The following is a 144,179-nucleotide window of genomic DNA, read 5'->3' on the forward strand; positions in this document are numbered from 1 at the left end:
CACGACTGAAGCGACTTAGCAGCAGCAGCAGCAGAGGAGTGAGATGATCAGTTGTGTGCTTTGCAAAGATTGTTCTGGTTACATAGAATGAGTTTGAGGAGTGCCAGAGAGGAGTGACTCTACTAGGGGGCTGCTGGAGAGACTGAGATAAAAGATGATAAGGACCAGAGTAGAGCAGTAGTGAAGAGAGGGAAGAAGAGCTGGAGGAGGAGGAGAAAGGAGACGAGGGAGGGGATTGAAGCAACTTTATAAATAGTGAAGCAAGGCTGCTTCTCAGGTTTCTGGTTTGGGCAACCACAAGTACGGAGTGACTAGGATAGAATAACATAGGAACATGTCTTAAGATATACAGGAGAAGGGAGAATTGAAAGGTGGGAAGATGATCAGTTTCTTTTTGAAAATGTCTTATGTATACCTTTGCTTCCCTGGTGGCTCAGATGGTAAAGAATCCACCTGTAATGCAGGAGACCCAGGTTGGATGCTCCAGAATCACTGCAGATGTAACTGCAGCCACGAAATTAAGACACTTGCTCTATGGAAAAAAAGCTATGGCAAACCTAGACAGGGTATTAAAAAGCAGAGACATTAGTTTATGACACAGGTTCGTATAGTCAAAGCTATGGTTTTTCCAGTAGTTTGGATGTCAGAGTTGGACCATAAAGAAAGCTGAGCGCCAAAGAATTGGTGGTGTTGGAGACTTTTCAGAGTCCCTTGGACTGCAAAGAGATCAAACTAGTCAATCCTAAAGGAAATCAGTCTTGAATATTCATTGGAAGGACTGATGCTAAAACTGAAGCTCCAATAATTTTTGTCCACCTGATGCAAAGAACTGACTCATTGGAAAAGACCCTGATGCTGGGAAAGATTGAAGGCAGGTGGCAAAGGGGACAACAGAGGATGAGATGTTAGATGGCATCACCAACTCAATGGACATGAGTTTGAGCAAGCTCCAGGTGAAGGACAGGGAATCCTGGTTACTTCATGGGGTCACAAAGTCAGACACAACTGAGTGACTGAACAACAATGTACATCTTCAAGGGGTGACAGGTGGACTCTGGAAATGTGGATCTGAAGCTCAGGAGAGGTATCTGAGCTGAGGATACAGACTTGGAGTCACTAGAGGGGAACTCATGCTTGTGCATGGGTCCCTGCCAAGGAGCATCTGAAAGAGAGAAGAGTGCTGAGGAGAACGCTTGTGTGAAGAGAAGGTGGAAAAGGACAGTAGTGTCAACAGAGCAGATTGGGGACATCCAGGGTATCACTGTGTTAGGCAAAGCCCAGGGAGGGGACAGATCAAGGAGAATGGAGCAGTCAACTGTGCCAATTGGTGCAGCAAGATTGAAGGAGATAAGGACTTGCTGACAAGCACCCGTTGGATGTGACTAGCCAGAGTGCAATGTATTGAAGTGTGGGTGGCAGGGAGGGAGCTAAGATAGAAAAAAGCAAGAAAGAACTGCTCTTTGAAGACTGGAGATGACACGAGAGAAACAAGAAAGTATTCATGTGGAATGGAGCCAGTGGAGGGAGTTTCTGCCTCTCCATGGATATGCATGAGAAGGTGGCTGAAGAGGGAAGGAAGCAGGGGGAGTGACAGGTTAGAAGGAATCAGAGAGGTAAGTGTCCTGAAACAGTCAAGGCAGGTAGGGCACCTGAGGCCTGACGGATGGGCCTGGCCTTGACCAGGTGGAGGGATGCAGCTGCTGAGGCCCAGGGAAGTGGGCAGTGCTGAGGTGGGTCTGTAAGCAAAGAGGTTCATTGCCTCGGGGTCAGGAGTCGGGGATGCTGCAGGAACTTGTGGAGTGTGGAGAAGGGCACTAAGTGACAACAACAGGAAGTGGGCAAAGCAGCCCACCAAAGATGCTTAGAAGAATTGTGCTTTTTCTTTTCCCCTGTAGCCTAGGTGCAAGAGAATTTGCCCCAGCAGAAAATTACAGCTTGAGCATTCATGCTAATCCTTTCTTTCTCCTTTGGCTTTTCTCCAAAAGTCACGTTATCTTACAAAACCTTAACCTGCCTTTTTATTGCCACATATGCAGCATGTGCCAGGGCTTTGCGGGAAGGCCTACAATTGCCCAGAAATAATATTACTGCTGAAGTTTCTAAAAGGTCTCCCTTAGACAGGGTCTACTGGAATATTGGCTGCAGGGTGCCAGTCCTTCTGAAGGCCATTTTTCCTCACAACCTGACTCAATCTGCCTGGGTGGTGTAAGCAGGTTTGTTTTGGATATGGAAGCTGTCTCAACTTGGAAAACAGTTCCAGGTTAAAGACTACTGTAGAGGAGTTTTGGGCTTGTCCCAAGCTCCCCAAACAGCAGAGGCCTGAGAAACACTGGCTGCAGCCCCAGGTACACCAAGGGCATCTTCTTCCTTCAGCACAGGGTCACCACCAGTCAGGTGAGGCTGATCTTCCTCTTTCTCATTCGCTGTGACTTTCTCTCTTTGAAGATCCTGATGGGCGAGGCTCCAGTCAACCCCTTAAGCCAGGCTCCTCCTAAGTCAGCCCTGGGTCAGGGAGAAGGCAGCAGGAGCATAAAGGAGAGTAAGGAACTGACAAGTAAGCCCATGTGAGAAACAGGACCCTCAACTCCAGGAGGTATTTGACCTTCTGTCTCCACTGTCTGACTCTGTGGCCCTCCCACCTGTCACAGTCGCTGTTAGTGCCCTTCAGCTCACTCCAATCTGTTTCCTCATCTCTCATTTCTGGATCCACTATACTTTCTTCAGTCACTCAAAGGTCAGCTGTATTCTGTGCCCAGACACCTCAGGGCTCTGGCTCAAATGGACTCCTGCAGACTCTAGGACCTAGCTCTCTCATGCAACCCCAGGCACCACAGGCCCAGGCCTGACTTTTTTTGGCAGCTATTGCCAACCCAGCCTTGCCATGGCCTCATGGCTGGTACTTTCCCCCATGGGCTGACTTCTCAGTGCCTCCCACTTGCTTGACACTGGCTTCTGGGCTCAGAAGTAGGGGAAAGGCTGACTAGCTGAGGCCCTCCTGTTGTGGGTCCAGTCATCCACCCAGGGTCACACTGAGGCCTTCCATGCTCTGTGACATCACACTGACTCTAAGTTCCTTGAGGACAGACAAGGTGTCGTAGCCACAATTACCGTAACTTCATCCCAGTGGGGCTCCATGGCAGTTCTGCTTCCTGGTATTTCAAATGATGAGTCCAGTTGGTTCCAGAATTTTCTATTTAGAAGGAGCTAAGGAGTAGCAATCAGGTTGGGAAGATTGACAAGGGGACTGGTCCTACAGTTCCATTTTCTTAGCAGGCACTTTTCTTGTGTGGTAGACAAGTTTACTACCACATTCTCCTTAGAGGGCGGACTTACCACTCAGCTGCAGGGAGTGTGGTCAGCAGACAGCCTTTGGTGCTAGTTTCTACAGGGGCTGCCTCAGCTGAAGAGCTGCATGTCTGAAATCATGCCCTCACCAGGGTGGGCCCTACCTGGTGATTGAGGGAGGTAGGGTATCTAGGCCCTGCCATTTTGGCTTGATAGGAGACATCTGACAGGCAATGCTGACTCCTGGGCTCCCTGCCCATGGGTTGAGGCTCTATGCCATGCTATACTATGCTAAGTCACTTCAGTCGTGTCCGACTCTGTGTGACCTCATAGCAGCCTCCAACACAGTTTGACTTCTACCCCTGCCAATCCTGCCTCCACTCCTTTTCACAGGTATTCAGAGTTCAGTTGCTCAGTCATGTCCGACTCTTTGCGACTCCATGGAATGCAGCATGCCAGGCTTCCCTGTCCATTACAAACTCGGGTTCATTGAGTCGGTGATGCCATCCAACCATCTCATCCTCTGTCATCCCCTTCTCCTTCTGCCTTCAATCTTTCCCAGCATCAGAGTCTTTTTTAATGAGTTAGTTCTTCGCATCAGGTAGCCAAAGTATTGTAGCTTGAGCTTCAGCATCAGTCCTTCCAATGAATGTTCAGGACTAATATCGTTTAGGATTGCCTGGTTTGATCTCCTTGCTGTCCAAAGGATTATTATGAGCCTTCTCCAACACCACAGTTCAAAAGCATCAATTCTTTGGCGCTCAACTTTCTTTGAGGTCCAACTCTCACATTCATACATGACTACTGGAAAAACCATAACTTTGACTATACGGACCTGTGTCATAAAGTAATGTCTCTGTTTTTTAATATCCTGTCTAGGTTTGTCATAGCTTTTCTTCCATGGAGCAAGCATCTTTTAATTTTGTAGCTGCAGTCACCATCTGCAGTTGATTTTGGAGCCCAAGAAAATAAAAGTCTGTCACTGTTTCCATTGTTTCCCCATCTATTTGCCATGAAGTGACAGGACCAGATGCCATGATCATTCATTTAATTTTAGGCCAGCTTTTTCACTCTCCTCTTTCACTTGCATCAAGAGGTTCTTTATTTCCTCTTCACTTTCTGGCATAAGGATGGTATCATCTACATATCTGAGGTTACTGATATTTCTCCCTGCAACCTTGATTCCAGGATGTGCTTCATCCAGCCTGGCATTTTGCATGATGTACTCTGCAAATAAGTTAAATAAGCACGGTCACAATTTACAGTCTTGACATATTCCTTTACCAATTTGGAGCCAGACCATTGTTCCATGTCCAGTTCTAATTGTTGCTTCTTGACCTGCATTAAGATTTTTCAGGAGGCAGGTAAGGTGGTCTGGTATCCCATATCTTTAAGAGTTTTCCACAAATTGTTGTGATCCACACAGTCAAAGGCTTTAGCATAGTCAATGAAGTGGAATACGATGTTTTTCTGTAACTCTCTTGCTTTTTCTATGATCCAACAGATGTTGGCAATTTTAACTCTGGTTCCTCTCTCTTTTCTAAATTCAGACTGAACATCTGCAAGTTCTCAGTTCATGTACTGTTGAAGCCTTGCTTGGAGAATTTTGTTTGCTAGTGTGTGAGATGAGTGCAATTGTGCAGTAGTTTGAACATTCTTTGGCATTGCCTTTCTTTGGAACTGGAATGAAAACTGAGTTTTTCCAGTTCTGTGGCCATTGCTGAGGCTTCCAAATTTCCTGGCATATTGAGTACAGCACTTTAAAAGCATCATCTTTTAGGATCTGAAAAAGCTCAGCTGGAATTCCATTCCATCACCTCAATTAGCTTTGTTCATAATGATACTTCCTAAGGCCCACTTGACTTCACACTCCAGGATGTCTGGCTCTAGGTGAGTGATCACATCATTGTGGTTATCTGGGTCATGAAGATATTTTTTGTACAGTTCTTCTGTGTATTCTTGCCACCTCTTTTTAATATCTTTTGCTTCTGTTAGGTCCATACCATTTCTTTCCTCTATTGTGCCCATCTTTGCATGTATGTTCCCTTGGTATCTCTGATTTTCTTAAAGAAATCTCTAGTCTTTCCCATTCTATTGTTTTCCTCTATTTCTTTGCATTGATCATTGAGGAAGGCTTTCTTATCTCTCCTTGCTATTCTTTGGAACTCTGCATTCAGACGGGTATATTTTTCCTTTTCTCCTTTGCCTTTTGCTTCTCTTCTTTTCTCAGCTATTTGTAAGGTCTCCTCAGACAACTATTTTGCCTGCTTGCATTTCTTCTTCTTGGGGATGATTTTGATCACTACCTCCTATATAATGTCACGAATCTCCATCCATAGTTCTTCAGGCACTCTATCAGATCTAATCCCTTGAATCTATTTGTCACTTCTACTGTATAATCGTAAGGGATTTGATTTAGGTCATACCTGAATGGTGTAGTGGTTTTCCCTACTTTCTTCAATTTACGTCTGAATTTGGCAATAAGGAGTTCATGATCTGAGCCACAGTCAGCTCCTGGTCTTGTTTTTGCTGACTGTATAGTGTTTCTCCATCTTTGGCTGCAAAGAACATCATCAGTCTGATTGATGATTTTGGTGATGTCCATGTGTAAAGTTGTCTTTTGTGTTGTTGAAAAAGGGTGTTTGCTATGACCAGTGTGTTCTCTTGACAAAACTTTGCCCTGCTTAATTATGTACTCCAAGGCCAAACTTGTCTGTTACGCCAGGTATCTCTTGACTTCCTACTTTTGCAATCCAGTCCCCTATGATACAAAGGACATCTTTTTTGGGTGTTAGTTCTAGAAGGTCTTGTAGGTCTTCATAGAACCGTTCATCTTCTTCGGCCTTAGTGGCTGGGGCATAGGCTTGGATTACTGAATGGTTTGCCTTGGAAACAAACAGGTATCATTTGTTGTTTTTGAGATTGCACCCAAGGACTGCATTTCAGACTTTCCCATTGACTATGAGAGCTACTCTATTTGTTCTAAGGAACTCTTGCCCACAGTAGTAGATATAATGATCATCTGAATTAAATTCACCCATTCCAGTCCATTTTAGTTCACTGATTCTTAAAGTGTGATGTTAATTCTTGCCAGCTCTTGTTTGACCACTTCCAATTTACCTTGATTCATGGATCTAACATTCCAGGTTCCAATGCAGTACTGTCCTCTACAGTTCTATTCAGACTTTACTTCCATCAATAGTCACATCCACTACCGGGCCTTGTTTTCACTTTGGCTCAGCCTCTTCATTATTTCTGGAGCTATTTCTCCGCTCTTCTCCAGTAACATATTAGGCACCCATCAACCTGAGGAGTTCATCTTTCAGTGTCATATCTTTTTGCCTTTTCATACTGTTCATAGGGTTCTCAAGGCAAGAATACTGAAGTGGCTTGCCATTCCCTTCTGTCTTCTCCAGTGGACCACATTTTGTTAGAGCTCTCCACCATGACCCATCTGTCTTGGGTGGTCCTACACGGTATGGCTCATAGTTTCATTGAGTAAGGCAAGACTATTAATATCACAGGTATTAATCCCCAACAAACAGCTTGATCCCAAAACCCCAACCCTCAGTCTGTTCTCCAAAACCCAAACTGCCACATTTAAAAAAAATTTAAAGATAGACACAAATATCAGTATTTTCTAAAATTCTTGTAATTCAAGCTTTTCATACATTTGAGAACAGTCATCCCTACTGAGGAATACCAATAGGTGACTTGGGGGAGTTAGATGATGGCTAAAGCCCCTCCAGCCCTCCGTTTCCACCCCACTAATACCTGGTAGAGTTCTTGGATTTGGAAGCCTTGCGGTTACAGAGAAATTTAGCAAGGGGTACATCAGAGAAAGGGAGCTGGGTGGCCCAAATGGATGAAGGGGGAGAAAGGGAGCTGCAGATTTCTCCCTGGATATCAGGCACCTCCCTAATCAGATGGCCAGAAACAGTGCCACCGTCACCTCCTTCTCTCTCAGGAGGGACTATCAGAGCCTTGAGGAGCTCAGGATTGAGGGTGATCTTGCTAGGTGGAGGAAACAGAAAGCACAGTCTGGAGCTGCTGAGGTGCCTGGAAATTTAAGATATCAGAGAGGAGGAAGTTGTGCAGAGAAGGAGCTCCTGAAACCTATATGAGAACCCCCTTGGCTCTTTGGCCATGTACTCGTCTGTAGATACACAGAGCAAGATACCATAGATCTGTCAAAAAAGAATTACCCATGGGGTTTTGTGTAAGCTAAGTGAAGATTCTGAAGGTTGAACAGTTCTGGTGTTCTGACTAGCCAGAATAAAGTGACACCTCAGGCATTCAGTGGAGAGTTCAGAAGGGCCATCTTAGAAGTATAAGTCTGCTCTAGCCTTAGAATAAGGGCTACTCTAGTCCCACCCTAATAAAGCCTAAAAGTGAGTCCCAGTTGGATCACACCAATGAGTCAATACATTAAACTGCCTAAAAGAAGAAAAACAACACTCTTTGAGGAAGAACACAAAATCCAGACTCTCCAATAATGTAATATTCACCCACATGTTCCACAAGCAATAACAATAACCAGACATGGAAAGGACCAGGGGAATATGACCCATAAGCAGGAGTAGCAACAACAAAAACAAAACAGTCCAAAGAAACAGATTTTGAGAGGACACAGACACTGGCATTAATAGCCAAGGACTTTAAAACAGCTATTATAAACACATCCAAAAGGGAGTTCCCTGGCGGCCCAGTGGTTAAGACTGTGCCTTCCAGTGAAGGAGGTGTAGGTTTGGTCCCTGGTTGCAGAGATAAAATCCCACATGCTTCATACCCCCAAAATAAAAAAATATAAACCGGAGAAATACTGTGACAAATTCAATAACTGCTTTTAAAAATGGTCCACATTAAGAAAAAAAAATCTTTAAAAAAATATATGCAAGATTTAAAGAAAAAGACAGATATAAGGAATCTCATCAGAGAAATGGAAACTACAATGAAAGAAGAGAACACAATGAAAATTCTAGAACTAAAAACTATAATATTTAAAATAAAATTTTACTGGATGGGCTTAACAGCAAATTGGACAATACAAAAAAAAAAAAAAAAAAAAATTCAGTGTTTGAGAACAGGTCAATAGAAGCTATCCAAACTGAAAAACAGAAAGAAAAAGGACTGAAAATTTAAACATAGCCTTGGTGATTTATGAGATAATATTAAGCAGCCTAATATATTTATATTTGGGGTCTCAGAGGAAAAGAGAAAAACTGGCACAGAAATGATTCTGAATATGGCCAACATATTCTAAATTTGATAAAACCTATAAACCCACAGAACCCAGAAGTTCAGTAAAACACTAGCAGTATAAACATGGGAAAAAAACCCAACAATACCTAAACATCCATCATATCCAAACTGCTACAAACAAAATAAGGCAGCCAGAGGAAAAAAGGCACATTATCTATAGGGACCAATGATAATAATCATTGACTTCTCATGAGAAGCTAGAGATCAAAAGACCATAGAATGACATATTTAAAATGTTAAAAAAAAAAAAAAAAGTCAACCTAGAATTTTTTCCAGAGAAAATATCCTATAAAATGAAGATAAAATATAGACTTTTCAGATAAACAAAGTCTAAAGAATTTATTACCAGCAGACCTACACTACAAGATAAGTTAATGCTTTCAATGCGTGTATTAATGTATGCTCGGTTGTGTCTGATTCTTTGCAACCCATGGACTGTAGCCCAGCAGGCTCCTCTGTCCATGGAATTCTCCAGGCAAGAATTCTGGAGTGAGTTGCCATTTCCTTCTCCAGGGGATCTTCCTGATCCAGGGATCAAACCTGAGTCTCCCACACTGCAGGCAGATTCTTTACTATCTGAGCTACTTCAAAGGGAAATGGCACCAGCTGGAAATACGAATCTACATGAAGAAATGAAGAACTCCAGAAATGTTAAATACTTATTCTTAAAAGTATTTTAAGACAATACAAAGTCTTGTTTTTATTAGAAGAAAAACAGTCGACTGTTCAAAGCAAAGACATTAACAATTTATTACAGCTTATAACATTTAGAAAAGCAAAACAAGAAAAAAGCTTAACAACTTTATCATGAAGAATGGGAAGGGGTAAATGGAAATATTCTGTTGTTAGGTTCTTATGTGTTAAGTGGTATAACATGAATTCCAAGTAAATAGTGTTAAGCAGAAATAAATATGAGCAAGCTGAATTCTGTAATGTATACAAAAGACACTATACCAGAACTACATTGGGTTTAATCCTAGAAAAGTGAGGTGGTTTTTTCATTTTAAGTGGAGTAATTCACTCTGTTTGCAAATTAAAGGAGAAAAAAAACAAATAATCTTATTGTTTTTCCTGTTCTAGAATTGTCCTTTTCTATCCTGACAAGCTAACTACGAAACTTCTGTGAAACTTTTAACCAGGCCACTTAGAGATGCTTATGGTTGACAAAAGATGGCAGGTATCACTAAATGATCATTCTTCACATTCTCTTCTGCTAAGCCTCTCTTGGGTCTCAAACTTTTTCTCAATACAGGTATCAGTTATCAAATGAATGGCAATAATACCTGGAGTCTGTTTATGATCCCTGGTTTGGATCAGAACGAGAATGTGGAATGGAATTTCATCAGAACTCTGAGACCACTTAGGAACAATAGGTTAGAAGACTAATACTATTATAGTAACAGTAATGATTATGATGACAAGTAATGAATCAATGCTATCAACTGCCTACCTCCAGATATTTTGTATGAGAAAAATTCCTTATTGCTTAGTAGCAATCTGTTTTTGGATATTTGCCATTGAAAGCACTCTTGATACAGACTTGAAGCCTAAACTTATATCTGAAAGATGGGTGAGAACAGACAAAATTTTGCAGAGAGGCACATCATGATCAAGACGAGACAGATGAGAACTTTGGTGACAAGCAAGTGGTTGGGGAAAGAGGAATAGGAAAAAATGTGATGAGAATGTCGAGAAAGGAGTTTTAGAAATTGTGTTATGTGAACTTGATCCTAGGGGCAGTGTATAAATGGGAAGTCACTTAGGGGTTTTAAGGGTCTGAAGTATGAAAACTAACATATCAGAATTGTGATTTAGAAAGATCATACACTAGCTGAAGAGAGCATGCTTTGGAGAGGAACCAGACCAGAGGCATGGAAATCAGTTTAAAAAATGTCATCATGATACAGGTAAGAAAAATGTGGTCTCTGGACCACACTGGTAGCAATGAAAATAGAAGGTAGTTAATATACCCCCAATGTTAAGGGAATAAAATGGCAAAGATCTGGTGATTGGTATAAAAATTAGTCTAAAGAAAGGGAAGAGCAAAGAATGATTCCCATTTCTAGTTTACCCAGGTAGCTGATGGGGTCCGTCAGATGGAACAGAGGAGGGAAATTTGGGGGACAGGGAGAAATTTCAAAGATCCTGAAATCTATTTTTGGACGGCCTTGAACAGTCTCTTCCAGAGCTGAATTCATCTTAAGGAATGGATGAAGGGCTCTGTATTGAAGTATTACAACTTTAACTCCATTGTCTGACATATAATAGAACAACATGTGTGTGTGTGTACACTTGTGTGTTGGAAATGGGATGTATATATAAGGGAAAACAAGACTAGGTTAAAAGGGTGAAACTATTTTTTTTCCCCCTCAGGCAAAGAATTTACCTTCTGTATGTTGGTGGGCTGACCAAATCTGTGAATAAGCAACTGGTTCCATAGTGATTTATATGGATGAGCAAGGATGAGTTCCATGTGATGATGGTGCGCCCGTATCAGGTACTGACAAAGTGGTAGCCAACTTGAAAAATTAAGAAAGGTTGTAAACATTTTTTTCAGGATCAATCAGTAGGCGTTATTCCACATTAGTGTTCTGAACTGTGTTAGCAGAAGGGATCAGCATTGCATAATGTAGATGACTGTGTTTCCAAGCCAGACAGGAGACGGCACGTTGAGACAAGTAACAGAGGTCAAGGAAGGGCCTCCAAAAGTATGAGCAAGGTTAAAGCAACAATGACAGTGAAATTGCAGGCAAGGGGAGGAGGTGGTAACTAGAATTCTGAGAAATGTGGAGCTGTAGGAGGGAGCAGCAGCATTTGGTAAAGCAGTTCAACAACTGCCAAACCACAGCCCAGAGGGAGTAGCTGAGGAACAAACTGCCCCATGCTTTCTCTCCTGTCATTTACTCTTGCTGGTGCCTCTCATGGGCTCAATCCAACTGGAAGCCAGAAGGCAAAGGAACCCAAATGTGTCATCCACAAAGGTCAGCTTGATGTGGCAAAGAACTGCATGGAGAAAAGTGTGTGTCTACAGGGGCAAAGAAGAACATTCCACATGAGAATTTTCTTTTCGGGGAAAAACATTTTCCCCTTGCATTTATTATTTTTAAATTTTTTCTGCATTAAGATTATGCTAATACATGTGCCCAGTAATAAGGAGGATCTCCGGATACACCAGGACCTTAGTTACTGACAATTCTTGAAGAATCTGTTCTTATGCTCTGTGATGACCTAGAATTTTATTGTCTGTTAAGCAGAGTATGGATATATACAATATGCTTGCAGGTAAGATGCATCTGACAATATGAGAGATAGGAGGGTGCTCCTAACATGGTATAAGTTACAACAACACTGAAATTATACAATGAGGAAACTGAGGGCTGAAGTGAATGTCACAGCAGGGCAGGCATTCCATATACTCTATTGAACGTTACCTCTTGTCAGAGGGGAAAAGTTCAAAAGTTGGCCTAGGCCTACAAGATCATTCTGGTATACTGGGAAAGAAGGCAGACAGATGATATAGCCAGGTCAAAATGTGCATTAGGCCATTCTGCTGTGCTGCCAGATGTTACACGCATAGTCCACCTTCCCAATGGTTTCAGCATCACTGAGCTGAGAAGATTCATAAAGCTTATCAGGAGTTTCTGTTATCTAAAGAACACACTGCTTGAACCAGCACACACCAGGAATCAAGTTGCCCTTCAATCTAGACAACTGTAATAGATTTCTTTGGATAACTGTCTTTATAAAGAAAAACTCTAGAAGTATTACAGGCATCAGAACTAGTACTTTAAGATCTACTAAGATTTCAGAAGATTGTGTTTAGCATGACTTTATATCAGTGGATAACAAGCAGCCAGTCAATGTTTATTGGTTAAAAGTAATATTTGTCATTTGTGAAGCTTCTAACTTGGGGCATTTGTATCATCTTCTGTAAGCATCTCTAGGTGAGGGGAGAAAAAAGAGGTTACTGGTGTCAGCTTTCATATTCTTTTTGGCAAGTTCTTCTTGATTGCAAAATTTTGTATATTAAAAGGAAGCTTAACAATTCTGGGGCTGATAGAAGGAAGGACAAACTTCATGTTCTGAGTTAAGTTGAGACATTTATTGAGTAACTTCCATGTGCCAGGTTGCTTAAAAAAACGGGCCCTGCCCTACAGGAGAGCTCACAATAGTACGAAGGAAACACAGTAAATATATTTTCAATCTAATGGGGGTAGGTTCTGTTTTCATACAGCTTAAGGCAAACTCCCGAATCATTTCAGATTTTCTCCAGTAAAACATTCTAAAATTAGCAATACTTTCAACTACCTGCATGCTATGGTAATTATGAGAGGTTCCCATGGCACAGGCTCTAGAACTCACCTTTAAGGACAGAAACACCTTCTCCATCTATCAAGAGTTGAGAATCCTCCGTGGGAGTTGCCTCTCCATAAACTCACACTTCACTGATGTGTAATGTGAGCATTATAATGGGAATTACAACAGGTAATTAAGTAGTTAGAGGACTGTGGTTACTTGGCTGCACAGAAAGGACATACACTCATGGTTGGTACCACATAAAGACCAAGTAAGAAACTAGTAAGCATAGAAATGAATATAATTACCAAGTTCATCAAAAACATAACAAAGACTTGGACAATTTCAAGGGTGATCACAACATAGTAAGTTGTTGCTCTCTAATCATGAGACAAAAACGCCGTCTCAAGATCTGGAGTTTCAAAACAGACCTTTTTTAGGTCCAGAATGAATGGACCTTTTTTTTTTTTTTTTTTAAGCTTTATTCCCCCTCAGCGTCCTTGCACCCCTATCTGTAAGATACTTTAAAATAAAACTTTTGCTTTTGTTTATAACAAACTCAGGCTCCTTGCAGAAAACGGGGGGAAAGTCAAAGAATAAGGGACAAAAAGCTAGATAACCCATAGTTATCACATAAAGCTAACTTCTTGAACATTGTGACTTTATTCCTAGGAGGTCACATCTTTTCCTATGTATCACTACATGTTTTGTATCATGTTTTATGTGTCGATCTTTAGCTTTAAGACGTTCTCCCAGGTCCTTAGGACCTTGCTGGTATCTCACGATGACTGACTATCCACACCAGCAGTTCTCCTTAGTGTGCTTCACAATCACTTAGAGGGTGTGTCAGAATAGGCTGCTGGCCCACCCCAGTTTCTGATTAAGTATGGGTGGGACCTGAAAGCCGCATTTCTATTGAGTTCTCAGGTAATGCCAGATGCTCACTCATGCTGCTGGTTTAGGGTCACACTTCGAGAATCACAGAAAACTGAAAAACACAGAGACAAGTTGTTTCACCACTGGCACCATTAACACTTAGTGACACTATTTGAGTAGAATTTTTTTTCTCTTAAATTGATTTCATTTAGAAAATGAGTGTAATAGGTCAGTTCATTGAAACTCCAAAATGTATTCATATTTAACAGTAACTGGGTGTGCTTTGACTAGGAGAACCTTCTAAGTGGTTTTGACCACAGCCACTCCACATTCCATAGTGAATTCTGAGCACACAGAGGCCCTACTGGCGCCCAAATGTCCCCCCAACCTCATCTTCCATTAGTCATCCTTGACTCTAGCACCAAAATATTTACTCATGGCTCCCCACACTTCCCTTTACAGATGCCCTTCTCTGTACCTGGAATGCTTCCCTTTCCCAGCATTCTTCCAATCAGACTTAAAACCACAATTTGTATGAGCTCTTCCCTTAAAATACTAAGCAGTATATCACTCCTTTGTGCTTTTAGTATTTTGTTCTTTATATGTTAATTAAAACTGTGTTTACCTACCTATGTTAATTAAGTCACATGATCCTACATGGTAGGTAGTGTGTCATATTCCAATTCAAACCACTGACAAGTTTACAGTGTGCTGAGTGATACAGATAAACAGATAATTGCAACAGATAAAACATAGTGCCTAACACATGTACACGTTTTCCTATAATAAAAGACAGTATAGCATACTGGACATGTGTAGCAGACTTTGACGCTAAACTACCTGAGTTCAAACCTTGGCTCTGCCACTAGCAGTGTAATGTGGATAAATTACTAACGTCACACACCTTAGTTATCACACCTATAAAACATGGGTAAACAGAGGTGCCCTCCTCAAAGGGCTGCTAGGCAAAAATGGGTTAATGCATGTAAAATGCTTAGGGTTGTGCCTCGCACACTTGCTCAACAAGTGTTCACTAGTGTTATTTCTACACTGCAAAAGGTTCAAGCTGGTTTTCTTCTCAAGAAAAACAACCTAGTTGGGGAAAATGACAGAAAATTGTGAAAGATGTAACATAAAACAGAAAAGTAGGTATTAGATGTCAAAAAATTAAGGACTAATGAAATAAAAACACATTCTCCTGGGATGACTATTTTAAATAAAATTGCATTCACCCATATGTTTACGTTCAGGTGTGTTTGTTAAAAAATAAAGAAAGCCACTCTAATACTAGGTTGAGTCATATGAGATTATCTTTGTAGTTCAAAGACCATCAAGTATTGGCATTAATAATTCGTGTTTCAGCCTCAACTTTCTAGTTATACTTTGCTCTCAAAAACTGAAGATAAGCTCTTCACAGATAAATGTGGAAAAAGTGAGAGAGAAAGAAAGAGAAGAAAGAGAATTAGATATTCTGTATAATATTCTGTATAACAGCAGAAAATAAAGGAATTCTGCTTCCAAAGCACCTCTGGAGGATCCCTAATTCAACCCCATAAAGCTGTAACATACAACTAAGTCAGATGTCTAGGAGAGAATCTTAAGGTAAATATTTTGAAGAGAATATTAGGAATGCTTATTATTTTTTAATGAATTCAGAAAAATCTCCACTGTCTCTTCATCTTGTATAAAAATACAGGTATTGTATGTGATCTGTGATGAAGGAAGAAAGGGAAGGAAGGAGAGAGGGAGTGGGGAGGGAAGAAGGAAAAGGAAGGGAGAAAGAAAGAAAAAGACAATTATAGGCTTATTAGCCAACCATAAAGATACTAAACTCATACTTATCACTTAACATTTATCTATATAAATATAGTTTATAGCCATCAACTTGTAAAAGAGCATGTCAAACTTAATGTTAATAAAATTTGTTTTAATCAAGAAAAATCAAAGGAATTAACAAATATGCTCAAATGACAAAGATGATTTGTTTAGGAATCTTAGTGATAAAGATGTATGCTAAGAGTATCACCATTAAAAAAAAAAAGACATTCATTCTATGAGTAGAAAATACCTCAAGATAAAAATATTAATTCAATAAGAAAATATTTCATATTTCTTTATCACAGAGACTGTAGATTTAATTAACTCATTTCTATATTGTTATGCAGTATACATTCCTTTCTCTAGTTGCTCATGCAAAAGAATAGAGTTTTTCTCAAATAGAACAAGTCAGTGCCAACAGTTTCAAGTCATGACTTAGAGTCAAGCCTAGAAGAGCTTGACCTGGAAGGCCATTTATATTCATCTGTACCCTGGCCTGATATCAGCTCTCTCCTTTTTTATGGTTACACTCTATTACTAATGAATGGTTCTTTATACTTACTCAACAGACAAGTTACAACAAATATATTTATAAATTAATATGATATCATTCAATGGGGAGGAGAGTACCTAGAACCTAAGTGACACCCTGGCACTGTTTTCAGAAAAACCACCTTATTCCAGCTAATAAATAAAAATAATATTTTAACAAAAAGTATTCATCCTGCCTATGTGCTTCCTCTAAAATGCTGTGTAAGAGACTTAGAATTCAATAAAATTAGGATACAAAAAAATAATGAATACACCTTAAGAAAGGTAAGAAGTGAGAACTGTTTCCTATAATTCTAACCACATTACCTCATGAGTAACTTTCAGGACAATTATTGTAAAAAACAATAAATACTATAATGGAAATATAGGGATTCATTTATTACTTTTTGGTTTACAAACAAAGGCACCCAATAATGCTTGTATTTCTTATAAAAGACTATCGATTTACATTTAAAACAAAAAAGCAAAAAACCCTGAACCAGTTCCTACAGACAAGCATAGAAAAGGAAGAGAAATAAGATTTTCCCTTCCTGCTTCCAAACTTTATTACACAGATTCAGAAAATGTTTATTTTATGCCATCCCCAAGTCAAAGAATGTATTGCCATGCTTCTCGGTGATGAGTTATTAAACATATTAATGTTGCCAAGTCAAGTTTACTTACAGTTACAATGACTTCACAAGTGACAAATGCATATGCCAGAATTATAAGAATCAAGAGTGAATAGGGGAAAAAAACAATGTTTAAAATATAGCTTTATCAAATGAGTTAAATGATTTATTAGATTTATTCAACAGGCTATCCTGTTAAAATTTGAGTCTGTGTGTAAAAATATAATCAGAAAGAACTAAAAAAACCAGGCCTAGCAAATGACATCAATACAAAGGATTTCTAAAATCTTTATGTTTGCGTTAAGCTCAAAGTCAAGTTGGCGAGGATTAACAACCTATGTATGTTTTATACTACTTTTAAAACTTTTAAGTTCCAGAATGACATATTAATTTATTCAATAGCTTTCTTTTGACAAAAGAATTCTAAACACACAAAATTAATGCAGTGGCCTTAGCACCCTGCCAATTATCATTTCCTCGAGTTAGATTACAATAATAATGACAGAGTTCAAAGATACACACCTCCCTGTACTTCACATGCCTGCTACAGTTGTGCCTGATTCTTTTGCAAGATACAAAGATAAGTCATCTAAGTATATTTGGCAGATGTATAAAAATCATACAAATGTTAGCTTATTTTCAACACATTATGGAAATGTATTGGAGAGATGGAGCATTCAAAGGATAGAGCATCTACAGTTAATTATGTGGGCCACTTTAAATCAAAGGCATCATCATTTATTCCATTCTTAGACACTGCCATGGTCTCTCACACCTTATAAAAGGTATGGTCCTAGACCAGAGACTTCAGTATCACTGCAAAGAATATATATATATTTATATTTATATACATATTTCTTTTAAAATAATGTTTTAAAAGTTTTACTACAGAAAATCTGGCTTCAACATGGAAGCATTTTCCTTTTCAAGATTATACACCTGCATGGAAGAAGGTGATTTCCTTTACATTTAATTTTTTCACAATAATAAAATAAACTTCTTATACATTGCATCTGAATTGATGAAGAAAATTAAGATTAAAGTTCTATGTAACTTTTTGTATTGTAAACTGACTTCATTAAACATATTCAAGATACACTGTTAATGATTTAAATATAGTACAACTTGATCAGCTAAATTAGAACATGTTATGCTGATCTGTTAAACCAAATGTGTGTTACAACAGTAAGGAGAATTAACTACTATTAAGATTTAAAGGGAATTATAATGTGTCATTAAAATATACATCAATGTTCTTGCTATTACTTGTTTCTATAACTCATTTCTTTCTAAAAGCTAAAACCACATGCACAAAAAATAAAAGTTATCTTAAAACTCATTCAACAGTTTGGTACTTTATGTGGTATGTAAATAAAGTTCTTTATTTAATCTTATACACATTATTTTATGCATTATTTTTCTTGAAGGAATTCAGCTCTCAAGGTCAAAAGTTAGTATGTGTTTACACACATATGAAAACATTTTCTTAATGTTATGACTACCTGCAAATACATTCTTCCATAGTAATGTACTTTTAGTTTTAATTGGACAGTATAAGCCTTTTAAAGTCCTATTAATAAAATTTATTAAGGGAGTAGAGCACAAGTATGATGAATTCCTCCCTGTACCCACACCTGCTTGTCAAAGTCTCAAGTAATCATCCAGCTTCAAAACATGAACAAAATGTCACAGAATTGGTTTTTATTTGGTCATAATGTGGTCAATAAAAATGTACTCCTATTCTTCTTAATACTAATAGGTTTAGTGAATTTTCATTTTCCTTCTAAAAACACATGGCATATGCTGATACGGATTCTCAAACTCATTTAGATCCAGTAGGGTCTCTATAACAATATATAGCCTTCTGATTATGAAAGTAACTGATTGCTTATAGAAAATGATATGTGTCAGACCTCAAATCAGAGAAGGAAGGAAACTGAAAATGTTTTTCACATTTGAGACCATTCAGTAACTTATAGGATGATGTGAAAATAGTTTGGCTGTAATTTTAACAAAACTAAAAATCACTTAAAACTGATGATAAAAATCAAACACTGTAGAATCAAATATCTACCAACTTAGCTAGTATTCCCATTCAAATAAATGCTTTCCACTGCACTAAATATTATAATTAGAAAATCACTCTATGTTAAGGCATATTTTAATTAGTATGTTCCAGAATTGCACAGTTATACTGGTCAGTGTTCCTATCTCCCCCTCCTACCCTTACCCAACCATTTTCCCCCAGGGATCAAAATGTTAAGTCATGGTTTTGGTGGCTATTACAGATTTGAATTGGCATACCACAGTGTATTCACTAGGCTTTTATGAGCATACATTAAAATGTTACATAAAATGTACCATAATTTACTCCACATTCTGAGCTAAGATGGTTTAATGTCTTGACAAAAGGTGAAATGACTTAAGTACATTTTACATTTTATGCATTTAGACCACCATATGCATAGATGTTCTAATGCTAAATTCTTGTCTTCAGTATCTCATAGTGCTGGATGCTCGGAAGTAAGACAGAAACTTGTAACACAGACTAACCACAAAGTACCAGATGTTTCTTGCCATTTGTGATCTTGCAATAAAAATGCGCCAAATCAGGATCACAAGGATAGTATTGAAACCGTAACGTATGTTTCTCAACCTGGAAAGCAGATCAAGAGATATATTGGATACTATCTTCTAAAAAGAATATTGTTGGATAGCAGATAATTCATATTCAAATCTTAATCTAATCAAAGTTCAAATCCATATTAATTTGAAACTTACTTAAAAATTAACTAGAAATTAGAAAGTTAGCAAACATCAAAAACACCTGACTGTGCACATTCTGGACAGCAGTCCATCAAACAATGTATTATTTCTATTAACAATAACACAAAGTTTTTTGTAACATTTGGGATGTAAATTTACTTCTTAACAAGTACAATTAAGCAGCCTTCTGTATGCCCTAAACTGTGCTAGGCAACAAGTATGTTAGGTAAAATAGAAATATCTCTTGTAATTCCAGAGTTATCTCATCTAAAAAGGGAGATTCATTACATACATCATCCTACAGACAAAATAAATATTTTTGGACATCTTTAGCTGCTTACAAGTTGTCAGACAAAAGAACTTACTCCTTCAGTTATAGCTGTCCGTCAAGATCAAAAATCAACTGGACAAGTCCTCATACCATGAATGAAACATGGTACTTGCTCTACCGAGGAAGACACTCCCATTCTCAAAGAGCAAAATGCATATTATCTTGCTTATGTTTCAAAACATTTTTGATGTTTTTTTAATGGTGTTAGAAAGGAATCTAAATTGTTTAGGTATGCCATAACATTACATAAATTCCACTAACTTAAACAGGCAGTGAAAGATATAGGACTACAGTTGATTCTTCAACAATGTGGGGGTTGGGGCATCAATCCCGCACACAATTGAAAATCTAAATATAACTTTAGAGTCAGCCCTTCTTACCTGTATTTCTGCACCAGTGAATTCAACCAACTTCACACTGTGTGGTACTATAGTATATATGTATTGAAAAAACACCACATATAAATGGACCCACACAGTTCAAATCCATGTTATTCAATGCTTAACTGTACAATATATAAACAATGGGTGTAGACAAAAGAACTTTGCTCTGCCACTCAATGTGACCTTTCAAATACAACTTCCCTAAGTCTCTATTTCTTCATCTACACAACTATCTGCCCTATAAAGTCTCAAAGAGTTGAAAGAGCAAGAATAATGTGAAAGTTTTGAAAACTGTTATAAAAATTGTATTAAAAATTACTATGAATAAAAGAGATTACTATTAAAACTAATTGCATCTCTGAATAATGGACTAATAGTAATTTTTTCTCTTGTTTTCTAAGTGTTTTTTAACAATTAGTACATATTAGTTTTATAAGAGACTAAGGGAAAAGGAATAACTATTTTATAAACAAAGAAAAAGCTCTATACTGAATAATGTATTATTAGATCTCTTTTCCTCTTCTAAAGATGTATTTCAATAAGGTAGAAGAAACTTTACATTATCTCCAGTTTAAAATACATTTTTATTATCTCCTGATATCTTCACTTCTTCAGTAGCAATAAGGGAAGATCAAAGTGATATTTAAAACTAAATTCCACTTGACTTTCTTACTAATGAATAGTATAAACTGATGAAAACAGTAAGCTTCAATAGTCATAGGTTAAATCAACACTACCAGAGTTACAGTCCAAAGGCAACCACTTTCCTAAATACAATATTATTAGCAATATCTCAAGTTAACAGCTTAGGAAAAAACTAGTATTTCATAAGGAAGACAAGATGAAATCAAACCCATATAAAACTTACTTGTTCAGATGTTTTCTAGCTGCAGGAAGACCAGACATTTCTTCATTCAGTACATATTTCTTAGTTCCCATACAGTAGTTCTCTATATATTCTGCCCAATGTAACTGCCGTACATCAATATTAAAAGTCTACATATACAAAAAAATTACTGGTTATTTTCTTGAATAATTTTCTCATAATTATTTCATATAAGTCAAAAATTCACTTTTTCCAAAGGCTAATTCCACAGGACATGCTTACAAAATGTTTACCATATTAATTTTAAAATCTTACTGCTACTCACAAAAAAAGTTCTTACTCCTATTTCATTATCTTCCATTAAACACAGAAACAATACACTTATTTCCAGTTTCCTTCTATCTACAGTATCTCTTCTTTTTGAACATCTTGCATACTATACAGATTAATTTTCCTAGAGAATAGTATTGACATTAAGAGAAAGAATGTGGCTTTCTTTTTTTAAGAAGAATGAAAGCCGGCTTAGGAGTTTACATAACAGTAAGTAGGCCATTTGATGAAAATAGTAGATAAATACAGAAAAGAAAGCCTTACAAAAATGCTACTTCATGACAAAATAAGAGGGATATAATCTGCTCAGAGCTCTTCCACACACAATCAGGTAATTTTTTTGGTGTGATAAACAGATTATTCATAATTTAATTTACCATCACACTTCTCTGAAAATAGCAAGCTCTAGACTAAAAATAAAAAAGCTACCATAAACAAATCATTAAAGTACCATAGCACTGAAATGGAGACTTAAGATATGAGATAATATGAGAAGGTCATACATTTGTATAATTGGATTCCCATAGGAAAAATGAAAAATAATAGAAAAAAAGCAGTATCTGAAAAGACAATGGCTGGAAATTTTCCCAAAATTGTGAGACATCAAGCCACAGATTTAAAACACACACATACTATATATACACACATGTATCTATACATATTAGAGTAAAACTGCTGAAAGTCAAAGAAAGAAAATTTTTTTAAACCAGAAAAGGCACTGTAGATTACCTCCAAAGAAACAACCATTAGTCTGACCACTGACATCTCAAAGGAAGCAATGGAAGCTGTAAGATTATGAGACAATGTCTTCCAAATGCTCAAAGAAAGCTTGCTAACAGAATTCTATAGCAGTATGAATATCATTGAAGAATAAAAATATTCCAAGAATAAAAACTGAGATAATCTAACATCAATAGAAGACAAACACTAGAGAAAGTACACTAATGGGTACTCTTTAGGCAGAATGAAAATGATTCCAGACTGAAGTCTGAAATCATTAGAGGAGGATGGAGGAAGAAGTCAGAGCAGTAAAAAGATAACTATACTGGTAAATCTATATGAATACTAATTGACTAGAGTACACGTTTTAGCCTTTGCATTATCCAAGAAAAGGTGGAAGTACCAATATTTTATTAGGCCTTGCTAAATTAAGAAATGATACTGTAAAGCAGGAGCAAATTAGCCCCCAGGCTTCCCTGATGGCTCAGTGGTAAAGAATCCACCTGCCAGTGCAGGAGATGCAGGTTCAGTCCCTGGGTCAGGAAGATCCCCTGGAGAAGGAAATGGCAACCACTCCAATATTTTGCCTGGGAAATCCCATGGACAGAGGAGCCTGGTGAGCTACAGTCCGTGCAGTAGAAAAGAGTTGGACACTACTTAGCAACAACAACAACAAAGCTGAACAAAATAATCATTTCTAATTATGAGATTTAAGTAGAACACTAAAGTAACATACAACCACATAAGTTAGTGGGGGTAGTAATCAGAGCTAAAACATTTTATGGTCCTAAGTATCATTAAGGAAGAGGCTATCTATACAAATCACTCAATTTTTTGTTAAGTATGCATGTTCAAATATCTAAGGTAACCTTAAAAAGAAAATTCATAAGAGTTTAAGTTTCAAACTAACAGAAAGCAAAATGTAGAATGGCAAAAAGTAGAAGAGACTATTTGAAAAACAATTTCTGAGACGTTTTCCTTAAAACTTAAAACAGTATTTGGGGGGGAAATGCATAAAAATTCTCTTTGAACCTGACATTAAAAGAGAAAAAGAGAATCAACATTTCAATCATGCTTTGAAAATATTTCTGCTACTCTCATACTTAATTAAAAAATTCTAAAATAAAGCAACTTTATTTTATTACCAATTATGATTGAAAATGGGACACTATAAATAGATCAACTTTCTTATTGCATAATGGTTGTAGAAAATATCCAACTATTTCTCAGGTTGCTAATTAGCATACTCTAATTAGTATGCTTCTTATTTTCTAATATAAAAAAATACTTGCCTTTTTATCTTCAGGGTTTAGTTGATTCATTAACATATTGACATTGTCAGTACTCCAAACCCAAGAATTACTTGTGAAATATTCAAGAAACACCATAGCTCTGTGAAGACGAGTTATTGTTTTCATCATCCTGTATTTTAAGAAAAATTGAGATTCATAATTTGCATAGATAAGGAAAAATCTCACCACCACCCAGGGAACCAGTTTCTATTTTGAGACACTGACAGTAAAATTTCAATAAGTGTACCAAATCACCAGGAAATAAGAATATTTCTGCATCTTGGAACATTATATAAATGCAAAACAAAGAAAAAAAATTAAGCAGCAGTAAATGAATTTAATATTGCCTAAGGAGAGTTCTGCTGATATATGAAACGGAATATTTCAAGGCCAAATTTTCTACATATAATACTAAGCAAACAAATGAATTCAATTAGCATTCTTTTCCTTTTTTGTTCCTTAAATCACATTTTAGTTCAGCTTCGTTTTAGTAAGATTTTCTGTGAATTCATAACATACTGTTACATTTTAATCTCAACTCTTCAGCATCATGGAAGCAAAGTATACAGAAATATTCATTTGCCATTTAGTTAACTCTCTCTATATATTTTAAACAACTTGCTCTTGAACACCAACAGGCGCCTGGATGTGCCATGAAATCAATGACTCATGGTGACAACTTTCTCAAATAGATATTCAATATATTCCCTAAACTTCCCAAATCCCCAATATCCATCTTTATAAAAATAAGAAAATTTGATACTTTGTTTCTTTTTAAAAGGGTGAGGGGCTTTAATCTTTAAATTTGGCATTTTATATATCATGGTTCACTGTAAGTCATTAATATCATAACACTAACCAGAACAGTAACATCTACACAATAATAATTATCAATGATAGGGAGAGAAATAGAAGGCAGAACTTTTTGAAACACACACACCAAAAATTCCTAATCTCTGATAAAAAGAAAAATTATATGTGAAGAAATACTTTAAAAGAATTCTATTTATAGTCCCACAATTAGGATTAGCATTATGCAGTTTAGAGATCTCCAAATCAGGGCTTAAGAAATGCGAGAAATAGAAGAAAATGAGAACATTAGAAATGAGGAGGAAACCAAAAGAGTAACATTAGCTAAGCAATTCTGACATTTTCAACACATTTAGAAAGAAATCCGGAATACAGAATACTGAAACACAATGAGACAACGTGGACAATGTATGTAAAGAGGAACTGTACTTCATTAAAGAAAGTAATTACAAAATAAAACCTCCATTAAACACAGAAAGAATTAGTGAGCATCAAAGGCTAAATCTAGACAGGAATAGTTCAAACAGAAAGAATTTGAAGGGAGGAGAAGATGTACAAGATTGGTAATTAATACTCACTATCACAGCCAGTATAGTATACATGAATCACACATATACACATATTTGGTTAATGTGGCTTTCTGACATACACCTTATTTAAAAAGTTTTTCTTCCTAACTCCATTTTCACTGACAATTCTCACTTAGTCTTATTTTCAGATTCATTCAAGAGACAGAATTACCCTAAGAGTCAATCAGTGATTCCACCATAATTACAATAAAAAACTGGAGAGGGAGAAGGAAATTCGAAAGGTCATATATATATATATATATATATATGTTAAGTTCACAGAACATTTATCAAGTAATAAACGTCTGGACTGAATACTATGGGAAATATAAATAGAAACTTAAAACTCTGCCCCACTAGTCTTTGGTTAAACATGCTGTAAGAGCAGATGCCTGGGACCACATTGCCATGTATGTTCTGAATATTCATTCTTTATTACAGCAACCTGAAACAAATTCTTAAAAACTTTAGAGAAGGGCAAGAGCCTAACGATCATCTAGTCCAGGGTTTCTCAATCTCAGCATTATAGACATTTTAGGCCAGATAATTCTTTGTGGGAGGGGGCTGCCGTGTGCACTGTAAGACACTTGGCAGTATCTCTGGTCTCTACCCACTAGATGCCAGGAGCATCTACCCAGCTGCGATAACTAAAAACATCTCCGAAAACTGTCCAATGTCCCTTGAGGGAGGCAAAACTGCCCTCCACGGAGAATCACAAAAATAAAAAATTTAAGATTCAGAGAAGTTAAACTAGAGAAAGTGAAGCTAAATAATAAAACAATAACAAAAAAAAGGAGGCCACAGAACCATTTTTCTAAAATACCATTTTTAAGAGAAAATAACTACTACATTTCAGGAGCTAAAGCAGATAACTTATACTACTTCTATATGTGATAATATCATGCATTCTAGTCCCAAGAGACTAGTCACCAGAATCCATATGATGCATATCTGAGTTGTATTTTTTAAATTATACCCAGATATACAGTAAGTCATATTTTTATCAAGCCGAATGACACTCGGAACAATGCAAATGAGTAAAATGGACACCATGAATGACATGACTGACATTAGTTTAATGCAGAAGCAGGCATTATATTAAGGTCCTAATGTAAGGTGTCGGAGAAGGCAATGGCACCCCACTCCAGTACTCTTGCCTGGAAAATCTCATGGACGGAGGAGCCTGGAAGGCTGCAGTCCATGGGGTTGCTAAGAGTCGGGCATGACAGAGCGACTTCACTTTCACTTTTCACTTTCATGCATTGGAGAAAGAAATGGCAACCCACTCAGTGTTCTTGCCTGGAGAATCCCAGGGATGGGGGAGCCTGGTGGGCTGCCGTCTTTGGGGTCGCACAGAGTCGGACGCGACTGAAGCGACTTAGCAGCAGCAATGTAAGGTGTAGAGGCCACTACTTTGCTCAGCAAATAATCTGAACAAATTTAATAATATAAATTGTAAGACTTTATATTTAACACTTGAGGCTTCCCTGGTGGCTCAAATGGTAAAGAAGCTGCCCTCAATGCAAGACACCTGGGTGGGGAAGATCCCCTGGAAAAGGGAATAGAAACCCACTCCAGTTTTCTCTGCCTGGAAAATTCCATGGACAGAGAAGTCTGGAAGGCTACAGTCCATGGGGTCTCAAAGAGTCAGACATGACTGAGCAACTACCACCATGTATTTAACATTTATAAAATTGCCTAAATAAAAAACCATTATGTCTCTTGTTGCTTTTAGAGTGAAAGCTCCCAAAGCATTCCTGGTTTGATATTTAGAAAGCCTTGTACAGGACAAACCTCAGTTAAGAAGACTCTTTATTTGATGCTTCCTATTTGTAGCAAATTTTAATTCCCAAAGGTGGCTGCAAATATTATCTCCCATCTTATACGTTCACCTACAGTATCACCTTAACTATTAAGAGGTTCCATTAAGAGGTGAAGGTAACATACCAACAGAATGAGGTGGAAGTGATACTGTGACTTCTGTGGGGAGTTAAGAAAAAGTAAGGTAGCTTTCTGCCTTGCTCAGTGGAATACTCACCCTTGAAGCCTTCAGAGGTCATGTATGCTGTTCAACTCCCCCTGAGGCTGCCACACTGTGAGGAAGCCCAAATTAGTCCATGTGCAGAGACCACACTGAAAGGTTCTGAGACTATATGAACAGAGATAGATGTCTGGCCACCCAGCTGCTCGGCACCCTTCCTTTCCTTTACCATTCCCTACAGTGTACCTGGCTCTAGTCCCTATGACTGCAATCACTTCTAAGAGAGAACCATCCCATCAAAGCCTTCTAGAACTTCTGACCCACAGAATGAAATGATTACTGTTTTAAGATACTAAGTCTGATATCAATTTTATCTAAATTAAAAAAAAAAAGATTCTAAAATTTGAAAGATTTGTCATGCAGCACAAATAATGGGAACAAATATATCAGTACTGGGAGTGAGGGACTGCTGTAATAAAAATCTAAAACATGCAGTACTGGCTTTAGGATTAGGTGGTAGACAGAAACTGTGAGGCCCTTGAGACCACTGATAAAACATGGAAGGACCAAGGATGTTAGTGGAAAAAATAAAAGGGCTATACGGCAGCTGTTGGTCAGAGTTTAAAGGTAAGTGAGGAAAATAATGTTGGAAGTTAGAAGAACAAAACTATTGCCTATGGTCACATGGAAAATAGAAAATGTATCAAATAAACTTGATGATCTAAGCCAAGATTTCCTCAAAGAGGACAAAGATGATCTTAAAAAATGAACTATCTGGTTTTAGTAGAATTTGGAAGGAATGTAAAATTCTAGCCAGGAATTCATTTAGAAACAACTTCTGATCAAAGATCAAATCGAGAATGCAGATGTAAGATTCTGTTAGGACCTCAAAAAGATTAAAGTAGTATACTTCATAGAAACTTTCAGACAAAAGTTTCATTCCAGATGTTAAAGATATGTCTTACAGAGGCTCTAAGAGGCAGGATTTAAGAGTCTAAGGATATAAGAGGCAAAGATTTAAGACTCAAGGGTGCTGTTCCACAGCAACTTCATAAGGAACCCAAGACAGAGAAAGGTATGTCTCAAAAAGATCTGTGGGTATGGCTTTGGTCTAATGGACTGGATTATTTTAAAACAAATACATGGGAAACACACAAAATTTTAAAGGAATTATGAGTTTATACTTAAAAGGACAGAGACAGTACTAAATGCAAAGAGGCCTCTGCATTAAGGTTCAGCAAACCAGAGCTTAGGGCCAAATACATCTATTTTTAAAATAAAGTCTGACTGGAACACAGTCATGCTTGTTCATTTACATATTGTCTGAGGCTGCAGAACTGAGTGGTTATAAGGTGGAAGCTACATTTAACAGCAGAGGTAAAAAGCTGCAACAGAATCCATACGGCTCACAAAGACTGAAATATTTACTATATGGTGCTTTACAGAAAGCTTTTGGATCTCTGCTCTAAAGACTCCCAACTTTTTGTGGGCAGGAAGTAGAATAAGAAGGCAAACACAGGCCTTTTTTTTTTTTTTTTAACGGGAAAAGAAGGATGACTCAGGAGAGAACCAAAACCTCAAAGAACAACCAGAGAGGGGGAATGAAACCCTAACTAAGAAACCATCAAACATACCCTGCTGGAATGCAGAATTATTATGGACCAGTGATTGCTGTGTGCCTCTTACTTTTTCTCTTTTGAACTAGACTGTCTAAATTATTTCCTATGCTTGTCTCACTATTATACGTCGCACGGGCAGGAGGTAACCTGACACTTTAGTTCACAGGTTTTCAGATCAATATTTGAGGAACTGTATCTGAAAAAGCGTCATCCACAATTAAAACAGATTTCACTAACCACACTGGCTTCAAGCTTTTGTCAGAGAGGTTTTGTGGGGAAAAAGCAAGAGTGTTTTCCATGTAGGAGGAATATAAACTGTTGGGACTAGAAGACTGACTATAGCAAACTGCACTTTCCAAAAACAGTTGCAACAATACCTTTTAGATATCTCACCAGCTCATTTACAAGATGATCTTGACTATTCTCTATATCCCTGCTCCTGGAATCTTGGAGCAAAAAAAAAGATCTGTGACTCGCCTGGGACTAAATGAATAAGATGGAAGTAGTGCTGCATGATTTTCTAAGGTAGGTCAGAAAATGCACATTGCTTCCACCTTGCCTGCTGAAGCACTTTTCCTTGAAGCCTCCAGTTGTCATGTAAGCAGTCCAACTCCCCTAAGGCGACCACTGGTCCTTGCAAAGACACTCTATGAAAAGATCCGGATACCACATGAAGAGACAATGATACCAGCTGTTCCACTACACGTCCCCCTTTCAGTTCCATCTGACCTCAGTCACATGAAAGACCTCTAAGCCAAAGCTGCCCAGTGGATTCCTTCCTAAATTCCAGATGCTGAGAGAAGCAATAAACCAAAAGAAATAATAAAATGACCGCTGCTGTTTTAAGCCACTAAGTTTGAGATAATTTGTTATAATAGATATTGATATATCTATTATAAATTATTTAATCAACTCTGGTCTTCATTTAAGTTTACTAAGCCCCCTTTTCTGTGTAAAGCCAATATTGTGATATATTTAACTTATTTTACTTTTTGAACCTAGTTTTGACTTTTCTGTCCTAATCTACATAAAATCTATTAATATCAAGATAGCATGCACTGTTCAACACCACTCATATATTTCAATATTTAACATACACGATGAGAAACATAACAAGACAACTGAATCCACAGAAAATTCCCTACATGTAACTCAAATCCTGATACACTATAACTAGCAGATATCTCGCTTTTATTTTTTGAGCAGCTGACGAAAGTTCTGGAATCAGCCTCTTCTTTACACTTAAATACTCAAATCCTGAACTCTCCAATCAAAGGCTCCACTACAAATGCCAATGTAGTTAAAAAAATAAATATTTTTATAGTATATTTCACTATAATTGTGGTAAAGACAGTAGGATTACTTAAGTTTGTGAGCTTTCAATAAAAAAAGGCCTTTTTATAACAACTATAAGAAATCAAGTTTTCAATTTGTTAACTTTTGTTTTAAACTATGACATTATCAACCTGAAAAATTAGTCAAAAACTGTAATTACAATATTATAAGCTGAATGGGAAGCTGAGACAGCTCAAGCAATTAATTTCCTAGAAGCATCCTAGGTTTTTTTCATATAAAACTGTACAATCCACTTAAAACAAAACATTTAACCCTTAATCCCCTATAAAACTCACCTCCAAGTTATTAATGGGGAGAGAAGGGCTCAATTTCAGCTTATAATAACAATGACAACCTTGACGCTGGACATTTCCTGTAATATGGGATTTTGGAGGATCAATGGCCCAATAAGATGAGATCCACAGTCTCCCCAATATCCTCAATTTCTAAGAAATGTTCTAGCATCCGGATTGTGATTGTAATTAATTAGGTTAGTAACTAAAGGTAAAGCTCATGCTAGCGACTTTTTGTCTCTCCAGCAAGCCTCCACCACCTTACCAATACAGTGTATTTACTGCTATTCTTCTTACCACGGTTTCTGACCTGTCAACCTGAGTGCAAGATCAAGCAATAATGCAGGTACTGTATGTCTGACACCCTTCCAATAATGAAGCAATAAGTTGTTGGAACAAAACTTAATACTGGGGCGCCTGAATACTTGGTTTAAAGGATTCATCTTGAAGAAATGATTTAGATAATATCCTGCAGGAAAAATAAGCATCAAAGCATTTTGAATGTTATTTTGTTATTCAGAAAAAAATACTTAAAGTTAGACCTAGAATTCAGCATATGACAATAATTTATCATCCAAAATTTAGAACAGAATGAATTATAACAATACCTTTGCTTTTCTGACAAATTCTTAAATTCAAGAGTCTTCTCAGTCACAAAAGGCCATTAAGCCTTATCATAAGCATAAACAAATACAGAGTTAATACTCAGTTTAGTGTAAGCATGGGTTGTTTAACAGTCAGAGGAACAGATAAGACAGAGCTAGTCACCATTACCTTGGGCTTCTTCCAGTCATCCTGAGGTAGATATCATACAGGAATGCTGGGGCCTTATGGCTTACAGCAATCCAGTAATAATATAAAAGGTGATTGGAGGTTAGATTTACATTGGGCCGTCTGAAGGCCTGTTCGAGAGGATTCCTCTTGAAAGTGGAAATTACATGGTATTCTGAGGAAGAAAAGTTGTGTAACAGCTTTGATAATAACCATGTAGTGAAGTTTTGTAAAAAAAAATCATGTTTTTACAAAGCAAAATATTTTACCAAAGATGTCAGAGTGTGCTCATTTAAAAAACAAACATTTCTACTTTCTATAGTAACTAAGGGAATATGGGTATTAAACTGCTGAACTCAAGTAGTTTTAGAACTCCCACTATTTATGAATTTTAATTAGATGAATGAATTTTTGCTAAAATTCACTCTTAAAAATCTTTTTAATGTTTTACCTATATCAGTTTACAATGTCACTTTCTATATTTCACCTCTCACGATAGCTTCTTTCTTTCTGTTCCTCTTTCCAGATTCTTATTACTGTACTTACTTAAAAAAGAAAAGGGAAATCATCATCCTTTGCTTATGAATAATTAAGTTGCTCAAATTAACATTATCAACAAGCTTAAAACAACCCCAAATTAACTTCTGCTGTAATTTATCTAGGTTATACAATATCAAAACAATCAACTCTATTATCATCTCCGTTAATACTTCAATGGAAATGTTTACTGAGATATTCACTAGAAAATAAAGCTCAATTTGATTTTTGCTAAACTTTGTAACACAATGAAAGACTACAAAAAAACCTAACTCATTTGAAGTGTTTTAAAATTCTTAAAAGAACACCACTAATTATCATAAGATTAAAAGCACCCTAGATTTTTTTCCCTTATATTCTCTAACAGTCAATCATTAAATAGAAATAAAAATGTCATAGAATAACCTCTAGGATAAAAGACAAAGATTTACTTTAAAATCAAAATTATTCCACAAGGGTAACAAAAACTGTTTAATTAGAGATAAAATAAGACCTAGTACACTAAATCAACACTGTAAATATATTTTACTTTATATTTGACTTAAAAATGATTAAGTTTCAGTACGTTCTAAGTTATACTATTCCTGTTTTGAAACAAGTAACAGCATACACACTATTGCTGTGAATTTGTGAATTTAACAGATTAATAAACCCAACAGAAAATATTCTGGCAAAATGTATCCTACTTGCTTACTCCTTCCTCTTAGGACAACTAGCTATTTCCTATGATATATCAACTCTTGTAGCTACGAGTGATACTGCCTGTGAATAAGGAACATCAGGATTAAGAATGCCCATGAGGGAGGAAAAAAGGTTTATTTCCATACCATGGGTATCTATGGGCATTGCTGCAGATGGCAGCAGAGAAACAATAAGGGTCAGGCAAGGGTGGGATGAGGAGGGAATACACAGCTGGGTATTTTTAAATTTATGAAACATTATTAAGGACCAAAAGGCAGTATTAGTCGATGTTCTAACATGGCAACTAAAATAAGAATAAACTTGTAACTGGGTGGCTTTAATGCCTCATGGATTATTCTAATGTAATTGGTGAACATTTTAAGTTTATAAAAATTTATTCTAACATTCAAAACTACAGGTAAAATCATACCAACTTCACCCCAGTGGAAGGGATTAGTGCTTCCTGTTGTACAGTTATACACCATGATGTTTCTTGGTCTGCAAAGACAAAGATCAAAGCAATGAAAAATTTTAAAAAGCTAAACTTAACCAATCTAAATCTTGTATGATACTTAAGTAGGAAGAAATGAGGACTTTTCTACCATAAATATTTAAAATACTATCTTTAAAGGATTAATTTTTATGTCTGAACAACTATTTACACTACCCTTTTTTCCAATCCTACCCAAAAAATATTTATAAAAAAATAACACAGACTTCATATTTTTCTTCTTGTATTAGCACAAGTCTTTTTTTCATACAGGAAAAAGAACCACCTCAGCTCTTCCTATCTCCCTCCCATTTTCAGAGGCTCTAGTTAAAAAGAAATTGTGAACAGAATTCGCTTTTACCAGAAACAATATATTCATATAATCATATCCCTCCTTTTTGTAAAATATAAAACAGTGACTTGAAAAATAAGGGAAGATTATTATTTAGAAAAATGTCACTGAGTAGGTGTTTAGGTTTAAGTGTTAGACCTATAAATATTATATAGTATAGTGAAGTCGCTCAGTTGTGTCCAACTCTTTTCGACCCCATGGACTGTAGCCTACCAGGCTCCTCCCTCCATGAGATTCTCCAGGCAAGAGTACTGGAGTGGGTTGCCATTTCCTTCTCCAGGGGATCTTCCCAACCCAGGGATCGAACCCAGGTCTCCCACATTGCAGGCAGACACTTTAACCTCTGAGCCACCATGGAAGCCCCATGAGTTGATTAAAGTGTACTAGTGTGCATGTTTAATACATGTAAGTTGTTCTCTGTGAATTTCACCTCTTATATATAACAAGTTTATACCAAGTTTTAGTCTGTATTAAAAAAAAATACATTAAAAAAAATTTTCTAATGACCTTGTCTATCCTGTGCCAGTACACAAGAATTTATGTTAATTCTTATTACTGCTGATGGAACCACTTCATTGGCTGTGGTAAGTCAACTCTTGCAGTTGAAAGTAATAATATCTATATAATATTGGTATGGGTTAATAAACTGATAAATATCCATTATAGAGGATATTTTAACATTAGTTCTCTTCTCGGTTACTATACATCTAATAAACGACATTGCCATCTCATATACCTATTTACTCCGGAATACCAGGCTGCCGCAAGACTCATGTTGACAACTACATCTACAGGAACAAGATCTGCAAGGGCATTGTTGGAGGCACGCATTGTTCGAAGAATTCCTTTCCCTGCCTTTGTTGAAATTAAAAACAAAACCTTAAGATACAGAACCCATAGTGCATATACACAATACAAAGATACACAGGAAAAAAAACAACAGAATATTCAATACAATAAAAGGCTTATTACTTACCGCAATAAAAAGACCACTTGGTCCATTAAAGTTATCAATCCATCCCTAATACCAAAAATTAAAAAAAAGGAAGGGAGCTTAGAAATACTATAAAATTAAAGATTTACAATTTGAACTCTATAACTCCACAAACATACTTGGTAGTCTTCTTCTAAGAACTAAAAATCTGACTATATTCAGGCCAGAATATTTCTCCCCACCTTAAATAGTCTTTTCTGAGATTGCAAATGACTAAATAAAATAATTTTCAAAGGGTTACCTACTCTTTCATTAACTCTGCAAAGAGAATTTTGCAAAAAGGAGTTTATATCTGTCAAATATTTAAGCTAAATTAAGATTGCTCAAGTTTGATTTTGTGCTAGTTACTAAGGCAGTATCCTTAGGTTGAAGGAAATGGTAAATTCTCAAGATTACTGAATAAAACAGAGTAATGTCAAAGTATCAAACAAGATAGTATCATTTACTACTACTACAGAGACTTAAGTCTTTCCTAAATCAATTTATCTCATTTTATATCTGTTTTCTCTTATTTCAGAGATTCACAAATACTGTAATGCCTTGCTTTTCTACAGTAAATCACAGAAATTTATCTTCCTTTTCTACAGCAAATCACAGAAAATTTTTATCTTCCTTAGCATGTGAACTATACTATACAACAATTGATGGCCTTGTATAGTTAATGTTAAGAAAACTAATGAACTTCTTAGAAGACCTGCCTCTTTTAGGTACTAAAAAGCAAATGAAATAAAATAAGATCTTGAGTATTCTCACTTCTATTCCCTTCACCTCCACAAGGGAAACTAATCCACAAATAATTTTAAAAGCCAACAAATGGTGATGTGTCAGTGTCTAATCTCTTATCAATGACAAAGACCCTTGAAAGGCATGGTCTCCTCTGACTCCAGACAATACCATAACCTTTAATTTTCAGTTAACATTTTAAAAGTTTATCTGCATTTCTATACATGCAACATTATAATACATGCACCTTACATAAAAGTACCAATTAGAGTGTCTCTCTCTACAATTGGAAACAACTTTGCCACAGTAAGCCATGTTCAGTAAACAAAACCTGCTCTTAAAAAATTGCCAACTCTTTTTGTACAAAATTATGACTTAAAATTCTCAATTCCAATTATTTACAAAGATCTCTAGCAACTTACTGGAAAAGGTTCTTTCCAACTGGCACCAACAATTGATGGCCTTACAATCACCACATTTAGCTTTGCTCCTTCTTGCTGTACAACATATTCTGCCAATGCTTTTGTGTATATGTATGTATTAGGTCTGTCTCCTATCAATTTGGGTGTGATATCATTTACTAAGCCATCATCCATCCACCTGGTAAACAAAGAAATTACATGCAAAAATATTTTCAGATATTTTTTCACTTCAATAAAATATTTTCAGATATATTTTCATTTAAAAAATGAAAAACCACTTTGCAAATTTCAAATATATCTATGGCTCCAACTCAAGTGTTTGACAACTTCTACTAAAAAAAAAAAAATGGAAATCAGCTTTACTTTCATTAAACGTCAACCACAAATCCAGATGTATATCCAGTTTCTATAGCTAAAAACCAAGAGTTTTTTCATATACCATATGGTAGGTAGCAAAAGTGAATTAGAACTGATTTATGGTCTTTTTTTAAAAAAACATCTTCTAGTTGTTAAGTATTCATATACTTCCTATGTGTTTGACAAGGAGCACTACCCCAAATCTAAATAGCTGAAGTTGTTTCATATTACACAATAGATTATATTTTTTTCTAAAGTCTAAATAAATTCCAAAATACATCTGGCCCCAAGGAATTAAAGATTTGTATATAATCACCATAACAGCATAACATATTAATTATATACATTTTAAATGAACATACATTTACAATATAAAAGGTCTAGTAATCTACTGTCAAGTCATAAAATTCCTTCAGTTCTCTCAGTATCTTTGAAGAAAATGTCTACTATAATAACCTATAAGAGGAGGGTGATATACTAGGTGATCTCTATAGTCTTTTTCAGTCTAAATTTCTAATTTCAATGTTATGTACTTGTTTTCAATTAGTTTTCCTTTTTGTCTATAATACTACGCATATTTGTTACTGTTGTATACAGTGATACCCATATTAACTAATGAGGATATATAAAATGGGACTATCAAGATAAACTTTCTTCTGTATGTTAAAGTTACTTTTTTGTGTGGAAGGAAAGGAATATTTATAAAATTGAAGGTAGGTTACTATTCAACATAGGAAAAATTCCATAATGGAGATGAACTTCAAAAAATGGATCAAAGAGTCATTACATTAAAAAATAAAATAAAACAGGCTTAACTAGGAGAGACTGTAGAGCCAGTAAGACTTATCACTGGAGGGAGATTACATAGTCAATCTATGAGTTATCCTAAAATTATCTGCTGGCCAGATTTTTTTGTAAACAAAGGAAGGAAATAATAGAGTAGGCTTATAGGTTCTTTCTCAGCAACTCAGACGTTTGGATAGAGAAAAAATAAACAGATAAATTAACTTACATGTTCAACTTTTCCCAGAGATATTAAACACTTTTGCCTAATGATCTGAGGAAAATGAGGCAGATATTTGGAACCATCGGAAAAGGCAATGGCAACCCACTCCAGTACTCTTGCCTGGAAAATCCCATGCATGGAGGAGCCTGGTAGGCTGCAGTCCATGGAGTCGCTAGGAGTCGGACACGACTGAGCAACTTAACTTTCACTTTTCACTTTCATGCATTGGAGAAGGAAATGGCAACCCACTCCAGTGTTCTTGCTTGGAGAATCCCAGGGACGGGGGAGCCTGCTGGGCTGCCGTCTCTGGGGTCGCACAGAGTCGGACACGACTGAAGCGACTTAGCAGCAGCAGCAGCAGCAAGAAATGGAGTTAGAAAACAGAAACCAGGGAATTACCATAAGAATGTCCCAGAAAGCTCCCAATAATAACTTTCTTACAAATCTATTTTCTCATATTTCTAGGAAAACTTTAAAGAAATGGACTTCTATGCTTATTTCAGAAGAAAACTTGGAGAAGGAGCTATGAACATTCTGTAGCACCCCTGGGAAGTAAAGAATTCAACTGAGAAACAGGGGGTGGTAACTAAGGAGCTGAACGTGAACAGGATCTCTTGGAAGAAGAGAGACCTAAGGGCAAATAGAGAATAAAGGAAGAAAAAGCTTGCAGGAATATTATATGAGAATAAAAAAACACGTGAAGATATATGGATACTGAAATTTTCTATAATTATAGTCTATAAAAGAAGAAAAGATGCTGCTATTTATTCTTGCTTTGATCCTGTTCGTTTCACTCAATGAGAATGTACAGGCTAAAGCAAATGAAATCTTGGCCATGCCTAGTTGTATCCACCAAATCACAAACACTTCTCAAGCAATAATTGATAGTAGGATTCTAGTCCTTCAGTTCAGTTCAGTTCAGTCGTTCAGTCGTGTCTGACTCTTCGCAACCCCATGAATCGCAGCACGCCAGGCCTCCCTGTCCGTCACCAACTCCTGGAGTTCACCCAGACTCACGTCCATCGAGTCAGTGATGCCATCCAGCCTAGTCCTTAGAAAGATAATAAACAATAACACTAGGAATATCAATTAAAGGATCATGACTCCTCTGATTTCCTAAAAATTCAAGGCTCCTCTGAGGATATACAGTTGACACTTGGAAAAACACAGGGCTGGGGCACTGACTCTACGTGCAGTAAAAAATCCCCATGTAACTTTACAGTCAGCGCTCTGTATCATGGTTGTATATCAACACATTCAATCAACCACAGACTGTGTAGTACTAGAGTACTTATTTACTGAAAAAATCTGCATATAAGTAGACTCACACAGTTCAAACCCATGTTATTCAAGAGTCAACCATATTCCACTGGGCAAAATAAAAGCATAATCTTTTAATAAATTAGACCTTGCTATTGAATAGGCAGTCATTTCTCTCCATGGATATCAGGAACTTCTTGATGGCTAAGATTGATTCCTTGAAAAAACTGAGACTCTAATACCATGAATAAGCTGTTTTAAAGGCTTTCCTCCAACCATCACACCTGTTCAAAAATGAAAGCTTCACAATGACTTCACCTAGAGTCATTAGGTACAAATCAATACAATAAACAGAACACAGTAGATATATAATAATTTGCTGAGTAAGGAAGAGAGCAATGCATACATATGTGTGGATGGAGAGAGAGAGAAACTAAACAGACAAAGAGATACATGTAAATAGATAAATCTGGATCCAAAGTTTGGGGTCAAAGCAAATTTGAATAAATTTCAAATAAACATACTCTAAAGAATCAATCAGCTTCTTGGGATCCACAGGGGGTGGATAGACTACTTCATCAATATGCTTTCGATTGCAGTAGGCATATGCCGTTGATACATGCATGAACACTTCCAGATTCTTCATCTGTTGTGCAAGCAGAATAAGCTGTCGTGTAGCAATCACATTTAACTGAACAGCATCTCTGTAAAACAAAAAGTCACAATAAAAAATTGGGAAGCTATGTCTTTCTTTCACCCACTAAAAAAAAACTTATTTCCATTTTAGAGTATCAAAGATAGAAAGGGACAAAGAGGTATTTGTTTCTTTACAACTAATCCCTTAGCTCAGATTTTGTTTGTTATTTTAACATGAAGTACAGCCATTCTATCAGTTGTATTTAAAATTTTTCTGATTATTTGAAATTTCCCAGAAATAGACACAGATAATTTCAGTCTTTGGCTTTTATGCATACATTTCGAAGTCATTTTACACTTTTTTTGCATCTTGATTTTTGAAAGCATACTGTTTTATGAACTGACTATACCACATACAAAGAAAAGAATAAGTAATTTTAAAATGCTATGGTAGAGTAATCAATCAGGACAAAACAGTCAAAGAAAACGCAAAAACCTTAAATTTTATTAACATAAAATCAAATAAAAATGTTTATCTCTCTTTTAGTAGCAATTAACCTAACCACCTTTTTAAGGCTACACAATGCAAAGGGGTGTTAAGAACAAAACTGGTACATTTGTTACAAGAGTGACATGCAAGATCCCAAGGTCTATATATTCCCTTCTTGAAATTTATTTGAGGCAAAAATTTCACAAATGCAAAAGTATATACGCAGAATAATAACTGATAAGGCACTACCTAGAAATAGCAAAAGGCTAGAGCTCAAATATTCACTATGATATGATTTAATAAAGTAGGTATTTTTAACACAATGAAAGAATACAGCCATTAAAAAAATTATGAGAACTATAAAAGCATGGAAAAATATGTGTGAATAATATTTTTTAAATTCATACATCCTGAAGTGAAGTGGGATTAAAAACAAGACTCTGGAATAAGACCTGGGTTCAAATCTGGCTTAGCATACCTATCAGCATCACGAGATGGTCAACACCAAAATCTGATTGATTATATTCTTTGCAGCCAAAGATGGAGAAGCTCTATACAGTCAGCAAAAACAAGACCGGGAGCTGAGTGTGGCTCAGATCATGAACTCCCTATTGCCAAATTCAGACTTAAATTGAAGAAAGTGGGGAAAAACACTAGAACATTCAGGTATAACCTAAATCAAATCCCTTACGATTATACAGTGGAAGTGAGAAACAGATTTAAGGGACTAGATCTGATAGAGTGCCTGATGAACTATGGACGGAGGTTCGTGACATTGTACAGGAGACAGGGATCAAGACCATCCCCATGGAAAAGAAATGCAAAAAAGCAAAATGGCTGTCTGGGGAGGCCTTACAAATAGCTGTGAAAAGAAGAGAAGCCAAAAGCAAAGGAGAAAAGGAAAGATATAAGCATCTGAATGCAGAGTTCCAAAGACTAGCAAGGGGAGATAAGAAAGCCTTCCTCAGTGATCAATGCAAAGAAATAGAGGAAAACAACAGAATGGGAAACACCAGAGATCTCTTCAAGAAAATCAGAGATACCAAGGGAACATTTCATGCAAAGATGGGCTCAATAAAGGACAGAAATGGTATGGACCTAACAGAAGAAGAAGATATTAAGAAAAGGTGGCAAGAATACACATAAGAACTGTACAAAAAAGATCTTCACGACCCAGATAATCACGATGGTATGATCACTCACCTACAGCCAGACATCCTGAAATGTGAAGTCAAGTGGGCCTTAGAAAGCATCACTACAAACAAAGCTACTGGAGGTGATGGAATTCCAGTTGAGCTATTTCAAATCCTAAAAGATGATGCTGTGAAAGTGCTGCACTCAATACGCCAGGAAATTTGTGGCCACAGGACTGGAAAAGGTCAGTTTTCATTCCAGTCCCAAAGAAAGGCAAAACCAAAGAATGCTCAAACTACCACACAATTGCACTCATCTCACACGCTAGTCAAGTAATGCTCAAAATTCTGCAAGCCAGGCTTCAGCAGTACGTGAACCGTGAACTTCCAGATGTTCAACCCGGTTTTAGAAAAGGCAGAGGAACCAGAGATCAAATTGCCAACATCCGCTGGATCATCGAAAAAGCAAGAGAGTTCCAGAAAAACATATATTTCTGCTTTATTGACTATGCCAAAGCCTCTGACTGTGTGGATCACAAGAAACTGTGGAAAATTCTTCAAGAGATGGGAATACCAGACCACCTAACCTGCCTCTTGATAAACCTATATGCAGGTCTGGAAGCAACAGTTAGAACTGGACATGGAACAACAGATTGGTTCCAAATAGGAAAAGGAGTACGTCAAAGTTGTATATTGTCACCCTGCTTATTTAACTTATATGCAGAGTACATCATGAGAAACGCTGGGCTAGAAGAAGCACAAGCTGGAATCAAGATTGCCGGGAGAAATATGAATAACCTCAGATATGCAGATGACACCAGCCTTATGGCAGAAAGTGAAGGGGAACTAAAAAGCTCTTGATGAAAGTGAAAGAGGAGAGTGAAAAAGTTGGCTTAAAGCTCAACATTCAGAAAACAAAGATCATGGCATCTGGTCCCATCACTTCATGGCAAATACATGGGGAAACAGTGGCAGGCTTTATTTTTGGGGGCTCCAAAATCACTGCAGATGGTGATTGCAGCCATGCAATTAAAAGATGCTTACTCCTTGGAAGGAAAGTTATGACCAACCTAGATAGCATATTGAAAAGCAGAGATATTACTTTGCCAACAAAGGTCCATCTAGTCAAGGTTATGGTTTTTCCAGTGGTCATGTATGGATGTGAGAGTTGGACTGTCAAGAAAGCTGAGCATCAAAGAATTGATACTTTTGAACTGTGGTATTGGAGAAGACTGTTGAGAGTCCCTTGGACTTCATAGAGATCCAACCAGTCCATTCTAAAGGAGATGAGTCCTGGGTGTTCATTGGAGGGACTGATGCTAAAGCTGAAACTCCAATACTTTGGCCACCTCATGTGAAGAGTTGACTCATTGGAAAAGACTCTGATGCTGGGAGGGATTGGGGGCAGGAGGAGAAGGGGGCGACAGAGGATGAGATGGCTGGATGGCATTACCGACTAGATGGACATGAGTTTGAGTGAACTCCGGGAGTTGATGAGGGACAGGGAGGCCTGGCGTGCCGTGATTCATGGGGTTGCAAAGAGTTGGACACAACTGAGCGACTGAACTGAACTGAAAAGTCACTCAGGCACTCCGACCTGTGTACTCATCAGTAAAGGAGAACAGGTAAGAGACTACCTACTAAGATTTTATCTAAAATTAAATGAAAAAAAAAAAAAAAGCTTGCAAGTACTTAGCATTATTCCTAACGTAGTTCCAAAATAGGCATTTAAAAAATATTACTTAAAGGGTGAGTAGTTTTCGCAATCTATTATTTGCATGCTAAGTCACTTCAGTTGTGTCTCTTTGCAACCCTATGGACTGTAACCTGACAAGGTCTTCTGTCCATCGGATTCTCCAGGCAAGAATACTGGAGTGGGTTGCCATTTCCTCCTTCCGGGGGGTCTTCCAGACCCAGGGATCAAACCCATGTCTTTTATGTGTCCTGCATTGGCTAGTGGATTCTTTACCACTAGCATCATCTGGGAAGCCCACTTTATATTATACTTCCGTTTATAACTTATTTGAGGGGGAAAAATGTTGAAATACTCAAAACCAGTATACTGTGAAAAAAACTGGCAAAGTTAATACAGTGTTGGTGACACTATAAGCTGATACAACTGATCTGAAAGAGATTACGATAAAGCACCAGGAATTACAGAAATAACAGTTACTAATATAGTTAAACTACTGAAATTTTAACTGAGAGGAAAAACTTATTCTAACCCTAATTTTTCAAAAAGAAATTAAAATTTCCTAAATTTGTTGTTTCAGGGGATTTTTGGTTGCATTTTTGCTTTTGTTTTTTAATTCAAGTATACTTGATTTACAATGTTGTGTTAGTTTCTGGTGTACAGCTAAGTGATTCAGTTATATATATATTAATATAAATATACTTCATATTCTTTTCCATTACGGTTTATTACAGGATATTGAATACAGCTGCCTGTGCTATATATTAGGCTGTTGTTGTTTATCCATTCTGCATATGAGAGTTTGCATCTGCTAGTCCCAAACTTTCATTTCAAACCCCCCCCACCCTTTGGCAACCACCAGTCTGTTCTCTATGTCTGTGAGTTTGTTTCATAGGTAAGTTCATTTCTGTCATACTTTAGATTCCACATATAAGTGATATCATACGGTATTCGTCTTTCTCTTTCTGACTTACTCCACTTAATATGATAATCTCTAGGTCCATCCATGTAGCTGCAAAAGGCATTATTTCATTCTTTTTTTATGGTTGAATAACATTCCATTGTATGTATATATACCCACCTTCTTTATTCATCCGTCAATGAACATTTAGGTTGTTTCCATGTCTTGGCTATTATAAATAGTGCTGCTATGGACACAGGGTTGCATATATCTCTTTGGATTATAGTTTTGTGCAGATATATGCACCCAGGAGTGGAACTGCTACACCATATGGCAAATCTATTTTTAGTTTTTTGAGGAACCTGCATACTGTTCTACAAAGAAATTAGCTGCACCAATTTACATTCCCACCAACAGAGTAGAAGGGTTCCCTTTATTCCCACACCCTCAGAAAAATTCCCTAAATTTGCTATACTAAGTAATAACATGAAATATCACATCATGAAAATTATATATGAAAAAGTCAGAAATATAGAAATTGTTTCAATAGGAAAATTATAAATTTTATGCTTACATTTCATGGAACACTATATTTTCAAAGAGAAACCACAAGAAAGTTTTTTTTAAAAAATAAAAATAGTTTTGAGTTACATTTTCAATATTTAAGAAGAAAAAAACATCAACCATTCTTTTAAAAGGCCAGAATATGTCACAGATAGAATCTGGTCCACTTAACTGTAAAGTAGTGCTTTGATGCATATCACATTTGCAAAATAGTCGGAATGGGGAGGGTGCTGTTTTGGAAAAGGTATACAGAGAATATCCTATTACAGGTTTCTGAGGACAGGACAACAAGTTCTGGGTCACTAGGAACAAGAAATAATTTATGAGAAAAAACTCTTGGGTCTTATTTTTTCTCTTAATTTAATAGTATCTGAGAACCTATGGAAACAGAAGAAAAAATTTTTTTCAATGAAATAATCGGGTTGGGGTCTTACAATCATGAGTTTATCTTTTTCTTTCCTTATCTCAACTGAAGGAGGAAAATCTGTTTGAACAGATATCCAGCAAAAAAGACATTTCACAGAGAGGATACTGTCCACTAGACTGTAAGGCAATGTGCTATCTACTTTCCCATTTGCAAAACAATCGTGGTAGGGAGAGTAATGTTTTGGAAGCAAGACACAAAGGATATTTTGTTACAGGCTCCTGAGGATGGTGACAGAATTTCTGGGTCACTGAAAATAAGGAATAACTTTACAAAGGAAAAGTTCTGTGCTCTGTCTGCTCACCTCTTACCATTCATCTGCAACTGAGAGCCCAAACCTGAAGGCATTTTGTGCCCACATAAATAACTCTTAATATCCCTGCCAGGCTAGTATCCTCACTCTTGTTTTACCATTGAGATCCTGACATGTTAGATCTGAAAGCATTCAGTAGTGCTAAACAAAAATAAAAGTTCTCACTAGGTTTTGGTTATATGAATTCTTAAATGCATTTTATGTAACACTGGCTTTTGGTGGGGCGAGCAAAATGAACAAATCTTTGTAATAATGGTCCATCATAAATGCAGACACAGAAATCATTTCAATAAAGGAGAAACCTCAACTTGAACAGCTAATAAATTTTCTTATTCACCTGTCTTCTATATTGGGTTGTTCAAAATCTGTGTTGATAACACCTCTAAGACATAGACCAGGGACTCATCCTTGGAATGACTGACACTGGTTGAGTTATTAAAAATGCAGACTGTTCGACCTCATCCTTAGACACTCTCCAACGTCTAAACTGAGTCCTGGGAAACTACATTTTCATTAAATTACCCAGGCCATTGTGATCTCTCCCTCACCACTCTCCTATGTCTGATAAAATACTACCTACATCACTGATTACAAAAATACTACCTACATTACTGATTTCATCACCAATGCTGCTGATTTTTCTTTTTAACTTAGTGAAGATATAGAAACAGATGTCGAGGGGCCAATTAATCGACCAAGGCAGGGGACCCAGACATCTGTCATTTAAATCACATCCTGCTGCTGCTAATTCGCTTCAGTCATGTCCGACTCTATGCGACTCCATAGACGGCAGCCCACCAGGCTCCGCCGTCCCCGGGATTCTCCAGGCAAGAACACTGGGATGGGTTGCCATTTCCTTCTCCAATGCACGAAAGTGAAAAGTGAAAGTGAAGTCGCTCAGTTCTGTCCGACTCTGAGTGAACCCATGGACTGCAGCCTACCAGGCTCCTCCGTCCATGGGGTTTTCCAGGCAGAAGTACTGGAGTGGGGTGCCACTGCCTTCTCCAAATCACATCCTATTTTCTGCCCTAATTTTAAAGATTTCTTTCCTTCTACTAACCCTGGGGTTTTTCATTTCTTCCTTTTCTAGTTGCTTTAGGTGTAGAGTTAGTTTATTTATTTGACGTTTTTCTTATTTCTTGAGGTATGCCTGTATTGCTATGAACCTTCCCCTTAGCACTGCTTTTACAGTTTCCCACAGGTTTTGGGTTGTTCTGTTTTCATATTCATTTGTTTCTATGCATATTTTGATTTCCTTTTTGATTTCTTTTGTGATTTGTTGGTAACAAAAGAGACCACAGCAAAAATTAATAAGCCAAAAGCTGGTTCTTTGAGAAGATAAATAAAATTGACAAACCATTAACCAGGCTCATCAAGAAACAAAGGGAGAAAAATCAAATCAATATAATTAGAAATGAAAATGGAGATAACAACAGACATTATAGAAATACAAAGGATCACAAGAGACTACTATCAGCAAATATATGCCAATAAAGTGGACAACTTGGAAGAAATGGACAAATTCTTAGAAAGGTACAACTTTCCAAAACTGAAACAGGAAGAAATAGAAAATCTTAACAGAACCATCACAAGCATGGAAATGGAAACTCTAATCAGAAATCTTCCAACAAACAAAAGCCAAGGACCAGACGGCTTCACAGCTGAATTCTACCAAAAATTTAGAGAAGAGCTAACACCTATCCTACTCAAACTCTTCCAGAAAACTGCAGAGGAAGGTAAACTTCCAAACTCATTTTATGAGGCCACCATCACCCTAATACCAAAACCTGACAAAGATGACACAAAAAGAAAACTACAGGCCAATATCACTGATGAACATAGATGCAAAAATCCTTAACAAAATTCTAGCAAACAATATCCAACAACATATTAAAAAGATCATGCATCATGACCAAGTGGGCTTTATCCCAGGGATGCAAGGATTCTTCAATATCTGCAAATCAATCAATGTAATACACCACATTAACAAATTGAAAAATAAAAACCATATGATTATCTCAATAGATGCAGAGAAAGCCTGTGACAAAATTCAGCATCCATTTATGATAAAAACCCTCCAGAAAGCAGGAATAGAAGGAACATACCTCAACATAATAAAAGCCATACATGATAAACCCACAGCAAACATTATCCTCAATGGTGAAAAATTGAAAGCATTTCCCCTAAAGTCAGGAACAAGACAAGGGTGCCCACTCTCACCACTATTTTCAACATAGTTTTGGAAGTTTTGGCCACAGCAATCAGAGCAGACAAAGAAATAAAAGGAACCCAAATTGGAAAAGAAGAAGTAAAACTCCCACTGTTTGCAGATGACATGATTCTCTACCCAGAAAACCCTAAAGACTCCACCAGAAAAGTACTAGAGCTAATTAATGAATATAGTAAAGTTGCAGAATATAAAATCAACACACAGAAATCCCTTGCATTCCTATACACTAATAATGAGAAAATAGAAAGAGAAATTAAGGAAACAATTCCATTCACCATTGCAACGAAAAGAATAAAATACTTAGGAATATATCTACCTAAAGAAACTAAAGACCTATATATAGAAAACTATAAAACACTGGTGAAAGAAATCAAAGAGGACACTAATAGATGGCGAAATATACCATGTTCATGGATTGGAAGAATCAATATAGTGAAAATGAGTATACTACCCAAAGCAATTTATAGATTCAATGCAATCCCTATCAAGCTACCAACAGTATTTTTCACAGAGCTAGAACAAATAATTTCACAATTATTATGGAAAGACAAAAAACCTTGATAGCCAAAGCTATCTTGAGAAAGAATGAAACTGGAAGAATCAACCTGCCTGACTTCAGGCTCTACTACAAAGCCACAGTCATCAAGACAGTATGGTACTGGCACAAAGACAGAAATATAGACCAATGGAACAAAATACAAAGCCCAGAGATAAATCCATGCACCTATGGACACCTCATCTTTGACAAAGGAGGCAAGAATATACAATGGAGAAAAGACAATCTCTTTAACAAGTGGTGCTGGAAAAACTGGTCAACCACTTGTAAAAGAATGAAACTAGAACACTTTCTAACACCATACACAAAAATAAACTCAAATGGATTAAAGATCTAAACCTAAGACCAGAAACTATAAAACTCCTAGAGGAGAACATAGGCAAAACACTCTCTGACATAAATCACAGCAGGATCCTCTATGACCCACCATCAAGAATATTGGAAATAAAAGCAAAAATAAACAAATGGGACCTAATTAAAATTTAAAGCTTCTGCACAACAAAGGTGGAGAAGGCGATGGCACCCCACTCTGGTACTCTTGCCTGGAAAATCCCATGGATGGAGGAGCCTGGTGGGCTGCAGTCCATGGGGTCACGAAGAGTCGGACACGACTGAGCGACTTCACTTTCACTTTTCACTTTCATGCATTGGAGAAGGAAATGGCAACCCACTCCAGTGCTCTTGCCTGGAGAATCCCAGGGACGGGGGAGCCTGGTGGGCTGCCATCTATGGGGTCGCACAGAGTCAGACACGACTGAAGTGACTTAGCAGTAACAGCAGCAGCACAACAAAGGAAACTATGAGCAAGGTGAAAAGGCAGCCTTCAGAATGGGAGAAAATAATAGCAAATGAAGCAACTGACAAATAATTAATCTCAAAAATATACAGGCAGCTCCTGCAGCTCAATTCCAGAAAAGTAAACGACCCAATCAAAAAATGGGCCAAAGAACTAAACAGACAATTCTCCAAAGAAGACATACAAATGGCTAACAAACACATGAAAAGATGCTCAACATCACTCATTATCAGAGAAATGCACATCAAAACCACCATGAGGTACCATTTCACACCAGTCAGAATGGCTGCTATCCAAAAGTTTACAAGCAACAAATGCTGGGGAGGGTGTGGAGAAAAGGGAACCCTCTTACACTGTTGGTGGGAATGCAAACTAGTACAGCTACTATGGAGAACAATGTGGAGATTCCTTAAAAAACTGGAAACAGAACTGCCATAGGACCTAGCAATCCCACTGCTGTGCATACACACCGAGGAAACCAAAATTGAAAGAGACAGATGTACCCCAATGTTCATCGCAGCACTGTTTATAATAGCCAGGACATGGAAGCAACCTAGATGTCCATCAGCAGATGAATGAATAAGAAAGCTATGGTACATACACACAATGGAGTATTACTCAGCCATTAAAAAGAAAACATTTGAATCAGTTCTAATGAGGTGGATGAAACTGGAGCCTATTATACAGAGTGAAGTAAGCCAGAAAGAAAAACACCAATACAGTATAATAACGCATATATATGGAATTTAGAAAGATGGTAATGATAACCCTGAATTCGAGACAGCAAAAGAGACATATGTATAGAACAGTCGTTTGGATTCTGTGGGAGAGGGCGAGGGTGGGATGATTTGGGAGAATGGCACTGAAACATAATATTATTATATGTGAAACGAATCACCAGTCCAGGTTCGATATATGAGACAGGGTACTCGGGGCTAGTGCACTGGGATGAATGACCCAGAGGGATGGGATGGGGAGGGAAGTGGGACAGAGGTTCAGGATGGGGAACACATGTACACCTGTGGCATATTCAAGTCAATGTATGGCAAAACCAATTCAATACTGTAAAGTAATTAGCCTCCAATTAAAGTAAATAAATTTATATTAAAAAAATAAAATAAGTCACATCCTAGGTTCTTCCTAAAAATGAGGATTCCCGGTTATTATCTCAAAACTACAGGATTTGAATTTGGCAAACACAGTCCAAGATTCTGCATTTTTAACACATTCTCCAGTAATTCTTAAGCTGCATAACACACTCTAAAGTTTGAGTATCAATGCCCTTAAACTCAACAGTTTCTTAATGTTTTCTAATTATGGATCTTTACTTCCACTCCTTTCGGAACACCTACTCTCATATTCCTACCCTGGGCCTTCTTACCCCAAACTGTTCCATCTCTAAAACCTCATACTGTCAATTTTCCCCACACCACATTATCTGTCCTTCCATTTCTGCACTTAATCCTGTTTTACATTCTCATCATGGTCTCTAGTCTCTTGATACTTCTTTACTCCCAACTCCATTGGCCCTGCCTACCCTCACTTTCCTTAATACTTAAGGGATGCCAGACTATGATCAACTATTTAAGTAACTCCCTTTTTTATCCTCAATATCACTCTCTCCTTTTGTCAGTATTTCTTTATAATTCCTAATCTTGATTCCATTTCTCCCCACTTCAAGATTTATAGACCACCATATGTGAAAAATAAATGAGCTCTGCTACCTCTCAATTAGCATAGCACTTTAACATATGCTCTTCAGTAACTCCACATTTTCTATTTTATGCTTATTTAAGCATATTCTATTAGCCTGTATGGACTTTGCAAATAGGATTTGTGCGCAATTTATTCTGATTTATCCAAAAATATAGTTTGGGGAGTAAAATCTAGATTTTTTTGCCCTGGAAGTAAAGGCTTTGAACCATTTTTTTTTTTGTGAGCTAACATAAAAAGTGGCTATAAAGAATAGTTGCTCTGAAGCAACAAAGGTTTACTGTATAGCACAGGGAACCACATACAGTCAATATCTTGTAACAATCTATAATGGAAAATAATCTTAAAAATAATATATGTGTATATGAATAACTGAATCACCTTGCTGTGCACTTGAAACATGGTAAGGCAACTAGATTTCAATAAAATATATATTAAGAAAAAAATACATAAAAATGCTAACCATTAAAAAAAAGAATAACTGCTCTGTAAAAAGTAGTTATGTCAACCTACAGTATTTTAGAATGTTGTAATATCACCACTTAGACGTCAATATCCATTAAAACTGCTTCATAGAAAACAGTAATTTCAATGTAACAACTGGGATTAGGTGAATAAACATACATGCCTTGGCAAGGAAGGAAAGAACAATAAATGTTCATCAATCTCTAGTGAAAGAACAAATAATAATAATAAATTTTCCCTTTTGTTAATGGTAATGTTGCTTATCCTAAGGGGAAGACAAAGAGGAAAGAAAATGTTTGCCCCAAAAGTATTACACTTGGGTCCTTTTCATAAGGCTATTTAGATGAGTTTCACCTGAATGAATTTTGCCTGTTTGCAAAACAATATCCCTTTTGAAAACATCTAGTTTTCCCTTTGAGGATTATACCACAATTATCAAGTATGAATATACCTTTTTCCTCAAAACACTTTCCTAATGTTATGTGAACTCTTTTTTGGTTATGAAAAACATGAAAGCTAGAATAAGGGAAAATACCCAATAGATTAGCTATTTCATAATAAAAACCCACCTATAATCACACTATCCAAATATAATACCTGGCCAATATTAAAAGATATGTATGTAAAACATGTATGTATACACACATATTTTATGAAAATGAGATTATACTAAGTTCTAATAAGATTCTTTTGTCACTTCTGAATCTTGAACACATAACTGCTGCATAAAAAGAACTAAAAAGTAAATAAGTAATTATCACCAGATCATAAAGGATAAAGCCAAGATTAGAACCAAGGTATGTAATTCCAAAGTTCATGCCTTTTCCACTACATAGTGCTATCTCAGCTTCCTCAAGTATAAAATGGATTTGCCCATTATATAAAGGTGGGTAATGTAAGCACGGAATGAAATAATGAGTGAGAAAACACCTTGAAACTATAAAACATTGTTACAGAAACATAAGGGACTATTAATCATTTCCCTCACCTGAAATATAAGCAGAACTCACTGTAATGTTTTGGTGCTGAACTGTCATGTCACACAGTGTCAATTAAGGTTTGCACTTCTACAGACAATATGGGGGATAATCTCAAAGTCCTTTATAATCAGAACTGAACTTAAAAACTTTTTAAGAAGCCCTTCAAGAAATCATGAAACCTAAAAAATATACACCATTCTAACCGATCTAAGACCATATAATTAGATTTATATTATAAAACTGTATATAACATCAAAAGTGCCCTGAATTAAGCATCATTATTTGAATTGCATATACGTGAGACTTTTTAAAACATAGTGACCATTTGGAAAGCTATATTTTTTCTTGAAACAGGTATCTTGAAGGAAGTCCAAACTGTTTTTAAAGTAAACCTATATCCAATGTACCCTATTTACAGTGATACCAACATTTTAAAACAAAAACAAGGTATGACTTCAATGTATAAGCCATTTTTTCTTTCTCTGCAAAACCTGAGCCCAACTACTTAATACTTAATATCAGATCAATATGTGTGAAGTAGAAAAATAAGGCTGCTGGAGAATACACTTCTGAAAGAATGGAGGGAAAAGGAAATAAACACTATTAGTTGTTAAGACTAATACTCCTACCCAAGGTAAAGTTCTTTCTTCTAATCCACACTTCCCATTTGCTTTCTCCCTGCCCCATATTTAAATTCACAGCAACTACTTCTAAGAAACATACACTAGCAATCCCATGTTTTTAACTGTTAAGAGAAGGAAAATTCTTTTAACATGCTGTAGGATACTGAAAGCTACAATAGAGAGCAAACATTTTCAAAACATTTTCAAAATGACTAACAAGTAGAATTCAAATTAGATCTTTTAACTATGCTGCAGTTCAAATATCATACAAATACCTTTACTTACCTCAAATTTTCATTAAATCTTACTGTAGCTGCACAGTGGAATATAATATTAGTAGAATCTATGATGATCTCTTTATCTTCTTCACTAAGAGCCAGTTTAGGTTGGGTGAGTTCACTGTTGATTGCTATAATTTTCTCCCTAAAATCTGGATTTTCATCTCTCAATCTGTCAAAAAGCTATCAAAGGAGAAAAACATTTTAGGGCAGTATTTTTCAACTTTCTAAAATCCATCATCACCATCTTCTCCCCCAAGGATCAGTATATTTTAGATTTCAACTATGCAAATCCTAAGGTTGCTTAAATTGCTATCATTCTGTATGGAAACTACTATCCCCATTTTACAGATGAGGAATCTGAGAAACAGAGAGGTCAAGTAACTCACCAAGGACACAGAGGTAGCAGTTTGCAAAGTTAAATTTTAACTGTTTATGCCTTTTTTCATCAGGCTGTATGATCCCTCAGCACAGACATAAGCAGTACATTTATCAGATCAATGTTTAAAATGATCAGATTTCTAAAATCCAAACCTTATCACTTTTTTTTTTTGGCTGTAGTCCTCTTTAGCAGATTAGAGTAAAATGCCATTAACTACACTCTACCTCAAATCTTAGAAAAATTTTAAAGTGGAAAAAAAAGAAGTATATTAAAGGAAAAAAAGTTTTTAAGGAAATATTAAGATCAGAAGCTGGAAAAACCTGTGAAATATCATATATATAGGATTCTAATTTGAAAATAGAAAATTCAATATTCCTTAGATATATTCAAAGGAATAAATTTAACTAGAGAATCAGTCAGATCCCAAGATGGTTACAGTACAAACATACATTCAACTGTGAGTCAAATTTAATTTTTTACCCCAGATTTTATAGATGAGACCTCCAGATCATTGTTCTATTACACCCTGACTCTCCAATCCATTTAAAATCCATACTTGTAGTTTAAGCAGAGAGTCTTAAATCTGGGGCAAAAAAAAAGTCTATAAAACACACAAGGCACTCACTTTTACCTTCCTATATGATTTTTAGTAAGTAATAGTCTTCTCCACCTTTAGCTAATGACTTCAATATTACTGTTCTTATAGTAATTAATAAAATACTTACTAAGCGTTTCAGATAAAATGAGTACTTTCCATACACTGAGAAAACAAGAAAATGACCTTTGTCTCAAGTTATTTAGAATCTTATAGGAAAAATTAAACAAGGAAACAGTTAAAATATAGTGTTATAAGTAATAAAACAGGGCTAACACAACGGTGTTATGAGTCTGTACGGGAGCAACAACTTGTCCTGATGGGGAAGGACTTGAGATTATAAAGTAGAAGAACAGTGTTTCGGGCAGAGAAAGTGTTACATATAACCACATAAGAGTAATAGAGCGTTTATGTTTGGGAAATTAAAAATGACTCAGTAAGACTTGGCCAATGACAGGAGAAGGAATAAAGAATACAAACTCCATGTAGACAGGGACCACATCTATTGTGCTCAGCACACAGGCCCCAGATAACAGAGTGCTGATAAACATTTGTTATGTGAATAAACTCATTAGGTGGAAAACACTGGAAGAATACCTATGGAGAGGAGTTCAGTTTTGTTCATGTTGACTGTAAAGTGTCAATGAGACTCCACAGAAGATCAATGCCATAGAGGTAACTGGCTCTGTGGGTCCTGAGTTCAGGGAAGAGAGAATCAGATTACTGATTCTATAAACCACACATGTAGCCCTAGGAGAATATCCCTCAGTAGCAACAGTGATGAGCACCCAAGGTCCAGACTACATGAAGCTTTTTCCAAATCTATTTTAAAATACAATCGTTCATCTCACATACAACAGAAGGTGCTGAGTAATCACCTAACTGGACCTAGTAAGAAGAGATCTAGGCCTGGGACAAATTCTGAAGAATATTTAAGGGGCTAGCAGAGAAAAAGGAGCCTGAGATATAACCAGAAAAGTACTTTTAACACATTGAATTCACTTTTTCATTCTCCCAGACTGCCAATGACCTTTAATTCCTCTTCATATTAGATATCTCCACTACCACCAAGAATTGATCATGCTGCTTCACAAGTTACATCTCAAACTTGATGCTCCTCCCTTCTCTAGCCACCATGTTGTTATTCAAAGCCATTTTTTCCAATATTTTTAACCCACTGGTACCCCAATTAGTTCCTACTTTACTAAGTCCACGAATGCTCTCTTTAATGTACTTTCTTCTCTTTCCAGAATTTATTTCATGGTCAGCTATTTTAATTCAATCCTTGCCAGCAATGAGATTTATTTTCCACGGGACATTGCTGCATATCACTTCTCAAGCCAGGGCAATTTTAGCCCCCGGGGAACATTTGGTGATGTCTAAAAGACAATTTTGCCTTGTCACAACTGGGATGGTGAGGAAAGGGAGCTGCTGGCATTTAGTGGGCACAGGCCAAGAATGCTGACCACCCTACAATGCATAGGACAGCTCCCCACAATAAAGAATTAACTCTCCTAAAATGTGAAGAGTGCTGAAGTTGAGAAATTCTGCTAGAAGACAATGTCATACTACAGTAAATGCCCTACGCTTATGCTCTTTTATTCCTGTTTCAAAATCATAGTAGACTCTATTTAAATGTTTAACAACTTTAAGTGTACATATTAATTGCTGCTTGATATAAAAAGAACTCATTTTATTGATTTAGCAGCTATGCTATATATACGTGAGAATGAATGACCCTAGGAATAATCAGTAGGATGTGCCAGGGGGAATTAAAAAACATGATATAATATTTTAAGGCATAAAATAAAATGACATAATTTTATACAGTATTGTAGTCAAATATTTAAACAAATACTTGAGGACTGTATGATCCCTCAGCACAGACGTAAGCAGTATATATATGTTTAAAATGATCAGATTTCTAAAATCCAAACCTTATCACTTTTTTTTTTTTTTTTGATTGTATTGTAGTCCTCTTTAGCAGATTAGAGTAAAATAATGGCCATATGTTTAAACTAAAAAAGTTAAATGAAATTTCAGGCTTTGAGTAGAAAATAATCATTTCCTTTACAAATAAGGCTTACTGATGAGGAAAAATTTTAGAAGCATTACCCTGGAGACTCCAGAGAAGATGCCCAACTCTTTCACATTTTACTTAGGCCCTCAATTCCAACTAAGACATCAGCTTCAATAATTGCTCCTATCCAATCTCTCCTAACACCTCTACACTCTCTCTTCCTCAACCCACTTCTTAAAAACACTGTAGACTGTAGGTTCCATTAAAGGAACGACTCTTACTTATTCCTGAATTCAACCCTTTATATCAAGTCAAATGCCCAGCACTCAGCAGGCACAAAAAATGTTTTCTGAAAAATAAAAAGTGAGTAAGAATAAATAACCTCTCAATAGAGGAAAAAAGTGTGTTGGGAAACAATTATTAGTGGTTATACCAATTATAGGGGTTCCCTGGTGGCTCAATCAGTAAAGAGTCTACCTGCAGCACAGGAGACCTGGGTTCAATCCCCAGGTTGGGAGGATCCCCTGGAGACGGAAACAGCAACCCACTCCAGTATTCCTGCCTGGAGAATCCCATGGACAGAGGAGCCTGGCAGGCTACAGTCCATGGGGTCACAAGAGTCAGACATGACTTAGCGACTAAACCATCATACCAATTATAATTATTAACAATTATAAGTGGTTCATAATAAAACATGAGTAAACAAATGGCAGAGACGGCAACAAAACACACAAGCAGGCATTATTACATAAAATAGGCCTTGTGGTCTTAAAGCCCCCTTGATGCCTCCCTGTTCGAAAGTTTTAAGGGAATTTTTACTGCCAATCTTGGGTTCAAATTAATTTTGGATACCTGCAAAAGTCAGCTCTCTCCTTAAAGCATAAAGATTTTTGCCCCTATTGGTATATCCCTAAGAATGTGCCAGAAGGCTGTCCCTAAATGGTCTAAGCAACACTGCACCCTCTTAATCTGCAGCAGTTCTCAAAGTGTGTTAAGTTCCTAGGCGTCTCTCAGACTATTTTAGGTATTTCACAAAGTCAAAACTATTTTCATAACAAAACTAAAACATTATTTATTTTTCACTTTCGTTCTCTCACAAGTATAGAGAAGAATTTTCCAAAGCTACATTTGTGATGATATCATCACTCTTGATGGCTAATGGAATGTGTGCTTGTACATATATTTTCTTCCTTTAAAAATGTCTCTGGTTTAGAATCTACTATGATAAATGTCAGTAAGATATTTGAAACAAAACCTCACAAGAACAAAACCTTTTTGAAGTTCTCAATAATTTTTAAGAGTATAAAGGGGTATAGAGACCAAAAGTTTAAGAATCATTGCTTTAAATCATTGAAGAATCTTTCAACCTATTTGGAGGATATGAAAAAATACAGCGATGAGGTAATAATACTATCTGCTACACACTGCAGTCAATGTACATTATCAAATAATTTGCTCAAGAGTTAACAATTAAAAGTCACTTGGAAAAAAAGCTATAAATTATATCACGTTTTTTAAAAACATCCTTATACTAGGCTACCAAATAGTTTTAATTTTAAAATGACATTGAATACGGCTGAGTCAATCTCAGCTCTCACAAAAAAACTGAAAATGAACTTTGCACCTACCACACTTTAAGAAGGCAGATTCTTCAATCATAGCTATTATATAGCTAGGTTTTGTGGTGGTAAATACTTAAGTATTAACTCACATCTTTTTTATTGTCTGTACAGAATCTAGCCATGAAATTAAGACGCTTGCTCCCTGGAAGAAAAGCTATGACAAACCTAGACAGTGTGTTAAAAAATAGAGACATCATTTCACCCAAAAAATGTCCATATAGTCAAAGCTATGGTTTTTTCAATAGTTATGTATGGATGTGAGAGTTGGACCATAAAGAAGGCTGAGTGCCAAAGAACCAATGCTTTCAAATTGTGGTAATGGAGAAGACTCTTGAGAGTCCCTTGGACTGTAAGGAGATCAAACCAGTCAATCCTAAAGGAAATCAATCCTGAATATTCATTGGAAGGACACTGATGCTGAAGCTGAAGTTCCAATATCTGTCCGCTTGATGTGAAAAGCTGACCTTTGGAAAACACTATGCTGAGAAAGACTAAAGGCAAAAGGGGAAGGGGGCAGCAAAGGATGAGATGGTTAGATATCATCACCAACTCTATGGACGTGGATTTGAGCAAACTCCAAGAGATAGTGGAGAACAGAGCAGCCTGGTGTGCTCCAGTCCATGGGGTCACAAAGAGTTGGACACAACTCAGAGACTGAACACCACCTCTAATATAGAGTAGGACTCATATATCTTAATGAAAGGAAGGGCAAAGGGGAAGAACACAAGTGCCTGGGAGTCTGTGGCAACGGGGAGAATATTAGTAGAGTATAACTACCCTTGTGAGCTATATAGTCACTGAGTAGCCCTCAAAGAGCTAGATTTGTTTTTTAAAACTAATTCAGGGAAAAGAAGTTTTTCTAGTTGAAGTAAGGACTATTTAACGTTTTCATGTGGAGACAAACTTAATAAACACTGGGATAAAATTAAGTATTATTTTTATTCTTTAATGTCTTACTAATAGTTTCAAATAATTTATTTTTAAAAGGAAAAACTAGTATTAATTTACATCTTACTATTAAAACCCTGTGGATCTAGAACTACCTCTTAATGAATAAGAGGAAAATACAAACAAGAAAAACATGAATGCTTCACAAAAGAAAAAAGTTTATCCTTCTGAATCAAAATTATATTTGAATGGAAATCATTTCCAAACAATATAACACCTTGGTAAAGAAAAAATTCTAAATATATCAATAATTTAACCTTTTCTTAATTTATCCTAAATCATTGTACTGAACATTGGTGATTATATTTTATTATAATGCTATAATTTTAAGAAAATTAAAAGTTGTATTTAAACACTTCCACACTTCTGTACAGGTCTTACTCTGTATGGTGTTATCTTTTCTTTTAATTGATCTTCTGTTATCATACTTTGGGCTTCCCTGATAGCTCAATTGGTAAAGAATCCGCATGCAATGCAACAACCCCACTTCAATTCCTGGATCAGAAAGATCCCCTGGAGAAGGGCTAGGCTACCCACTCTAGTATTCTTGGACTTCCTTGAGGCTCAGCTGGTAAAGAATCTGCCTGCAATGTGGGAAACCTGGGTTCGATCCCTGGGTTGGAAAGATCCCCTGAAGACGGAAAAGGCCACTCACTCCAGTATTCTGGCCTGGAGAATTCCATGGGCTGTATAGTTCATGGGATTGCCAAGAGTCGGACATGACTGAGCGGACATGACTGAGAGACTTTCCCTTTATCATACTTTATCTCTCCTAGGAGATAAGCTTCCCATTACTGCCCTAATCCATAAACTGACTCATTCCTGCTGTTGTTAACTCTGTTTTTCTCTGGTCTTCATCGACTTCTTTCTTGCTTTTGCCATCTTCTCTTTTAATTTTTGTGAAAAAGGTACCAAGCTTTTTGCCATCACCTTTGGGAAATTAAGCTATTTTCACTCAGCATGTACCAGCTACATTTACCAGTAAACTATCCAACTCTCAAGATTACTTTTCCCACTGAATCACAAAGCCTTCCATCATCTTTGCCTTACTTTCTTATCTACTGAGGAAATAATACTATAAAGTAGAAAGGAATTTATTGTCAAGTCATCTATGTTATATGCAGTATCTATTAGCTACACAACTTCTGAGACTCACTGTCCATATCTGCAAAATGGGATATATCAACATTTGTCCCTACCAGAGCATGAGCTCTAAGGTCCAATCATTAAAAGTTCACAAACACTGGCTCTAACACTAACTATATGACCTTGTAGAATGGGAGTAACACCAACACTTACCTTAAAGAGTTGCTGTAATAATTAAATACATATACAAAGTGTTTTGCACATAGTGCCTGGCACAAGGTAAGCACTCAATAAAGGTCAGCCACTATTAACTATGGATTTCTACTGAAAGATCAAACCAGAATGGAATATAAATTATTTCTAATAAATTATTTATGTATCAACTCTAAGAGAGCTGTTAATCTAGAATTAATCATCATATCTTTTGATACTTCTTAGCAATTCTGCTTCAGAGTAACTCAGATGTTTCTGGTTTTGGTCTTTTTTTTTTTTTTTTTAATATAAGTCACAGCTGCCCTAGAAGGTTAAAAGGTACCAAATACCTACCTAGTAACTAAAAAATTACATAGCTACTATACCAAAGTTATTAACAACAAATGTCAGATAAATCCATTCATTTTGAGAAAATTCAAAAGCTTATGACCATGAAATAATTTTACTCCAGCTCATCTCCATTTTTTCCTCAGCAATGTTTTTCTAAAGGTTTAAATGTATGACATAGTCTGTATTCTATATGACCCTTCTGTCATGTTATTAGTCAAATAGGAGTATGTGATTTTGCCACTTCCTAATGCTTTCGTGGGGAGCAATTAGTGCTTACAAAATTTTAACTCTTGTCAAAGTATTGTGTCTCACAGCACAGTAAGAATTAGAAAGTAACTTTTAAGTATTATTATTCTGAAAACTATTTAAAGCATCTAGTAATTACAGATAACTTGCCTCAAGTATTCTAAAAACACATTAAACATATAACGTAAAGGTACTTTAGAAGGTACTTGTTATACAGTTTTATCATGGAGGAAAGCTTTTGTCTCCCTCCTACTGATCAGGACTCATATTCAGTTTACTGCCATTCTTATAGGACTTTCTGCTAATTTTTTTCAGGATACTAGGCTGTTGATGATTACAATAATATACACACAAACACACTCTTTTCTCTCTTCTTAGTGATTATTTTCCATACTTACCTTGCCACTAATGACTTCTTCTACTCGCTCCTGGGGTGTCTGTCCAGCTTTCTGCCTCACCAAAACATACACTGAATTCACTTTAGGACAAGACCTCAGCAACTTTTCCAGAAGTACCTTCCCTAGGAAACCAGTAGCTCCAGTGAGGAGGACATTCTTGCCTTCATAGTATTCTGGGATGGAAACCATTCTGATCCTAAAAAAAAACATGACAAATAAGTATCAGTTCAAAGATTTATGCTAATTGTTATCTACTAAAAATCTCTTGGTATTCAAGTATTTTAAAGGACAGGCAAAAATCCAAGATGAATGTTAACAAAACAGAACACTATTAACTTTTGGTTCATTGTAGTAAGGTAGAAAGTACAACAAACTGCAACACTAGCTTCTAAACCTTCTTCCCCTGGATCACCTCAGTCAAGTCACTCACCTTCTCTGGGCCTGGGTTTCTTTAACACAGCTTGAACCAAGTGACCTATAAGAATTCCTTCAGCAATAGGAACCAAAATCTTCACTTAAACCTCAGTTAAACTCCAAACACAAATGAATGGTATTTCTCTGTCTCCAAAAGTATTTATAACACCAAATAGAGGTCAGCAGCAAGACTCAATTCCTTAGCTTGTATAACATGGTGAGGTGTCATATTCACCTATCATCACCAGTTGAAACAAGAGGTAACACCAAGTCCTTTCTTTTATATGTCTGTAGTGATAACATATCCAAAAGGTACTTAAGTCTCCTTTTAAAAAAAGTCCTAGTAAGAAATATATAGGCTGAGTTATCTTCCTTACCCAAATTCCACTGAAACAGGAGAAAACAGAGTGAGTATGCTAAGAGAACAAACAAATAAAAGAACCAGAGTTAAGTGGAAAAACCAAGATGCAGAAAGATTCATGCAATATGTCACTATTTAAGGTTCAAACATATTTAAAAGAATGCCATTTATTGTTTAGAAATGCACACACATGATAATCTTTATGGGTGCATTAGAGACAGTGTAACACAATCAGACAAGAGAATGAGGAGCTTCAACTGTATTTGTGTTTTATTTAAGCTAAGAAATAGATACATGTATTTTACCCCTAAATTTCTCACAATTATAAAAAAATTAATTACATTCTGAAAACTGATTAACAAGCAGTAAGAAAAGAAGGAAGATAGGAAAAAATAAATGAGACTAAAATGATAGAAAAGTCACAGCAGAAGAAATAAAACCTAAGCAAAACAAACATAGGAAAGGACCAAAATGAGGTAAGAACTATCTCAATCCTCTAAAGAGAAAAACCCAAGTTCAGGATCAAGAAGCTAAATTAAAGCATAGAGTAATCAAGGTAACTAAAGGTTGCTCAGAGAAAAGCAGAGCCACTCCCAACAGTCTTACTTCCTCTATAAACTTTGGCTCCTGACTTAGTACCCAGAACTGCTGAGAACACCCAGCACGGGCACCAGGGATGAAAGAGAAGGAAGGCTGAGCTTGAAGCCGCTCTTAACATCCACAAATGCAGGCAGGGAAGACGGGGCATTGAGAGAAACAAAAACAACCAAAACAAAAGAAGTCTTCAGAGCACTGGATCCCCAGAAATAAATTTTAGGTCCCCAGGCTATCTGAATGCTGCTGGCCCTTAAAACAAATTCATACAGAGCTCTCAGTAATTCCACTTGGAGAGAAAGCTCTCTTGGAAAAACAGACTTCAGAAAACTGAGAGGAAGCCAGTATCAGCTACCAAAATCAACCATTCTAGTCCTTCATAAATATGGATAACTAAGGATCATCAAATATTTAAGAAAATTAAGAAGGACCAACATGAAAAGCAACAGAATCAATCACAAAGAACACTAAAGAAGTAAAAAATTAAAAGAAAATTTAAATTCTAATAAATACCCTCTAAGTCATTCAACAAGAATACTGCCCATCCATCAAATAATAAACTACTATGAAAAAGGAATACAGAATAAGAAAGCACTGGAAATCATAAATGCAAATGTGTGTAGAAAATTCAATCAATACGTAAGTAACTATCAGAATTACCAAGTGAATTTAAAAAGGTCACCAGTTATAAAGTTTATATATATATATATAAAAAAGTGCATCTCTATACACCAGCAAAACACAGGAAACAAAGTTAAAAAAAAACTATACCACTTATAATACCATACAAAAGCCCTGAAAATTATGGACAATAACAACTAGCAATTGATAAGGATATAGAGAAACTAGAACTCCTGTACACTGATGAAGAGAATGAAAAATGATTCAGCTGATGATAGGAAAGTTTGGCAGTTTCTCAAAAAGTTAAACACATACTTATCATGACTCTGCAATTCCACTCCTAGGAGGTGGTTGTTTAGTCCCTCAGTCATGTTCAACTCTTTTGACCTAATGGACTGCAGCACACCAGGCATCCCTGTCCATCACCAACTCCTGGAGCCTACTCAAACTCATGTCCATCGCATCGGTGATGCCACCCAACCATCTCATCCTCCGTCGTCCCCTTCTCCTCCTGCCTTCAATCTTTCCCAGCATCAGGGTCTTTTCCAATGAAATGTTCTTCACATCAGGTGGCCAAAGTATTGGAGTTTCAGCTTCAACATCAGTCCTTCCAATGAATATTTAGGACTGATTTCCTTTAGGATTGACAGGTTAGATCTACTCGCTGTCCAAGGGACTCTCAAAGAGTCTTCTCCAGCACCACAGTTTGAAGGCATCAATTCTGCTCTCAGCCATTTTTATTGTCCAGCTCTCACATCTGTACATGACTAGTGGAAAAACCAGAGCTTTCACTACATGGACCATTGTAGGCAAAATAATATCTCTGCTTTTTAATATGCTGTCTAGGTTTGTTGTTGTTTTTCTTCCAAGGAGCAAGTGTCTTTTAATTTCATAGCTGCAGTCACCGTTCAGTGGTTTTGGAGCCCAAGAAAATAGTCTGTCACTGTTTCCATTGTTCCTCATCTATTTGCCATGAAGTGATGGCACTCCTAGATATATACCCCAAAAGAACTGCAAATAGGTACTCAAAAAAGTACATGTATACATCTGTTTACAGTAGCAGTGTTCACAACAGCCCAAAAAGCAACAAATGAATAGATCAACAGATCATGCTTTATACATAGAGTCTACTCATTCACAAAAAGGAATGAAGTATACTGACATGTACTACACAATGAGGATGAATCTCAAAAACATGCTAACTTTAAAAGGCCAGATATAGAAGATCACATACTACAGGATTTCATTTACATGAAATAACCAGAATAGATAATCCATAGAGACAGAATGCACACTAGCAGTTGGCAGGGGCTGAAGGGTGAGAAACCTATATGCAAGTCAGGAAGCAACAGTTAGAACTGGACATGGAACAACAGACTGGTTCCAAATAGGAAAAGGAGTACGTCAAGGCTGTATATTGTCACCCTGCTTATTTAACTTATATGCAGAGTACATCATGAGAAACGCTGGGCTAGAAGAAGCACAAACTGGAATCAAGACTGCCGGGAGAAATATCAATAACCTCAGATATGCAGATGACACCACCCTTATGGCAGAAAGTGAAGAGGAACTAAAAAGGCTCTTGATGAAAGTAAAAGAGGAGAGTGAAAAAGTTGACTTAAAGCTCAACACTCAGAAAACTTAAGATCGTGGCATCTGGTCCCATCACTTTACGGCAGATAGATGGGGAAACAGTGGAAACAGTGGCAGGCTTTATTTTTGGGGGCTCCAAAATCACTGCAGATGGTGACTGCAGCCATGAAATGAAAAGATGCTTACTCCTTGGAAAGAAAGTTATGATCAACCTAGATAGCATATTGAAAAGCAGAGATGTTACTTTGCCAACAAAGGTCCGTCTACTCAAGTTTTTCCAGTGGTCATGTATGGATGTGAGAGTTGGACTGTGAAGAAAGCTGAGTGCCGAAGAATTGATGCTTTTGAACCATGGTGTTGGAGAAGACTCTTGAGAGTCCCTTGGACTGCAAGGAGATCCAACCAGTCCATCCTAGAGATCAGTCCTGGGTGTTCATTGGAAGCACTGATGCTGAAGCTGAAACTCCAATACTTTGGCCACCTCATGCGAAGAGTTGACTCACTGGAAAAGACCCTGATGCTGGGAGGGATTGGGGGCAGGAGGAGAAGGGGGCGACAGAGGATGAGATGGCTGGATGGCATCACCGACTCGATGGACATGAGTTTGGGTAAACTCCAGGAGTTGGTGATGGACAGGGAGGCCTGGCGTGCTGCGATTCATGGGGTCGCAAAGAGTTGGACACGACTAAGCGACTGAACTGAACTAAAGGGTGAAGAGAGTGGGCAATGGAGGAAAACTACTTAAGGAGCTTTACTCTGGAGAGACAGAAATGTTTAGGAACTAGACAAAGGCAGTAGCTGCACAACATTGAATGGAATAAATGTTAGTGAATTTTTCATTTTAAAATGATCAATTTTATATTATTTGAATTATACTTTAATGAATTATTTTTGAAAATACCAAAAATTACAAGTAAATGTAAAAGATACTAACTGAAAACTAAAAAATATTGAGAGAAGTTAAACAATACTTAAATAACTAGAAAGATGTGTATACTATATTCCTCAGATTCAACACATCAACCAAAGTTTAAGCTGTTCTTGTTTAGGTATAGAAACTAAGCCTCTAAAATGATACAGAAATGCAAAGGGCCAAGAGTAGCCAAGACAAGCAATGAGAACAACAAAGCTAAAGAACTTACATTATCATGTATTAAGATGTATTATTAAGCTACAGAAACATGGTATTGAGACAAGAAGAAAAGACTACAATATATCATCAGATCAGATCAGATCAGTCACTCAGTCGTGTCCGACTCTTTGAGACCCCATGAATCGCAGCATGCCAGGCCTCCCTGTCCATCACCAACCCCTGGAGTTCACTGACACTCACATCCATCGAGTCAGTGATGCCATCCAGCCATCTCATCCTCTGTCATCCCCTTCTCCTCTTGCCCCCAATCCCTCCCAGCATCAGAGTCTTTTCCAATGAGTCAACTCTTCGCATGAGGTGGCCAAAGTACTGGAGTTTCAGCTTTAGCATCATTCCTTCCAAAGAAATCCCAGGGCTGATCTCCTTCAGAATGGACTGGTTGGATCTCCTTACAGTCCAAGGGACTCTCAAGAGTCTTCTCCAACAGCACAGTTCAAAAGCATCAATTCTTCCACGCTCAGCCTTCTTCACAGTCCAACTCTCACATCCATACATGACCACAGGAAAAACCATAGCCTTGACTAGATGAACCTTTGTTGGCAAAGTAATGTCTCTGCTTTTGAATATGCTATCTAGGTTGGTGGACACAAGTAGTACTAATCAAAAAGGAAAAATGTTGACAAACTGGAAACCACTAAAACTGAGTTCATCTCACACCACTATTAATAGAGAGAAAAGGCAAACCAGGTAAAAGATATTTGTAGTAGCATGCATAATGCAATTACTACCCAGAATATATGAAGAGCTACAAATTCAGTAAAAAGAAAAGAAAAATGGGAAAGGCCTGAAGAGATAATGAAGCATAAAGGAGATCTTCACTTGCTTCAGACGTTAGTCAACAAGTCCAGGAAGCACAGAGAGCCCCAGGCAGGATAAACCCAAGGAGGAACACACTGAGACACACAGTAACAAAACTGACAAACATTAAAGACAAAGATAAACTATTAAAATCAACAAGAGAAAACAACAAATAACATACAAGGAAAGGCCTACAAGGTTATCAGCTGATTTCTCAATAGGAACTCTACAAGCCAGAAAGGAATGGCACAATATATTTTAAGTGTTGAAAGGGAACAACCTACAAATAAGAACACTCAGCCAGACTCTAGTTCAGATTTGGTGGAGAAATCAAAAGCTTTACAGACAAGCCAAAGTACCACCAAACCACCTATAAAACAAATACTAAAGGAACTTCTTAAGGCAGGAAACACAAGAGAAGGAAAAGACCTACAAAAAATAAACCCCAAACAAATGAAAACGGTAATAGGATCATAAACAGCGATAATTACCTTAAATGTAAATGGATTAAATGCATCAACCAAAAGACACAGATTGGGTGGATGAAAAACTTGCATGCATTCACTTCCACTTACCACATCACTCTATTTAACTCCCCAAACTGTATGTAGTTATTTTACATTGTTAGGTTAATCATGTTTCCATTATGGCTTGCAATTGTAATGATCTTTTTTGTCTGGCTATTGATTGTGAAAACTGATAAACATCTTTTACTTCTGAGATTATGTCACTATTATTCATTTTACTAACACTGTATCCCTGACTGGTTAACAGAAAATAATAGGATTCTATATCACTAAAACTACCATTTAATAGAAAAACCTGTAATTACTTTTTAAAACCCAGATGCACATTAGAATCACCTTGGAATTTTTTTTTTTTTTTTTAATACAAATGCCACAGGTATTTTTTTTTCTCCAAAGCTCCAGATGTGATTCTAATGAGCTGCCATGTTTAAAAACAACTGGACTATATGATGATCTTTTACTTTTATCTAGTTGGTCTCACTTTTCCTATTTCGTATTAAGTACTCCCATTTCATTTAGTTTATGTTTTCCAATTTCCCTATCTCTTTTTTGTTGCTCTTTCTCAAGTTTTTATCAAGTGTAGAAAAGCTTCTGATACATATAAAAAGAGAGTGTATGTACAAATGTACATATTATAGAAAACTTTAAACTTTTGCTTACCTAAAAAATTAATGACATTTTGGTTCCACCTGTCTAAGCAGGAATAGAATGCCAGATTTCTAATTTATATTCACTCAAAACTTTTGATATGGTGGATTCATTCTGGCATCCAGCATTACTGCTAGAAGTCTCTAGTCCAGTTATTATTTTAGAGATTTTTTTTTTAATTTGAATGAGGCTTGAAATCTCTAATCCAATTCTGAAAACATAAAGAAATATTGTGTTGTAAAAAACAAAATAGGAAACATGATACAGTATTAACTAAGGTACAGATTTTGTTCAAATTTCACAAAATTTTATGCTAGTGTCCACTATTTGTCTTCATACTTTCAAGATTCTACATTATATTTAGTTGCAACGAACAGCTTCAGCTGCATGCAACAAATACTGATAAATTCTCTTTTCATTTTTACTCTATTACAAATATTTTCTACTTTTCCTTGTAATGGTTTCTTAGATACATCCATCATTTAAAAGAAGACATTAAATTTCCAAATACAATGGGGTTTTTTAATGTCCTTGTTATTAATTTCTCATTTAAATGCTTTCTTCTTCTCTGCAATCATCCTCTGTTTTTTCCAGTCTTTTAATTTTATCAAAGTTTTCAATGGTTAAATCAAAGATTCCTCTGGGTAAATGTCAAACTGCACTTGAAAACATGTAGGTTATTTCCAACTATCTTTTGATATTGATTTCTAACATAATTCCACAGTGATAAGAGAACAAACTCTGTATGATTTCAGGACCTGTAGACTGTGAAATTTCTGCACCTTGTTTTAGATCCCTTGTTTTAGTTTCAGTGTTTCCTGGTTTATAGTCTGTGGGAACTTGAACAGAATGTGTATCCTGTTGTGTGAAAATTGTATAAATCTTAATCATGTTGAATTAGTTCACAGTGCTTTTCAAGTCTACTATATCCTTCTACTTTTCTATTTGTTCTATTAATTTTTGAGAGTCTGATATTGAAACTCCAACTAAAACTCTTAATATCTACTTTAAAAATAACTGTAATATATAGTGAAGCTATATGTAACTGTTTTCTGTATTTTCCAAGTCTCCTGCAAATGTGTTATCACACTTTCATAATTTAAAAAATAAAGAAAGATCAAAATTAAATAAATAAAAAGACTATTTCAAGACTTTGCCAACCCCAAATCTAATTAAAACTACAGAGCATTAAAGTTGTCATAGGGGAGAAAGGAAGAATAATTCTGCATCAATACACCTAACAAATCTGGTAAATACTAATAACAACTACATACTAAATATATGTTAAACACAGTGTCCTGAGCACATGACCTAGAGCAAGTTATCTAATTCTCTGAGCTTCATTTCCTTCCTTTGTAAAAATTTGTTCAACAAATATTTATTAAGCACCTACCAGATACCAGGCACCAGAAAGTTTTCCAGAGGTGTACACTTGCGTTTAAGACAGAAAAAGATACTAAGCAAATTTTCCCTTTAATCACTGAGGACTTATAGCCTGAATACATGCTTGGCTCAACCCTAAAAAAATCACATCTAAGTACTTTCTTCCTTATCTATCAGGGAGAACACCCTCCCTATAAAGCCTAAACAGCCAGTTTGTTAACATCAAATAACAAAAATTTTTACCAATCTTAATACTCTCTCCTTAAGAGTATAAAGACTAAAAGAGCTATAAAATGAAACTGCTTATTAGTTTCAGGTATTTAGCTTAAAACTATCTGCACGTGATTTTATCTTTAGGGTTTTCTTCATGGAAGAACGAACAGACTTCCACAATTCCCCAACTTTATCACAATGCAACCACAAACTTTACAAGCACCAAGTATTTTTACACTCTGTTTCCAGGTATTCTTGATCCTCCACCCACCAATACACTTTACCCTATTTAAACTTACTGGCAAAGCCAGTACAAATGAGAATTTTTTTAAGCAAAGTCTTAGACTGATCACATTTTCCAGAGTCCTGTCAGTATGGCCAAAAACTACCGGAAAAGCAAAAGCCAGGAGAGAAATGCTGCCAATCCTTCCAGAACATGCAGTTTAGATTCTTACTATGTGATTTTACTGAAATGAAAAGATATCTAATGCTCCTATGATCCGTTGAAAAGTATCTGAAGCACTGCAAGAATGAGAAAAGCAGCAGTATTATTTCCATGTGCCAGGGCAGAGAAGCAGTGAAACATGACTCATATTTATTTTCACTGTTCTTGAACTGTCTTAGGAAAACCACCGAGCAGTGGCAGCTGGGTATCTTCTTCAAAAAGTACCTTATCCTATGGTTCAAAAGTTAAAGAGGCAGAAATCTTTTGGAAGACCAGCAAAATGATGGGTACCAAATATCACAATTACTTTCAAGGCTTTCTTGCTAAAGTGGGTTTTGCTAGTGGGTTTTATATTATGCATGTAAACTTACATTAAGAGAACATATTACAAAGCTACTGAAACTAAGATACATTCACTTGCTAGAAGCTCAAGTCCAGGCTCTGCCACTTTGAAGCCATGAGATCCTAAGATAAAACTACTACTCCGAACCTGTTCCCTTATTCATAAAAGGAGAACACGCAGGCCTCATGGGCAAAAAGAGACTGAAAGGGAAACAAACAGAGAAACCACAGATAATTCTAAGACAGCACCCACCAATCAACATAAACTGCACCTTTGAAAAATAACTATTCTCTTAATAAAAGTCCCAATATTAATGAAAAGCCAATCATGTTGTCTCATTACTTTTAGAAACCTAGTTAAGATAAAATAATTAGGTAAGTTTTCTCTCATTTTCAACTTGTAAAAAGTTATTTAAACAAACAAAGCAATCAAAGTGAGAGATTGGGGTATTACAAAACCAAGAAAACCGTAAAAATCTACCCCCAAAAAGTAGCTCTTTAGTGCCAAGAAATGGGAGTTCCTTTGCCTATATTGGGCTTCCCTGGTGGCTTAGAGGGTAAAGCGTCCGCCTGCAATGCGGGAGACCCGGGTTCAATCCCTGAGTCGGGAAGATCCCCTGGAGAAGAAAATGGCAACCCACTTCACTACTCTTGCCTGGAAAATCCCATGGATGGAGGAGCCTGGGAGGCTGCAGTCCATGGGGTTGCAAAGAGTTGGATGCTACTAAGCGACTTCATTTTCTTGCCTATATTAAAGCTAAGAACAACTCAAATTAAAATTTTAACACATTTCAAGTAGTTGTTTCAGACACTTGCTAAGCAGAAAGACAAATGTGAACAGTACTTGGAGATTAGGATATGGTGCAAGGAAGGAACAAGGCGGATCCATGGGCTTGAAGTAAAGCTTTATAGAAGACTCACCAGTGATAAGAAAAATAAATAATTAAGGCAAGCAGGAAAAGGAGAAGTTTAAGCACTAAAAACTGTATCTCTCATGCTTTCAGATACAATTTCCTACAAGTCTTCTTAATAATTTTTCTTCCTTAATGCAGGTAGACTCTTTAACAGTTAAAACTCAAAGGCTGTAGACTTTACCAGTATTTCCCTGAAGGCCATTTCCAGAGGTACCCAACAAAGAGAATGAGAAAGGAAAAGGTCTACTGTCAAACTCAGAATTTGACTCACAAGGCCACCAAGGTAGACTTAATTATTACCATTATCAGTTTAAATAAAAAGACAACATTCTTGGGTTAAGAAGTAAACACTTATCAAAGGTTAGTGGATTTATTTCCAAGTCTACTCTACCCGATCCACTGAAAGACTTTTCCTAAATATAATTATTTATCGGAATAAATTAAAAAAAAAAACCTCAGGGTAGTACAGGTAATAAGATAAGGCAGACAAGAAGCTCTGAGAGCATAAGGTCTTGCTTAAGATTGATAACAAAATTCAAACATGTTTCTACAAACACCTGTAACAATATATACAAATATCTATACCTATATATAAATATATATAAATACTACATACTACACTTAACTACCTTTGAAAAACAGTGAGTTTTGTGTAATGGGGCATGGGCTCAGAAATTTGTACTCCCAAATTGTCACTAATGGCACATGGATTACTTTGAGCTGAAGGAAGTGAGATCTAACATACGCAGAAAGAATTCTTCTCAGACCTTCCCTCATTTGAAGCTCATTAAAAGCTTCTGCACATCAAAGGAAACTATTAGCAAGGTGAAAAGACAGCCTTCAGAATGGGAGAAAATAATAGCAAATGAAGCAACCGACAAACAACTAATCTCAAAAATATACAAGCAACTCCTCCAGCTAAACTCCAGAAAAATAAATGACCCAATCAAAAAATGGGCCAAAGATCTAAATAGACATTTCTCCAAAGAAGACATACAGATGGCTAACAAACACATGAAAAGATGCTCAACATCACTCATTATCAGAGAAATGCAAATCAAAACCACTATGAGATACCATTTCACACCAGTCAGAATGGCTGCGATCCAAAAGTCTACAAATAATAAATGCCGGAGAGGGTGTGGAGAAAAGGGAACCCTCTTACACTGTTGGTGGGAATGCAAACTAGTACAGCCACTATGGAGAACAGTGTGGAGATTCCTTAAAAAACTGGAAATAGAACTGCCTTATGATCCAGCAATCCCACTGCTGGGCATACACACTGAGGAAACCAGAAGGGAAAGAGACACGTGTACCCCAATGTTCATCGCAGCACTGTTTATAATAGCCAGGACATGGAAGCAACCTAGATGTCCATCAGCAGATGAATGGATAAGAAAGCTGTGGTACATATACACAATGGAGTATTACTCAGCCATTAAAAAGAATACATTTGAATCAGTTCTAATGAGGTGGATGAAACTGGAGCCTATTATACAGAGTGAAGTAAGCCAGAAGGACAAACACCAATACAGCATACTAACGCATATATATGGAATTTAGAAAGATGGTAACGATAACCCTGTATACGAGACAGCAAAAGAGACACTGATGTATAGAACAGGCTTATGGACTCTGTGGGAGAGGGAGAGGGTGGCAAGATTTGGGAGAATGGCATTGAAACATGTGAAATGTCATGCATGAAACGAGATGCCAGTCCAGGTTCAATGCACGATGCTGGATGCTTGGGGCTGGTGCACTGGGACGACCCAGTGGGATGGAATGGGGAGGGAGGAGGGAGGAGGGTTCAGGATGGGGAACACATGTATAATTTTTTTTTAATTAAAAAAAAAAATAAAGGAAATAAAAATTAAAAAAAAAAAAAAGAAAAGAACATTTTTACATGAAAAAAAAAAAAGCAGAAACTTCCAAGAAATGAGGGCTGCCATAATGAGGACTCTCTGAGTGAGTTCTATGGTGATAAATAAGATGGAAAGTTAGCACCAAGATGCAAAAACTTTACTAAAATAACCCATATCTTCTATTGGTTTTCCCACATATTTACCTTCCCACGATATATTGCCCCTAAAGTCCAAACTCCTTTGTGTCTAGTCACGTCTCCATAATTTATAACCCTTTTTAATATGGTATATAAGCTCCCAAGTCTCAAAGTGAAAACTACCCTTTCGGGTCTTCACTTTTCTGTGATGCCCTTGCTGCTAAATTGCTTCAGTTGTGTTTGACTCTGTGCGACCCCATAGACAGCAGCCCACCAGGCTCCCTGGTCCCTGGGATTCTCCAGGCAAGAACACCGGAGTGGGCTGCCATTTCCTTCTCCAATGCATGAAAGTGAAAAGTGCAAATGAAGTCGCTCAGTCGTGCCCGACTCTTAGCGACCCCATGGACTGCAGCCTACCAGGCTCCTCTGTCCATGGGATTTTCCAGGCAAGAGTACTGGAGTGGGGTGCCATCGCCTTTCTTATGCAAATTAAAAAACATATGTATGCCTTTTCTATTAATCTATCTTTTGTCATTTTGATTTGCAAGCCTCAGTCATAGAGCATAAAGGGATAGAAGAAAAGTTTTTCCTCCCCTACATAAGCTATTAAAAAACCAAGTCTCTAGTGAGGCCATTTTCAGTATTCTATTGAATCTGGTCCTGTTATAAACTGTTTCCTGATAAGTAAATTAGGCTCACTTTGTGGAACAATCCTTTCAGACAACCCAGTGCCATAATGCAGCAGGGACCTGAGTCTGGCAGGGTTGGGCTAGAATCCAGGTGCACTCATTTATCTTGGGGGTGAGCTTACTTATCTGTTTGTTTCTGCAGTTTCCTCATCTCTAAAAACATATAGACAGCATATATACCTCCCACCCTTCACTTCATAGCATTTGTGTAAGATTAAGGCTGGGCACATAATTACACTTCTGTATTCATCTTTCCTCTACTTCTTTGTCAATGATTTCTCAGTATAGTCCCTCAACAATCAGTCTGATCTATTATATAATATTTCAGTCCAAAAATCATTAATTTATCTTTTTTTCCTGCAAATAATCATTTACTTATGGGCATAATTTTTAGACTAGGAAAAAAATTGTATTACCAAAGTAAAAGTCCAAGTGAAGTTGCTCAGTCATGTCCGACTCTTTGCGACCTGGTGGACTGTAGCCTACCATGCTCCTCCATCCGTGGGATTCTCCAAGCAAGAATACTGGAGTGGGTTGCCATTTCCTTCTCCAGGGGATCTTCCCAGCCCAGGGATCGAACCCAGGTCTCGTGCATTGCAGGCAGATGCTTTACCCTCTGAGCTATCGGGGCAGCCCAATTCATAGCTAATTTATCTCTGGATTATATACTATTACAGTCACATGCACATAAACTCATTTTGTAATTCTGAGAAGGAAATTAATGATTTTAGAAGGTTTAAACTAAACCTCTGAGGACTAAAAGAGGGAAGAGGTGGTTCAGCTTATATTGACATGAAACACAGATTCATGACTTATATTAAAGGCCAAGATGTAATATACTGTATGATATACCACCTTTTATGGGAAAAGAATGAAAAACTGAATGTATATGCTTACAAATAAATAAGATTTTTCTAGCAAAAAAAGCCAAAAACTTGGTAATAAAGGTTGCCTCATCCAGGGAGAACTGGATAACTCAAGAAGAGAAATTATAGACATTTGTTTTTCATTATATATCCAGTGCATGTGTTATATATTTTTAAAAACCACTATTTTTGTAAAACAGAAAAATGAGAAGGTACCAAAAAAATTTGAAAGAGTGTATTTTCCCATCAATTAGCCAGTCTCCATTACCTTTTGTCCTCTAACAATTTACAAACTCCCTTTCATCTGAGAGGGAAAAAAAAGTTTGAAAAATCTTTTTAAAGTGAAAATAGAAGAGTATCATTGTGTAAAGATACACAGTATTTACCTTTCTTCTGGTAATCTTTATTACCTGAGCTTTTCCTTTTTCTTTTCATTTATTTTTGGCTATGCACATTTTCATTTATTTTGGTCTTTGCCGCTACGTGAGTCTTTCTCTAGTTGCAGTAAGCAGGGGCGGCTCTTTAGTTGTGGTGTGTAGGCTTCTCACTGCAATGGCTTCTCTTGTTGCGAAGCACAGGCTCTAGGGCTCCTGGACTATTCAGCACAGGCTCAACAGTTGTGGTGCACAGGGCTTAGCTGCCCCGCATGTGGGATCTTCCCAGACCAAGGATTGAACCTATGTCTCCTGCAATGGTGGGCAGACTCTACCACTGAACTAACAGGGAAGCCCTCCATTTCTTTATTAGATGGAAAACCTACTAGATTAAAAACAAGAAGGTGCTTTAACTGCGAAACTGCTGTTTAACAAGATTTTAACAGGCTGGATTTCCTAAATGGAATGTGAGAAATTCTTCCCCCATCAGGATAACGTTGATCTTTGGATCAGATACCCCTTTCTCCCATCTCTTGAGAGGACCTCTACATTCATCATGCTCACCAAGGAATCAAGTACACAAAAGTACCAAATACTGCAGTGAAGGTCTGCAGTGAGATTGGCTCTACCTGTATGTTTTTTTTCTGTACCAGTATTTACTGAACACAAACAGTAAAAGCTGCCAAAAGATAGTTGTAGTTCTAAGTTTTAGCTGCTACAAATTTGTTTAGAAAAACGAAGCACTGAATATGAAAGTCTCTAGACAATGTCCAAACATTCATTCCAGCTTCCTATAAATTTCCACCTCAGTTAAAGAAGGATCTGTTTAGCTGTCTTCCTCTTAAAAACTGACTCCTCTGTGCCTCTAACATGTCTACCAATGGAGACAGTGGGGAAAACATTAACCTACCAATGGAGACAGTGGGGAAAACAAAGAATAATCTACTTCATCTATCCTTCCATGGGGAGTCACTGATTGACTCCCAGTTAGGGACAATTCTGTGCTTAGCACAGTTACATCCAATGCTGTTTTGTCACATCATCCTACACCTCTAAGCTGGAGGACAACTTGGCAGGAGTACTCAAGGAAACTCAAGCAGCAGTAGATAGAATGCTGAACTAAATGGCCTTATAATATCCCTTAGATTCTATGACTGAAAAACAAAACCACAACAAAAAAAACTTCAAATATTCTTAAAAGGGAGGAATGAATTCCAAAATATTTTGAACCAAGAGTCAGCAAAGGTTTTCAGTAAAGGGTCAAGTAATAAATATTTTCAGCGTGTGGGCCATACAATCTTAGCAGCAACTACTCAATTCTGCCATTTGGGGCACAAAATCAGCCATGACCAGTAAGCAAATAGACATGGTTGTGTTCCAATAAAACTTTATTCACAAAAACAGGAAGACAGTTCGTAGGTTATAGTCTGCCCACTCCTGTTATTTCTAAATAAAGATTCTGAATATTTCACATTCAGAAAAATGAACTAAGAAAGGTTATCAATGGGAAACCAGCACAGTCTAAATATTCATTGCCTATGATTCCACTATTACTAGAGTTAATGTGCATATCATTAAAATGGACAGTAAATACTCGACTGTTACATCTTTTAAAAAAATCAATAAATGAATGCCAGGCTTCATTTATACAGATATGCCACAAACTAAATGCAAAACAAAGACATGACCGATAGCCTTTTTTAAGATAGACTAAAAATATCTTTATTTTTAAAAGGGAAGTCCATTAAGTTGTTCAGGGCTGAAGCCTGGGCAAGACTGTTTTGGAGAAAAGGCTACAAATGAAGAAGAGCACCCAGTATACAATCCAGTCATAGACTCAGAAACCCTAGACCACTACCATGTTGATACAAAAATCAAAATCTTGATACAATAATCAAAAAATAACACAGAAGGTAAAGAGGTCAAGAGCTAACCCCAACACTGCGGAAGATACAAAGTCTGTTTATATTCTGTGTAGAGCACAGGCTCAACAGTTGTGGCACACGGGCTTTAAGTAATAGGTCTAAAAGTACCTATTCTTTTCTACATACAAGTATTACATGGCTAAAGGAATGGGATTGGAAGCAGAAAAGAGACTAAGCACAAAGTAAATATTACCTAAGTATGAAAATTCCCCCAAAAGCTACACTGAGTTACAATGATGACCATGAGGATATCCCATATACATAACTTCTGCTTCTTCCTTATTGTTTTTCCATTTCATTTGCTTTCCACTAAAAGGGAAATTGAGATTAGGTATCTGTAACTGCTAGGAATTAATATCTTTCTAATCCAGAAGTTCATGAACAGGATTGCATGGAGGTGGGTATCCAAGAACACTTAGTTTCATGAAAAATACTTTTCTGAGTTTGTTTATATGTGTGTGTGTTAAAGTGTGCAATCCTATGCTTATATCTCTACATTATTCTAGAGGAAAAAATCCACTGCTTTTATCAGATTCTCAAAAGGGTCAATAAGTCTAACAGTAAAAAAATACTATCAAATTTTAGGTATACTATGTGTGTATGCCAGAGGGAGGAGGACCTAAAATGCAGAGAACAGAGCTTCCTCAAGGTCACTGATTAAAAACCCCATTCACATATAATCTGGAGTGAAAAGTGAAAGTGTTAGTCACTCAGTCATGGCCAACTCTTTGTGACTCCATGGTCTGTCCATGGAATTCTCCCAGCAAGGATACTGGAGTGGGTTGCCATTCCCTTCGCCAGGGATCTTCCTGACCCAGGGATCAAACCTGTGTCTCCTGTATTGCAGGCAGATTCTTTATCATCTGAGCTACCAGGGAGGCTGGAGTAAAAATGTGTAAACGGTTTAAAACATAATTATACCGATCTCTCTCGAAGCCTGTTATGGAGCGAATTGTGATCCTCCTAAAAAGACATGTTGAAATCCTAATCCCTAGGATTTCGGAATGTGACTTATTTGGAAACAGGGTCGTTCAAGTATAATTAGTTAAGGTAATTGATATAACACTGGAGCAAAATGGGTCTCTAATTCAACATCACTGGTGTCCTTATAAGAGGAGAGGCATTTGAAGACAGAGATACACAGGGAGAACTCCACCTGATAACAAAAGCAAAATTGGAGTTACACATTAGAGCTACAAGCGAAGGAATACCAAAACTGCTAAGAAAAAATTAGTAAGAGGCAAGGAAGGACTCCTTACAGGTTTCAGACAGACCATGGATTTTGGACTTATAACCTCCAGAACTGTTAGACAATAAATTTCTGTCACTTTAAGCCACCCAATTTGTAGTACTTTGTTACAGCAACCCTGGGAAACTAACAGAAGGTCAAATATCATAGTAACTAAAATTAAAGTACAGAACAAAAGGCTTTCTAAAGATGATCATGTGTCCTTATGACCTAATAAACACATCACGGGCACTTTCCAACAAACATGACAGTGTCAATTACCAAAACACACTCTATTAAATAGTTAATTAAGAGATGGAATGGCTTTTCTAAATGGGTACAGGCAAGAACAGAAGAAAAAAGTTTTATGTATCAGAGGTAAAAGACCAAAATAAAGTTAAAGATCAGATCCCAGAACAAATCAATGGGATATATCACTGACTGTTCATCTAAATACTGCATACAGATAAATAGTGTATATTGATAAATTTCAGTATACAGTAGCAGATTCAAGGAAAGCAGTGTTCTGATTACCTACTGCTATATAACAAAATCACACTAAAACTTAATGTCTTAAAACAACAATAATCATTTTTATTTTCTCTCACTGTATCTCAAAGTTAGGAATTTGGGAAGAGCTCTAATAAGCAGTTTTAGCTGAACAGTTCCAGCTCCTGCTGTTAGAGTCATGTAGTCTGTCCACATGAGGCAGTCTAGGATAGCATGGCAATCCCAGGCTATACAGCTTAAAGGCTGCTGAAGACTTCAAAACCAGTATTTTGTTGAGTTGGATAGGGAGCTCACCTTTTCTGACCACACCTTATTGCTCACAAGTGAATCACATGATCACCCAAATTCAAGGGAAGGGGGCATAAAATGCCACCTTAGGATGAAAGAATAATCAAGGGCACACTAAAAGAACATATGAGAAGGAAGATATTGTTACAACTACCTTCAGAAAATACAATCTGCCACAGAAAATATGGTAAAGTGACTCTTGAAATGGTCAACCATTTGAAACTGTCCCTCAGGTTAACAAACTGATGACTAAAAGAAATTCTTGAGCTTGTCTTACAGAACAGCAACTAAGGGAACACCTTATTAAAAACCCTTCTGCTTGGAATCTGCTTCCATCGATCAAACTCATCTTAATTATTTCTTCTGACTCTTTAAACACCCCCTACAGATATACCTCTGTTGAATGGGTCCCTACTGTACCAGGGGCTTATGCTGCTTTTCAGAAACTTGGAGTCAGCTCTTATCCAGTTTAAGCTGGCTAAGATTTTTGGTTGGAACTACTGACACTAAAACTGGGCCTATGCAAGTGTCCAACAAATAATGTCAGAGGGCTCAAAAATCCACCCTTAGATCATACTAAGTGCCCCCAGTTTTGAACATGCACCTCAAGAAGCAGCATGTAACTTAGATACACCTGCAAAGAATACTGATTACCTCAGCTTTTCCCTATCAGCATTCACCTTTCCCCATGCCTAATACCACCCTGCTTCTTTATTCCATAAAGACTGCAAACCCCTTGCCTTCAGGGAAGCGAATCTGAGACCTGTTCTCCTACCTCCTCACTTGGCTGCTTCCTGAATAAACTCCTTCTCTACTGCAAACCTTTGGGTCTGTTGCAAGCATTTTGGCCTACTGCACATAGGGCAAATGAACCTGGTTTAACAGTACGTTTAATCCATGTCTGACCTATTTCATAGGAAATACTTAAGCCACCTAAAATGCCTTTTAAAAACATGGCCCATGGGTCTCATATTTTAAAGTACAGATGATTCTTGAACAACACAGGTCAAACTACATGGGTGCAATTATGCACAGATTTTTTTCAATAAATGCATACTACAGTACTGTGTAACACAGTCAGTTGAACCCGAGGATGCAGAACCATAGAGTGCTGTTTCTTAGTCACTCAATCGTGTCTGACTCTTGGCAACCCCACAAAGACTGTAGCCCACCAGGCTCCTCTGTCCATAGGGATTCTCTAGGCAAGAATACTGGAGTGGATTGCCATGACCTCTTCCAGGCAATCTTTTCAACCCAGGGATCGAACCCAAGTCTCCCACACTGCAGGCAGATTCTTTACCATCTGAGACACCAGGAAAGCAAGCCCATAGATACAGAGGGCCAACTGTAAAATTAACACATAGATTTTTTTTTTACATCCATGAGGACTGGCACCCCCACTGTTGCTCCAGGGTCAACTGATTTTGCCTAACAAATAATCTCATTCACTTAATAAAATTTTCATTTTTCCATATTCACTTAACTGCGAATTTCTAACCAGTAGATTTCTACTTGGAGTTGACATACTTGTAGCCAAAAACAACCCAATTCATTCTAGTTAAGACTATTAAGAGGCCTCATATTATAAGTGAGCATATATTTTCTTTTAAAATTTTTGATAGACTCTCATCTAGAGGCAGCAGCAACCCACTCCAGTACTCTTGCCTGGAAAATCCCATGGACGGAGGAGCCTGGTAGGCTGCAGTCCATGGGGTCTTGAAGAGTTGGACACGACTGAGTGACTTCACTTCCACTTTTCACTTTCATGCATTGGAGAAGGAAATGGCAACCCACTGCAGTATTCTTGCCTGGAGAATCCCAGGGACGGGGGAGCCTGGTGGGCTGCCGTCTATGGGGTCGCACAGAGTCGGACACAACTGAAGCGACTTAGCAGCAGCAGCAACATCTTTTTACTATATTTTAATAACTCTAGAATCTTTATTTATATAAAGATTAACTCAAAAAAACTTTAAAAAAATAACTTGAGAGTCTTAAGTCTTTTGCTTAAGACTCAACATAAATGAAAACCTCCTCTGCAAGTGAGCTGTAAACAACAAAAAAAGGGCTAAAATCCAAACTCAAAATGTACAAGTTGATAAGAATAGTGGGTTCCTTTTTCCTTTCAAAAATTAAGGCTTACAAAGCATTTTTCCCACAAACAAAAGAATAGCTCTAGCATCTTGGTTTTCAATAAAAGATGCTAGTGTCTAACCCTGTTGTAAGCACCACTGAAGTAAATATAATGGCCACTCTGTTTGCCTACACAGATACTGATGCCAATATTTAACTCTCTATATCCAATTTTCCCCAATGTCTAGGATACTTCTCAGTAAGGAATCTCAGTAGGTTCATCAGTCCTTAGGGCACTACACAACTATTTTGAATACTGACATTGCTGTGTAAGCAGGGCACTTTAGCAAGTTAAAATGGCTCATTATCCTGGAAAATTACACATTAAGAAAAATCAGACTCATAATTCCTTTAAGTGACATAAAAATCAAACACAAAAACATCTTTAAATATCAAGTTTTACTTCATCAGAGAGGAAATGTTAATTCTACAGCATTAAAATTATCAGCTGACAAGAAAACTTAAATTTTTCAGCAACGCCCATTTTCCTTTCTGTCCTTTCTGTCCCTTCCTTTCTGTATCATAGGGTAACGTTTCTACCATAAAGCCTACAGAAGAAGGACTGTGCTCTTGTTAACACGTTTGGTCAAAAGCAATTCCACTCCTTGCAAAAACATGCATTCAATTCCATTCTGGGAGAAAACAATTCTTAAAAAATAATCTCCAAAGTCACACATGATTTTTCTTTAGATAAATAATTGTGCTACAGGCTCTCCTTACCTAATAAAAATATTTTCATATAAAGACATGTAATTTCTATCCTAATACTTTCAAACTCAGAAAAGTGAAATACCGTATACAAAGGTATCCTAATATTTCAAGTGTATTACCAAAGATAAGATTTCTTAAACATCTACAAAACAACAGAGAAATCAAAATATCCTATTTTGCTTAAAAATTCATGAAAGTTTCCATCTGACTTCACAATATACCTAAAATTAATATAAAAATATTTCACTCGTTTCCTCTCTGGCTGCTTTAAGATCAGCAACCATCATGAATGAAACAGTAATTCTCCAGACCAGGAAGTTCATGACCAACCAAAAACAAATTGTCATCAATATCCTTCACCCTGGGAAGGCAAAAGTAGCTAAGATAGAAATTTAGGTAAAACTAGCCAAAATGTACAAGACCACACCAGATGTCATCTTAGAATTTGGATTCAGAATCCATTTTGGTCGTGGCAAGACAACTAGCTTTGGCAGGTTTTACTATTCCTTAGATTACAGAAAGAAAAACGAACCCGAACATTGACATGCAAGATATGGTCTGTATAAGAAAAAACCTCAAGAAAACAACAAAAGGAACAAAGAACAGAATGCAGGAAGTCAAGAGGACTGCAAAGGCCAACCTTGGTGCTGGCAAAAAGTGAGCTGGAGACCGGACAACAGAAGGAGTAAAGATTCTGCAGTGACTATGCAAATTTTTCATAAGATGATTAATAAACTAAGAATGTTTATGTGAAATAAAAAAATATATATATACTTTAAATTATTCAGTAAAATTAACTTTAACAGGAAAATGTTCCAGGTATACCCTGATCATTACATGTAGACTACACACAAGTTTATCCAAAGAACTGACTCAGGCAGATTACTAATCATGTGCCCTATGTGGTCTAATTTAAAGCTATCGAAGCCTATTCATGAAGCTTAGTAATTTTAAGAACAAGTTGACAGAATCAGATATTTCACTGTTTTTATAGAAGTAGTAAGATTTTGTTTAAAAGAGTTTTATTTAGTCTGATTACAACAGCAAATGTCTTTAACGATATAAAAGTGCTTTGAAGCTCCTGCTATATGCTGTATTTCCTGTTTCTCTTTTGTCACTTTCTTATGAATCCTTCTCAATCTGTTCCCAAGGCTGAACTTAAAAACAGGCTCTACCCAGCCAAGGCAGCATTTTCCAAATCGTGGCAAATGGGACTGGCAAACTGTACACTTTAGCCCTAATCTTACAAAATACATTAGCACATCAAAGACCTACAAAATGTCCTGAGATAAAGAAACTCAGTAGACCTCTTTGAAAGCCTACCGCTAAGTCGTTTCAGTCATGTCCAACTCTGTGCGACCCCACAGACAGCAGCCCACCAGGCTCCCCCGTCCCTGGGATTTTCCCGGCAAGAACACTGGAGTGGGTTGCCATTTCCTTCTCCCTTAAATACAAGAATACAGTCTCTCAGAAAACCTCCTATAGAGACACAGAACTTCAGATCCAAGTAGGAAAATATCTCAGGTCTTCAAAGATTTTCAAAGGGAGGAAAGGAAGCCAGGTTGAAAGAAGAAGGGGGAGGAGGTGGGAGAGGGGGGCAAAAGGGTGGTCTTACAGACGTCTCCTGCCACCTGCAGATACCCAGGCATTATGGGACTTTACCCTGGGCCTCCAGAGAAGGGAGGACTGGAACTCAGCCCTACCAGAAATCAGAACCAGAATTCGAGTTCTCTGCCAAGAAGAGGTGATCAGTCTCCAATCCTCAGCTCAGGCTGAGGCCCTTCGACCAGATTCTTGCGTCCAGGACCGAGGGACTAGAAAAACAGGGAAGGATAGGAAGGATTAAGGAGAGGAAAGAGAGAGGGAAGGAGAGAGAGGTCAATATACCAGTCGGGGCACTCTGGCCAGTTGTCCATGTCAGGAGACCAGGGACAAAAGGGTCTCAGTTGCGGCCATTGGGTCTGGTCCATTGGCAGGCAAGCTGGCCCCTGAGTACCCTGAGTAGTCAGGATGTCAGTCTCAGTTAAGAAGAGTCTCCACCAGAGTCGCCATTTGTTGCAGGAAAGGGAACCCCTTCTAGGGCCCGAAACTGGGCTCTTGTCTAACACTCGGAAATGAATTGTCTGAGGAGATAGGTGCTGACAAAGCAAGAGATTTTATTGGGAAAAGGCACCTGGGTGGAGAGCAGTAGGGTAAGAGAAAGCCTGGCCTTTCACAAATTTCCAAACACGGCTAAGTAAGCAAAGTGCCTGAGAAGCTCATTGATTACCACATCAGCCTTCTGAGGTAATGACTGTACAAACATGAGCCAAACCTCCCACGAACTACAAATGATTTAGAAAGCATGACCTTCCATTGATCCTCAAGACTACTTCTGAATAAACTATAAAGCCAGTTATTAAGAGTTGCAAAAATGAGTATGTATTAGAATGTACCAAAGACTTCAGTTTGTACACAATTACTAACTCTGGATGCTGCAACTCAAGATGCAGCACAACTTCTACCAAATACACACACTCAAAACATGGAATTCTGTAATTTTCAAGAGGAACAATCAATCATCATTAGTGAAACTGTGTTGTCTTTAGCTGGTTATGGTTTTTAATTATAATTATTCTTATTCCTAATTAAAAATTACCGTTAGTTGAACTTCATGCTTCCCTGGTGGCTCAGAGGATAAAGCATCTGCCTGCAATGCAGGAGACTCAGGTTAGATCCCTGGGTTGGGTAGATCCCCTGGAGAAGGAAATGGCAACCCACTCTAGTATTCTTGCCTGGAGAATCCCATGGACAGAGGAGCCTGGCAGGCTACAGTCCACAGGGTCGCAAAGAGTCAGACACGACTGAGTGACTTCACTCACTCAATAAACCTGTGGAATGTGTTATACAATTCCATCACCAGTATTTGAGACCTACCATTTTCTAACTAGTCTAAACTTTAAGATAAGTATACTTTTTTGTCATTCAATTAGGAACCATCCATATTCCTAACTGCTGAAGAAAGTTCCTCTCCCCCAAAATGCTTCTACCTTGACAATTTAGTTGCTATTACTCCACTAAAAAGAAGGAATTACTGAGCTACAGAATGACCCAGCTGAAGGGCTTGGATTAAAAGAACTGGACCAGTCACTGTTCTAAAAGTCCTCACCTTACCTATGGAGCCACTAATGTACGGACAGGTCTTCTCCCTGGTCACCATGTCCACACCAACCAAATACGGCACAAGGACTTCGAATTAGGGCCCTTCGTGGAAGTAATAATAACTTCTCTCATCTTGAATGTCAATGATCCCTCCAGGCTCAAGTTTTGGGTAGGAAGCTTCCAGGAAGGTCTTAAAACAACTTAATCCCATAATGAAGTCTCTTCTCAAAAATATTTTCTGGTCTATCTTTAAAACTTTTCAGGTTCTGCTCTCTGATGACTGGGGGGGTGGGGGTGAGGAAAGATGGGGGCAGGGGAGGGGTTGGGGTTCAAGAGGGAGGGGATATATGTATCATTATGGCTGATTAACGTTGCTGCATGGCAGAAACCAAAACAACATTGGAAAGCAACTATCCTCCAATTTTGGGGAAAAAAAAAAAACTTTGCCAGGTTCATATGTACAGCTTGCAACAAAACGCTGTCAAGCACAGAAAGATACAGAAAAAAGGAGGGAAGTGTTGATGATTTGGGGGATTCTTATCTTTTTCTAGCTCTGAAAGTGACTTAATGCTTCTAAGAAGCCTACCCTATTAAGCCTTGTAACCATAGATTATTGTGCTAAAGATGGGATTAGAACACATACAACAAAGTAAAAATATCAGAGTTTAAAAATTCAGAGAATTCTTGGTCAATTTATCAATTGAGAATCAAAGTCACAATGCTAAAAACTCTAGTGTTAAGATAGTTCCTTCTCTAGAAACTGAGATCCAGAATGAAGAGAGTCAAGATAATAAGAGCAACACTGCACCTGACCTTGGGCAAGTCAATTAACTGCTCTGATAATCCACATAATTTACTGAAGAGGAGGCTAAACCACTGATGGATAAATCCTCCTCTTGTTCTCAAAGTCTAGATATTACCATGTATTGGAAGATGCTATTTCCCAGTAATACATTAGATACTCAGAAAATTATTAACTCAAATGGGTCACAAGGGTTATCACTTTAAAGCCATACACCCAATATTCATTGATCTTCAAACAATCTATGCTCTGCTCTGCAGAGTCAAATGTCCCATTTAGCAGCTAACTGATCTGTTCCTATCTCCTAAGGATTCTGCTCATGCTAATACCCACAATTATGATTGTGTTTGGAGAAGGCAATGGCACCCCACTCCAGTACTCTTGCCTGGAAAATCCCATGGACAGAAGAGCCTGGTAGGCTGCAGTCCATGAGGTTGCTAAGAGTCAGACACGACTGAGTGACTTCACTTTCACTTTTCACTTTCACGCATTGGACAAGAAAATGGCAACCCACTGCAGTATTCTTGCCTGGAGAATCCCAGGAACGGGGGAACCTGGTGGGCTGCCATCTATGGGGTCGCACAGAGTCGGACACGACTGAAGCGACTTAGCAGCATGATTATATTGGGTTAGCCAAAAAGTTCACTCAGATTTCCCATAAGGTAGTACAGAAAAACTGGAATGAACTTTTTGGCCAACCCAATATTGTGAGCTACAATTCACAAGTTTTTAAAACCCTGTACTTCTCAGAAATGTATTTAGGACCATCCTTCAAACTAGATGCATGATAAACACTTATGATCTCAGGGCTCTACTGAAAATTAATCCTTTGTCAGATCAATACATCTTTCTAAGCCCCTGTGTATCACATCTAGGAGTTTTTTTTAACACAAATGTGAACCTCAAAATACTTTAACAGATCATTTCCTCCACAGACCTGAACTATTTAAGAGCAACAAAAGTTAAAGAAGTTTTTCCTTTACCTCTGAAAAAGCAGTATTTATGTATTTATTCATTCTTAAGTCATATTCTACCTCATGTTAATTCAGGATGGACAGCAGCCATTATATAAAGTTCCATACATTTATTCCAAAATCTTTGGTAAAATCATTTCTACATACTCATTAAATTGGCTACAGGTTGTTCTTCCCCAAGAATCCAATTAAGAATGGGTCTTTTAAAAAATTAGGCATTTGCATAATGAAATTTATAATTTCACTCAATAATGAAAAACACTTGTTTGTAAGAGGTCAGGAGCACATAGAAATAAATTTAAATTGAATTTTACCAGTATGCTTTCTGCCTAAACATTAAAGAATGAATTATTAAACCAGAATCTCTATTATACAAACACTCAAAGATATCTGAATGTGTTTTAAAAGGCTTATCAGCCCCTTGAAATTATATGAAAAACTGTGCATATGTGTATTTTTTCTGAGGAAAAGAGATAGCACAAAGCTATGAGGAGATGCTCAAAGGGGTTTATGACCTTTGACTAAAACTCTACATTATGGGAGATATTTTAAAATGTTAATTTTCAGTTAATAGTTCAAAGTTTTTAAGTCAATACTCCAAAATAATAAGATACAGTGGTATGAATTCCTTACATTCAAGAAGGAGTTTTCAAGTGACTGCCATGACAACATTTTTTGGCAAATATTCCATAATGACAAGAATGACCTAGAGGAGATATTTCAAAGTAATCTTAAAACTGTCAAATGGTTAAATTTTACATACATACATATCACACACCTCACCAATGTCATTTCCCATTTAGAATCTCTAATCCAGGCACATGATCTGATGTTCCTATATTCTGTTTTACATACGAATAGTCAAGTCTCTTCAACTACTTATCCCTGTCATATAGTAAATTATATCTAATTTCTCTTGCTCAAAACACTGTAACATACAAGTCTCAAATATATTTACATGAAAAAATTTCCACTTCGGTTAGATTAGCATGTCCACTGTTACACTTATCAAGCTGTAGGGTAACAACTGGTAAAAATGTCTAGGACTTGCTTCAAAATTTAAAAGGCAGGGGGGTGGGGAGGAGTGAGTGAGGATACAGATAAAAAAGATTGTCCACAAGCTGAAAATTGTTAAAGCTGGTGATATGTATGTATAAAAATATATACAAAGAAGAAAGCTCTTGAATCTGTCTTTAAGAAGCTCTCTGTTCTACTAGAACAAATAATTTCACAATTTGAATGGAAACACAAAAAACCTTGAATAGCCAAAGCAATCTTGAGAAAGAAGAATGGAACTGGAGGAATCAACCTGCCTGACTTCAGACTATACTACAAAGCTACAGTCATCAAGACAGTATGGTACTGGCACAAAGACAGAAGTACAGATCAATGGAAAAAAAGCAGAAAGCCCAGAGATAAATCCACATACCTATGGACACCTTATCTTTGACAAAGGAGGCAACAAAATACAATGGAGAAAAGAAAATCTCTTTAACAAGTGGTGCTGGGAAAACTGGTCAACCACCTGTAAAAGAAAAAACTAGAACACTTTCTAACACCATGGTGGTAGTGGTGGTTTAGTCACTAAGTCTTGTCCAACTCTTGCAATCCCATGGACTGTGCCCGCCAGGCTCCTCTGTCCATGGGATTCTCCAGACAAGAATACTGGAGTAGGTTGCCATTTCCTTCTCCAGGGGATCTTCCCGACACAGGAATCGAACCCAGGTCTCCTGCATTGCAGGCATATGATTTACCAACTCAAACTGGATTAAAGATCTAAATGTAAGACCAGAAACTATAAAACTCTTAGAGGAAAACATAGGCAGAACACTCTCTGACACAAATCACAGCAAGATCCTCTATGACCCACCTCCCAGAGTAATGGAAATAAAAACAAAAATAAACAAACAGGACCTAATTAAACTTCAAAGCTTTTGCACAAGGAAGGAAACTATAAGCAAGGTGAAAAGGCAGCCTTCAGAATGGGAAAAAATAATAGTAAACAAAACAACTGACAAAGAATTAATCTCAAAAACATACAAGCAACTCCTGCAGCTCAATACCAGAAAAATAAACGACCCAATCAAAACATGGGCCAAAGAAATAAACAGACATTTCTCCAAAGAAGACATACAAATGGCTAACAAACACATGAAAAGATGCTCAACATCACTCATTATCAGAGAAATGCAAATCAAAACTGCAATAAGGTACCATCTCACGCTGGTCAGAATGGCTGCGATCCAAAAGTCTACAAACAATAAATGCTGGAGAGGGTGTGGAGAAAAGGGAATCCTCTTACACTGTTGGTGGGAATGAAAACTAGTACAGCCACTATGGAGAACAGTGTGGAGATTCCTTAAGAAACTGGAAACAGAACTGCCATGTGACTCAGCAATCCCATTGCGGGGCATACACATGGAAGAAACCAGAATTGAAAGACACATGTACCCCAATGTTCACTGCAGCACTGATTACAATAGCTAGGACATGGAAGCAACCTAGGTGTCCATCAGCAGACGAATGAATAAGGAAGCTGTGGTATGTATATACAATGGAATATTCCTCAGCTATAAAAAAAAAAAAGAAAGCGTTTGAGTCAGTTCTAATGAAACTGGAGCCTATTACACAAGTGAAGTAAGTCAAAAAGAGAAACACCAATGCAGTGTATTAACACACATATATGGAATTTAGAAAGACAGTAATGATGACATTATATGTAAGACAGCAAAAGAGACACAGATGTAAAGAACAGACTTTGTGACTATGTGGGAGAAGGCAAGGATGGGACAAAATGAGAGAACAGCACTAAAACATGTATATTATCATATATAAAACAGATGACCAGTGCAAGTTTGATGCATGAAACAGGACACTCAAAGCTGGCGCTCTGAGATAACCCAGAGGGATGGGGTGGGGAGAGGTAGGAGGAGGTTCAGGATGGGGGGAAACCTGTACACCTGTGGCTGATTCATGTCAATGCATGGCAAAAACCACCACAATATTGTAATTAGCCTCCAATTAAATAATTTTTAAAAAAAAAGAAGCTCTCTGTTCTATCACACAAGGCAGACTTCTTTAAACTTTGTGTTTTTATGTTTACAATTTTCCATAATATAAAGTTTAAAGAAGTCTGCCTTGCCTATTAGAACAGACAGCTTTTTAAAAACAGATTTAGGAACTTTCTTCTTTGTACATCTGCCCAGTAAAGAGCAAATACTTACTTTTATAAACATATTTCATTATGTGAAAGAGAGCAGTATTACTTCTCAATGAAACCTCAACAACTCGTTGATGATATTTTATTTAAACAATTCTTTTATTAACCCAGATAAAACATATTCATTCATTCATTAACTACTTACTGTTTACCTACTTTCTCAGATAGTCTGTCTTGAAGAAGATATAAAAAGTAATTCATATTCTCTAATGAACAAGAATCTGAAAATCCCCTCAAGGATCCAGGGGAAAATGGGCAGGGAAGGAATACAGTGGATGAAGAGGAAAAAAAAGTAAAAAGCAACAAATACAGTTGTTTAAGAAAGGGCTTTAAGGCTTTCATATTTTTTAATAAGAAAAAAGGTATACAGTTTCTTCAAGCTAGACAGGTCTTTTAAGTTCCCCTCCTCATTCTGTTCTACAGATGAGGAAGCTAAAGCTCAGAGAGAGGAAGTGACTTGCCTCAAGTTACACATCAAGTTGCTAACAAAACCAACATTAAAATTCAGATCTGCTGATTCACAGCGCAATGTAAATTTTCTGTATCAAAATTTTTTCTTCTACACTATAATATTCACTACCTGAAGAGAATGACTATTTTATTATTAATATACACTTCAATTTCGTATTATACCATACTAAAAAAAAAGTAATAGACTAAGTAAAGGTGGAAGACTGGGAAGAAAATGCAAAGAAACTGCTAAAACAGTTATACACAAAGACTACATGCACATACCACACTTCCTTAATTCCAAGACATATTTGGCTTTAAGACATAGTATCCATTTCACAAACATTTTTTAAGAAATATAGACACTGTAAAATATTCATTTCAAAAAATACTAAAATGTGAAACCATATACCTCTAAAGCAATAAAATATAACGTACCCTCTAAGACACACAAATCACTGTTATTTAAAACCCTGTGTCACAAGGCACAAACACACAGAGCAAGAGTCCCATCTTCAAAGGTAAGGAAAAGTTACTAAATACCTAAAACTATGTGGCTTTCTTTTCAGTCATATGTACTAATAAACAAGTCCTTCTAGCCATACATCTCATATGCATGAGCTATGGGACCAGGAAAAGCAAAATTTGAATCTCAGCCCTGCCACTTAGCTCTCTGGAATTTGGAATATTACTAAATTCTCCGAATCTCATTCTCTTCATAAAATGAGATATCCACCTTAGAGAACAGCATGAGAATTAAATGTGATATTAATAATTTATTTAAGGAGCATAGTACAGTGGCTAGATGAAATAGTTTCCTCCCACAATTCCTATGCGCCAAATGAAATGAAACTAAAAAGTACATCCCATTCTTGACTTACAAGGTTGGAATAAATCTATACTAGGACAAACATTTCTAATTTGCTTTGGAATGATTATTTGATAAGCAAAGATAATCTTGAAATGTATCTCATTTCTTCTTCAAATTGGGAACAGAAAACATGACAAATTTTAAATGTTTAGGTTAAATTTGTAAAATATGTAAACTCAGCACTTTCATGTAGCTATACTGAACTGACCCATTACAAACCCACTGAAGAGAGGAACTATAAATCCACAAGTGGGAGCAAGGAAGGGCTACATGTAGGTTTAGGGAAGGCCAAAAAGATAGATAAAATGACTCAGTGTGTGATCTGTAAGGTCTGGTTTTTTTAACTTTAAGTTCATTCATTAGACAATGTTCAGAAAAGCCAAGATCATATATCTATGATTCGGAGTGCTTTAGTAACCAGATCCTTCAGATTAGGCAAATGTACAGTTTCAGGTTGTTTCCAATAATAATTCATTTTCAAGATGGAACTGTGCCCACCAAAGTGGCTCATATGCAGTAGACACTGAGACAAGACTATCTTCCTTCCTATCCCAAACGTAGATTGCTAAGTCGCTTCAGTCGTGTCCGACTCTGTGCGACCCCATAGATGGCAGCCCACCAGGCTCCCCCATCCCTGGGATTCTCCAGGCAAGAATACTGGAGTGGGTTGCCATTTCCTTCTCCAATGCATGAAAGAGAAAAGTGAAAGTGAAGTTGCTCAGTGGTGTCTGACTCTTAGCGACCCCATGGACTGCAGCCTACCAGGCTCCTCTGTCCATGGATTTTCCAGGCAAGAGTACTGGAGTGGGGTGCCATTGTCTTCTCCAAACATAGACTAGGCCACCCACATATTCCCTCGCTATTAGTTCATTTTAGTTGAACAGTTCCCCCCACTAATTATAAAAATAACAATGCTTGTTTTTATAAACTTGGAAAAATACAAAGAGCACCAGCATTTTTAAATTACCCATCACCTTACCAGCCAATAATTAAATTATTACAAAGGGACATACCAACATCTTTCCTATGAATTTGACCATAATTGTGATCATACCAAACTTTAAATTTGTACAGAGCACTTGCCACTAAACACAATTAACTACCAGCCTGTATCTAAATGTCTTTATTTTGGCTTTCTTGAGATTAAATTCACACTAGTTTTTTCCTTACTCAACTCAATGGTTTCTTCTCAATCTTTGTTCTTCTGAGTCTCTCAGCTACATATTTTGCTACTGATAACTTCCTCTTTAGCGTAACTCTATCTTAAGTTTCCCTAAACAGTATATTCCTCAGTGTCTACAAAAGTCTCTCCAACTAATCTTTTTCTATTTCTTCACTGGCTGTCTTCTGTTAACTGCTGACAATCTCTAAAAATGGTCCAGGCCTGACCTTGAATTTGCTTGCCAACTTTGAATCTCCAGCACTTACCACAATGCCCGGCACAAAGTAGGTGTTCAATTCACATTCACTTATTGCCTTTGCCAACCCTGACCTGCCACTTACTAGCTGTATGACTCTGGTTAAATTAAATATCCCTGAACCTCAGTTCTCTCATCTATAAAGTAGGGATAATCAAAGAAAGATGAGGCTTGGAAAATTCAAAATAGCTTCTGGCACATAGTAGTACCCAATAAATTTTGCTATTAATATCAACATAATCTAGCACAGGAATCAAAAATATTTATTATTATATAAGCTTGAACACTAAATCTGTGAACAATCCAACTTACTTTCACTATATTCTTCTTACCATAACTATCAAAAAATATTCTTGTACTCATTTCTTTATTACCATCTCCAAGCCATCATTAAGTATTCTAAGTTCTCTCTCTGTAGCCACCATACAAAACCATCATTTATCAATTAGGCTATAACAAGACTTAGTTGATTTCCACACCCTTAAATCTTCAATCAAATCTAATTCCTCAAAACAATTTTTAATTTGTCACTCTTGCCCACAGGTGCTTATAACATGTCCATACTACTGGCATATCATCCTGTCTTGCAATAACCCACACCCCAACTCCTAGTTCAAAAGATGGCTCAACACTCACCTCTTTCAGGAAACTTTCCCTGATTAATTCCACACCACTCAGATTACTCCTCTGCTCCCAGTCGCCTCAGCACCTCAGCACTTAGGTATTCTGTTATACTAAGAGTAAAATGTGATCACCAAATAGCATTACCAAGAAAGTACTTCCACAAAAGTATTTCTACATCCTAAAGAACGGTCCATTACCTACAATGCTTTGTTGATGTGGTTAATAAAGAAACATACAACAAATGCCCTCTTTGGTTTTCGTCCTTAACACTGTATTATTTTATGTTGGTAAGTGAGTGAGTGAAAGTTGCTGAGTTGTGTCTGACTCTTTGCAACCCCATGAATTATACATATACAGTCCATGGAATTCTCCAGGCCAGAATACTGGAGTGGGTAGCCTTTCCCTTCTCCAGGGGATCTTCCCAACCCAGGGATCAAACCCAGGTCTCCCATATTGCAGGTGGATTCTTTACCAGCTGAGGACAAGGGAAACCCTATGTTGGTAAAGAAGTACTTAATTCTTCATAATCCTTTTGCCCTACGCTCAAGCAGAAATTACACCTTAGTGGTAATCACTTTCTCCTGCTTAAATCCAATAGAAATGCATTAATGGACCATTTCATTTTCTACTGCCTTTTCTCTTCTCACACCCCCAAATAAAAATGACACCAAGTTAATCTTCCCTCTAAGTGAAAGGAACTTTGAACCTATCTAACCACAAAACTCTTCCCAAGGCTAAACAATTTCCCAACAAGCATGATACACAATCAAATTCTACATCAAAATGCTTGACTCTTATACAGCAACAGGATGACCTGTGTTCATTCTTATTGGGTTACTGTAAGAGATCTTATATTACTTTTATATTACACAGACAGTTGAGATACTCCCTTACATGGCACAATTTCTTAAGTATCCTCTCATGTTCTCTTTAAACCAACACATTGGATTAAATGAGTCCTCACTGTCATCCAATCAAAAGCAACCAATAATTGTGCCGTTGCTTCTGGGAGGATGAGTTCCTGCTGAGGCAAAACAATGAGAGTTCATCAACAACAATTAGTGTCACAGGGGTTGGAGGAGGGTTGGGGAGGAGGACAATCACCCTCAGAGGTGAGAGTTAACAAGACTGAGCGTTTGGCCATCGATGGCAAACAGATGGGGAAACAATGGAAAGAGTGAGAGACTTTATTTTCTTGGGCTCCAAAATCACTGCAGATGGTGACTGCAGCCATGAAATTAAAAGACACTTGCTCCTTGGAAGAAAAGCTATGACCAACCTAGACAGCATATTCAAAAGCAGAGATATTACTTTGCCAACAAAGGTCCGTCTAGTCAAAACTATGGTTTTTCCAGTAGTCATGTATGGACGTGAGAGTTGGACTATAAAGAAGGCTGAGCGCCAAAGAGTTGATGCTTTTGAACTGCGGTGTTGGAGAAGACTCCTGAGAGTCCCTTGGACTGCAAGGAGATCCAACCAGCCCATTCTAAAGGAGATCAGTGCTGGGTGTTCATTGGAAGGACTGATGCTAAAGCTGAAACTCCAATACTCTGGCCACCTCATGTGAAGAGTTGACTCACTGGAAAAGACTCTGATGCTGGGAGGGATTGGGGACAAGAGAAGGGGACGACAGAGGATGAGATGGCTGGATGGCATCACTGACTCGATGGACATGAGTTTGAATAAGCTCCAGGAGTTGGTGATGGACAGGAAAGTCTGGCATGCTGCAGTCCATGGGGTCGCAAAGAGTCGGACACGTCAATAACTGAATGACGAAAGATTGAACTGAACTGAGTAGTGAATGAACCTATTGCCCTGGCTTTTTGACTCCTACCTGACGAAATGGACAGTTACTCTTGCTGACTTACTCATAAAAGATCCACACCCTTCAGCTACCACACATAAACCTACACCCTTCAGCTACCACACATAAACCTATCTCCTTTGCTGCCTGTATACTTTCTCCTAACTGGCCTCCTGATGCCTTCTAGTCAAACAGCGTGCACCCACACCTCACCTAAAACCTTCGCCTCTCAGTCATCTTCCGGTTTTAGGAAGTGCCTCGTACTCCAGACCCACGTGTCCCAAGCCTCTCCTCCCTTCACTCCCAGTTGATTTCCTCCCAGTTTCTGTCAATGCCGACTTCCGAGAGGCCAAACACGCGCCCTGGCTCCGCACCTTCTCCGAGGACTCCTTTTTCTGAGCATCACCCTATTCCCATTACTTTCTTCGTCCCCAGATCCAGAATCCTTCCATCACAGGCCTCCTTTCACTGCCACACTCGAGCACACAAACCTGCTCCTCCGTTAACTATTTTGCCCCACCTTCGCCACCTCTACGCAGCTTCCCCGCCCCAGGCGGCGCCCCCAGGCTCCGCGTCTGCAAACCAGGCCCCTCCCTACGGCTCCGCTCTGGGTCCTGGCCCTCCAGAGGGCGGTGGCCCCGCCAAGCCGCGCGGAGACCATCCGGCAGAAGCTTGCACCCCCGGCTCGGGGCAGCAGGAGGTGGGGGTTGGGGGTGGGGCGGGGGCTGGGCGGCGGGTACTGCCCCCGCCTCAACCGGGCCTGCCTCCACAGCTCCCAGAGCCGCGGCCCGGGCCAGGCGAGGAGGGGCCCGCAGCCCGCTTCTCCTGCCTGGGGTTCCCGCCTCTCACCTAGTCGCAGAGGCTCTGGCCTCGCTTTCCTCCCGGCCGTCCAGCGAGGGCTCAGCCGCCGTCGCCGTCGCGCTCTCCTCACTCGCTCTTCCACCGCCCCCGACAGGCTGCTGAAGAGCGGACGGGTAGTGGCAAGCCCATTGGCTGTGGCCCGTATTCGCGTCAGCCGGCCCCGACCCGGACCTCGGAATGTGACTGGCTGGCGCGGCGCCTTTTCTCCAAGTCTTGTCCTGATTGGCTCTCCCGCGCCCCGTACCAGAGGACCGCTCACCCTCCTCCGGGTTCTGGCCTCCCACCCGCTCAACCCAGTTTCCATCCGGGCGGGAGGGGGACGCGAAGGGCCAATGGGAGGGCGGAGAGAGGGTCGGGAGGTGGGCTCTGCAGCCGACCAGCCCGCGGGACAAGTTCAGCCAATGGGCGCGCCCCCCACATCCCGGGCTCAGGAGCGCCCCCGCTGGCCGCTAGCGTTCCGGCGGGTCTCGCCCGCGGCCACGCCCGGGCTGCCCGTCGCCTGGAAGCGGCACCGGGTGGAAAGGCTGGGAAGATGCGGCGAAGCGGGTCCGAGGGATCGCGGGTAGCCATTGTGGCGTGCTCCAGCACTGTCTACGTGAGGCCCAGCGCTCGCCTTGGCGAGGCTGGTTCGGGTCGGTGAAAGCCGAGCTGCGGATCTGTGGTCCCCTGGAGCCTCCGCGAGGTGCTCTAGAGAGAGGGAGCCGAGCATACGTCTTGTCCAGCCCCGCGGGACTGTGGGCCAAATATTTCCACTTAGCACTTCTTCCAGAATAATTTCATATAAAACTTATCCATGGTGAGAAAAATTAGAGTAAAGTTTACCTCAAGGAGGGAAGAGGAGGAAATGGAAGGGGCCCAGGGCACCCTCAGGGTAACTGGGAGCGTTTGCCTCTTGATCCGGGTGGTAGTTACTGAGGTGGTTGTATGCCTCGGTAAAAATTCTCCGAGTCGTACAATTAAGATGTTAGGCACCCAACGCACTTTATGTATAAATATCTCAATTTTTTAATGATAAAAGAATTGTGAGAAAAACTCTTGTCATAATATTATTATAACCTTAGGCTCCATGGGACACCCACGGTATAAACAATCCACTGGGATTTAACTATAATTCAAAAAGTAGAAACTATAGGAAGGAAAAAAAAAAGGACTGAGAATTTAAAACGAGTGAAGTTCCTGGCACGCTGAATAAAACTCACAGATTGGTGCTTTCAGTTCAGTTCAGTCGCTCAGGCGTGTCCGACTCTCTGCGACCACATGAATCGCAGCACGCCAGGCCTCCCTGTCCATCACCAACTCCCGGAGTTCACATAAACTCATGTACATCGAGTCGATGATGCCATCCAGCCATCTCATTCTCTGTCGCCCCCTTCTCCTGCCCCCAGTCCCTCAGGGGCTTTTCCAGTGAGTCAACTCTTCGCATGAGATGGCCATTGGTGCTTTAAGGGTGGGCTAAGATGGTTCAGAAGATTTACAGCCTGTTTCAGTGCCTGACATTCAGAACAAAAGCACCCAGGGTGCTGCACCTAATTGAAAACTACATAAGTGTACTGAGCTGCCTACTTTGTGGCCTCCCTAAGTTATAAACCCAGGAAACTTTATAGTTCTGTAAATAAAAGTAAATTGCACCAAGTCAAAAATTTATTATCATAGTTTACAGCCTAAGGTTATTATATATTGCTGAGAATATACATAGGAATAGACACCAAAAACACATATGCTACTGATGAAGTTGTTATAGCTGTTTATAAATTCCCTCAGACTTTGATAACTTCTTTAAAAACAGGAGACAAGATCAAGCTTTAATTTTTTTATTCAAATAGTACCTCTTCCTGCTGTGAGGAAATACTTTTCTTATGATATGTATTAATAACATTTTCTAACTCATATAGTGTTCTGTCAGGGTTTCATTAAACAGTTCTTTTGAGGTTCTTCACTCCATCTTTACAACAACTCTATGCAACTATTCATTTATTAATCTGAATTTTGTAGAAGAGAAAATTGGGGCTCGATGAGACAAGTAATTTGCCCCAAATCATATATTTGTTAGGTGGCAGAAGTGGGGTTGAAATCTAGGTCTATTTGATGCAAAATTCCATAATCTTTCTACAGTACCACATTTGCCTCCTCCAAAACAAAATCAGGTCATTTTGCTTTGTCCTTATTCATCTTTGTACTCCCCACAATGAGTAGCACAGAATCTTGCCTATGTCTCTGATGGAACTCATGGGGTTAATAAGTGATTATCACCATGCTTTATTTTTATAGATTTCATAACAAAGTGTGAACTACTTAAAAGTAACTTTTTTTGATCAAAGGAAAGGGAACACAATTTTGTAGCTGCAGTAAACAACCCATTACAACTATCTAGAATGCATCATAAATGCGCTTTCGTAGTATAGACTGAGCACAGCATAGAAAGAGTTTTAGGCAGCTTTTGTGAAGAGAGTCAAATTTCTAGTGAGCACAGTTATTCTCTGCAATTCTTTTGTGTTCTCTACCTTGGCTGCAAAGAAAGGCAAAGCCAAAGAATGCTCAAACTACCGCACAATTGCACTCATCTCACACACTAGTAAAGTAATGCTCAAAATTCTCCAAGCCAGGCTTCAGCAATACGTGAACCGTGAACTTCCAGATGGTCAAGCTGGTTTTAGAAAGGGCAGAGGAACCAGAGATCAAATTACCAACATCCGCTGGATCATCGAAAAGGCAAGAGAGTTCCAGAAAAACATCTATTTCTGCTTTATTGACTATGCCAAAGCCTTTGACAGTGTGGATCACAATAAACTGTGGAAAATTCTGAAAGAGATGGGAATACCAGACCACTTGACCTGCCTCTTGAGAAACCTATATGCAGGTCAGGAAGCAACAGTTAGAACTGGACATGGAACAACAGACTGGTTCCAAATAGGAAAAGGAGTACGTCAAGGCTGTATATTGTCAGCCTGCTTATTTAACTTATATGCAGAGTACATCATGAGAAACGCTGGGCTGGAAGAAGCACAAGCTGGAATCAAGATTGCCAGGAGAAATATCAACCTCAGATATGCAGATGACACCACCCTTATGGCAGAAAGTGAAGAAGAACTAAAGGGCATCTTGATGAAAGTGAAAGAGGAGGGTGAAAAAGTTGGCCTAAAGCTCAACATTCAGAAAACTAAGATCATGGCATCTGATCCCATCACTTCATGGGAAATAGATGCAGAAACAGGGGAAATAGATGGGGAAACAGTGGAAACAGTGTCAGACTTTATTTTCTTGGGCTCCAAAATCACTGCAGGTGGAGAATGCAGCCAAGAAATTAAAAGACGCTTACTCCTTGGAAGGAAAGTTATGACCAACCTAGACAGCATATTCAAAAGCAGAGATATTACTTTGCCAACAAAGGTCCATCTAGTCAAGGCTATAGTTTTTCCAGTGGTCGTGTATGGATGTGAGAGTTGGACTGTGAAGAAAGCTGAGTGTCGAAGAATTGATGCTTTTGAACTGTGGTGTTGGAGAAGACTCTTGAGAGTCCCTTGGACTGCAAGGAGATCCAACCAGTCCATTCTAAAGGAGATCAGTGCTGGGTGTTCATTGGAAGGACTGATGCTAAAGCTGAAACTCCAATATTTTAGCCACCTCAAGCAAAAAGTTGACTCATTGGAAAAGACTCTGATGCTGGGAGGGATTGGGGGCAGGAGGAGAAGGGGACGACAGAGGATGAGATGGCTGGATGGCATCACCGACTCAATGGACGTGAGTTTGAGTGAACTCCAGGAGATGGTGATGGACAGGGAGGCCTGGCGTGCTGCGATTCATGGGGTCACAAAGAGTTGGACATGACTGAGCGACTGAACTGAACCTTGGCTGCATACAATTATGACATTCAGAATTGTTCCGCTTTAAACATAAAGTTTGTTATTAAAAAAACAGACAAATCATGTGATGGCAGCATTTAGAGGAACCTATCCCAGAAGCTATCCTGAAGAGACAGCTCAGAGAACCAGGCAGCCCAGAAACCCAGGCACGGAGATTAATCCTGTTGGAGAAAGGGGTTCATTATGGTGGATGAACTGAAACGCTTCCTGTATAATTACCAAGTGTTGAAAGGCTCCATGCTACTGTTGTGTCAGAGGTGGAGAGCTTATCATTAAAGTGACCAGTGATAACACTCCAAAGCATGCTTTGAGACCTGGTTTCTTGTCTACTTTTGCCCTTACAGGGGCTTCCCTGGTGGCTCAGACGGTAAAGCGTCTGCCTGCAATGCGGGAGACCCAGGTTTGATCCCTGGATCGGGAAGATCCCTTGGAGAAGGAAACGGCAATCCACTCCAGTATCCTTGCCTGGAGAATCCCATGGACAGAGGAGCCTGGTAGGCTACAGTCCACAGGGTTGCAAAGAGTCGGACACGACTGAGCTACTTCACTTTTCACTTTCTTTGCCCTTAAAAAGACCAAGGGGGAAAACTCAGACCTTCAAAAAAGATAGGTGTATCATCTGTTACTATAATACTTACCAGGTGGTTGAATTCAGTCCTTTACCTTAGGTGGTGAGTTTCATAGCCAGCAGCAATGCTAATACAGTACTAATTGTCAGCTTAGAAAAGGAAATTGCTCCATTATTTGAAGAATTGAGACAAATTGTGGATTTCTTAATCTGGCAGTTTCTTACCTTCATCGTATCAAACACACTACGAATCCGTCAGTCTTTAGGCCACAAGGAAGGGCCCCTTTTCCACCTTACACTGGTGAAAGAGCCTATAGATAGAATTTATGAACAGATTGATTGTTATCTTTTCTTGTGTAGGGCTTTTTCTTATTTAGTGAGATCACAGAAGGTTCAATCTATCACAGCTCCTATGCAGTTAGTCCAGTCACCAAATATGTATGAGATCCTATTTAGTGGCTCAGAATCAAAATGATACTTTGATCCACTTGAGCAATGAACTGTTCAGTATGTACAATATTGTACAATATGCCATGCCCGCAGAATGAAGCAGACTCTTTATTATGAATAATGAGGGCATATTTTTCTTCATATTACTTTCTTTGCATTGAGTATTAGGAAGAAAAAATGGCTTATGGGCATTTTTCAGTCGCTAAGTTGTGTCCAACTCTTTCTGACCCAATGGACTCTAGCATGCCAGGCTTTCCTTTAACCCTCTATTTCCCAGGGTTTGCTCAAGTTCATGAGTATTGAGTCAGTGATGCTACCTAACCATCTCATCCTCTGTCATCCCCTTCTCCTCCTGCCTTCAATCTTTCCCAGCATTAAGGTCTTTTCCAGTGTGTTGGCTTTTCGTAACAGATGGCCAAAGTACTGGAGCTTCAGCTTTAGCATCAGTCCTTCCAATGAATATTCAGAGTTGATTTTCTTTAGGATTTATTAGTTTTATCTCCTTGCAGTCCAAAGGACTCTCAAGAGTCTTCTCCAGCACCACAATTTGAAATAATCAATTCTTTGGTGCTCAACCTATTTTTGTGGTCTTTTTTTAATGGCTTAACAAAAGTAATAAAACCAATATATCACTGGCTTTCCTTTGTACATACTTTTTTTGGGGTGTAAGGAGTCTTACTAACTGATTTGATTCTTGCCAGAGAGTGCTGCTCTTTAATGGAAATGAAAATGATACCAAATGTTTTTTTATTCCACTCTGCTTTCTATAACCAATCAGTATTTTTTAATGTTTGTGTGTTTTTTATAACATTTAGATGTGATTCATTATTGAATTCTGTTTCCACTGTTAGTATGTATGTAAACATAGTAGTATAGCCCTTTTTTTCATATGAGTATAAATGAAATAGTATTTTTTAAAAGTACAGTTTGAGCACTGCATAAGTTTTCTCTCCCCATACTGTTTTCAAACACTTAAAAATTATAATTCATTTAACTCACTCTTTCAACCACATGAATAAATGATTGTTTTTTATCTGGTCTGGAGACAACTTTACCTAACATCAGTTAGTCATTCAGTTCAGTTATTCAGTCATGTCCAACTCTTTGCAACCCCATGAACTGCAGCACGCCAGGCTCCCCTGTCCATCACCAACTCCCGGAGCCTGCTCAAACTCATGTCCATTGAGTCGGTGATGCCATCCAAACATCTCATCCTCTGTCGTTCCCTTCTCCTGCCTTCAATCTTTCCCAGCATCAGAGTCTTTTCCAGTGAGTCAGTTCTTCGAGTCAGGTGGACAAAGTATTGGAGCTTCAGCTTCAGCATCAGTCCTTCTAATGAATATTCAGGACTGATTTCCTTTAGGATTGACTGGTTGGATCTCCTTGTTGTCCAAGGGACTCTCAAGAGTCTTCTCCAACACCACAGTTCAAAAGCATCAATTCTTTGGTGCTCAGCTTTCTTTATAGTCCAACTCTCACATCCATACATGACTACTGGAAAAAACCATAGCTTTGACTAGACGGACCTTGTCGGCAAAGTAATGTCTCTGCTTTTTAATGTGCTCTCTAGGCTGGTCATAGCTTTTCTTCCAAGGAGCAATCATCTTTTAATTTCATGGCTGCAGTCACCATCTGCAGTGATTTTGGAGCCCCCAAAATAAAGTCTGTCACTGTTTCCATTGTTTCCCTATCTATTTGCCATGAAGTGATGGGACCAGATGCCATGATCTTAGTTTTTTGAATGTTGAGTTTTAAGCCAGCTACTTCACTCTCATTTTTCACTTTCATTAAGAGGCTCTTGAGTTCCTGTTTGCTTTCTGCTGAAAGGGTGGTGTCATCTGCATACCTGAGGTTATTGATATTTCTCTTGGCAATCTTAATTCCAGCTTGTGTTTCATCCAGCCTGGCATTTCACATGATGTACTCTGCATATAAGTTAAATTAGCAGGGTAACAATATACAGCCAAGAAACAAGATGACAGAGTAGAAGGATGTGTACTCATCTTCTCCTGTGAGAACTCCAAAAGTGCAACTCACTGCTGAACAACCATTGACAGCAGAATGTTGGATCCAATCAAAAAAAGATACCCCACGTCCAGGGGCAAAGGAGAAGCCCCAACAAGATGGTAGGAGGGGTGAAATCGCATTTAGAATCAAACGTCATACCCACTAGTGATGCTCAGATGGCTCAAACAAAACCTTGTATGCACCAGGACCTAGAGGCCCCACAGAGACTGAGCCAGACTTGGCTTTGAGTGTTGTCTCCTGTGGAGGCGTGGGTCAGCAGTGACCTGCCCCTGGGACAGAGGCTCTGGCTGCAGCAGACCTGGGACACCCAGAGTGTGGCATAAGCTCTCTTGAAGGAGGTCACCCTTACCCTCACCATACAGCTGCCAAGCAGATGACCCACAAACTGCAGAAAAATTTATACCAAAGAAACTCTCACACTGTTAAGGAAGTTCTAGGAGTCACAACTGATTTCCCAACCTAGGGATCTGGCAAAGGGACTGAGAACCCCCAGGGAGTTTGACTTTGGAGGCCAGTGAGAGACTTGAGTCAGACTTGCCTGTGAGTGTTCAGAAGTGCGTCAACAGTGTGGCCTCAGGCCAAACAACAGGGAGGGAACACAGCCCTGCCCTTCCAACAGTTGAATTCTCAGACCTAGCCAAAAAGCCTTAGGAGGCAAAATTTTGCCTCCCCTACAATTTCTTGGTGATAAGGTTGGGAGCTTAACAGTTGGGACACTCAGATATCCTAGGACCTCTGACAAAAAACTAGCAGAAGGTAACAATTCTTACATAGTGGTCCTTTAAATCTCTGCCTGCATGCCCCAACCAAAACAAGAAAAATAAAAGTCTCTCCTTATCTTTTCCCTTTCTAAATGTAGATTGTCAGGAGAAAAATACATGTGAAAATTAGTTCTTTGAATTGTGACTCTTGTAAATTTGGTTCCCAGTACCTATTGGCAATAATCCACAGGCTCCTTGTCTTTGTTTTTTTTTTTTCTGTTTCTTTAGTAGTATTTGTCATAGGGAGAAAAATCATAAAATGAGATGCCCCATTCGTCTTGTTTCTTGTCATCAGAGCTTGGCTTTGTGACCAGTGAAAATATTCTATCTGGTCTCCACCAGCTGGACTGGACGGTACAAGTGTTGGGTTGAGTCAGGTAACCAGCCAAACATGCTAGAAATCAAGACACAAAACGACAAGCAGCACTCTTATTGTCCAACCTTGCCAGCTTTGTCTTAATTAGAGATTCCAACTCCTAGGGAGCCTTTGTTTTACCTTCATTGTCTTCCTAGAGCTGCTGCTGCTAAGTTGCTTCAGTCGTGTCCGACTCTGTGTAACCCCATAGACGGCAGCCCACCAGGCTCCCCCGTCCCTGGGATTCTCCAGGCAAGAACACTGGAGTGGGTTGCCATTTCCTTCTCCAATGCATGAAAGTGAAAAGTGAAAGTGAAGTCGCTCAGTGGTGTCCAACTCTTCGAGTCCCCGTGGACTGCAGCCAACCAGGCCCCTCTGTCCATGGGGTTTTCCAGGCAAGAGTACTGGAGTGAGGTGCCATCGCCTTCTCCATTCCTAGAGCTAAGAAGCCCTTATCTTAGTATTGCCCGCTGGATGCCACATATTATCTAGTTAATGCTGGAAGCATTTCGAATCCCTGTAGGAAGCAAGAGACAACAATTCACAAACCCTGTTCTTACTGCTTGTAACAGTGAAGCTCTTGCATTCTTAGGCTAAATCTGTGAGTGAACTTTGTGGGTCTTCGGAGGGCTGCATTTTTTCTACTCTCTGGGGATACCTGTCATGTCTGTGGTTAAGACATAAAAGGTTTATTGAATTTTAAGCCATAAAAAGGCTTGTTGGTTTTGAGTCATAATTAAAATAGTATGTCGTGTCTGACTCTTTTGCGACTCCATGGACTGTAGCTCACCAGACTCCTCTGTCCATACAGGAGCAGATGCCATTTCCTCCTCCAGGGGCTCTTCCTGACCCAGGGATCAAACCCACATCTCTTGCATTGGCAGGCAGATTTTTTAACTCTGAGCCACCTGGGAAACCCTTAGGTATATTCTTGAATATTTAGACTTTTATATCTCAATTTTTTTAGACAGCTGCTACTGCTAAGTTGCTTCAGTCGTGTCCGACTCTGTGCGACCCCATAGGTGGCAGCCCATCAGGCTCCCCCGTCCCTGGGATTCTCCAGGCAAGAACACTGGAGTGGGTTGCCATTTCCTTCTCCAATGCATGAAAGTGAAAAGTGAAAGTGAAGTTGCTCAGTTGTGTCTGACTCTTAGCGGCCCCATGAACTGCAGCCCACAAGGCTCCTCCGTCCATGGGATTTTCCAGGCAAGATTACCGGAGTGGGGTGCCATTTGCTACCTATGAAAGTGAAAGTGAAGTCGCTCAGTCGTGTCTGACTCTTTGCGAACCCATGGACTATAGCCTACCAGGCTCCTCTGTCCATGGGATTTTCCAGGCAATAGTACTGGAGTGGATTGCCATTTCCTTCTCCAGGGGATCTTCCCAACCCAGGGATTGAACCCAGGTCTCACGCATTGTAGACAGACGCTTTACCATCTGAGCCACCAGGGAAGTCCCTTGGTACCTATGGGAAGGTCAAATTGAAAGGAAAAAATAAGGTAACTCTTGTTTAAGTTTGTAAATTTTGCTTTTCTGTATTTATACCTAACACATGGCTAAGATTTAAAATGAAAACTGTAACATCTCTTTTCATATCTGTCTCTATATGTCTATGTGTATATGTAATATTTTTCTATCTCTGTATGATATTGCCAAAATTACTTTGTAAAAGAGTTCTATTTAATTGGCTTAAAACATAAATGCTTACATAAATTAGGTATTCATAAAACTCTCAGAAATATAGAAACTAACCCAAATGTTTCTCAGGTACACAGCATCTGGGATGAAAGCTAGCTTAAGTTTGTTGGTTTTAGTAAAAGCAGTTATGTCTCCAGAATTGTCAGCATTAAATGTAATGAAACACAGAATGTATTCTATTAATATTTGGGTTTACTAGTCAAAAGAATTTATGTTATCTCAACTAGATGTTTGAGATTGTAAAATTTTAAAATCAGAAGGTATAATGAAAATAAATTTCTTGATGTATGTCAAACAAAACAATATGTTTAAAAAGTTGGAAAAAGTCATGTTTTAACTTTTAGGTTCTTTGCTTCTATGGTTTTTAAAAAATATTTGCCTGATTTATCTACAGGAAAAATATTTATACTTGTTTTTTATTAACAATCAGTAGCATAATGAAATATTATATCTACTTAAAATTAGTTTCCAAAATCTGTTCTGAAGCTCGAGGCTGTAAAGTTATATTAAGTTAATTTATGGATATTCAAATCTGTATGCTTGTCCAGAAGCAACAGTTACAACTGGACATGGAACAACAGACTGGTTCCAAGTTTGGAAAGGAGTACGTCAAGGCTGTGTATTGTCACCCTGCCTATTTAACTTATATGCAGAGTACCTCATGCAAAATGCCAGGCTGGATGAAGCACAAGCTGGAATCAAAATTGCCATATCAATAACCTCAGATATGCAGATGACACCACCGTTATGGCAGAAAGCGAAGAGGACTGAAGAGCCTCTTGATGAAAGTGAAAGAGGAGGGTGAAGAAGCTGGCTTAAAACTCAACATTCAAAAAACTAAGATCATGGCATCCAGTCCCATCACCACATGGCAAATAGATGGGGAAGCAATGGGACATGACTGAGAGACTGAACTGAACTGAACTGATGGATATTCATTGAATATCTAGATCATTTCTAAATAAGATAATACACTAGAACATTAATTGCTAAACCTAAGTTTATTTACTTTTGGCTTCTTAATTGTTAGGTAAAGGATTTGAAGGTAAAGAATCTGCCTACAATGCAGGAAACCTGGGTTGATCCCTGAGTCAGGAAGATCTCCAGGAGAAGGGAATGGCAACCTACTCCAGTATTCTTGCCTGGAGAATCCCATGGACAGAGGAGCCTGGCAGCCTACAGTCCATGCGGTCTCAAAGAGTTGGACATGACTGAGCAACTAACACTTCTTAATTTTTGCAAAGAGAAAAAAGATATTTGAGGGTCTGTTACCATACATATTTTTTGCCACATTAAGAAAATGTGTATATGAAAAAGCATATATCTCTAAAACTTATAAATTTTTGTAATTATGTGCCAGGTATACCTCATTTTATTACACTTCACAGTATTGTGCAGGAGACTGCCTGCAATGCAGGAGACCTGTCAATCCCTGGGTCAGGAAGATACTCTGGAGTGTGAAGAGGCAATCCACTCCAATATCCTTGTTTGGAAAATTCCATGGACAGGGGAGCCTGGTAGGCTCTAGTCCATGGGGTCACAAGGGGTCGGACACAACGGAGTACATACACCCCCATAAGATGTTTTTAAATGATTGAAATAATATGTGGATAGAAATGAGTAAAATTTTTTCTCTGTTAACATGACAAAGTTTATTAGATTATTGGTCTGCTTTTGTAAAATTTAAAAAAATTTTAATACAGTTTTTAAAGGCTATGTTACATTCGGTCTGCTTTTAATACAAGATCATAAAAGGATGTTTTCTTTATTTTTTTTTTTAATCTGTCAAGGAAATAAATATTTTGTGTTTGATCAAAATAATTTCCTATTTCTCACACTGTATTTATTAAGTCTTTGCTTACTTACAAAAACTGAGTCTTCAGTATTAAAATAGCTGATGGGTTTTTTTTTTTAAACACCTATGTAATTTTTTGCATTTCCCTTTAAAATCTTTCAGTAGTCACCTTAATTAGATATCTGTTTTTCAGTTACCTGTGATACTACTTCAGTGTTTTAAACCTTTTGACAATTTTGATAAATTTCCCCCAATCAAATTCAGATGAAGACTTTTTGACCTTGAACTAACTTGGATTTTCCGTATGGCCTCCAGAAGATCTCAAAAGACTTGTTCCCTCTCCTTAAAAAGAGAGAGAGAGAGATTAATTGGCTTATTTAATGTGTTAAATTACATAGAAAGCATTGTTTAAAATGCTAAACAACTTTGATTTGTTTATATTTGTACTCCTTTCCGTATTTGGAACCAGTATGTTGTTCCATGTCCATGTTGCTTCCTGACCTGCATGCAGAGTTCTCAAGAGGCAGGTCAAGTGATCTGGTATTCCCATCTCTTTAAGAATTTTTCACAGTTTGTGGTGATCCACACAGTCAAAGGCGTTGGCATAGTCAATAAAGCAGAAATAGATGTTTTTCTGGAATTCTCTTGCTTTTTCGATGATCCAACAGATGTTGACAATTTGATCTCTGGTTCCTCTGCCTTTTCTAAATCCAACTTGAAAGTATATTGGGTACCTCAAGAAGAGCAGAATTCACCCAAATCCATGGGTACTATGGCACATGGGTACATAGGCAAAGTCTGATGGTGAATTCTTGATTGGCTTCTTATCCTTGAAAGACTTTTAAAGTTTCAGCCTAAGATTCCTTAATAAAAGTTCTATCAAAGCAGACTTTAAAAAAACCTATATCGTAAGTCATTCTTGCTGCACTTATGTAAATAATCAGGCTAAGTTTAACAAGACTAAACTTACTTTACAAAAAGAAAATAGTCTTACTGTAATTATGTTTAATAAAAATGGGGTTGACTCTAGACAGAAAACATATTTCAGTGAAAAACTATAACACATTCTTATAACTATTAGATTCTAATTGTGTTCACTGTCTTTGAGGTTTTGTTACCTACTCATAAACTGCTCTGGATTTTGAATTCTAGTTTCCTCCAGTATACGGCTACCACTCTCCAAATGATCACTTCTAATTTTTCTCCCACTTTTCTGACTTGAAATCACTAAGAACTAAAAATGCCCTTTTCCCCAAGTCCTAAAATCTAAAACTAGATGACAATATAAACTTCAGAAAAATCGCCACAACAAATCATACATTAAAAGAAAACCTTCATGCCTGCTGTCTTGTGTGGGCCACTCAGAAAATTCACCAGAACACCCAGCACCATAACCAGAGACTTTCAAACTTCAAACCAGGACATTCATCAAAGTACAAAACACTGCCCTCCTCATTCTACCATCTAAAGATGCTTCGAAGCTTAAATCTAGAAATCTTCTCACCTGGCTGTCCTCTGTACTCAGAAACTAGGTTTTCAACTGTTAATATTTATTTTTCTTTTGTTTCCATTAAAATATAGTCATTGAATGCCTGATTGTTCACATCAAATAGAGATCTAATTTAGGTGAATTACTACTCTCACCTGTACCACTGCCTCCTGAACTGAGACACTATTGTTCAAATGAACTGACCTATTCTCAAGACTAAGAGACTTATTCAATGAGAAACAGAATAATCTGCCAACTCAGATTCTGGATTATGAATCTTTAGGGGGAAGTTTCAAAGTAGAGGAATAAAAAGTGGCAGACTATGCCACTTCAAAATATGCTGTTTTGACATAAGGACTAATTTTGAACTAATTTTGAACTAATTTTGAACTAAAGGCACTTGAATGAATGCTGCTACTGTTACTGGGTCACTTCAGTCATGTCTGACTTTTTGCTACCCCATGGACTGTAACCTGCCAGGTTCCTCTGGCCATGGGATTCTGCAGGCAAGCATACTGGAGTGGGTTGCCAAGCTCTCCTCCAGAGGATCTTTGCAACCCAGGGATCAAATCCACATCTCTTATGTCTCCAGCATTGGGAGGCAGGTTCTTTACTACTAGTGCACCTGCTATTTGAAACAATAACAGATGCCAAAAAGGCTTCTAATCTCCCCATTTCTTCCTAAAAACAGGAGGTGAAATCTGTGTAAAGGATACCCTCCCTATGCCAGGAGAAAGAAACATTCTTCAATAGGGAATTAAAGCTGAGAGAATCCTGTATAAGCAGACCTGTTAAAATAATTCTTGTCTTTCTTTAAACTTCCCACATAATTTAGTTACTTTCCCACAATTTCTTCTTTGTTTCACATAATGTAAAAGCCTGCAGGTTTTGCCATTTTTTTGTGTGTGTGTGGTGCGGGGGGGAGGTCTTAGTTTTCTTATCAAACTCCTGTGTCATGTAAAACATATAAATGTGTATATATTTGTCTTATGTCAGTTTAATTCTCAGACCCTGTTGAAAGCCTCTAAGAAGATAGAGGTAAATTTTGCCTATGTTTTTGAGCATCTCCTCTAGACCCTGTTTATTGATAACAGTGTTCTGTTGTTAGTTGGCTCACAGGTATTGGAAAAAGAACAGTAAATGTAATATTTCTTTAAATACCACCTGTTGTCTTTTTCCCAAGTGTCACTGTGAACAGAAGTAACTGTCTTGCTGGCCAGTTTTTTCCCACAACTAATTTGGTAGTCATTTGCCCATCTTTTGTATATAGCATTGGCATTTATTTGGAACTTACTTTGGGGGTGGTAGTAAATCAATAGAACCCTGAGACCTGGAGGTTATTTTCTTTTTCCTGCCTTTTTTTCTTTTTCTTTTTTAGTGATTTACTCCCTTTGTGCACCAGTCAGAAAAGAGTTGCTGCCAATGCCCAGAAGTGAGAATCACTAGTTCATTATCTGTATTCTAGCACCACAACATGTCCAAGGTGTAAGTCACAAACTCCGACTCCCCTCTGTCCTGCTCTTTGGGTGGTTCTTTTAGAGAACTGTGCCTAAAAAGTCTCTGAAATCAGTATCAGTTCACCCTTGAGCTTCTAGGGAGAGGCCTCTTAACAGAAACAGTTGAAACAAAGGACCTGAACTGGGAGAGCCTTAGGTGGCAAACCGCCGTAAAAAAATTGCCAGTGATTACACATGTAAGACTCTTAAGGAAATAAAATTTACATTTGACTCAGTCCCCAATCATTTATTTTCCAGAGTGGAGAACAGTGCACAGATTAGTTTTTCCATGAAAAAAAGCCATTTTACCACTATGTTATGATATTTATTAGTGCAGCCAATTGTATGGTTTTTTCCAATGAATTAATCAGTGGTTAGCTTGAGAAGAATATAACAGTGATGAAGAGTCCTGACTCTAGGGACTTCCCTGGTTGTCCAGTGGTTAAGAATCCATCTTCCACAGCAAGGGACACATTTGATCCCTGGTCTGGGAACTATGAGGGCTTCCTGGTAGCTTAGCTGGTAAAGAATCTGCCTGCAATGCAGGAGACTCGGGTTCGATTCTTGGGACGATCCCCAGAAGAAGGAAATGGTAACCCACTCCAGTATCCTTGCCTGGAGAATCCCATGGACAGAGGAACCTGGCAGGCTATAGTCCATGGGATCACAAGAGTCGGCCATGACTTAGTGAGCAAATCACCACTGGGAACTAAGATCCCACACGCCTTGTAGCAGATAAGGCCTCAAGCTGCAACTCCTGAGCCTATGTGCCACAACTAGAGAGAAGCCTGGTGTGCTGCAACAAAAGATTCTGCATGCTCCAACAAAGACCCGATGCAGCCATAAATAAATTAATAAAATTAGTTTTTTTAAAAAAAAAGACTTCCCTGTTGATCCAGTGGTTAAGAATCTTCTTGCCAATGCAGAGGACACAGGTTCCATTCCTAGTCCAGAAAGGTTCCACATGCCACAGGACAACTAAGCCCATGCACTACAAGTACTGAGTCTGTGTGCACAGCTACTGTAGCCTGCGCACCTGGGAGTCTGTGCTCTGCAACAAGAGAAGCCGCCACAATGAGAAGCCCAAACACCACAGCTAGAGAGTAGCTTCTGCTCACTGCAACTAGAGAAAACCCACAAATGCTGCAACAAAATAAAGAGAGGAGAGACATATGTCCTGACTCTGGCACTGAACACCTGGCATTACACCACCTAGTAAGTGGTACAATCCAAGCACTACCACTTACTATCTGTGTGACCGTGGGCAAGTTATTTACCCTCTTTGTCTCAGTTTCCTGGGGGTAAAATGGAAATAGCAGTAACAGCACTTACGTCAAAGAAATGCTATCAAGCTGAATGAGTTAATATTATACTTTAAAGCATTTTAGTATATAATAAGCCCCATGTAAAGGCTTATTTTTATGATTGTTATATCCTAAGGGGGCAAGTAGAGTGAAAGATTTCTCATAACCAATAATGTCTCTGTCTTTTGAAGATACACAAACATGCCAAACATTTTAGAAATACTACTTCCAAACTCCACAGCAAGGTAGGTATTATTGTCTCCATTTTACAAAGAAGTGGAAGGTTAGTAAATTTAATTTCGTTGCCTAAGCACACATAACTATCTGAATAATGAGGTTGGGGAATTCTAACAAGGTGTGCCTAATTCCAAAACGTGTGCCCTTCCACTGCACAATAGTCTTATAAAAGTTACCTGACCATTCATTATTTTCATGACTCAACTCAAAATATGCTGCATTTGTTTATATCCACAATATTTTAGGACTGGTCTAAGAGTCGTTTTGCCCATCTCCTTTCACAAGTGGGAAAATTGTGTTCTTAAGAAAGTAAGTGACTTTCCCAACACTAATTATTACTTAATCACTGTTAAGTAGCCATTGAATATCAACTGGACATTACTGGTAGGGAAAGGAATGAATTCATGTGTATCGCTTATCACATTGCCTTTTACTTAGTAAGCAATCAACACCAGCTATTTTTGTCATTGTTCACTTATTCATTTAATAAACATTTGTTAGGTATTTCTGACAAACATCTGGGAGTACAAAAATTAATAGGATATGATTCCTTTTGAATGTCCACTAGTTGTTCAGTATGGGAGCCATTAACCACATATAGCTATTGAGCACATGAAATGTGGCCAGTCTAGATTGGAATATGCTATAAGTATAAAAAATGCAGAATTTTGAAGATTTAGTACCAAGATAAGATAAAATACCTCATTTATAAATATGTTGCATATTGAAATGATAATATTGTGATGTATTAGTCTAGATTAAAATATTTAAATTCTTTTAATCTATTTCTCTTTACATTTTTAATATGACTACTAAAAAAATTACATGTGGCTAGTATTATATTTCTATTGGACAACATTGATCAAGACGGCAAAAAAATAATGACAATTAAAGGTAGTCTAACAAGAAGTCACTCAGTAATGTCCAACTCTTCGCAACCTTGTGGACTGTAGCCCACCAGGCTTCTCTGTCCCTGGAATTCTCTAGGCAAGAATTACTAGAGTGGGTAGCTATTCCCTTCTCCAAGGGATCTTCCCGACCTAGGAATCGAACTCAAAGCTACCATATAACTGCACACGCTAGCAAAATAATTCTCAAAATCCTTCAAGCTAGGCTTCAGTGGCACATGAACTGGGAACTTCCAGATGTATAAGCTGGATTTAGAAAAGGCAGAGGAACCAGAGATCAAATTGCCAACATCCATTGGATTATAGAGAAAGCAAGGGAATTCCAGAAAAACATCTACTTTTACTTCATCAATTATGCTAAAGCCTTTGACTGTGTGGATCATAACAAACTGTGGAAAATTCTTAATGAGATGGGAATACCAGACCACTTTACCTACCTCCTGAGAAATCCATATGCAATGGTCAAGAAACAATGGTTAGAACCAGACATGGAACAACAGACTGGTTCAAAATTGGGAAAGGAGTACAACAAGGCCGTATGTTTTCATCCTGCATATTTAACTTATATGCAGAGTACATCATGGTGGGCTGGATGAATCATAAGGTGGAATAAGATTGCTGAGAGAAATATCAATAACCTCAAATATGCAGATAATAACGCCCTAATGGCAGAAAGTGAAGAGGAACTAAAGAGCATCTTGATGAAGGTGAAAGAAGAGAGTGAAAAAGCTGGCTTGAAACTCAACCTTCAAAAAAACTAAGATCATAGCATCTGGTCCCATCACGTCATGGCAAACAGTTGGGGGAAAAGTGGAAACAGTAGCACATTTTATTTTCTTGGGCTCCAAAATCACTGCAGATGGTGATTGCAGCCATGAAATTAAAAGACACTTGCTCCTTGGAAGAAAAGCTATGACCAACCTAGACAGCACATTGAAAAGCAGAGACATCACTTTGCGGACAAAGATCCATATAGTTAAAGCTATGATTTTTCAAGTAGTCACGTACCGGTGTGAGAGTTGGACCATAAAGAAGGCTGCATGCCAAATAATTGATGCTTTTGAACTATGGTACTGGAGAAGACTCTTGAGAGTCCCTCCGACAGCAAGGAGATCTTTACCAATCAATCCCTAAGGAACTCAACCCTGAATACTCATTGGAAGGACTGATGCTGAAGCTGAAGCTCCAATACTTTGGCCACATAATACAAAAAGCCAACTCATTGGAAAAGACTGACACTGGGAAAGATTGAGGGAAGGAGGAGAAGGGGGCGACAGAGGATGAGATGGTTGGATGGCATCACCAACTCAACGGGACATGATTTTGAGCAAACTCTGGGAGATAGTGAAGGACAGGGATGCCTGGTATGCTGCAGTGCTTGGAGTTGCAAAGATCGGACACAACTTAGCGAATGAACAAGCAGAATAAACCAATTAGAAGAGTCATTAAAACATCAGTGGGAGCACAGAGGACAAACTGCCCAGAAGTCAAGAAAATCTTCACAGAGGAGGTAAAATTTGACTTGAATCCTAAAGGATAAGTAAGAATATCATCAGATGAATATTTTCCAGGCAGAAGATAAACATGTATAATGTCATATAAACATGAAAGAATAACTGACACATTTTTAGTTTGGGGATGAGAAAATGGGAAAGGAGGAGAGATTCAGATGGCTATAACTTGGGCCACATTAGTGGGAATCCTTAAGAAGAAAGGGCCACAAAAGATATCTCAGAAGTAGAACTAATGGGACTTGGTAACTCTTGTCAGGGAAGCAACAAAAAAAGAGGGATGAAGAGAGATATCTAGTTGTTTTTGTACGTGGCTATGTATTGACATTGCCTTCTGTTCATCCACCAAATAATTTATGAAGACTTATTTAGGTGCCAGGTAGCAGGCAGTAGTGCATAATGGGCTCCTGGTGACAATGTCTTAACATTATATGCTTATGTTTTAAAGATTCATGAAGGATCAGAAAAGAATATATTATTAAATTCACATTTAATTACTGTCCTGGGCTTCCCTGGTGGCTCAGTGGTAAAGAATGCTCCTGTCAATACAGGAGACATGGGTTTGATCCCTGGTCTGCGAAGATCCCCTGCAGAAGGAAATGGCAACCCACTCCAGTATTCTTGCCTGGAAAGCCCCAAGGACTAAGGAGCCTGGCAGACTACAGCCCATGGGATTGCAAAGAGTTGGACACAACCTAGCGACTCAACAACAACAACTGGCCCACTATTGAAACTTTTATTTTACTTCTGTAGAATAATCTTATTTTCAGGGACATTAAATGATCAAAGATCTTGTGTTAAGGTGAGAGTAGGGGGTTCCTTATCTAATGAGACAGTCAGAGCAGGAATCTGATTCCTGAGGGGAGAGATCAATCCACAGACTGGCAGGTGTAAAGTCTTACCATATGAAGTTTAGAAAGAATGTGAGGAAATAAGAGCTCCTTCATAAACTGCTTGCAGATTAGCACATTGCATTTTGAAAAGCAATTTCAAGGTTTGCACTAAAATTGAAAATATACATTTCATAGAAGTCAGCCATTGGATTTCCGTATCCCTGAGCACTGTTATGGAAAGCAAGGCTCTAGCAACCCAGGCATGTGTGGGAAGAAAATGTGAGAGCTTCTATAGATGTGTTTTTAAACTATGTATATATTCAGAAAGTGTGGAACTGTTAGTCACTCAGTCATGTCCAGCTCTGTGATCCATGGACTGTAGCCTGCCATTTCTTGAAATTGTCCATTTCTTGATGTTAAGTTTAGTTACGGTAGTGATCACACACACAAAATTATATGTAAGAAAGTTTGACTAATGAAGAAGAAACAAATGTTTAGCAACTTTATTTTTCATTTTAGCTTACATAAGAAGATGTTCTCCTTACCTCTGCCTGACTCACTAACATATTTCCATTTTTAGTATAGAGTTTGGTGAACTTTGAGTGGTAAAGAAAAGTTCTTGGTTACAATAGTTACTAAAAATTTACAACCAGATTAGAGTCATGTTGGCCAGAACTTGAGGTACATGGCAAAGCTTTAGGATGGGTAAAAAATTGAGAAGGGGAAAGGACCTCATACTTGAAATACAAATGACATGTGTACTTCTCTCTTCATCTCTGAGAAGTGGCAAGTCATGTTACACAGACCTTCAAACATAGAATGATAAGGAAAAGCACAGGTAATGTATAGAGCGATGAAAGAAAAATTATGCAGGAGAGAGAAAATCAAGTTCTTTTCTTTCAACACAGTAAGAACCTGATAGAGGCTGGAATCTAGGGTCATTGTTTATTGGTGTTATACCCTAACTTTTCCAGTATATAGCCACAACATTTACTTAATAAAAACATCAAGGGGGCTGAGGGAATCTCACTTTTTAAAGTGGTATTCACCTTATTCAAGAAAGTAAAAGGGATGCCAAGATATCAGGAATATCTTGTATGTAGCAAGTATGGTTGTTACTGGATTTATTGCTGGGAGAGCTGGCTATTGGGAAGCCTAATGGGCTGGACTGTGCTTTTGAACTGTGGTGTTGGAGAAGACTCTTGAGAGTCCCTTGGACTGCAAGGAGATCCAACCAGTCTATTCTGAAGGGGATCAGCCTTGGGATTTCTTTGGAAGGAATGATGCTAAAGCTGAAACTCCAGTACTTTGGCCACCTCATGAGAAGAGTTGACTCATTGGAAAAGACTCTGATGCTGGGAGTGATTGGGGGCAGGAGGAGAAGGGGACGACAGAGGATGAGATGGCTCGATGGCATCACTGACTCAGTGGACCTGAGTCTGAGTGAACTCCGGGAGTTGGTGATGGACAGGGAGGCCTGGCGTGCTGCGATTCATGGGGTCACAAAGAGTCAGACACGACTGAGCGACTGAACTGAACTGAACTGACTGGGCTGGAACAACAATATGGATAAAGAGGTGCTGGGAGGTGGGGGAGGACTTGGGGAGGGAACCCATCAGATTGTAAGGTCTGAATGTGAGGCTTACTAGTCCAGAAAGTAGACTTTGAACCCTAGAATGAACAGATTCTCAGTGAGAGATTCATAACAGAATTTTCTGTGTTGGTGCAAATAGCTTGAAAGCTGGATGATTGGTTTATACAGGGGATGTATTTTTCTAGTGACAGTATGTTCATGTGCCCTGCCACTGCACTGCATTCCTTTCCCAGAGCCACAGTTCTTGTAGGCTGAATAAATAATCTTAACGTTTTTGGGTAGAAGATCTTTCTGCAATGAGAAGTGCTGTGACAGAAATTCAAGTAAGAATGCTTCCAAGGACAGAGAGGTTGTGCAACTTTTCCAAAGTCACACAAGATCACTGAGCTGTGGGGATATAAATTACCTCCCTGTGGTCATAAAGCCAGCAAATGACAATGTGTGTGTGTTCAGTTGCCAAGTTGTGTCCGACTCTTTGCAACCCCATGGACTGTGGCATGCCAGGCCTCCCTGTCCCTCACCATCCCCTGGAGTTTGCCCAAGTTCATGTCCATTGAATGGGTAATACCATCCAACTATCTCATCTTCTATCCCCCTCTTCTCCTTCTGCCTTTAAGCTTCCTGATCCAGGGATCAAACCTGCGTTTCCCGCACTGCAGGTGGACTCTTTACTGTCTGAGCCACCATGAAAGTCCTGACTCGCTGGGAAAAAACCCTGATATTGGGGAAGTGACAGACACAGGATTAAGAAAAGTCTGTATGAGATAATTGGATTAAGGTTTTACTGAGCAAGGCCTGCCCGCCAGAGCAAGACCCAGTTTTCCCCACCACCAGTCCCTCACATCAGGAAGCTTACACAAGCCTCCTAACCTCCTCCATCAGATAACAGAAGAAGCAAGAAGAACCACAGTCCCACATCAGCTAGAACAAAAAGCACATTCAGTTCAGTTCAGTTCATTCACTCAGTCGTGTCTGACTCTTTGTGACCCCATGGACTGCAGCACGCCAGGCGTCCCTGTCCATCACAGAAAGTAAATCAGGATGAAAAAGCAGAAAGTTATGTCCTAGATGAAGGGACAAGATAAAACCCCAGAAAAAAAACTAAATGAAGTGGAGATAGGCAACCTTCCAGAAAAATAATTCAGAATAATGATAGTGAAGATGATCCAGGGTCTTGAGAAAACAATGGAGAAGATGCAAGAAATGTTTACCAAAGACCAAGAAGGACTAAAAAACAAACAAACAGATGAATAATACACCAGAGGAATCAGTAATAAATAACTGAGACAGAACAGATAAATGACCTGCAGGACAGAATGGTGGAAACCACTGCCACAGAACGGAATATAGAAAAAAGAATGAAAAGAAAAAAAAATGAAGACAACATAAGAGACTTCTTGGACAACAGTAAATGCACAAACACTCACATCATATATGCTTCACCCAGTTTCCCCTACTGTGTGTTATATCTTTTACACAAACAGTACAATTATCAAAGCTTTCTACTGATGTCCTTTTTCTATTCCTAATCCAACCTGGTATCCCATATTGCATTTAGTCATCACATTTCCTTTACATTTCCATTACCATTTCCCTTCCAATCTTTGACAGTTTCTAAGTCTTTGAGTTTGGGTAAACTCTGGGAGCTGGTGATGGACAGGGAGGCCTGGTGTGCTGCGGTCCGCTGTGGGGTTGCAAAGAGTTGGACACGACTGAGTGATTGAACTGAACTGAACTGAAGTCTCTTTGTTCTTTATGACTTGGAGAGTTTTGAAGAGTACTGGTCAGATACTTTGTCAAATATCCTTTAGTTTGGGTTTTTCTCATGATTATACAAGAGTTATGAATTTAGGGGGAAATTACCACAGAAATAAGGTGACTTTTCCTCACATCATTTAGCAGGGGATATATGGTATCAGAGAAGGCAACAGCACCCCACTCCAGTACTCTTGCCTGGAAAATCCCATGGATGGAGGAGCCTGGAAGGCTGCAGTCCGTGGGGTCGCGAAGAGTCAGACACAACTGAGCGACTTGACTTTCACTTTTCACTTTCATGCATTGGAGAAGGAAATGGCAACCCACTCCAGTGTTCTTGCCTGGAGAATCCCAGGGATGGGGGAGCCTGGTGGGCTGCCCTCTATGGGGTCACACAAAGTCGGACACGACTGAAGTGACTTAGCAGCAGCAGCAGAAGCATATGATATCAAAATGATTTGTCACTGATGATGTTAACCTTATCGACTTGGTCAAGGTAGTACCTGCCAGCTTTCTCCATTGTAAAGTTACCATTTTTCTTTCCCATACTCTGTTCATTGGAAGCAAGCCACTAAATCCAGCCCACACTCAAGGAGAGGGGAATTATCTCTCTCTCCTAGAGGAAGAAATATCTACAAATATAGTTTTGAATTCTTTTATAAATTAATTAATTTATTTTAATTGTAGTCTAATTCTTTACAATATTGTGGTGGGTTTTGCCAAACATTGACATGAATCAGCCATGGGTGTACATATGTCCTCCATCCTGATTCCCTCCTCCCACATCCCTCCCATCCCATCCCTCTTGGTTGTCCCAGTGCACTGGCTTTGAGTGACCTGCTTCATGCATCGAACTTGGACTGGTCATCTATTTCATATATGGTAATATAAATGTTTCAATGCTATTCTCTCAAATCATCCCACCCTTGTCTTCTCCCACAGAGTCCAAAAGTCTGTTCTTTACATCGGTGTCTCTTTTGCTCTCTTGCATATAAGGTCGTCATTACCATCTTTCTAAATTCCATATACATGCATTAATATACTGCATTAGTGTTTTTCTTTCTGACTTACTTCACTCTGTATAATAGGCTCCAGTTTCATCCACCTCATTAGAACTGACTCAAATGCGCTCTTTTTTTATAGCTGAGTAACATTCCATTGTGTAGATGTACCACAACTTCCTTATCTATTCGTCTGCCGATGGACTTCTAGGTTGCTTCCATGTCCTAGTTGTTGTAAACAGTGCTGCGATGAACATTGGGGTACACGTGTCTCTTTCCCTTCTGGTTTCCTCAGTGTGTATGCCCAGCAGTGGGATTGCTGGATCATAAGGCAGTTATCTCCACACTGTTCTCCATAGTGGCTGTATTAGTTTGTATTCCCACCAACAGTGTAAGAGGGTTCCCTTTTCTCCACACCCTCTCCAGCATTTATTGTTTGTAGACTTTTTGATGGCAGCCATTCTGACCAGCGTGAGATGGTACCTCATTGAGGTTTTGATTTGCATTTCTCTAATAATGAGTGAAGTTGAGCATCTTTTCATATGTTTGTTAGCCATCTGTATGTCTTCTTTGGAGAAATGTCTGTTTATTTCTTTGGCCCATGTTTTGATTGGGTCGTTTATTTTTCTGGTATTGAGCTGCAGGAGTTGCTTGTATATTTTGGAGATTAATTCTTTATCAGCTGTTTTGTTTGCTATTATTTTCTCCCATTCTGAAAGCTGTCTTTTCACCTTGTTTATAGTTTCCTTCGTTGTGCAAAAGCTTTGAAGTTTAATTAGGTCCCATTTGTTTATTTTTGTTTTTGTTTTTATTTCCATTACTCTGGGAGGTGGGTTATAGAGGATCTTGCTGTGATTTATGTCAGAGAGTGTTTTGTCTATGTTTTCCTCAAAGAATTTTATAGTTTCTGGTCTTACATTTAGATCTTTAATCCATTTTTAGCTTATTTTTGTGTATGGTGTTTGAAAGTGTTCTAATTTCATTCCTTTACAGGTGGTTGACCAGTTTTCCCAGTACCACTTGTTAAAGAGATTTTCTTTTCTCCATTGTATATTTTTACCTCCTTTTTCAAAGATAGGGTGTCCATAGGTGCATGGATTTATCTCTGGGCTTTCTGTTTTGTTCCACTGATCTATATTTCTGTCTTTGTGCCAGTACCATACTGTCTTGATGACTGGTAGCTTTGTGGTATAGTCCGAAGTCAGGCAGGTTGATTCCTCCAGTTCCATTCTTCTTTCTCAAGATTGCTTTGGCCATTCGAGGTTTTTTGTATTTCCATACAAATTGTGAAATTATTTGTTCTAGTTTTGTGAAAAATACCGTTGGTAGCTTGATGGGGATTGCCTTGAGTCTATAGATTGCTTTGGGTAGTATATTCATTTTCACTATATTGACTCTTCTGATCCGTGAACATGGTATATTTCTCCATCTATTTGTGTCATCTTTGATTTCTTTCATCAGTGTCTAATAGTTTTCTATATATGGGTCTTTTGTTTCTTTAGGTAAATTTATTCCAATGTATTTTATTCTTATTGTTGCAATGGTTAATGGGATTGTTTCCTTGATTTCTCTTTCTGTTTTCTCATTGTTAGTGTATAGGAATGCAAGGGATTTCTGTATATTAATTTTATATCCTGCAGCTTTACTAGGTTCACTGATTATCTCTAGTAAATTTCTTGTTGTGTGTTTAGGGTTTTCTATGTAGAGAATCATGTCATCTGCAAATAGTGAGAGTTTTACTTCTTCTTTTCCAATTTGGGTTCCCTTTATTTCTTTTTTTTCTTTGATTGTGGTGGCTAGGACTTCCATAACTATGTTGAATAGTAGTGGTGAGAGTGGGCACCCTTTTCTTGTTCCTGATTTTAAGGGAAATGCTTTCAATTTTTTGCCATTGGGGATAATGTTTCCTGTGGGTTTATCATAGATAGTTTTAATTATGTTGAGGTATGTTCCTTCCATGCCCACTTTCTGGAGAATTTTTATCATACATGGGTGCTGAATTTTGTCAGAAGCTTTTTCTGCATCTATGGAGATAGTATATGGCTTTTATCTTTCAATTTGTTACTATGGTGTATTACATTGATTGATTTGCAAATATTGAAGAATCCTTGCATACCTGGAATAAAGCCCACTTGGTCATGATGTATAATCTTTTCTTTTGTAAGAAAAATTTTTTCTTTCTTTCACACTTACATATCTACTTATTTATTCAGTAGTTTATTTATATCAGTGTAAGTTCATGGATATTTATTTTATTCTATGTATTATAAGAGAATACTGTCATTATTTTGTTGCTGAAATAGTTGCAGCTTTGGTCAGATTTTTCTAGTTCTGAAAGTGATTTCAAGTTATTTCAGGTTGCCTCAGAGTTATTTCAGGTTATCTCTGTGTCCTTTTATTGGAGAATTATATTTAGGAACCAAGATCTGAGTCCTGAGTGTGCTTATTGCTGCTGAGTTGCCACTATTTCTCAGCCCACTCAGTGAACAGAACTAGCAAATGTGTGTGTGTGTGTGTGTGTGTGTGTGTGTGTGTGTCTGTGTGGGTATGTACATATAGACATTAATCCATGTAAACACACACACGCATGTTTCTGTATCTGTGTGTATATATCTTACAATAAACATGAGTTCATACATCCCTAACTCTAATACAACACTACAGGATTAATTCTAGCCTTTTCTCCTTAATTAATTTTTATTTTTTATTTTTTTCTTAATTGATTTTTAACTTTGTTCTCTGAGAGTTGGAAATATGGCTCCTATTATCTATACCATTCAATTATTCTACCCTGTGTATGTGATAGTCACTCAGTGGTTTCCATCTGTTTGTGACTCCATGGACTGTAGCCCACCAGGCTTCTCTGTCCGTGGAATTCTCCAGACAAGAATAGTGAAGTAGGTAGCCATTCCCTTTTCCAGGGTCTGACCCAGGGATCAAACCCAGGTCTCCTTCATTGCAGGCGGATTTTTTACTGTCTGAGCCACCAAAGAAGACCTTATTCTACCCTTGTATGTATATAAAGTAATTTCAGAAATGTTAACTCATACTAACTAGTTCTTTCTGTCTTTAGCCTTGAAGTATCCTGTCAAAATATGTTTTTCCAAAGTCACTTAAGTCAGCTCCTGTTTTTTCCACTTCCTTCTGTCAAGTTATAGTGTACATTTGTAATATTAGGTTCATTCATCATTGTCTGCATTCCATCCTGAGATTTCTGCACATCCTGGTTGATATTTTTAAATTTGCATGCAGAAATCCACTACTTGTGATGCATAATTCTATGGGTTGTGACAAAGGCATAAGTCATCTGTCTATAACTACAGTATCATACAGAATATTCCCATTACCCTATAAATTCCCCTATGCAGCTGACTTGTAGTCCAAATTGTTTTAAAATACTAGTTTCCCTTATTAATTGATTTATTCACTTTAACTACATAGTTGTTTGTAGGGCCTAAGAGACATTTTGCTGGCTTCTTACATATGCTGAGTTGATAAGTTTAGTATTCAAACAGCAATATGCCTTTTCATTTCTAAAACTGTGGAAGGCTCCTCAATGCTTCTTACTCCACCGCCATGTGTTGATATTAACTCATTTATAGCTCATCTATAAAATTATTACTCCAGAATTGCTTCTAAAAGACTCATTTTGGGCTGAACTATGGGACTGTTCCATTTCCTTCTCTATGTAATATCATATCTGAGTAAGATATGGAAAACTTTATTGGAAAGCAAAGATTTATATTTAATCTGTTATTTGCAATTGATGAGTACTTCGTATAATAAGTAACTGCCAGGGCAGTTGGTAAAGATGCTGCTTGTTCAAACATTAGAACCTAGTCTTCAAATGTCAAAAGTGGTCCACTCAGCTTAGATGTCTGTTTATGATGACTCCTTGACCTTTCTTGGCCATGTCATACTCTTTCAGTCTTCTGAGAATGTGGTGAAAATTGTAGACCCATTACCCAGAAAGATGCAAAAACATACATCAGCTCAAATGCTGTGTATAATTAGAATGTTTCATGAACCTCCTCCCCACACCTGAAGATGGGAGATCCTCTAGAGATGGATGGATTCCAGATTAAGAATCTTTAGGTCCATGGATTCCAGATTAAAAATCTTTAACTAGGTCTTCCCTGGTGGTCTAGTGGTTAGGAATTCCTCTGCCAATGCAGGGCACACCTGTTTGATCTGTAGTCCAGGAAGGTTCCACATGCTGAAGGACAACTAAGCCCATACACACAATGACTAAGCCCAGGGACCACAACAGCTGAATCTCACATGCTCCAGGGCCTGTGCTCTGAAACAAGAGAAGTCACCACAGTAAGAAGGCCACACACTGCAATGAAGAGAAGCCCTTGATCACCACAACTAGAGAAAGCCTGTGTGTAGCAACAAAGACCCTGTGCAGCCATAAATAAATAAATAATCTTTATCTAAACACTAGTACTTCAAGTTGATGAACACAACAAAGGAACTGTTGTTAATTAATCAGTGTATCCTACTATAGAGTTAAATGTACATGTGTACATTGTGATGGTTACTTTTTGTGTCCACTTGGTTAGAATATGTGCCCAGTTGCTTGGTCAAACAGACTAAGTGTTCTGTAAGGGTTTTGTTTTGTTTTTTAACATGTGATTAACATTTAATTCAGTACAGTTTGAATAAAGCAGAGTACCTGGATAATGTGACTGGGTCTCATTCAATCAGTTCAAGGCCTTCAGAGCAACAACTGAGGTTTCTGAAGAGGAAATTCTCACAACTGTAACACTGAAGCCTGAATTTGTAGCCTGCTGATCTACAGAATTCTCACTCTTGCAACATAATCCTGAATTCCCAGACTGCCAGGTAGCCCTACAGATTTTATACTTGGCGAACCTCCCAATTGTGTGGGATGATTTCTCAAAACACACATAGAGAGACATCTCACATATATAAAATCTCTAACTGGTTCTGTTTCTCTAAAGAATCTTGACTAGTGCATATATCAAACTGTAACAAATACACAGTGAATTCCCACAGAAATGTTCAATTTCCTTCTTACTATGAAAAATGATGAAATCAACTAGTGTTTAGCTAGGTGTTGCCTCTGTTTTGATCCAATTTTGAGTTCTCTTGTCTTTGCATTGTCCAAGTCCTGTGGATGATTTTTGTTTTGTCTTGGGAGGTTCTTTTTCTATGTAAGCCTGTACTTGGATACTCTAATGCTGCTGTAGCAAATTATTCAAAACTTGTTGTGGCTGTGCATGCTGGCTCAGTCATGTCCAACTCTTTGCAACCCTATAGACAATAGCCCACTAGGTTCCTCTCTCCATGAAATTTACCAAGCAAGAATAATGAAATGGATTGCCATTTCCTACTCAGGGGATCTTCTGGGCCCAGGGTCAAACCTGTGTCTCTTGTGTCTCCTGCATTGGCAGGCAGATTCTTTACCATTGCACCACCTGGGAAGCCCAAACTTAGTAGTTTAAAAACCTTAAATTTATTATCTTACAGTTCTGGAAATCAAGTCTAAAATGCCTGTCAGCAGGGCTATTTTCTTCTGGAGGTTCCAGAGGAGAATCTATTTTCTTGCCTTTTCTAGTTTGGGGAGGCCATCTGCATTCCTTGCTGATGGCATCACTTCAACTCTGCTTCCATTGTCATATTTCTTATTCTGACCCTAACTCTCCTGCCTTCCTTTTGTAAGAACTTTTGTGATTACATTGGGTCTAACAAGGCAATGGCACCCCACTCCAGTACTCTTGCCTGGAAAATCCCATGGACGGGGGATCCTGGTTGGCTGCAGTCCATGGGGTCACTGAGGGTCGGACATGACTGAGCAACTTCACTTTCACTTTTCACTTTCATGCATTGGAGAAGGAAATGGCAACCCGCTCCAGTGTTCTTGCCTAGAGAATCCCAGGGATGGGGGAGCCTGGTGGGCTGCTGTCTATGGTCTCACAGAGTCGGACATGACTGAAGTGACTTAGCAGCAACAGGATAATCAAAAAATAATTTCCTTATTTCATGAGAATTTATTCATATTTTAAAAACAAATTTTGCATGTATGATAACATTTACAGATTCCAGGAATCAACACATGAATATCTTTGAGGATTTATTATTTGGTCTACTACAAAAGTCCTTTTTTTCTAATTTATTCTCAGTCTACTATAGATGTCCTTTTTTTCTAATTTATTCTCTATTTTACTTTTACTTTTATTCATAAAATAATTTACAAAATTCACATTAAGGACTGTTTTGATTAGTTTAATTTTCATAGGTGTATTCTCATACTCTGCAGAAGTATTTTTTTCACAGCTGGAATCAAGATTGCCGGGAGAAATATCAATAACCTCAGATATGCAGATGACACCACCCTTATGGCAGAAAGTGAAGAGGAATTAAAAGGCCTCTTGATGAAAGTGAAAGTGGAGAGTGAAAAAGTTGGCTTAAAAGCTCAACATTAAGAAAACGAAGATCATGGCATCTGGTCCCATCACTTCATGGGAAATAGATGGGGAAACAGTGTCAGACTTTATTTTTTGGGCTCCAAAATCACTGCAGATGGTGACTGCAGACATGAAATTAAAAGACACTTACTCCTTGGAAGGAAAGTTATGACCAACCTAGATAGCATATTGAAAAGCAGAGACATTACTTTGCCAACAAAGGTCCATCTAGTCAAGGCTATGGTTTTTCCAGTGGTCATGTATGGATGTGAGAGTTGGACTGTGAAGAAGGCTGAGTGCAGAAGAATTGATGCTTCTGAGCTGTGGTGTTGGAGAAGACTCTTGAGAGTCCCTTGGACTGCAAGGAGATCCAACCAGTCCATTCTGAAGGAGATCAGCCCTGGGATTTCTTTGGAAGGAATGATGCTAAAGCTGAAACTCCAGTACTTTGGCCACCTCATGCGAAGAGTTGACTCATTGGAAAAGACTCTGATGCTGGGAGGGATTGGGGGCAGGAGGAGAAGGGGACGACAGAGGATGAGATGGCTGGATGGCATCACTGACTCAATGGACGTGAGTCTGAATGAACTCCGGGAGTTGGTGATGGACAGGAAGGCCTGGTGTGCTGCGATTCACGGGGTTGCAAAGAGTCGGACACGACTGAGCGACTGAACTGACCGAAACCCCAATTGCTTTTTTCTTTTTCTGACTTTGATGTTGAAGCATTTCTCTCTGTATATCTAGGACCTCTACATTCTCTTGGAGTTCTGTTTTGTCCTTTGTATGGCAATGGAAGGATAAGTTAACAATCCTCTTGTTGAGAAAAATAAATTATTCTTTAGTGTTCTAGCTGAAAATGGGTTTCATTTTCAGCTAGTACACACTAGTCAGTGGTGTATAGGTTGGTAGTGTATATGCTCAACTGCTGTTCTTCCCTTTATTCTTGCCAATATTGATTTTGGTTTGATTTTGGTTTGAAGTTGTATCAACCAAAAATGTTCACAAATATTGTCGAATGTCCCCTGAAGGGCAAAATCAGCCTCAGTTGAGAATCATTGTCTTAGACAAGTCATGACAATCTGGTTCTCCTTTTTCAGTGACTTGTTTAGAGAAGAGCATATGTTCTGGCAATATGAAAGGAGAAGTCTATTTAGAGTTTGGGGTGGAAGGAAGAGAGGTTCTGAGGAAAACTTTCCTTTCTGAAAAAAAAAAAAAAAAAAAAGAGCAATAAAAAATAACTCCCTCTTAGTTCCTTCCCTATCCTTGCTTGCTGAGATGCTGGTGTATATAAACTTGAATCTTGGAGCTGTGGCAACCATCTTGTGATTTTGAGGTATGGCAGAACAGAAAGATGGGAATAGCTTAGGTCCTCAGTGACATAGTTAAGCTGCAGAAATAGCCTTGAAAGATCTAGATACTAGTAACATAATAGATGTGTGTTCAGTTCAGTCGCTCAGGCGTGTCTGACTCTGCCACCCCATGGACTGCAGCATGCCAGGCTTCCCTGTCAATCACCAACTCCCGATGTCTACTCAAACTCATGTGCATTGAGTTGGTGATGCCATCCAACCATCTCATCTTCTGTTGTCCCTTTCTCCTCCTACCTTCAATCTTTCCCAGCATCAGAGTCTTTTCTGGTGAATCAGTTCTTAGCATCAGGTGGCCAAAATATTGGAGTTTCAGCTTCAGCGTCAGTCCTTCCAATGAATATTCAAATAGATGTGTGTGGGAAGTGTTAAAAAAGAAACATCTGTAATTGTTTCAATACTTTGCAGAATAAACATGTTCATAAGTATACCTAAGGAACTTTTAATAATCTCAATTCAACAAAGCAAGAATTCAAAAATCAGATAAGATGCAACAAGAAATGGAAAGGGAAATTGCAGAGTTATGAAGACAATTCAAGGGTCAAAATAACACTGTCTCTAATAAATTAACATAAAATAGGAAGAAATAAAATGCACACAACTGAAAAAATATTTCTAACACAAAAAAGCCTAATTAATCACTTATAAGAGGAAAAACAAAAATGAAAACAATTAGAATTTAGTCATTGCAGAAAACAAACTTTATCCAACATGAGACTCATTATTATCTCCATAAGAGTGAGCTTAAAAAATTGCAGCAAAGGGAATTTCCCTGGTCATTCAGTGGTTAAGTCTGCTCTTCCAATGGAAGGGGCACAGGTTCAATCCCTGGTTGGGGAACTAAGATCCCATATGATGTTCAGTGAGACTAAAAGGAAAAAAAGCAGATAACCAATACATGTATATGTATAACTGATTCACTTTGTTGCACAGCAGAGAGTAACACAACATTGTAAATCAACTATACTTCAACAAAAATTCAAAAAATGAAAAGACCTAAATAGAGGTAACAAAAAATGAAGCAGAAAAAAAAATTAAACTGAATCTGTAAAATAAAGAGCTGATTTGGATCATTCCAGAATGATTTACTTGAGATGAAACATATCAAATTAAATTTAATTTCAAGATTAAAGAATGTTCTTCAAGCATCCACACAGGAAAAATGGGGGCAGAGAATTTGGATTATCCTTTGACTCTTCCACAGCAACATTCATGCCTGAAATATAATAAAATGATCTCTAGAAAATTAAAATGTGAGACAAGAGTACAACACATATAAGGAAGCATATTCACATCCTTGAACAGAAGGAAACTCAGGAATCACATTACCCAGTAGTACTAACACAAAACTACTTTAAGAAATCCATATATCCATGATATTTAAGTATAGAGAAGATAAAATAAGAGGAGTGGTGATAAACAATGAATACATTTAAATATTTAAATATGGAATTAAATAACTGTGATATAAAGCATGATCTGAAATAGTGTTCACTAAATATATCTGATGATTATTTCTGGATGATACTATTTTTATATTTTTTTGCTTTCATATTAATATGTTGCTGTGCTTCTTGAATGTTTTTCAAGGAGTGTGATATATTTGCATTTCACAAACAAAATAATCCTTGGTTTAAAAATAGGTTTGTGATATAGCTTAAGTAAATTATCTTTAGGAATTTTAAGAGGGAGTAAACTTAATCCGGGACAAAACTTGTTGGCTTGATTTTTGTCTTTTAAATATTTAGTACCTTGTTCATAATAGTCTTTGTATATCATATTTCATATTCTTATAAACTAGAAGCATAGAATTATTCAGCAGGAAACAGTCTTTAATTTTCTTGGTCTTAAGTTGCATTACTAGTATGGTCTTTCCAAACTTCAAAAAAAATGGAAGAGGAGGGAAAACTTACTGCCTAATTCTGTGAGGCCACTGTTATCCCAATACCAAAAGCAGTTAAATGAGGATTTCCTGGTGGTCCACTGTTTAACACCTTGCACTCTCACTGCTGAGGCAGTAGGTTAAATTCCTGGTCAGGGACCTAAGCTCCTGCAAGCCACATAGCTCAGCCAAAAAAAAGCCAGACCAAGGCATTACAAGGAAAAAGACAGAACAAAACTACAGACCAACATCCTTTGTGAATATAGTCACAAAAAAAATCCTCAGCAAAATAACAGCTGTATATTTGTGCATTTATAAGCCATATCTAGCAACATATAATGGAGAAGGCGATGGCACCCCACTCCAGTACTCTTGTGGAAAATCCCATGGACGGAGGAACCTGGTAGGCTGCAGTCCATGGGGTCACTGAGAGTCGGACACGACTGAGCGACTTCACTTTCACTTTTCACTTTCATGCATTGGAGAAGGAAATGGCAACCCACTCCAGTGTTCTTGCCTGGAGAATCCCAGGGACAGGGGAGCCTGGTGGGCTGCCGTCTATGGGGTTACACAGAGTCGGACACGACTGAAGTGACTTAGCAGCAGCAGCAGCAACATATAAAAAAGGATATACACCATGGCCAAATGGTACTTATCTCAAGAATGAAAGGTTGGTTTAACATACAAAAATCAAGCAAATAATATACCACATTAATAAAGTTCAAAAAAATCACACGATCATCTCAATATTGCTGATAAAAACATTTAACAAACTAAGAATAGAAGGCAACTTCCTCAATCTGATAAAGGGCATGTGTGAAAACACTACCGCTAACATCATACTTAATGGCAAAAGTTTCAGAGCTTTCCCCTAAGATCAGGAACAAGACAAGGTTGTTTGCTCTTGCCATTCTATTCAACATTGTGCTGGAGAGTCTAGTCAGTGCAATTAGAAAAAAAGAAAAGTCATCCAGATTGGAAAGGAAGAAGTAAAACTACTTCTATTTGTAGATGACATAATCTTGTACATAGGAAATCCCAAGACTCCATTAAAACCATTATAAAACTAATAAATAAATTGAGCCACCGAAGTTACAAAATAGCAGATCAATACACAAATATCAGTTTTATCTAGGTACACCAGCAAATAACCATCAGCAAATAAGATTGAGAAAGCAATACCATTTTAATAGCATCGAACAAGCAAAATATTAAGAAATAATTTTTTAATTATTAAAATTTTGGAAAAAATTAAATAAGACCTAAATAAATGTAAAGACATGGTCACAGATTAGAAAACTTCACATTATTAAGATGGCAGTATACCCCAAACACGGAGAAGGCAATGGCACCCCACTTCAGTACTCTTGCCTGGAAAATCCCATGGACGGAGGAGCCTGGTGGGCTGGAGTCCATGGGGTCGCTAAGAGTCAGGCATGACTGAGCGACTTGACTTTCACTTTTCACTTTGATGCATTGGAGAAGGAAATGGCAACCCACTCCAGTGTTCTTGCCTGGAGAATCCCAGGGATAGGGGAGCCTGGTGGGCTGCCGTCCACGGGGTTGCACAGAGTTGGACACGACTGAAGCAACTTAGCAGTAGCAGTAGCAGCATACCCAAACTGATCTGCAGATCCAGTGCCATCCCTTTCAAAATATCAGCAGCTTTTTTTTTGATCCTAAAATTCATATGGAATACCAAGGGATTCAGAGTAGCAAAAACAATCTTGAAAAATATCAAAGTTGGAGGACACACAATTCTTGATGTCAAAAATTACTACAAAGCTACAGTAATCAAGACAGTGTGGTAATGGTATGAAGATGACAATATAAATTAATAGAATCAAGTTGACAGTACAGAAATAAACCTTTATATTAATAGTCATTTGATTTCAAAAAGAATACTGAAGCAACTCAATAGGGAAAATAATAATCTTTAAACAAATGTCACTGGGACAACAAGATATCTGTATGCAAAAGAGTGAATTTGTTCCCCTCACTTCACACCATGTACAAAAATTAACTGAAAATGAATCAAAAAACTAAATGTAAAAGCTTAAACTATAGAACTCCTAGAAGAAAACATGAGTATAAGGTTTTGTTACCTTGCATTAGCAAATGATTTCTTAGCTATGCACCAGATAAAAGATAGATCAGATTTCATCAAAATTAAAAAACCCTTGTTATTCAATGTCAAGAAAGTGAAATAATTAACCACAAAATGGGAGAAGATATTTGCAAATTATATATCAGATAGGGCTTCCCTGGTGGCTCAGCTGGTAAAGCATGTGCCTGCAATGCAGGAGACCTGGGTTCGATCCCTGGCTTGGGAAGATTCCCTGAAGAAGGGAATGGCAAGTCACTCCAGTGTTCTTGCCTGGAGAATTCCATGGACAGAGGAGCCTGGCAGGCTTCAGTGCATAGGTCGCAAAGAGTTGGACATGACTGAGTGACTAATACACACACATATATCAGATAAGAGACTAATATCCAGGATACATAAAGGAAAGTCTCTTTCAACTAAACAGTAAAAAGGCAATCCATTTACATGTGGGAAAAGGATTTGAATAGACATTTCTCCAGAGAAATTATACAAATAGCCAATAAGCCCTTGGAAAGATGTTCAACATCATCAACCATTAGGGAAATGGAAATGCAAACCACAATGAGATATCATTTCAAACCCACTAGAACAGTTAAAATAAAAATGAGGAACTGGGACTTCTCTGGCAGTCCAGAGGTTGAGCCTCCATGCCTCCACTGCAGGAGGCACAAGTTTGATCTCTAGTTGGGAAACTAAGATCTTCATATGCTGAGTGATGTGGCCAAAAGAAAAAAAATGAGGGACAAGTGTTGTTGAGGATCTGGAATCAAATCTTATACTTTGCAAATGGTGTTTGTCAGCTTCTCAAAAGGTAATACACAGAATTACCACATGCATGACCCAGTAACTACACTCCTAGGTATATACTGAATAGAATTGAAAACACATGTGGACACAAAAAATTGTACATAATGTTCATAACTGCTTTATTTACAATAGTTGTTAAGTGGAAACAACCCAAATACCTATCAATTGTGAATAGATAAATAAACTGTGATGTATCCATACAATGGAATATTGTTTAGCCATAGAAAGAAATAAAGTACTAATTCATGTTGCAACATGGATGAGTCTTGAGACCTTATGCTAAATGAAAGAAGCCAGACATATAATGTCACATATTACATGATCTTGTTTATATGAAATGTCTAGAATAGGCAAATTCATAGAGACAGAAAATAGACTAGCAGTTGTTAGGGGTTGAGGGGAAGGAAAAACATGGAGTAACTGATGAAAACATGCTGGTATGTTATAGTAGTGATAGTTGCAGAAGTTTGTGAATATACAGCAACCACTGAGTTCCATTCCTGAAAAGGGTGAATTTTATGGCATGTGAATTATACAGCTCATTTTATAAAAGAAAAGAATGAGGGAGTGTAAGAGCCCATGTATTGCCGCTCTTTGGGCTGATCTCTGAGCCAAACCATGTGAACATTAACTGAGAAAGGAAATACTGTAATATTATAACCCCTTCCCACATGGAACATGTCCAAAGAGAAAACTGACAAAGTCAAGACACTCCAGCAGAGCCAAACACTCTCTGAAGAAGCAAGTTGAGATCTTTTTCTTTATTTTTTGAGAGGTTTCAATAATTTCTATAGGAGATAGACCAAAAACAAAAACAGCAGAAGAGCCAAAACAGCACACTTTTCTTCGCAATCTGCCTCAACTTTTTCTGTTGTCAAGTACTGAGAATCATTCAAGTGACAGTTATGGGACAGCCGATGGTAATGGTATTTACAGAAATCAAAAGATGGGAATCCAGTCATGTGGGAAAGCCTCTGACAACTCAAGAAAGGACAGGAAGCCATGTGGTTGGACAGTGGACAGTTCTTGGTTTGGTTCCCAATATTCACCTTTTCCCCTTTAGCACCCCAATTTCCTTTTCCCCTATTATCTCTTCCACTTCAATTAAAAATTTGGAGCTATTGTTTGAGACTTGGCTTCTAACTCAAGCTAGGCAGGCCCCTGACACAAGCTAGGGCATTGTATATTCCCTCCCTGGAATTTCAATCGCTAGCACAGGGACAAAGAGACTGCAACTATCAATGATCATATTTCCCTTCTGTCTGTATAGCAACATCTTGACCAGACCATTCCTGCCACCAAGACAGCTACTGTCTCTAGGGCTCTCTTGCTTCCTACCAGTTCTCAAGCCTGACTCTCCTACTTCCAGTCAATTTGATTATATCCCTAATGCCTTCTGAATAAATTCCCTTCTGCTTAAGTTAGAGCTGTTTTCTGTAGCTTGCCACAGAAAAACTCACTTATGAATAACTGGAACCATGATAGGGCTAGGTCTCATGGGACTGGGTGGTCATGCATAATCCAAACTGGTTCCTGGGAAACTTCCCTGGTGGCACAGTGGATAAGAATCTGCCTGTCAAGGCAGGGGACACAGGTTCAATCCCTGGTCCAAGAAGATTCCACATACCAAGGAGCAGATAACCCCGTGTACCACAACTACTGAGCCCAAGCTTTAGAGCCCTCGAGACACAACTCCTGAGCCCACGTGCTACAACTACTGAAGCCCAAGCACCTAGAGCCTGTGCTCTACCAACAAGAGAAGCTACCACAATGAAAAGCCTGCACGTTCCAACGGAGAGTAGCCCCCACTTGCCACAACTAGAAAAAGCCCGCACAAAGCAACAAAGATACAACACAGCCATAAATAAATAAGTAACAACAATTTTAAAAAAAACAAACAGCTCTTGGGGCCTCAGCAGTAGAAAGTCAAATACTATCTCTCTAGTGCAACAGGGTCATCTTTTCTCCAGCTCATAGTTCATGTACATTCAAGCTTTCAGTTATTCTCTTCAACACACTCATGGTTCTTGCAAGGGAAGAACATTTCCTCTACCCTTTTAGGTTCTGTGGCCAGGCCTGAGCATTAAACAGACATAGATTAACAGGAAAAATGTATACAGATTTTGTTTAATATTGTTATGTGCACTTGGAACCTTTAAATGAGAACTGAAGACCCGAAGGAGCAGTTAGGACCAAGAGCCTATATATCTTTAAAAAAAAAAAAATTGTGGAGAAATGACAAGACAAAGGAAAAGAGTTTAACCTTGTAGGAGTGGTAAATTGTGGAAGTGACTAGGAAATATCAGGGGAAAGTAGTGGAAGATAAGGGCTTCCCTGGTGACTCAGTGGTAAAGAATCCGCCTGCAATGCAGGAGACGGGAGTTCAATCTCTGTGTCAGGAAGATCCCCTGAAGAAGGGAATGGCAAACCCCTCCAGTATTCCTGCCAGGAGAATCCCATGACAGAGGAGACTGAAGGGCTACTATTCGTGGCTTTGCAAAGAGTCGGACATGACTGAGCAATTAACGCTTTCACTTTAAGGGTGATTGAAGGGGGAAGCACACATTCTCTTCACCCCTCATTCTTGGGGATAAATCCTCCCTTACCTTAAACTCTCCCATAAGGGTCCTCTGAAAATAATGAGCAGTCCATTTTCCAACGTATGAGCAGCTCAGTCTTTTATATTATCACACGTAGGCTTACAACCAGTCAAGCTCATTTTAGATAATTGTGACTTATTTTCAACTCTGATTTCCTATTTTACTTACTTGGACAAAGTCACATATCTTCAGTGATTTTTAGGTGTAGGCTATTCTATTTCCAGACTAAAGAAAAATATTTTAAATATCATTTTCAGGAGATAGTTCTGCTTTAAAAAATACCAATTTATCTTTCTAAACAGGACACTCAGGTTTTCAACATAAGCCCTCTATATTTGTGTATTTTTACTGAATTCCCCAAGGAAAGTTTATAGATACTTGACTCATATTCTTGCGTGCATGCTAAGTCGCTTCAGTCGTGTCTGACTCTTTTCGACCCTATGGACTCTAGCCCACCAGGCTCCTCTGTCTTTGGGGATTCTCCAGGCAAGAATACTGGAATGGGTTGCTATGCCCTTCTCCAGGGGTTCTTCCCGACCCTGGGATCAAACTCACATCTCTTAGGTCTCCTGCATTGGCAGGTGTGTTCTTAACCACTAGTGCCATCTGGGAAGCCCCTGACTCATATTAATATGACTAAAAAGTCATTAAAAAATAATACTTTCCAGAGTATGGAGAGGGTCTCCTCTTAAAAGCAATCTGTTTTTCCAAATTACTCTGTGGCAGAAGGTGCTTGTAGCGTATAAAATGAAAATGTTATTGCATATACATTTTTTGCAGTCTTTAGTAATCAAAGGTTTAGTCTTTAGTAAGCAAACTCTTTCCTCAGTTAAGGCAAAGCATTTCATGTCATTCCACTGTATAGAACGTGAACCAGCCTATGTATAGGTGGTCCTTCTCTCAGGTACTTCAGTTCAGTTCAGTTCAGTTGTCAGTCATGTCTGACTCACTGCGACCCCATGAATCGCAGCACACCAGGCCTCTCTGTCCATCACCAACTCCTGGAGTTCACTCAAACTCATGTCCATCGAGTCGGTGATGCCATCCAGCCATCTCATCCTTTGTTGTTCCCTTCTCCTCCTGTCCCCAATCCCTCCCAGCATCAGGGTCTTTTCCAATGAGTCAACTCTTCGCATGAGGAGGCCAAAGTACTGGAGTTTCAGCTTTAGCATCATTCCTTCCAATGAACACCCAGGACTGATCTCCTCTAGGATGGACTGGTTGGACCTCCTTGCAGTTCAAGGGACACTCAAGAGTCTTCTCCAACACCACAGTTCAAAAGCATCAAGTCTTCGGTGCTCAGCTTTCTTCACAGTCCAACTCTCACATCCATACATGAACACTGGAAAAACCAAAGCCTTGACTAGACAGACCTTTGTTGGCAAAGTAATGTCTCTGCTTTTTAATATGCTGTCTAGGTTGGTCATAACTTTCCTTCCAAGAAGTAAGCATCTTTTAATTTCGTGGCTGCAGTCACCATCTGCAGTGAGTTTGGAGCCCAGAAAAATAAAGTCAGCCACTGTTTCCACTGTTTCCCATCTATTTGCCATGAAGTGATGGGACCAGATGCCATGATCTTAATTTTCTGAATGTTGAACTTTAAGCCAACTTTTTCACTTTCCTCTTTTACTTTCATCAAGAGGCTCTTTAGTTCCTCTTCACTTTCTGCCATAAGGGTGGTATCATCTGCCTATGTGAGGTTATTGATATTTCTCCCGGCAATCTTGATTCCAGCTTGTGCTTTATCCAGTCTGGCATTTTGCATGATGTACTCCGCATATAAGTTAAATAAACAGGGTGACAATATACAGCCCTGATGTACTCCTTTTCCTATTTAGAACCAGTCTGTTGTTCCATGTCCAGTTCTAACTGTTGCTTCCTGACCTGCATACAGATTTCTCAAGAGGCAGGTCAAGTAGTCTGGTAGTTACCTGTTCTCAATCAGCTGTGGCCATGTGGTATGGGGTGAGGTGGTCACATAATATACAACAGTTACTTGGTCAACATGGGCTGTAAATGGGACTGAGAACACAGCAAATATCTTGATGGCTCTCTCAGGTATTCAGTATAATTCAAAGTAAGTCACAACCACAATGAGCTTGGTGCAGACACAGAGAACAACACAGTGTTCTAAGAGTTGTCATGCAGCCTTTCCCTGTCCTCCGTAAACAATGGTGAAGGAAATAACCCAAGTTCCTTGTTGAAGTTTCTGCTTCTGCACAGTGGGTAGCATTGTGCATTTATCACAGGAAGAGTAGGTGTCTAAAGTCCAGTTCACTTCAGTTCAGTCGCTCAGTCATGTCCGACTCTTTGAGACTCCATGAACCACAGCACGCCAGGCCTCCCTGTCCATCACCAACTCCTGGAATTTACCCAAACTCATGTCCATTGCGTCAGTGATACCATCTAACCATCTCATCCTCTGTTGTGCCTTCTCCTCCTGCTTTCAATCTTTCCCAACATCAGGGCTTTTTCAAATGAGTCAGCTCTTAACATCAGGTGGCCAAAATTTCAGAGTTTTAGCTTTAACATCAGTCCTTCCAATGAACACCCGGGACTGATTTCCTTTAAGATGGACTGGTTGGATCTCCTTGCAGTCCAAGGGACTCTCAAGAGTCTTCTCTAAAACCACAGTTCAAAAGCATCAATCCTTCTGTGCTCAGCTTTCTTTATAGTCCAACTTTCACATCCATACATGACCACTGGAAAAACCATAGCCTTGACTAGACAGACCTTTGTTGGCAAACTAATGTCTCTGTCTAGGTTGGTCATAACTTTCCTTCCAAGGAGTAAGCGTCTTTTAATTTCGTAGCTGCAGTCACCATCTTCAGTGATTTTGGAGCCCCCCAAAATAAAGTCAGCCACTGTTTCCACTGTTTCCCATCTATTTGCCATGAAGTGATGGGACCTGATGCCATGACCTTAGTTTTCTGAATGTTGAGCTTTAAGCCAACTTTTTCACTCTCTTCTTTCACTTTCAAGAGGCTCTTTAGTTCTTCTTCACTTTCTGCCATAAGGGTGGTGTCATCTGCATATCTGAGGTTATTGAAATTTCTCCCGGCAATCTTGATTCCAGATTGTGCTTCCTCCAGCCCAGCGTTTCTCATGATGTACTCTGCATATAAGTTAAATAAACAGAGTGACAATATATAGCCCTGATGTACTCCTTTTCCTATTTAGAACCAGTCTGTTGTTCCATGTCCAGTTCTAACTATTGCTTCATGACCTGCATACAGATTTCTCAAGAGGCAGGTCAGGTGGTGTGGTATTCCAGTCTCTTTCAGAATTCTCCACCATTTATTGTGATCCACCCAATCAAAGGCTTTGGCATAGTCAATAAAGCAGAAATATATGTTTTTCTGGAACTCTCTTGCTTTTTCAACGATCCAGTGAATGTTGGCAATTTGATCTCTGGTTCCTCTCCCTTTTCATGAACTCCTTATTGCCAAATTCAGACTTAAGCTGAAGAAAGTGGGGAAAACCACTAGACCATTCAGGTATCACCTAAATCAAATCCCTTATGATTATACAGTGGAAGTGAGAAATAGATTTAAGGGACTAGATCTGATAGATAGAGTGCCTGATGAACTATGGAATGAGATTCGTGACACTGTACAGGAGACAGGGATCAAGACCATCCCCATGGAAAAGAAATGCAAAAAAGCAAAATGGCTGTCTGAGGAGGCTTTACAAATAGCTGTGAAAAAAAGAGAAGCCAAAAGCAAAGGAAAAAAGGAAAGATATACCCATTTGAATGCAGAGTTCCAAAGAATAGCAAGGTGAGATAAGAAAACCTTCCTCAGCAATCAATGTAAAGAAATAGAGGGAAACAACAGAATGGGAAAGACTAGAGATCTCTTCAAGAAAATTAGAGATACCAAGGGAACATTGCATGCAAAGATGGGCTCAATAAAGGACAGAAATGGTATGGACCTAACAAAAGCAGAAGATATTAAGAAGAGGTGGCAAGAATACACAGAAGAACTGTACAAAAAAATCTTCATGACCCAGATAACCACAATGTGTGATCACTCACCTAGGCCAGACATCCTGGAATGTGAAGTCAAGTGGGCCTTAGGAAGTATCACTACAAACAAAGCTAGTGGAGGTGATGGAATTCCAGTTGAGCTATTTCAAATCCTGAAAGATGATGCTGTGAAAATGCTGCATTCAATATGTCAGCAAATTTGAAAAACTCAGCAGTGGCCACAGGACTGGAAAAGGTCAGTTTTCATTCCAGTGCCAAAGAAAGGCAATGCCAAAGAAGGCTCCAACTACTGCACAATTGCACTCCCCTTACACAGTAGTAAAGTAATGCTCAAAATTCTCCAAGCCAGGCTTCAGCAATTTGTGAACTGTGAACTTTCAGATGTTCAAGCTGGTTCTAGAAAAGTGTCCAAAAACTGGAACAGAAAAAAGGTCATCAGAGTGAAGGAGCTTTAGAGGTGTTTGATCATTTGTAGAGGTCATGTGACTAGTTTTTGAGCACTAAAATACATCCCTTTATTTGGTCTTTGGGTTTCCTTTGTGCAGTCCAAGAAGAAACAAGCAAGTGGGAGAAATTGTTAGGAAGACAACCCCTGGTTTATAACCAATTTCAACAGGACATTATTTCATATTTTATTTTATTTTGTTGTATTTTGTTTTTAAGCTTAAACAGAGGACAGATAAATAGACAAAAGTCAGGGATTGGAAAACATTTTGTAGTTCCTTTTCTATTATTTCCATCGTCAGGAAGATTTTTGGTTTTGTAAGGTTTTTGTTTTTTAAAAAAATCTTTGTCTAATTATTACATGTCTGAAGTACCATTCTTTGAAATAGCACCTTCCTTGTCTAACTCCAGCTGAACTTTTGAAAAAAAATTCTCACTTTTTAAAAGAGCTTAGAAATTTGCTAATTTTACCTTGGGGGCAAGGAGGTAGGGGGCTTACGCCTTATATTGCTATAGATGAGATTTTTAAAAAACTGTTGTTTTACTAAATCTTGGGTTCTCCTCTCTGAGTCACTAAATTGCTTTACTTCTTAGTTTAGAACCTGCTAAGCTTGATTTGTTATTGTTGTTCAGTTGCCAAGCCATGTCCAGTTCTTTGTGACCCCATGGACTGCAGCAGCCCGAGCCTCCCTGACCCTCACTGTCTCCTGGAGTTTGCCCAAGTTCATGCCCATTGAATCAATGATGCCACCCTACCATCCTGTCTTCTGTTGCCCTCTTCTCATTCTGCCCTCAATCTTTTCCAGCATCAGGATCTTTTGCAAAGAGTTGCCTCGTCACATCAGGTGGCCAAAGTATTGGAGCTTCAACTTCAGCTTCAGTCCTTCCACTGAACATTCAGGGTTGATTTCCTTTAAGATTGACTGGTTTGATCTCCTTGTTGTATAAGGGACTCTCAAGAGGTTTCTGCAAGACCACAGTTTAAAAGCATCAATTCTTCAGTGCTCTACTTCGGCTCAAAACATAAATTTAAAACAAAGTTCCTCGAGTCAAATTTTATCAAGTTGCCCATATTTAATTAAGCTTTGGATTCCCATGGGAGCATGGAGTGGGAGAGAGGGAAAATACAATTTATTGAACATACAATGTGTTCTATGCACTATACATCATATTTTTTATTCAGTCCACAAACTGCCCATTGTATTAAGTGCCATTGTCTCTACTTTACAGATGAGGGATAAAAATGAAATTCAGAGAAACTGAATAAGCCTAAGATTACTCAATGGATATGCAGTAGAAATAAAATTCAAATTCTGAACTGTTAGGTTCTTAACATTATTTTTCTCTTGCATTTCTTCAGTTGATGACTAGGTAACAAATAAACATTGCTTATGAAAATTTCTCTGCTGTTATGGTCATACTATTGTTAAATGCTTAATTTCAGTTCTATCTTAAAATGTCTTTGTAATTCTGCCATTTCACAAATAATCTTTCTTTCCTTCAGAAGTGACTGTTTCTTGGATGACTCCATTATGCCACTTCATATTCAAAGTGTAAGGGGAATATTTCACTCAGTTTCTCTAACACTATCATATCTTTGGCTGACCATCCAGCCATAAAGCTTTCTATCTGGCTGCCTCCCAAGTTAACTCAAATAGGTTTAAGGCTGCTGTCTGATTCCTTGAACTGTAAGGCTGCGAGGCTAAGGATGGAATATCTCTTAAATGCTGTCAAAGACCCTAAGAACAGATGATGAATGATAGAGTCACATCTGAGGTCAAGGTAGAGTAGTATGTATCAAAGGGTCTTAGATAGAAATGCCAGAGGTAGGTATCAAGAGCCTAGGTGCAGAGCTAAACAGATGAAGGAGACACTAAGAAGTATTAATAGCAGTACTTCCCAAATTTGTATGTCCTTAAGGAGATTCTGATCTGTAGGTCTGGGGTAGAAACAAGGTATCTACATCATTAACACAGGCCAGAAGTGATCCTAATTTGAGAATCCCTATGAAACCCATCTCTGAAAACAGACGGTATCTATTGATGAGTTCACCATAAAGGAGAAGGAGCGGGGAATATCTATGATTTGGATATGATCTCCTCCACTCCCAGCCCAACTTGGTGTACAAGGGGCTGATCCATATAAATAGGCAGAGTTTCAGAGAACAGGTTGAGGGAATGGAAAGTTTTGTTTATGACTAAGTTTTGTTTATGACAAAGGGCAGAATAGATTGGACAGGTTGCAGAGAAATGATACTGCATCAAATCAATAACTAGAGGATGCTTAGAGCCATATAATTTAGAACATTTCATCTTTCACAACATGTTTCTTGACCACACTTCCCCTTACAAAAGCTGCTTTATTTCTCAATTTCACTTTACTGCAAAACCCTTCAAAGAGTTGTCAATTATTTCTCTCTTATTTCCTAATCTCATATTCTCTCTTAAATTCACTCCAGTCTGGCTTTATCTTCTTAACTTCAGCAAAGTTATCAATCTTCTTGTTTCCAGTTATTATTTTTCAGTTTCATTTACCACTCCAATATTCTTACCTGGAGAATTCCACGGACAGAGGAGCCCGGCAGGCTACGGTTCATGGGGTTGCAAAGAGTTGGACACAACTGAAGGAACTGAGCCCACATGCATGCATGATCTTACTGTGTTTCTATCTCCACCTTCCCACATAGTCTATTGTTAAAACACCAGCCATAATTATCTTTCTAAGGGATAATGCAGATCATGTTACTCTTGCACAACCCCTCTCAAGTGTACTCTTGCACACTCCACCCCAACCCTTGAATTTCAGTGAGAAGATACATTTTGAGTACTTGGCATGGGGTATAATTGGATAATCCTTTGGCTAAATTTTTTAATTGAAGCATAATTATTTAAAATAATATATTAGCTTCAGGTGTAACACATAGTGATTCAATATTTTTATAGATTAAATAGATTTTATAAATCTAAAGTTATAAGATATTGCCTATATTCTTATGCTGTACAATATATCTTTGCAGCGTACTTCTTTATACATAGTACTTTATACCTCATAATCCTCTACTCCTAATTTGCCCTTCCCCACTTCCCTCTCCCCACTGGTAAGCAGAGTTTGTTTACTGTATCTGTGAGTCTGTTTCTGTTTTTTAATGTTCATTTGTTTCTTTTATTTTTTTTAGATTCTACATATGTGATAATATACAGTATTTGTCTTTCTCCATCTGACTTATTTTACTAAACATAATACCCTCCAGGTCCATTCACATCGTTGCAAATGGCAAAATTTCATTCTTTGTATGGCTAATTAATATTGTATTGCACATATACCACATCTTCTTTATCCATTCATCTGTTTATGGACACTCAGATTGCTTCTATGTCTTGGCTATTATAAATAATGCTGCTATGAACATCAGGGTGAATTTGTGTGTATTAGTCACTCAGTTGTGTCCGACTCTTTGTGATCCCATGGACTGAAGCCCACCAGGCTTCTCTGCCCATGGAATTCTCCAGAAAAGAAGACCACAGTGGATAGCCATTCCACAGGAATACTGGAGTGAAAGGATCCCCTTCTCCAGGATCTGTTCTAGACACAGGGATCAAACCCAGGTCTCCAGCATTGTAGGCAGATTCTTTACCATCTGAGACACCAGGGAAGCACTGGTGCATAGATTTTTTCAAGTTAGTGTTTTCATTTTTTTCTGGATACATACCCAGGAGTGGAATTGCTGAATCTTATGGTAACCCTATTTTTAGTGTTTTGAGGAACTTCCATAATTTTTCCATAGTGGCTGCACCAATTTACATTCCTACCAACAGTGTACTGGGTTGGGAATGTAAATTTTTCCCCATATTTGTTATTTGTAAACTTTTTGATGGTAGCCATTCTGACAGGTTTTAGGTCATATCTCATTCCTTTATCTCTAATTTAAAGTAAGAAATCTGTATTAGTTCCCTGTTTCTGCTTTCAAAACTGCCACAAATGTAGTGGCTGAAAGCAACCCAAATTTATTCTGTTATAGTTCTGGAGGTCAGAAGACTAAAATAAAGACATCAGCAGGGCTATACTCCTTCTGGAGGCTTCAGGAAAGAATATCTCTTTGCCTTTTTAGCCTCTAGAGGCTGCCTGCATTCCTTTTCTCATGGCCCATTCCTTGCCTCATGAGTCATTCCTTGCAGCACTCCAACCTCTTATTTTCACTGTCAGATATACTAGTATTACTTACTCTGATTGCCAGCCTTCTTCTTATAAGGACCCTTGTGATTACTTCAGACCCACTCGATTTTACAGGATAATTTCTGCATTTCAAAGCCCTTAATCAATCTTCAAAATTCCTCTTGCCATATATGATAACATTCAGTGGTTCTTGGGGGACCACCGTTCAACCTTCCACAATCTCTTTCCCACATTGTTCACAAAAATAAATTTTGATGAATTTCAGATGCATGTCATGTGTTTTATTAAAAATATGAATCTTTCAAAGAATAAAAGAAAATTTAAAGGAATATATTTATAATCTTAGATGTAGAATATCCTTAAATGAGTTTCAGAACTCTAAATCAGAGTGACATCAATGAAAATTTTATTATTTTTAACTTTTTGAAATTTTGGCCATGCTGTGAAGCATGAATATTATTCAGTCTAAAAAAAGAAGGAAATCCTGTCTTATACTACTGCAAGGATGAACCTTGAAGACTGTATGCTAAATAAAATAATCCAATCACAAAAAGACAAATACTCATGATTCCATTTATATGAGATATTTAAAGTAATCAAACTCATAGAAATGAAAGAGTGGTTTCCAGGGGCTGAAGTGAGGAGGAAGTGAGAGCTGTTGTTCCACAAATATAGAGTTTAATTATGCAAGATGAAAAAATTATAGAGAGCTGTTGTACAACTATATGCACATAGTTATTAATAACAATACTGTGACATAAAGCTAAAAGGTGTTAAGATAGTAAATTTATGTCATGCGGGGTTTTACACACACACACACACACATAAATAAAACTAACAAAAAAGGAAGAAACCAAGACTTCCCCAGATGAATAAAAACTGAGAAATTGTTTCTAGTATAACTTCCCCACAAGAAATGATAAAAGGAGCCCTTTAACCATAAATAAAAGGACACAAGACAGTAAATTCAAATCCAAATGAAGAAATATCCACTAATAAAGGTAACCATATAGCTAAATATGAAGTTAGTCAATGTATTTTTGGTTATAACTTCTCTTTTCAGTCTATTTGGTTTAAAAGACGTATACATAAAACAATAATTATAAATCTATGTTGGGTATACAGACTGTAAAAATGTAATTTGAGACAATAACGCCTAAAGGAGTGGAGGAGCTATACAGGAACAATGTTTTTATATATATTATTGAAACTAAGTTGTGTTAACTTGAACTATCCTGTTTTAAATTAAGATGTTATTTGTAATCTCATCAGATCAGATCAGATCAGTCGCTCAGTCGTGTCCGACTCTTTGCGACCCCATGAATCGCAGCACACCAGGCCTCCCTGTCCATCACCAACTCCCGGAGTTCACTCAGACTCACGTCCATCGAGTCAGTGATGCCATCCAGCCATCTCATCCTCTGTCATCCCCTTCTCCTCTTGCCCCCAATCCCTCCCAGCATCAGAGTCTTTTCCAATGAGTCAACTCTTCGCATGAGGTGGCCAAAGTACTGGAGTTTCAGCTTTAGCATCATTCCTTCCAAAGAAATCCCAGGGCTGATCTCCTTCAGAATGGACTGGTTGGATCTCCTTGCAGTCCAAGGGACTCTCAAGAGTCTTCTCCAACACCACAGCTCAGAAGCATCAATTCTTCGGCGCTCAGCTTTCTTCACAGTCCAACTCTCACATCCATACGTGACCACTGGAAAAACCATAGCCTTGACTAGACGAACCTTTGTTGGCAAAGTAATGTCTCTGCTTTTTAATATGCTATCTAGGTTGGCCATAACTTTCCTTCCAAGGAGTAAGTGTCTTTTAATTTCATGGCTGCAGTCACCATCTGCAGTGATTTTGAAGCCCAGAAAAATAAAGTCTGACACTGTTTCCACTGTTTCCCCATCTATTTCCCATGAAGTGATGGGACCGGATGCCATGATCTTCGTTTTCTGAATGTTGAGCTTTAAGCCAACTTTTTCACTCTCCACTTTCACTTTCATCAAGAGGCTTTTTAGTTCCTCTTCACTTTCTGCCATAAGGGTGGTGTCATCTGCATATCTGAGGTTATTGATATTTCTCCCGGCAATCTTGATTCCAGCTTGTGCTTCTTCCAGCCCAGCATTTCTCATGATGTACTCTGCATATAAGTTAAATAAACAGGGTGACGATATACAGCCTTGACATACTCCTTTTCCTATTTGGAACCAGTCTGTTGTTCCATGTCCAGTTCTGTTGCTTCCTGACCTGCCTACAAATGGGAAACCATTAATAACTAGAAAGTGTAGAGTAAGAGAATTAAAAAGGAAAAAAATGGTATCAGATCAGATCAGTCACTCAGTTGTGTCCGACTCTTTGCGACCCCATGAATTGCAGCACACCAGGCCTCCCTGTCCATTACCAACTCCCAGAGTTCACTAATCACTATCCACTTAACACAAAAGAAGGCTATAATAGGATAACTAAGGGACAAAAAAGATATGAGACATATGTAAAACAAATAGATAAATCACAAATGTAAATCCTTTTCTATCAGTAAATATAAATGAATTAAACTCTCAAATTTAAAGCAGAGATTGGCAGAATGGATTAAAAACTTGATCAAACTACATGCTGTCTACTAGAGACTCACATTAGAGCCAGGTCACAAAAAGACTGAGAATAAAGGA

The 144,179-nt window shown here is 38.2% G+C and overlaps 1 protein-coding gene and 2 pseudogenes across 10 annotated transcripts; 2 read left to right on the forward strand and 1 right to left on the reverse strand.

The window, feature by feature from the left end:
• Window positions 1-16,443: 16,443 nt before the first annotated feature.
• FAR1 (fatty acyl-CoA reductase 1) lies at window positions 16,444-94,166 on the reverse strand. Of its 10 annotated transcripts, none has more exons than XM_086339906.1 (14): window positions 94,063-94,166; window positions 91,422-91,519; window positions 82,548-82,598; window positions 59,184-59,379; window positions 51,351-51,526; window positions 38,073-38,252; window positions 34,926-35,103; window positions 33,763-33,807; window positions 33,523-33,641; window positions 32,375-32,442; window positions 30,253-30,424; window positions 23,349-23,478; window positions 21,049-21,176; window positions 16,444-19,356 (listed from the first exon to the last, which is right to left on the reverse strand). In XM_086339906.1, exons 4-14 carry the CDS (start codon window positions 59,370-59,372, stop codon window positions 19,194-19,196), a joined length of 1,548 nt encoding a protein of 515 aa, XP_086196032.1. In that variant the 5' UTR covers window positions 59,373-59,379; window positions 82,548-82,598; window positions 91,422-91,519; window positions 94,063-94,166; the 3' UTR covers window positions 16,444-19,193. The 10 variants fall into 10 exon arrangements, 9 of the variants coding, with proteins under 9 accessions (XP_086196032.1, XP_086196028.1, XP_086196031.1 ...); XM_086339902.1 differs by lacking the exon at window positions 30,253-30,424 and adding an exon at window positions 30,730-30,901; XR_015142043.1 differs by lacking the exons at window positions 82,548-82,598; window positions 91,422-91,519 and adding exons at window positions 30,564-30,625; window positions 30,730-30,901 and having other exon boundaries at window positions 19,078-19,356.
• LOC147357708 (small ribosomal subunit protein eS24 pseudogene) lies at window positions 80,195-80,720 on the forward strand (annotated as a pseudogene).
• A 3,951-nt stretch (window positions 94,167-98,117) lies between the features above and the next one.
• On the forward strand, window positions 98,118-98,946 carry LOC147357709 (ragulator complex protein LAMTOR3 pseudogene; annotated as a pseudogene).
• Window positions 98,947-144,179: the final 45,233 nt, after the last annotated feature.

This window comes from Bos grunniens, chromosome 15, assembly GCF_055505025.1.
Source record: "Bos grunniens cultivar Pamir isolate PY7600 chromosome 15, Bosgru_T2T1.0, whole genome shotgun sequence".
In the NCBI taxonomy this organism is placed as follows: Eukaryota; Metazoa; Chordata; class Mammalia; order Artiodactyla; family Bovidae; genus Bos; species Bos grunniens.

What these genes read in the sequence shown, in the direction of transcription:
- FAR1 (XM_086339900.1), bottom strand. Translation starts at nt 59,372, where the DNA reads ATGGTTTCCATCCCAGAATACTATGAAGGCAAGAATGTCCTCCTCACT. An exon ending in GTTGGAAAGAACCTTTTCCA is followed by an intron (nt 33,808 to 34,925) that starts GTAAGTTGCTAG and finishes TTTTGGTATTAG; the next exon opens with GGATGGATTGATAACTTTAA. An exon ending in GCTAGAAAACATCTGAACAA is followed by an intron (nt 19,357 to 21,048) that starts GTAAGTTTTATA and finishes TCTGCTTTCCAG; the next exon opens with GTTGAGAAACATACGTTACG.